The following is a 144,179-nucleotide window of genomic DNA, read 5'->3' as shown; positions in this document are numbered from 1 at the left end:
TTTTTTATTCTTTTTTTTTCATTTGACTTATATTTTTTTTCTAGCTAGTGACATAGGTTCGTATTATATTATGTAATATATTTATTGTATATCATATAGTACATGTTCATAGAGGCTGGTCGACACCCCCATATAGGGTCCTACCTTTTCATAATGCACAAGGTCAAGCTTGCTTGCTTGGCAAGCAAGTTTGACTTTGTCAAGGTATATATATATATATATTCCTTTTCTCTTTTCTTTTCTCCCTTCTTAATATCCAGTCCATCCTAGAAAGATCTAGGATAGAACGTCCCCCCCTCTTGGGAGGACTTCCCTTAGGAATATGGCAAGTTTTGGCTTGTTTCTACAATGGTGTTTTTTTTGTAACTTTTAAAATCTTTGAATTTAAAACTTTAATTTAATTTTTTTTATCTTAAGTCAACAAAGAGGTGCCACATAGGATGGAACGGTCCACCTATGGACCTCTACCATTTTATGCATTGTGTTTAAATTAATTTTTACATTCCACTTTTTTTTCTTATTTTATAAATTAATTTTATTTAGTATTTTGGATTTAAAATTTTTTAAAACTATATTTTAAATTTAAATAAAATTACTATAAATATAATTTGACGTCTATGTGGAAAAGAAAAGAGAAGTAGATGAAAATGATGATGATGTAGCTTGTATAAATAAGGGTAAAGTGTCGGTGGAAAGTATGAAGATTAAGATTATTTAAACTTTTCTTGAATTCATATATATGTGTGTACTATGTTTTGAACGTGCTTTATGAGGCATCAAAGGTGTGCACCATTAATGCCTCTTTCCCCCGCAACCCGGATGCTTAGGCCTCTTAAAGGGAAGTGAGGCCCATGCTTATGATGCTTAAGCCTTATATGAGAAGATACATGTTTTGGTATGTCTTTTCAATTGATATTTAAGTCTCAAAAAACCAAAGCTTATCAATCTATTTATACTGGAAAAAAGTATATAATAAAAATATTAACAGTAAGATATTTTGGGCATTACAAATATATTAAAGATTGGCTAGAGATATTTAAAGGTAGAAAACCAAAGGCATGGTTCTTATACAAAAGAATGAGTACGAGAAAAGGAAGATCACTAGGAATAAGTTAAAGACTAATATTTTTCTTTAGTGTTTTTTTTAGTTCTTATATCTTATTTGTTTGTTCTTATCTATTTTAATCTAATATTTCCTTTGAATAAAGGTTATTTTAGTTTAATCATTGTCTTTTTAATTTTTTTTCTTAAATTCTTAATCACAAAGTCACAATTAGAACTTTTTATACATACACACGTGTGTTTGTGTAAGATTTATAGAATAATATAAGTTTTTATAATTTTCTAAAGACTAATATTATTACAAAGGCTTAACATTTTTAAAGAACTTAAGTGGTCTCGCCTTGCACCATAGGGACACCAGGACATGCAATAATCGGTGCATACTCCATTAGTATCGCTCCTGTCAACGACCAACTCATGCAACACAAGGGACAGCAGTTGTCATATTGTATACGACGGTATATCCCATCCCTTCCGTGCATATCACATGATGAAAGTGTGTAGCGGCCCCACTCTCACATATCTTAAGGTTCTCAAGTGTGATGTGAGGTGGGGATTGAATGTAACCCATGATCAATTATATACAATATGACTGTAACTGCTATCGACACAAGGATATTACAGATATAAAGGTTGCCGTGTTGGGGCCCAGCCTTGGGGGAGCCAGGGAGTAGCTGCCCCGTATTAAAAAAGGCAAATCCTTGTAGGAAGGTTGTCAAAGACGTTACATGATCAAATGGATTTGGACTATGTTTGGGAGAGGAAGGTGGCTAAATGTGGATTGGGAACCTATCAACTCCAAATACTAAAAATTTTAAATTTCAACTTAACTCCTTCAACAAAAAGGAGGCATTTACAACTCCTTGAATCACAAGAACTCTGGTGGGTTCCTGAACTTTTTAAGGTCCAATTTTTTTTTATCTCATTACCTCAATAGATCCTATATTCACTTATTTTAGCCCATTATTGACGGTTACTTATGCCTCCAAACAATCTACAACTCCTTTAAAATCCATTTTTCTTAAAGTCTAGTTTTTGTATTTCCATGAACTCTTTGCAAATCCTCTGCACTGGTTCTCAAATAGAATCGTAAAGCATTTATGTGCCGAACACTGGACCACGCCTTGATATAAGAAGGTCTTCTATCAACCCAAACAAAAATTTTCGAAAGACAAAACGCGCATTATTCATTTTGAATGTGTCCATCTGAATCATAGCTCACACAGAAGTTTGCCACTCGATTCTCTTCTTGGAAGAAAAAGAGATAAATTGACCTTGACTATGGTCATCGAGACCACAAATGGAGAAGTTGTGCGTCTCATATATTTGCAGGAATCGTCCAACTGTTTGCAGCAAAGCCTTGCCGTTGATCACCCTTTACTCCTGAGATATTGATTCTTCTCAAGAAATGTATGTGAATAATTAATTTATTGGGAGACGGTACCAGGTCAGAGTGCTTTGGATGCTGTTCATTTGTGAGATGAACGGCATCCCAAACACCACCATTTTTCCTTGTTGTCAGCCCCCATATTTTTTGTGGTTTAGATGCCGTTCATCTACAAGATGAATGACTGAAAATCTTGGTGGGACCCATCTAAGAGGTCAACTATCAAACCGTGGCATTTGGGTTGCGTTCATCAAATGGATGAACGGCATCCGTCATAGGTGCCTCTTCATTAATAGGGTAGAGGAATTTTCCTAAAACAATAAATAATTATTTGGAATGAATAACTTCCTGGGCTTGCTTTCTTGCTCGTGACCTTCGACTAATTGATAACGGATGCATCATGCATGTACATATTCAACAACAGTAAAGAGAAAGTCCCTCTCCTCAGAAGACAAGTCACAAAGCAACAAGGTAATAACTTTGTTTCATTCATCGTCCATGGAACAGTAGAAACCAAATTGATAACACTCTTCATGTTAGTTGCCAACAGACAAGTAACACCCTTACGCTCTTTTCTTTCCCTTCAAATTTTGCAATTGATATTAGTTAGAAATAAAAATTGACAGCCAAGTACATCTGATATTATCACAGCCAAACTCTATATCACTCAAACATTGGGTATCTGACTCCTGCTGCCAAGACGTGCTGCTGCTCAATCTGGGACCATAATGAAAGTTAACTCAAATCAGAAATCCTTAAAAAAAGTTCATTAAGGAAAGTGAGATAATTAACAGCGGCTCGGGTTGCCTGAATATCAGCGAGCCTGGGGAGAAGGTGCTGACTCTTTCATCCGACTCGTGCCTTTAACTGGTGGGCCCTAGGGGTGGCAATCGGGTTTGGTGGGTCGACCCGACGGGTTGGCAGGTCAGCATACCTCAACCCGAACCCAACCCGTTTATTAAACGGGTCGGCTGTGGCAAACACGAACCCGACCCGTTTATTAAACGGGTAACCCAACACGACCCCCCAACCCTTTTAATAAACGGGTTGGGTCAGGTAAACGGGTTGGCGGGTTGGCAGGTTGACCCGCTCGCCTAACCCATTTATTAAACGGGTCAGCCGGGTTGGCAGATTGGCATACCCCTAACACAAACCTGACCCATTTAATAAACGGGTTAGGCGGGTTGACCCGTTTATTAAACGGGTCAGTTTAAGCCCAACCCGAACCCGCCTAAGAGGCGGGTTGGCGGGTCGTGTCAGGTTTTGCCACCCCTAGTGGGGCCAGTAAGTGCTTGGGTGTGGAGGGTCCACCCGGGGATCGGGCCTATTAAATGACCCGGTTCTCGACGAGTAGTCGTTAAAAAAAAAGGGAGATAATTAAGAAAGAAATGGATCACCTGAAAGAGTTCGTGCAGTTTATTCTTAAGGAAGCAGTATTCGTACTCGAGGTGCTCTAACAGTCGCAAGCACCTGGCAGTACAAGCACAAGGACAACCTTGAATCACCATATTCCCTTACATTCTATTTCTGATAAAAGATTAGAGGAGAAAAAACAGAAAGGCAAAAAGGAAGGACAAAAGGCAAAAAATTAAGCACCCATTTTGAAGCGTACCCAGCTCGGTTATTCTGTTCGGAAACGGAGCGAAAAGCGAAACACACGTTTCTCACTCGTTTGGCTCCTATGCTGGAGCTGCTGCCCACCAGCTGATTCAAGTGGTTCCCCATCTTCTTATAGTCCGTGAACTCTCGCTCAGCCCTATTAATTTTTCCGTTTTTTTCAGAATTGCATGTAAACAGTTAATTTATAAAATCGTCAATTCATCTCGATTGAGAAACACAATCAGAAAATGCAGCAAGAGAGAGAGAGAGTTACAAAAGAACTCGGAGGTTTGTCAGTAGCTTTTCTGATTCCCGGAAATAGATAGTGACAACTTCCGCTACAAAGTTTGGAGAGGTCTCGTCTTGCAGCTGTTGCAGCTGCAGGAATTGTTCGTCCAGGATTTCCTAAGCAACACAAACCACAAGGATCGTCAACCCCACTCCCTCAGAGAGAGAGAGAGAGAGAGAGGTCGACGCAAACCTGGTGGAGAAGCAAGGTAAGAAGGCGATGCATATCAGCCTGCAATCTATCAGCCCCGAGGCCAAGCATCCACATTGGCAACCCCGTCTTGAACCCTTCTCCTGCTTCCAAGCTAACACTAGTGGTGGTGATGGTGGTGAGAGAGAGATGGCCGGGCAAGTTTTGTATGACACGGGTTAGCTGTTCCTTTTCATCTCATTCTCTTTGATTTATACATACGGAGAGAGAGAGAGAGAGAGAGAGAGAGAGAGATGTTTTGGGGGCGTGCGTGAGGTGGTGGAATGGATCGAGAAGAATGCGTGGCATCTACCAGACCAGCCGCAGCTAGCGACCTGCGGACGTTAGCCTCGCGTGCGCTGCCTTTTTGCAGCCTTTCAACGGGTTTCCTCTACCATGGACAGACACAAGAGAGAGGTGCCTGCAGCCGATAAATGTCGGCGTCCTAAAGTTAGAGGCACCTTTTGCATCTTCTGTTGCTTCACAGTTCACAGTCCCCTCCGGTGATCTTCAGCCGCGGCACCCTAAAATTTCGGCCAACCACGACACCACGTGGCAGCTGTAATTTTACTCGTGATGGAGCCTTTCTTTCTTATGATTGCTACAGTCTTGAACTGGACCCAGCCCTTCTCTTCTTGGATCCATTCCAAGAGAATTTTGGGATTCCGCTTGCTTGCCTTTTTACTTCGGCGGGCGGTGTATCCCTCTCATGGACAGCAGTTCAGGTTCAAATAAAATAACATCTTTTCCCTATAATTTGCCAATAAAAACATAGGTATCATGATATATTCATTTCAATGATAAAATCAAAATATTTCCAATGTATTGCAATCTTTTTTTAATGGCAACACTTTCGAACATGCGACTTTCTGCTTTACATGTTCTTTTCCTTCATATAGTTTGCTTGTTTATTTTACAAGTTTCATTATTTCCACATTTTTCCGTTCGATTGATATTTTTTTTCCTTTGAACCACTTCAAAATCAAGGTTTTGAATCTCTGGCCGTTGAATTCCTACAAGCACTCAATTAAAAGTTAACTTTAGCATGCAAAACCAGTTATATATATATATATATGGCTACTAATAAAGGTATAAGTAGAAATCACTTTTTTTTTTAATTTTTAATTTTTGGTAGATCAAATGTTATGGATGTGATCTACATGTTTTGTTTAGTAAGAAACTTGTTTTGAATCATGTGATTATGATAAGTAATTAGGTTTTTAAAGGGGTCCAAAAATCAATGGCTCACAATGTGTCAAAATTTATAACTCAAAAGATCACATTTTTACATAAAAAAAATCATGACATTTATGTGGTTAGAACGAGTCAATGCAACTATCACCTATGATTTCTAGCTCATTAGTTTTGTACCTTCATGAATAGCCAATATTTACCCTATATATATGTTAAAAGAAGTGTGTGTTTATTCTCACGCATGCAAGTATGGAATTGTTTGGACACATGTTTGTCTCTTTATACCTTGTGATGCATTGACTTTAAGTCACTCATCCAAGTCAAACTTAAGTTTTATGAAAAAGTTAAATCATGATTATAATTGTCCAACACTTATAAGAGGCATATACTCTAAGACTTTTTTGATAAAAATTAAACTTAAGATTGTAATTGGCTATGCAAACTTTTTAGTAAAAGTCAAACCTAAGGACATAATTGTTCATGTAACGTAGAAAGAGGACATAAAGAAAAACAATTCAAAAGCTACAACATATGTGAATTTAGACCTGGGATCCAATAAGACCCAACCCAACCTGCAACACAATAGAAAGACACAAGGTTGAATGCCACACCTTATCTTATTAGGTGTCAAAGCATGAGGGCCAAGCAATTAGGACTCGACAACTCAAGTAGGTGAGTGACCACAAACAAGGCTACACTCAACACAAAGGAGACATGTGGCATATCACCCTAGCGAGTATAGGAGACTATAAATAGGGGATGGATGAAGACCTTTTCTCATCACTTGAACCATCCCACCTAGAGAAGAAGAGAGAGAGAGAAGAAAAAACAAATTTCAAAGTAAGTGTTATTTATCATTTTAAAGTTAGAGTTATATTCAAATTTAGGGATTTATTTTGAAGTAAAATTACAAGTTATCATTTTTGAAGTTAGAATGATAGTGTGAGTTTTAAATTAGATTCAATTTTTATAATTATTTATAATTTCTGAAGATTGAGTTTGAATTAAGATTTGTAAATAAAAATTTATCTTGAAATTAGGACTTAACGTTTTTAGGGAAAGTAAGTTATTAATTATCTTTTTTATTAAATTTACATTTTGAAATGAGTTAATATTTACCAATCAAAATTGGGTTTATGTTTATGTTTACATTTAGAGTAAGAACGAGCTACAATAGTCTATTTATGATTGAAACAATTTATAATTATTAATTATAATTAGCAAAAAATTTGATTTGTTAATCATGCTCTTTTATAATTAGAGATGTTCCTACCATTATAGCATGTTATTAAAAATTATATTCATAAGATTTTTTTCATTCTTTACAAATCATTGAATTTATTGAAATTAATTGTAAAAATCGTTCTTTTGAATATGCCTACACTACCCATGGTTCAAAATATGATTCTTTTAAAAGACTATAATTTTAAAATTTTTATTGTTCATACCTTTGGCGTCTAACATATTATTTTAAAGGACTATTCATGCCTGGTTTTAAAGTAAAACATTGTGTTTTAAAAGACTAATTGCATTGACGGTTTCAAAACAATTATGCATTTATACTTTATACTCATTGATTTATTGATTGAAGTAAGTGAGATTTAAAAAAATATTTTTAGTTTTAAAGCATTCATGATTTTAAGAATTTCCAATCGCTTTTGTATTGTATATGTATTGAGCCTACTAGTTAAGTGTTCTCTTGATGTATTTTTTGAGAAAGACCTCTAGTGTAGGGTGTTTAAAGTGTTTTGGCCCAAAGACCTACAAGTAGAATTTTGTTAACCTAATAGATTGGTCCTGGTTGGATGGATCCTTGGTCTAGTCAATGAAATTAAGTGTTCCCCATTGCGAATGTTGTTCTTGTGCCTTGAGTCCTCTCAGGTTTTTGAATGTTAAATGTGATCCCCTCGCACTTGGTAAGTGTTGCCCAATGAGATTGACATTAAGTATTTGTCTCATTAGTAGTAACGAAGGGAATTTTTTAACCTTCAAAGCTCTGGTGGGTAATGATTTGAATATGATTTTAGGATAATAAAATATTTAAAGTATTGCTTACATTTACTGTTAAAAGTATTGTTCAAACTAAATTAAAAATTTTACTTTGTTTTGAGATTTGAAAGAGTTTTTTAAAATAAAACTGTTTTGGAAAGTTAATTGCAAAATGACAAAATTTTGAATAAGTTCTTTCAAAGACCCTTAAAAGGTTTGAAATTTAAAAAAAGACTATTCCAAAGCAATCCTATGTTTAATGATTATTTCAAAATTGATAAATAGTAACTTACATGACAGTAGTAGCTGATTTCATAATTAGTGTACTTTTCAAAATGAAGGTACATCATAATATTTGCCTAGTTCTTGAGAGGACAATTGTGAATAAGAATATTGACAGAAAAAGATAAAAAAATTTGTGTTTTGTTAGCTTTATGTACTCAAGACTCTTGTAAATGTCCTCAAACTAGAATTTGAGTTTTTACTAAAATTCAAAAATAAAAGTATAGTTTTTTAGCAAATAAAGTTACCCTAATGCTATCTACTTATGCATTTTCTCTTGCTTTTATAAAGCTTGAGTGTATTTAATAGAAATGAACAACTCACAATATCACACCCTAAGACATGACCATGGGTTGTCTTGGGGGGCAGGGGAACAATCTCAGTTGTCCTAATTCTGTTAGGATTGATGAGCTGATCTTTAAGTAACAAATGCGCCTCTTGCTAGTTGGAAGCATGTGTTTTGATTGTGCTGCAACATACTGAGCCTCACAAGCCACTCTACTAACTAGTTCATGATCATACACAAGACTGTCAAAATGTTTGCATGTTTTTAGCCAACGACGAGGATTCAGTATGGTCTATCAAGTTCGCTGCAGGTTGCGGGCCATGGATCATGAGGACCCACGGATCCAGTTCACTGGTAAGTTTACTCTAACCGGAGAAAAGAAGAAAAAATAGAGCAAAAAAGTAGGTTAAAAAAGCAAGATCATGGGAATTAAACAACATGCATGCACTTTATGTCATGGTCAAGATTTATTGGAGTCCTCCCTTGAGTTTTTTGTTGTTTTCTTTTGGTTGCTTTTTCTGGCTTCTGATTCCAATTATAAGGTTCACCAAGTGCATATATGTTTGATTTTAATAGTAGTTAGCAATTTTTGTCAACCCTTGCATCAAAAAAATAAAATAAAATTGTCAAACCAACAAAATTGATGTGCAGGTTGATCCAGCTGCTGGTAGTATTTCTTATAGCAGCATATGTTGAGAAAAACAAGCTTTCTCATAAGTGAAAATCAATGAAAGCAATATATCTATATCAACAGAAATTAAAGAAACACACAAGATTTACGTGGTTCCCTCAAACTGAAGTACGTCCACGATGACCGAAAGGTCAGTATCTCCCACTATTTTCAAACAGAGTTTACAAAGTGGCCAAAAAGCATAAGTCTTACAAACATACAAAGGTGTAAAAAAATAACAAGAGGAAAGACCTCACCAAAGAAACAAATGTTCTGAAGAACCAGCCACACGAAGCAGTCTCGAAAGAAGTAGAGAAAAAACTTTTAGCCCACAACCCTCAAAGTTTTCTACACTCTCTCATATATATCACCAAACAGAGAATGAGATTCGCATTTAATGTAGTAGTCAAAATGTCGTTGACAAATCACAATACAGCTAAATGGCCAACCATACATCGAGCTGAATCGTCAGCCATAAATCGCTATCCAGCAAATTGTCTTTCACCACAAATCGCTATCCAGCAAATTGTCTTTTACCATAAATTGCTATCCAGTGAATTGTCTTCCAACAAATCGTTATTTAGCTAAAGTGTCATCCGACAAATCGCTATTCAGCTGAATACAAAAACTGACCTTGAGACAATCAAAGGTCGTGCTTGGGAATTCCACCGCAATAATGAATATGTGTGGTTCCAAAGAGCATGTCATAAATTATCAATTAACAAAGGATCTACTTTAGCAGATAGATGGGTCCTACAAAGGAGGAAAACCCAACAATTCTTCCCCTCCCGACTTATGTGGAGGCTTTGACCATTCTTGCCAAGAGTCGACACTTCTCATGCTTATTCTTAGGCAATGCCTTAGTCATCATATCTGAAGTATTGTCATCAGTGTGAACTTTCTCAAGATGTAACACTTTATCATTTAAGACATCATGAATCCAATGGTATCTAACATCAATATGTTTTGATCTTGAATGTAAAAAGGAATTCTTGCTCAAGTGAATTGCACTCTGACTATCACAATGAAGAACATATCTTTCTTGTTTTAAGCCCAACTCTTGTAAGAATTTCTCCAACCATAATAATTTCTTGCTTACTTCTGTGATGGCGATAAACTCAGCTTCTGTGGTGGAGAGAGTTATACATTTTTGTAATCTCGATTGCCATGCAACTGCTCCCCCTGCAAACATAATCAAATAACCAAAAGTAGATTTTCTACTATTGACATCACTATCTATATCAGAATCTGTGAAGCCATCAAGAATAGGTTCACTTTTTCCAAAACATAAACTCATTTTAGAAGTACCCTGAAGATACCTCAGAATCCATTTCACTCCTGCTCAGTGTTCTTTCCCCGAATTTGACAGAAAATGACTAACAATCCCAACTACATGAGTAATATCCGATCGAGTACAAACCATGACATACATCAAAGAACCAACTGCTGAAGCATAGGAAATTTTTTGCATCTCATTTTCTTCGTCACCACTTGTAGGACATTGCCTTGAACTAAGTTTGAAATGACCTGCAAGTGGACAGTTAATAGGCTTTGGTTTATCCATATTGAACCTCTCAAGAACCTTTTTAATATAATTCTCCTGTGATAAACCAGATCAACTCATGTGCTCTGTCATAAACAATTCTCATTCCAAGAATTTGTCTTGCTGGACCTAAGTCCTTCATGGCAAAAGAATTATTCAACTCTAACTTTAACTTGCTAATCTTGCTTGTGTCTTGACCCACAATTACCATATCATCAACGTAAAGCAAGAGAATAGTGAAGTTACTATCTGGAAATTTCTTCACAAACGCACAATGGTCTGTAGTGGTTCTTGAATATCCATACTCAGTCATGAAAGGATCAAATTTTCTGTACCACTGTCTCGGTGCTTGCTTCAATCCATACAAGCTCTTCTTCAGTTTGCAAACTAACTGATACTTTCCCTTTTCAATGAAACCGTCAGGTTGCTCCATATAGATTTCTTCTTCTAACTCACCATGGAAAAATGCAGTCTTCACATCAAGTTGCTTAACTTCTAAATTTATACTTACAGCTATACCAAGAACAATTCGAATGAAGGACATATTCACAACTGGTGAGAAGATCTCATCGAAATCAACTCCCTTCTTCTGACCAAATCCTTTCACAACAAGTTGTGCCTTGAATCTAGATTGAGAGTTGTTCCCATCAATCTTTTGTCTAAAGACCCATTTGTTTTTCAAAATCTTCTTCCCTTTAGGTGGCTTCACCAAATCATAGGAGTGATTCTCGTACAATGACTTCATTTCTTCTTTCATTGCCTTAAACCACTCAGTTTTGTTTTCATGCTCCAAAACTTCTTGATACGTTTATGGCTCACCTTGATCTGTTATCATCACATACTCATGTGAAGAGTATTTTCTAGATGGTTGCTTCTCCCCGGTAGATCTCCTTAACAATGACTATAGAGGTGGCTCTTGGGGTAACTGTTCCCCCTCAATCTCTGGCTCAACATTTTCTTCCTCTACATTATCATGAAATGCTTGCATCTCCTCAATGATATCCTGAACAATAGGTGAATCAAGAGGATCTAAGTCAACAAGATCTCAAGTGCTAGACTCAGTTGTCTCAAGCTTGTCAATATCTTCAATTGTCTGATCTTCCAAGGATAACCTTTTTATCAATTGGGTCATACAACCTGTAGCCAAATTCTTTATGCCCATAGCCAAGAAATATGAACTGCTTTGCTTTAGGATCAATCTTGGACCTCTCATCCTTTGGAATATGAATAAAAGCTCTATAACTGAATACTCTCAAGTAATCATATGAGACTTCATTTCCTGTCCAAACTTTCTCTGGAACATTGTCATTCAACGAAATAGAAGGAGACAAATTAATAAGATCAACTTCTGTCCTCATTGCCTTACCCCCAAAAGATCTTGGCAATTTGGAATGGGACAACAAACATCTGACTCTCTCAAGAATGATGCAATTCATTCTCTCTGCAACCCCTTTCTATTGAGGTATCTTTTTTACTGTTTTTTCATGCCTGATGCCATGATTGGTGCAATACTGATCAAATGGCCCAATATATTCACCACTATTATCTGAGCGAACATATTTCAACTGTCTACCAGTTTCTCTTTCAACCATGGCTTGAAAATGCTTAAATACATCTATAACTTGAACTTTAGTTTTCAGTGTATATGCTCAAACTTTTCTAGAATGATCATCAATAAAAGTAACAAAGTATAGTGTATCATCAAGAGTCTTAACCTTTAAAGGACCACATACATCAGAATGTACCAAATCTAGAACATGAGATTTTCTAGATGCAGTATTTCTACGAAATGATACTCTATTTTGTTTACCACGAAAACAATGAACATATGTTTTCAAAGACGTACCTTTTATCCCCGCTAGAAGCTCTTTCTTGAACAAAACTTGTAATCTTTTCTCACTCATATGTCCGAGCCTTCTATGCCATAGATCGGTGGATGAATCATTTTCCACAACATTAACAACACCCTTGCAAATCTTTGCTTGTATAGTATAAAGAGAGCAAATCTTCTTTCCTTTTTCTATCACCAGAGAACCTTTGGATAACTTCCACCTTTCATCACTGAAATTGTTGTTGTAGCTTTCATCATCCAACTTTCCAGCATAGATTAAATTCAGTCGAATATATGATACATGTCTCACATCTTTAAGCAACAATTTACAACCAATATTTGTTTCCAAGCAAATGTCACCTATACTGATAATTTTTGACAAATCTTTATTTTTCATTCGAACATTCTCGAAATCACCTTGCGAGTAAGAAGTAAAGAAATCAGCCCGCGAGGTAACATGAAATGATGCTCCAGAATCAATTACCCAATCTGTCTCTTGTCCAACTAAATTAATACTAGTATCATCACAGATAATCGTGAGTTCATCATCTGTGACTGCAACTATATCATTTTGCTTTTCTTTTGAATTTTTCTTTGTTCTGCTCTTTGAACTTGAGTTTTTTGCACTCCCGTTTCATGTGCCCTTTCTTGTGGCAATAATAGCACTCAACGTCTTTCTTTAAACTCAAACTTGAACGACCTCTAGATTTGTCACGGTTGTGTGAAACCCTACTCTCACTTCTACTTTTCCCTTGATTTTCCATCACAAGTGCCTCAGAGTGAGAAGGACCTGATGATTTCCTTCTTGTCTCTTCATTCAACAGACTGCTGGTAACTTGGCTCATAGTTACCATTTCATCAGGTGCAGAGTTACTGACTGCGACCACCAAGGTTTTCCAACTTTCAGGAAGTGAACTAAGAAGTAAAAAGGTTTGCAGCTCATCGTCAAAAGTAATTTTCATGGTGGCCAACTGATTCACAATGCTCTTAATCTCATTCAAGTGTTCTGCAATAGAAGTGCCCTCTTTATATTTGAGATTCACAAGCTTTTGAAATAGAAAAACTTTGTTTACTGCCATCTTTCTATCATAAAGACTCTTCAATTTGGTCCAAAGACCATATGCTGAATTTTTAGTAGAGACATGATGAAAAACACTATCATCAATCCATTGCCGAATGAAACTGACAGCTTTTTGGTCTAGCTTTTTTCACTCGTCATCTTTCATTTCTTCTGGTTTGCCGCTATCACCTTCTATAGGTCCATCCAAAACTTTATAAATCAAAAGATCTTTCATTTTTGTTTTCCAAGTCATCCAATTTGTGTCATTCAAACTAATCATACATCCAACGTTTCTTTTCATATTTTTCACACACAAAATACAATGAATCAGAACTGGATTAACCTGCTCTGATACCAGATGTTGAGAAAAACAAGCTTTCTCACAAGTGAAAATCAATGAAAGCAATATATCTATATCAACAGAAATTAAAGAAACACACAAGATTTACGTGGTTCCTTCAAACTGAGGTACATCCACAACGACTGAAAGCTCAACATCTTCCACTATCTTCAAACACAGTTTACAAAGTTGCCAAAAAGCATAAGCCTTACAAGCACACAAAGGTATAGAGAAATAACAAGAGGAAGGACCTCACCAAAGGAACAAATGTTCTGAAGAACCAGCCACAAAAAGCAGTCCCGAAAGAAGTGGAGAAAAAACTTTTAGCCCGCAACCCTCGAAGTTTTCTACACTCTCTCATATATATCACCAAACAGAGAATGAGACTTGCATTTAATGTAGTAGTCGAAAGGTCGTTGACAAATCGCAATACAACTAAATGGCCAACCATACATCAAGCTAAATTGTCAGCCACAAATCGCTATCCAGCGAATTGTCTTTCATCATAAATTGCTATCCAGCGAATTATCTTCCAACAAATCACTATTTAGCTAAAGCGCCATCCGACAAATCGCTATTGAGCTGAATACAAAAACTGACCTTAAGACAATCAAAGGTTGTGCTTGAGAATTCCACCGCAATAATGAATATGTGTGGTTTCAAAGAGCATGTCATAAATTATCAATTAACAAAGGATCTACTTTAGTAGACAGATGGGTCCCACAAAGGAGGGAAACCCAACAGCATAACCGATCTGTATTCGAATGGTTGTAAAATGTGGAAATGCTCAGCAGATGAGGTCCTCCTCGCGAGAGCAGATCAAGTGATCTGCCAAATCACTTTTAGAAAAGTGATTTGGCATCCTCACCATCCACAATGTTAGGTCCTTGTGGGATGAAGCAATGGACGGTGAAGATGTCAACTGTTCTGCTCTCCTAGCCGGTGGCAACTGCAAGAGTCCGAGATGAAGGGAAGCAGATCAAGTCATACTGAACATGATCTTTTTTACTCATGCCAATATCGTGGCCGTCAGTTTTGTATTTTGAAAAGTTAAAAAGTTAACAGAACAGTTATATAAATGCAAAACAGACGGCCACGATGTTGGCATGAGCAAAAAGCTCATGTTCAGCATGATCTGATCTGCTTCAGAAATGAAGGCCTCGAATGAATGGAGCCCAGATAAGGTCTAAGGAGCCTTGGACAAAAAAACCTGGTTGCAATGGCACCCAAAACCCATCCAAAAGCTAGGATTTTATCTACCTCACAAAAAGAATCTGATGTGGTTCACTTTTTAATGAACGACATGAATGACAAATAAATGGGCAGCTGAGAATCTTCCAAAACAGGGTACTTTTTTGTCATCTTGGGCTTTTTTTGTCAAAGGCTTCTTGAACCTGATCCTCTCTCAAATGAATGGTGCGTAGTTGAATCGTAGACGAGTCTTTAGGTAAATCATTCATGTGTCTTCGAGGAGACGGTGAGCTTGGTGGTAGTCCATGTCCACCAGGGTTTACCATTAAATATGCACTTAAGGTTTTTGCAGTAATAAATAACACTTGAGTTTTACAAAAGGGGGCTCCGCGTGGTTGGTAGGACCTGTTAGTGCACCTTATCTAATGGTGGGACGTTGCAGGTTCAAACCCCAGTGGTACGTTGAACAATAGCTGGTGGGGGTCTGCCAAACCCCAGCTTAAGTTTTAAAAAAGAAAACACCTAAGTTTTGAATATTGGTAAAAACACAACTAAATTTTTTCATGGTTAATTAAAAAGACCCAAAGTTTTTTTTTGACAAAGTTGTCATTAGATGTGTGTTGTAATTGTCACATTTCTCTCAAAAATTGTTTGCAAAAAAACACCAAACCATTTAAGAAATTTGTGAAAACACACCTAAATTGTTAGTAATTGTAAAAAAATGTGCCTAAGTTTTACAAATTGTTAAAAGAAAAACCTAAACGTTTCATGACTAATTAAAAAGTACCTAGAGTATGCTGAATTAATTACCATTTTACTTTAACAATGTAAAAAAAAAACTAACATTTTCATATTAATAAAAACATACCCTATATTTTCAAATTTTTAGATTGACAACAAAAGTATCCAATTTCACACTAAACACATCAAAATCTGGGTGGATGATCTGGTCAAATTGCTCAAGGTCAAAAGCAGGTAAATAAATATGTTAAAAACTAGATATTATCCATATTATCAATATGTAAATGAGACGTTCAAAACTTAGGTATGTTTTCAATTATATCATCAAAACTTTAGGTGTACTTATGAAAGATACTTGAAAAGTTGGATGCTTTTCTAAAAATACCCTTTCTAAGGCAAAATGTGTTATAAACTTGGGTTAATGATAAGTCAAGTTATATAAACAAAAATACTTTCTTAATTAATGAAATACAAGCTTAAGAGCATTTTTTAACAATATTCAAGAATTAAGTGTTTTTTTTAATTATCATAAAAGCTTTAAGTGTATTTATGAAACTTCTGAAAAAGATTATCGGGAGAATGAATAATCAGTTTCTCCACACCCATAGAAAACCAAATCATTCTATAATCCTCGCACGAATGGGTTTAGAGTATTTCCTTTGCCAATTCTATTGATTCTCTTGGTAACAAGGTAAGGGAGGCTGTTTGCGAAGGCAGATTAGGTGCAATCACATTGCACACTTTGAGTGTGTTGCTGCATTTGGTTGCTCTCCATCTTTAGCTAACAGCCATATCGAGAGCAGTCGGGTGCAGGGGCATAATTAAAGTGTGCAATGCGATTGCACCTGATCTGCCGTCACTGTTTGCTGGGGTTGGTTAACTGTGCTCCATGACGTAAGCACCTTAGGAACAAGATGCCATTTTTTTTTTTATTTTGTAACATATTGCTTCGACAGGGCGACCATACTCATAAATGTGCCAAGTTGTCAGAGGCATCTTGTGAAGCAATGCTTAGTTAATATTTCTAGCCTGTTGCGCATATAATAGCTTTTTTTATTTAGCGTTGGAAAATTCAACAATGAATACAAACTATTAAGAACCCTACTAGCCTCAAATCAATTATACATTTGCTTTCTTTCCACAAGTTTGTGAAAGGTGATGTCACTGTTAGCATGTTAATGTCAATATATAATGATAGGCTCAGTGCTCAAAGCTTGCGCATGTGAAAGAGATGTAAGGTACTAGGCAAGCATTGGCATGTGAGACCCCCACACTCAAATTCAAACAAGGGACATCTGGACAGCTCTCTAATGTCCTCTCCATTTGTTTATTGCTCTTTGTCCTTAACTAATGACGATATGATTATTATAAAAAGGTCAATAGGCGACACCGTACGGAGTAAATGACCCTCCTCCTCATCATTACTATTGTTGTGTTCCTCATCATGTTCGCAGATAGACAATTCGTACACTGAACGGGTGAATGGTTGAAGAATGAGGCAGGGTTATTCTGCACTATGGCTTTTTCTCCTGTCAAATTGTCTTTATGTTTAATACTTGTCTTGTTGTTTTTAAACCCTCAAGAAGATGTAATTTTAAAAGGATTTAAGTCTGCCTATTTGAAAAGAGGGTGTTGCGTCTTCTCTCCCAAACACGCACTGTAGATCTCCACTGAGCACTGCATGGCGCTCAGTCGGGTGTACTGGACTCCCCATACACCATCATACACTTGACTGCATGGATACAGCGGTGTATGGAGTCCCGTACACCCGATTGAGCGCCGCCGTACACCTGACTGAGCGCCATGCGTCGCTCAGTCAGAAACCCGATAGCTACAGTGCATGTTGGGGGGGGGGGCATATAACCTGCCCCCCTATTTGAAATGGTATTTTCAGAGGTGGGCCACGTAAGGCTGGGTGGTCGTGGGGCCCTGCTCAGGGTTTTCTTAGCTTCGGTTAGGGTTCCTCTTCATAAAAAAAAAAAGAAATGGTCTTGTGTAGGTGTTCAAGACAGACAATTTGAACATGCAGTATAGTCTTTAAAAGTAGTGGGAGATTCTTTCATTTCATGGCTGCATCAAGAAAAAAGAGTGAGATTTTTCCATCTATTATTGTGGAGAGCATAAGATTTTGATGGTGATAATATGCTTCAGTCATCTACAAATTTCTTTAGAAAGAGATTCGCTAAGCTAGATAATATGAACAGTAGGTTGGAGAATCTTTCTTTTAAGGCATTCATTTAAACCAAACCGACACTCTTGGAGGCATCTTTAGTGAGGAGACCAAAAAGGATATTGGGTTATTGCCAGAGAATAAAGCACCCCTTAAGATGATTTTACCATTGAATTTTTCAAATTTATTTGAAATGAATAAAAAGAAGACACAACTCGAATGATGACGGAATTCTTTGAAAATGGCAAGGGCGTGACACATTGAAAAATCATTACTGGCGCTGTCGCCAAGGAATCAGAAATAGAGGATAAAATTTCTTTGATTGCTAATATTCATAAAATCATGTAAGCTCTGTTTGGCAGCCTTGGATGGGAGGTATGTTGTGGTTTCCACCGGTACTCTCTCTCCTTTGAGAGCAGTAGTGTTGCCAAAACATTGCATTGGAAATGAAATTGGCAGCCCCAACACTACATTAATTTTAACACTACTTACATGATGGCGTTCTTTTTGCAATTTCATCCTCCTCGTTTTGGCAAAACCATATTTTGACAACACATGAAGGTGGTGCTTTGATCTTAATGCAAGGCTCGCAAAGAGAACCTTAATCTAAAAAGGTCCTTGATGTAAACCAAACCCTCGATTCGTGAAGAAAAACTACGTTACCAACTACTCCTATGAAGTTACTTATGAAAGCAGGGGGATGCAAGAAATTAATAGGAAAGAAGAAAAAATTGCAATAATAAAATTAATCTTTCTTCAAACTCTGGATTCTACGTAGGGCTCTCATCATTTTATAGATGAGGTCTTCTAAATCCCAATCCAAGTAAATTACCCAATTTGATAAATTTCTAAAATGATAACTTATCTTAATTAAGATATGAATCAAGTATAAGGATTCAATATTCATTACAAAATAACCTAAACATGAAAAATAGTCCAAATGATAAAAATATCTAAAAACATTAAAATAGATCCAAACTGATCCTTATGGACCCGAGTCTTCCTCTATGCTCCTGCATCATTCTTTCCATGATGGAGAAGACTTTCCTTCAAGTCTTGATCCCGTTTATGCTTTTTTTAATCCCATTACACCTTATAGGTTATGAGCCCATAATTCAGAACTGGATCCTTATGCTGCACCACAAACTGAGTTGACTAAGTAGGATCTGCTCTAATATATACCTGAAAACTTGAAACATTCTTCTTGAACCAACCAAAGTCACGTGAGATGCCCTTAATATAAAATGGGTCAAACAGATCTAAAGTTGATGCTTGAGACAAAATTTTGATCCACTCTAAAGGAATATCATTCATAGCCACTTGTGGAAGCCCATACTAATCCAGTTTGTGCAAGTCCAATGTCCTAAATGAATAATCTCTCAAACACAATATATTTTTGTCCTTGGAAGAAGGATTTGAGAATGTAGAGTGATTGCAAATAAAATGATCCATTAATTTCATGTTGGGTGTAAAAGAGCTTTTGCTGTAAAAATAGACTTAGGTTAAGCATTTGACTCAACAACCTAGGCCTTCATATTGTTACATTTGATGTTGAAATATTGTCTCAAAACTACCTAGGTTTCCTATACATTATACTATATCCACCTAAGTTTGTGAGTATTCATTTTTTCCTATAAGTTTAGTCCCAACTTGAAGTGCTTGTGACCTTCCATTGGCTTTATATATTGGAGTGTTGCCCTTATAGGGTCAATTTGAACTTTGAATTTGGACTTTGGATCTTGAATCTTGAACCTTAAACTTTGGACTTTCAACTTTAGATTTTGGACCTTAAACCTTAGACTTGGATTTAAATTTGGATTTCAGTTTTGATTTCGGTATAGTCCGATTTGATTTTTTACCAATCTTTTTTGTACTTGACATGGATTTAATCCTCAAGTCTAAATTTGACCTTAAATGACCACTTATAGACTTTGACCCATCATTAAATCACATCAGATCCATTTTGGACCTTCACCAAAACCTTCCCAACGCCCTTTCATGGGGCAATTAATAGTCAAATTGTCCATAGCCATGCCTTTCCTTTGATCATTAACCACACACTTGATTTTGGACATATTTGAAAGCTAGGGCCCATTATTGAATTGTTTGAGTTCATTGAAGAAACTTTATGGGCCTTTATTGGTGGATGTTAGGTTGGGGCCTATATAAACCCAACCCTCTCCCATTCTCACCATCACTCACAGTGAGCTCTCCTCTCCCATGAGCTAGTGCTCTCTCTCTCTCTCTCTTGAAGTTCCTAGCTCATTAGAGCTCCCATACTCTCTCTAGTACTTTCTCTAGTGAGCTTAGACCTTGACTTAGTCAAGGCTTTGCTTGAGTCAAACCTAGGGTCCATATCCAAGTTGAACCCAAGGTATAGCCTATAGTCGGGCCTAGGTCAACCTTATCTATTTAAGAGGATTTTCAAGGTGGTCTATGTCGAGTTACTCGGTCTCACCCAGTGCAAGGCGTGATCTGATCTTTGCGAGAAGGCAGGAGCTTGGTTGTATCATAGGAGCATAGTTGCACAAATACCCATTGCACTAAGGACTAGATCCTAAGTGGGATAACTATCACTTGAAAGATATCACATATAACACATGCCTCTCGGCACACCTAGTTCAAGTTTAGTTGCCTTATCCATTGAGTGGAGTATTTTTCAACAATTTTCAAGCGATAGTTCTATAAATGCAACTATAAAGGTTGAAAATCCTTCCTAAGTTGTCTCAATTTGATGGCACATATTTCAAAAAGTGGAAATATAAAGTTCTCATCTTTCTCAAAATCGCAAATGTGGTGTGTGTGCTCATGAAAGAATGTCTAGAAGAACAGGAGGACGAGTGTAATATCCAGGATTTTTTGAGACCTTTTCCTGTATTTTTGAATTTTTGTATTATGTGATAAAATTTAAATTCTAAATTTTTAGCTAGAAATGCACTAAAGGGGTTTGTGAGGTTAGTTGAGAAATTTTAAATAAAAAAAATGGATAAAACGCCACATGTGTAGAGTTTTTGGAAATCCAAGTCATATTTCGGTAAAATCCGAACTTAACATTGTTAGAATTAATTAAAATAAATAATTTAGAGGCTTAAAACTTCAAAAATATAATGATAAAATTTAGTTAGGCATGAATTTACTTAAATTAAATGTATTAGTATTTTGTGAGAATTTTGAATTTATTTATAAAGTATTTTAATTTAATTTAGAATGAATTTGTTTTGAATTTCATGAAATAGATTTCAAAAATTAACTAAAATTTATAAAATGGTAGGAGTCCATAGGTGAGCCCTCCCATCCTATGTGGCATCCTACTTAAAGTTGTAAATTGGTAAAAACAAAAGTAACTTTGAAATTAAGGTTAAATTGAAAAGTTACTAAAAACCAAACAAGGGTTGGAAAAAGTCAAGACTTTCCAAAAAAAAAGAATAAAAAATGGATCCCATAAGGGGGTGGCGCCATTTATGAGGAGATCTAGAAGGGTCCAGCAAGAGTTGGACCCATGAAGGATTAGGAAAGTAAGTATTATAAGCAAAAAAGAAAAAAAAAAGAGTTGAATTAGTCAACTTGCTTGACAAGCAAGCAAGTTGCTAATTCTTGCAAAATGGAAGGTTTGGCTCCCCTAGAGGGGTCAACTAATTCCCTTCCTCATATATTATAATATGATATACATATATTATACCGGGTAGGGTATGAAATATATATTATATTATGTCATATGCTAAATAAAAAAAAAGGAAAGAAGGAAATTCAAAAGAATAGGAAAGAGGGGCTTGAAAAAAAATTAGAAAGTAGCCTTGAGTTGGATCAAGAGTTAGGATTGATTCTAGACCTTGACCCAAGATCAATTATTATAAAAAGGAGGAGGGCCTCACCCCCCCCCCCCCCCCCCCCCATTTTTCCCCTTTGGATTTTTTTTCAATTTTTCTCTCAAGTCTTCTCTCACCCAAAAACTCCTCCTTCTCCTCTTATTTCCCCTACCTCAACTCCATTGGTTTTCACCTTGGAGATTCAATAAGAACCCTCACGTGGTGTAAGAGTGCCTAAGGAGGGTATATACTTATGCAACTTTTTCAATAAAGCATTTTAAATATATATTTTCAGTAAAAATGTTTGTGCAAATTGTGCATCAAATAATAAAAACCGGCTCGCACAAGTGGTGGAGTCCGGGTTGAACTCAGGGAACGAGAAAATACTTTGTATTCTACAAAAAAGCTAAACTACTCTTTATTGCCTTGAAAATAAAAATTAATTAACTAAATAAATGAGAGTGTGGCCCATGTAGAGGGCTTAAACAAATAAAAATAATTACCTTATTACAAACCCTAAATGAAATTAAATTAAATAAAATAAAAACCTAATCTAAAGAGAAAAGAAAAGAGTCTTTAGTACCCTTGAGGTTATGCTTGTTTTCTTGAACTTTTGCTTCCCTGAAGGCTCCCTAAGGGGCTTTCTAAGGGCCTGAAGGGCCGTTTGAGGAGACCTTTTAGAGACCTCAGAGGCCTCTTTGGGAGTACTTTTTAGAGCTTACAGCATGTCTAAACGCTTTCCTGCAAGAACAAACAGACGAAACACAAAATAGAGAAAAAAAATTATGCGAAAATCATAGGTTAGTTTTGAAAAAAATCACAAAAACACTAAACAAACTATGAAAAAACATTACACTACAAGACAAAATAGTATAACTAATTATATAACTAACATGAACTAAGTTATGAAACTAATTAACTAAAAGACAAATTAGCATAACTAATTAACTAGCTAACAAGAAACAAGTTATTGAATAAACTAAGAACAAATAACAAGAAATAAACTAAACTAAACTAAACTAACAATAAAACGTAAACAATATTTAGCATAAAGTAACTAATCTAATGTGAAAGCTATACTAGCCAAATTTTTTAAAAAAAATAATTAACTAATTAATCAAGCAAATAACAAATTGATCTATCTAACAAAAATCGATAATTTAATTGCAAGAAAATAAAATAAGCTAATGTAATTAAATCAAATAATTGAAATCTAATAAATATAATGACATAAAACTAAACCTAAATGAATTTAATTGCTGAGAAAATAGATTTAATATTGAATTAAAAATCAACTAATAAACAAAAAATTAAAACTACCTAAATCAGCTAAGAGGATTTCTACCTAAAAAATGATAATTGATTAACAACTAAATTATGATCTAAATACAGAAAATATAAATTCTTGAATTGTAAATAAACTCAACTAATTGCTAATAACAATGATTAATTCTACTCTAATTTGCTGGAAAAAAAATAAATTAACTATTTACTTTATGTACCGATTTCTAATATAATGGAATAATGAATTAAAAATTAATTAAGGCTAAACTAACTAATCTAACATGATGAAAATAATGAAAGACATAATTGAATGAGTTTATGAAAGAAAACATGCAAGAAATGATTAAATCTACTTATTGCAATTCATAAATTAACAAAAATAAGAACCCTAATCGGCTAATATTATTAAATCTAACCTAAATTTAAGTAAACTAATTTATGAAACTAAACTAAATAAATCTAAGAAAATAGCAACAACTATCGTGAAACAAGATTAATAACTAAAAAAATGATTATCTATTAGCACGTAAATCAAGAAAAATAGTTAATACTAGATTAAGCTATATTTTTTATTTTATTTTTTAGATGTTGAATCTAGACTAAATATGATGAATATGCAATGATCAAACAATATAATATGCAATGATATGATTTATGAGATGCAAAAACTAAAATTACGGTGAAACGGGGAAGAAGAAGCAAATCGTACGATTTACCTCTGACGGAAGGGTTGAGAAGAAGAAGGTGGTCTTTCTCGCTGCAATCAAATGAACTCTGCTCTCTCTTCGGCAGAGGAGATGCGAGAAACTGGTGATGACAAAGTTTAGAAGAAGGATTGAAAAGCATAAGAAGCAAGAAGAAAGAAGTAGGCAACTGATCAATCAAAAAAGGGGAAGAAAGGAAGAAAGGGAGGCAGAGAGGAGAGAGAGAGGGGGGCGCAGGCTACAAAGATGGGAAAACATTTTTCTGTCTTAAAAACACTATTTATATTATGAGAGTTAGGTTAACACATTTTTTATAAAAAACTCTAATATATTTTTAAACATTTCAAAACAGTGCTTCTCAAAAATGTGTTTCCTAAAACTACCTCTCCTAAACCAAATAGATTGTGACTTAGACACTTCTACACTAATTAAAACACTAATCAAAGTGTCCTAAACAAAATCAAACATTGGAAAATGCAAGGAAGTATTTAAAAATAAGGTTTTTCCTTTATTTTAAATTTAAATGCAATTTCTCAAAAATACTGATAAGACTGGGTTTTTAACATGATTTTTCAGCAGGTCATGCATAAAATTGTATGAATAAAATGTAAAAATATATGCATCATCATGTACGAAATCGTGACACACGTGGAATGGCCAAAGCATGCGAAAAGACCCACCAAATTCGTAGGAATAATTTTTTTTCCATGAAAAGGTAGGTGATCTATACTCCTCTTGTGAAACAGAATTCGTGGAACGAAATCCATGGGTTTTTATGAGCTTAGACCCTAAACAAACCCTAACACACATGGGTTTGGCTTAGGGCTATCAAACTATGGAAAAGGAGTGGTTTTCAATAGAAAACCATCTTAAAAATATGCTTTTCTCCAAAAACTAATTTCTTAGAAAAAAATATCTATAAATTTTGAAAATACATAAATTATGCCATGATTTTTCTATAAGTATTGATTTGGATTAGTAGAGTAGGTTGTCATGCACACTCTGTAAAAAATTAGTGAATTTCTATGGTCAAAATTTTGAGATATCATAATTTTAGTTATATCGGGTTTTTCAAAAAAGAAATTGGTAAATTTAAAAGAATCATGAATTTCGTAGTTAGATCCATGCAATTTTTAATTGTAGTTGGTAGATTATGTGTATGTAAATACTCTATGAATTTTTTAGATTTTTTTAAATTTTATTTACATATAAATTCTATGATTTATTTGATTAATTATGTATTTTCCTAAATTAATTTTTGAGAAAATAATGCATGTGAGAGATGGGTTAATTTTTCTGGCAAAACAACTGTAAAAAAATATGATTTGTCTAATTTAGAGTAGACCAGACATAGTTGTATAGTTTTATTTTAGTTTTAATTAAAATTATGTCAAAAAAATATGGGTGTATGGATTCGGGTGACCCGATTTGGGCCCACCCGAATGCATATACCCAAAAGTATAGTTTTCTGGCCAGACATCCGACCAGTAAAATGCTCATAACTCTCTTGTTCAAAGGATTTTTTATGAGTGATTTGTTGCATTAGAAAGATAATAACATTTTCTACCTTCTATAAAATTTTGAGCTATGTTCATGGTCTGGTCACAGTTATATGATAGTTGGAATAAAATATAACATGTCTATAGTAAAACATTCATAACATCCACATACGGAGGAATTTTTACAAACGGTTTATGTCTACGAAAAGTTGATAAATTTTTTAAGATTTATGAAAATTTTAGCCCTGTTCACTGAGTATAAAATTTTTTGTAAACTCTGTAATTGTTAGACAGAGTTGAAAGCTTCACAATTTGGAGTTGGTCTGAGGGTCCAACCCCATCATATGCATAGTTGTCTATGTTTCCTATAATCTTCTGTATGATTAGCGTGCATAGTGTGTTTTCATATACAGGTCTGATTTTATACAATGTATGATGTGTCTATCATATGGCAATGAATAAATATTGTAATGGTTATAGATGTAACCGAAAGGGGGACTAAGCGTTAATTGAGAGACCGAAGGATCCAACATGTAAAGTGCTATGTTTAATCTTAAATATTGGGTGTGGCTGCATACTTGAACATGTTGTCATGATGATAATGTTGTTGATACAGATGTTGTTGATGTACAATTATGTGGATGTATGAAAGGTATGTTTCTTTATCGTATTACTCATATACAAGCATATGTGTTAGCCAAAGCATGAAATGTATGGGATTTTCATTTATGCATATGCACATGTTATGTTTAAAAGCATGAATGAATAAATGTTTCATTGCTTTGTAAGTGCATCCATTTCCCTATACGAGGCCAAATTATTTTGATGGATTCAAATATGATTTCATATAAAATATCAAGTAATCAAGTAAAGACAATGCAACATCTCAAGTAAAATATATTTGCCAGGAGAGTGGCAAGTGGTACAAAACCCTTGTGGGTTAAGTAAGTTTCGAGCACGAAAGGTTGCTCCTCCCCTCCCACAATTTTATGGGGAAACCTCTGCAATAGACTGCAGCGTAGAGGGCTAAGAATACTCATGAGAAAATTTGATGCATCGGATTTAAAGGTGTTGGGAATCTCTCTCAAATTATCATCTCTCACCCTATCACTGGTGAAAGATACCTGGCCAGGTCAAAGCCACTCTTATGTATGAAAATACTCCTTCACTATGGCCCTAATCCAGTTTTCAAGCCTATGTCGTACTAGCGGGGCTAAGAAGTGAAACTTAATATGTAAGTTCAGTAGTTAGGCATAACATGTATCATTTAAGAAAGAAAATATAATTAAAGATAAGAAACAATGAATGCATCAAAGGGTTTTTGTATTTGGTAGGTTCATGCATATTAACTATTCATGCATATTAAATGTTCATGCATATTAATTGCTTTGTATAAATGAATTGGTGCATACCTGTTTAGTTTAGTTAACTGAATTTTTTAATTATGAAAAATCTAATGAAATTCCTACTTTATATTCTATTTTACAAGTTTAGTATATTTCACTCTATTGAGACAAGTTATGTCTGACCCTATATGATTTAATGCATTTCAGGTAATGAGTAGCAGCTTATATGTGAAGGCAGAAGGTTGCAACGGGGACCAAGCCTACCTTTCCTTTTTCTTCACAAGAATTTTAAACTCTGAGTTTATTTTTAATTAAATTCAATTCAAGGATAATTGTAATTAATTATGGACCTTGTGGATGCTTGCATTTATGCATGGTTAATTATTTTTTAAATTTTAAATTCTACACTTGTATGAATGCATAACACACCAAATTTTAGATCCGATGATTTTTTGTTGTAGTTGTTAAAGTATTTAAAAGTTTAAAAAAAAAATCACCATTTTTTGGGTTATAAAAATTGGGGTGTTATAATGAGACTGTCGCTTAAAACTGAAATAGACAAAAGTGGATGCATGTGTTACAGCTACATACTGAATGCACTCTCAGACACCCTATTTGACCTCTACTCAAAAGTTAGTACGACAAAAAAGTTATGGCAAGCTCTTGGAAGAGAGTATAAGACAAAAGATGCAGAAAATCTTAAGTATTTGGTTAATAAGTATATGGATTTTAAATTCTTCAATGGTAAGTCATTGCTACATTATGTCTATGAGATATAGATTTTGGCTAATCAGATCATGTCGGTAAGCACCTTGATGAATCATTCCAAGCGACTGCAATTATGAGTAGATTGCCTCTATCTTGAAAATATTATAGAAATAAATTAAAATATAAAAATGCGAAGTTTACCTTATAATAACTTATTTAACATCTTAAAATTGAGGAGGAAGCTTGATTTCGAGATAAAAAAGATAAAGTAAAAGAAGTTCATGCTTAGTAAATATGGTTGAATCCAAACCAAGGTTTAAACTCAGACTTAGGAACAAGAAAAAGAAATCCAAGACCATTGCGAAGAAGATATATTTTATTTCTTGCTATACTTGTGGTAAATTGGGTCATTACGTGAGAGAATGCTGACATAAAAAAAAATTCAAGGCAATAAGGCTAGTAAACCTAATGACAACCTCGTGGTTGTACTAAGTGAGATATTCATGATCAATTCAGATAAATATTGGGATTCTGGATCAACGATCCATTCATGCAATGATAGAAGTATGTTTAAAACATACAAAACTGTGAGAGATGACTATAAGATCTGTATGAGATATTCACAGAAACTAAGGTTCATGAAAAGGCGGTGTGCAACTTCACTTCACCTTTAAGAAATGCTTAACCCTTCAAAATGTGTATCATATACCTACCATTACGAAGAATCATATATCTGCCTACCTGCTTATAACTCATGGTTTAAAAGTTGAAATGGAATCAGACAATATTATACTATCAAAGAACCATATGTTTGTAGGCAAAGGCTACTCCACCAATGAGTTGTTTAAGCCCAGTTTGATCAATAAAATTGATTAAGCTTTTGTTTATATGCTTGACTCGTATGATTTATGGTATCCTAGATTAGGACATGTTAATTATAATTCTTTTAGAAGCATGAATAACTTAACACTTATTCCTAAATTTAAAACCTAGCATGTTAAAAAATGTGATGTTTGTATTCAAGCAAAGTTTGCGAAAAAACCTTTTCCAAGTGTTAAAGAAGTTCAAAATTACTTGATTTAATTCATAGTGATGTGTGTGATTTTAAAAATATTCTAACTTATGGGGGAAACAAATACTTTATAACTTTTATTGATAATTTTTTAAAATATGCTTACGTCTATCTCATGAAAACAAAAGTAAATCTTTTAAAAAAATAAGTTTTTAAAAGCAAAGGTTAACATTTTTATAATTGCAAAATAAAGTCTTTTAGATCCAATAGTGGTAGTGAATATCTTTCAAATAAGTATTTTATTTTATAAAATTCATGAGATACATAGGCAAAATATTGGTCCATATACTCCTGAGCATAATGGTGTACCAGAACATAAGAATATGACTTTGATAGATATAGTTAATTCAAAACTTATAAGTTCTGGAATAGAATATAACCTATAGGGTGATGTTTTGCTTAGTTCATGTCATATTTTAAATAGAATTCTATATTCTAAGTTAAACATATACTTTAAGAACTTTAAAAAGGTAGAAAACCAAATTTATATTATTTTAAAGTTTAGGGTTGCATTGCTTATGTAAAGCTTCAACAACAACAATAACAACAACTACTACTACGCCTTCATCCCAAAACAATTGGGGTCAGCGATATGAACCAAAAAAGAAATTCATTTTGGGTCTTCCACAAGAATCCTTTTCCTCCAATCATTTTTATCCAATGCCATGTCCTCGGTGAGGTTCAAAGCATTCATATCCTTTCCTATCATCTCCATCCAAGTCTTCCTAGGCCTACCCCGACCTCTTTTAACTAATATATTTTCCCATTTCTCCAACCTTCTAACTGGAGCATCATTAGGCCTTCGCTGAATATGTCCAAACCACCGTAAACGATTCTTTCACATCTTATTTTCAATGGGTGCAACACCTACCTTCTTACGTATCTCCTCGTTCCGAATCTTATCTTTTATTGTATTTCCACACATCCATCTAAGCATCCGCATCTCAGCTATACTCATTTTTTGAATACGATGTCTCTTGGCAGCCCAACATTCCGTACCATATAGTAAAGCGGGTCTAATAGTCGTCCTATAAAACTTTCTCTTCAACCGCAATGGCATTCTATGATCGCACAACACTCCAGTTGCACTTTTCCATTTCATCCACCCAACCTTTATCCTATGATTTACATCTCCATCAATTTCTCCATACTTTTGAATGATAGATCCCAAATATTTGAAACAATCATCCACCGGTATTTCTTGCTCACCAAGCTTCACTACACTCCCATCACTACTTCATTGCTTACTAAATCGACATTCCATGTATTTTGTCTTACTCTTACTCAACTTAAAACCTCTTGCTTCCAATGTATGTCTCCATAATTCTAACTTAGCATTAACCCCAGCTCTAGACTCATCAATCAAAACAATATCATCAGCAAACAACATACACCACGGCATATTTTCTTGAATTGGTCTTGTAAGCTTATACATCACTATAGCAAATAGGAAAGGGCTTAAAGCAGATCCTTGATGTAAGCCAACCGTTATAGGAAAATTGGTTGTCACCCCTCCACAAGTGCGGACATTGGTTACTACTCCTTCATACATATCTTTAATTATACTAATGTACTTGAGAGAAACACCTTTCTTCATCATTGTCGACCAGAGAACGTCCCTAGGTACTCTATCGTATGTCTTCTCCAAATCAATAAAAACCATATGCAAATCTTTGTTCCTCTCTCTATTTCTCTCAATAAGTTGTCTAAGAAGATGTATAGCTTCCATAGTTGATCTTTCAGGCATAAAACCAAATTGATTCTCCGATATCATGACAACCTTCCTCAACCTAGACTCAATCACCCTCTCCCAAAGTTTCATAGTATGACTCATGAGTTTTATACCATGATAGTTTGTGCAATCTTGTATATCACCCTTATTCTTATATAGAGGCACCAAAGTACTCTTCCTCCACTCATTAGGCATCTTATTTGTCCGTCAAATCTTGTTAAAAAGATTTGTCAACCATTCTAAACCTTTTTCTCCCAAGCATTTTCAAGCCTCGATAGGTATACCATCTGGGCCAACTGCCCTTCTTGATTTCATTTTCTTCAAAGCCTCTGCAATTTCTTTCTTTTGAATCTTGCGCATGAAGTCACGATTCATCTTATGAAAAGAAATGGAGAAGTCTCCAAGATCCTGAGCATAACTTTCATTAAATAGCTTATCAAAATAATCTTTCCATCTCTCCTTAATCTCCTCATCTTTGACTAAAACCCTTTGCGTTTCATCTTTAATACATCTAACCATACCTAGATCCCTCGATTTCCTATCTCTCATCTTTGCAAGCCTATAAATATCCTTCTTGCCCTCTTTGGTATCCAACTTGTCATAAACCTCCTTATATACCTTATCCCTCACGTTTCGAACTAGTTTTTTAGCTTCCTTATTTACTATCATATACTTCTCCAAATTCTCATTATCACGACTCTTACTTAGATTTCTATAACACTCTCTTTTAACCTTAATATCTAATTTAACATCCTCGTTCCACCACGATGTATCCTTACCTAACGGTGCACCGCCTTTAGACTCACCCAATACCTCCTTAGTCACCTTTTTCATGCCACCCGCTATCTTATTCCACATTGATTTTGAATCCTCCTCGAGACACCAATCAACTTCCTTAACTACCTGCTCTACAAACATTCCTTGTTTAGTTCCTTTCAGTGCCCACCACTTAATTCTAGGATCTATCCTATGTCTATCCCTTTTGCGGCATTGTCTAATTCTAAGATCTAAAATTAAGACTCTATGTTGTGTAGCTACACTTTCTCCCGGTAAAACCTTACAATCGATGCAACAACCCCTATCGCTCTTTCTAAGTAGGAAAAAATCTATCTGACTCGTATAAACCCCACTTTTAAATGTTACTAGGTGAGACTCTCTCTTCCTAAACCAAGTGTTTGCTAAGATCATATCATAGGACAAACAAAAATCTAAAATCCTTTCTCCGCTTTCATTTCTTTCTCCTATATCATAGCCTCCATGGATACTCTCAAATCCATCTCTACTAATGCCTACATGTCGATTAAGGTCACCGCCGATGAAAAGCTTTTCTCCATAAGATATCCCTTGTACTACTCCATCTAAATCTTCCCAAAATTGATGCTTAATGGAATCATCTAAACCTACTTGAGGTGCATAAACACTAATAATATTAATAATATCCGTACCTAATACTAATTTAATAAGTAAAATTCTATCACCCTTCCTACGGACCTCAACTACATGATCTATAAACTGACAACTCATAACAATCCCTACTCCATTCCTATTCCTATTTATTCTTGTATACCAAATCTTATATCCCCAAGATTCTATCACTTTTGCTTTCTCACCTACCCATTTGGTCTCTTGTAGACATAAAACATCAATCTTTCTCCTACACATAACATCTACTAACTCTACCAACTTACCAGTTAAAGACCCTATGTTCCAAGTGGCTAACCTAATTTTATGGTCTTGGACTAACTTCTTTACCCCCACCCGTCCAACAAAGTGAGGGAACCCTTGCCTATTTGACACCACACCCGGGCGCCGGTGTGACGCGTCGCTTCTGAGCGACGACCTAGCAACCCTTGCCCATTTATCACTGCTTCTGGGCCTAGAGAGTACAACGCGTCGCTCAGTAGGGAACGCCCCAACGAAATTCTCATATTGGTTCATTTTCATAGGGTATGACTAAGTTTTTATGCTGGCTGTCACAGGCCTACCACAACCCTCCTCCTTTATCTGGGCTTGGGACCGACAATGTATAACTAAACAGTTATACACAGGCGGAGTTTGCTTATGTAAAGCTTATTGCACAAAATTAACCTAGCTTGGTCAAAAAACCTGAACATGTGTCTTCATTAGATATTCCTAAAATTGCAAAACCTATAGATTTATAGATATTAAAACTAAAGTAATCTTAAAATCTATCCAAGTTGTATTTAGAGGAGATTTAACTTTAAAATCGCTTGAAGCTCTAAAATATATAGGAAATAATCCAAGGAAAAGAATTTGTGAGTCCAAAAATCAAAAAAATTGAAAAAGTAAGAGAGTAAGAAGGCCAAAGGATTTTAGTCTAGATTTTCATCTATTCATGATAAATAGAGACCCAGTTTTCTTTTCAGAAGCTATGACCTTTCCAGATGCCCCTTCTTGGAAAGAGGCTATAAAGACTAAATTAGATCATATTATCGAAATAAAACTTGGATTATACTTGACTTATCCCTTGGTTTTAAACTACTAGGATGCAAATGAATTTTCAAGAGAAAACTTTGAACCTATGGTTATATTGAAAAGTTTAAATATGAACTTGTAGCTAAAGGTTTTAAACAAAAACCTGGACTTGATTATTTTGACACCTATGCACTTATAAGTAGGATTGCATTTATTAGAACTATAGTTGCTATGACATCAATTTTTAAACTTAAAGTTCACTAAATGGATGTTAAAGCCATATTTTTTAATGGTGTCTTATACGAAGGGATTTATATGAAACAATCTGAAGGTTATGTTGTACCAGGTCAAGAAAAGAAAGATTGTAAATTGTTAAAATATTTATATGGTTTAAAACAATCACATAAACAGTGGCTTAAAAAAATTGATAAAGTTATCATTTCATACGAATATAGGATTCATGACTATGATAAATGCATATATAGTAAAATAGAGAACTCATGTTATAATTATTTGCCTTTATGTGGATGATATGTTTATCATGAGCAATAGTGTAGGATGCATAAATAATATCAAATATTTTCTTTCATCCAAATTTGACATGAAAGATATGGGCTTAGCTAATGTTATACTTGGTATTAAGTTGATTAGACTTGAAAATGAATATGCATTAACTAAATCCCACTATATTGAGGAATTTTTAAGAAAATATACCATTATGATTGTAAGCCTATTGCTAGTTTGTTTGATCATAGTATTAAGTTATTCATTAATGTAATACTTGTGAATTTAATTTATTTTAACTTTTAAATTTGAGCAAAACTCAAGATAATTTCAGGTTAAAACCAGGAGAAATTCAAGAGTTTAAGTTGAAGTAGGACTCTAGTTAGGTCTGTTATGAGCCGTAGATCTTGTAGGAGATCAAATTTGATGATTTTGATTAATGATTGGTTTAAAAAATACGATTTTTTAAATTCACCGACCTCTATTTTGAGTTTTTTTTTAACTTAGATCAGATTTTGAATTTATTTGTTCTAAATTGATCAAACTGTATTTTGGATCCAACCCAATTAGGTTAGATATAATCCATGATATTTAGATCTAATTAGGGATAGATTGGGTTGAATATAACTTAGGATATTTAGATCTAATCTAATTGGATTGGACCCATATGGTGGGACGCTCCAAACAGTGTCATTATTGTTTTGATAAAAATGTTGGTTGATTGGTCACAAACTTGTTATCATTGAAAAAATTTACTTTTGCAAGTCAAACTGACCTTTGAAAAAGATTTTGAAAATAACTTGCCTCCATTTTAAAATGCAGAATAATTTTAAAGAATGAGACTCGCCTCTCGGTACGATGTTCAACCGTTCCTGGCACCATAACCAGGGGTAATTGAATCAAGGATCAACCATGTACTTTCCTTTGCTCAACTTGTCTAAATCGCTGTTCTGTTTCTTAAATGCACAAAGAATAAGGCATGTGCTATGAATTTTAGAAAATGCAGTTTGAAAACATGATGTATGCTTCAAATGTGAGAGAATTTTTGAAAAAGGAACACTTTGAAAATCGTGAATCACATTGGAAAATGTTTTTAAAGAAAAGAAAAATTGATTTCTGAAGAAATCTTGGTATTTTTAAGAAAATCGATTTCGGAAGAAAACTTGGGTAATTTTTGAGAAAATTATTTTTTCTGAAATAAAATTAGAAAAAGGGATGGGCGTGTGGCCCTATGAAATTCTTTTCAGGATGCACTCTAACCTAGATGATGCATGAATACAATTTGAGAAAATATTTTCTAAAGAATTTATGGAAAATCATTGATAAAGAGATTTTTGTGCCTTATAGAATTTAGATGAAATAATTTCTTTACATATCTCTGACTATGGCCACGAATACATATTGAATATAGTTTATTTGATTATAAAAAGAAAAAATATTTGAAAAAAATTTGAAAAATGCAACGATTTCTGAAAATGCATGAGTGTAGGCCATTTGTGGCTTAGAAAAAGATGATAAATCTAGGTTTCGTTCGTATTCTGACTATAGCCACAAATGCGAAACCTATCAAGTTTATCAACTCCTTAGAAGCTAGTGTATGTGCCATTCATGTAGATCATGGTGGATTTGAATATGCATGAATCATCATCAATCACACATTGACATTATTGAAAGAAATAAAATATATGCAACGAAACCCTATTCTAAGCAGGAAAAGTAAATTCTTATTCCAAATTTATAATTAATTTATATTACTAATTGAAAAGAAAGAAAATAAAATATAATATAATATTGAATATCCTTGCAAAACTAGCAAACTTGTTAGTGAAGATATGTCATTTTTTCTGGATTTATCAAATAATATCTAGAAATTGCTAGATTTATCCGAATATAAGCCCTTTTCCATGTTTCCCTGAGATAAACATAATAAAATATGATATAAAATAGAATAAATAATAAAGATAAATAACTTTAAAATTGAGAATTTGAAGAAAAATAATAAAAATACCCCTAAAAACATGACTATGGCCTTGAAATTTGGGTTTTCAGAAAAGATTTTTGTAAAATACTTGATTTAGAATCAAACGGATTCAAATCAACACCAAATAGGATGTGGAACACCCTAACATGATTATAAACATGATCAAACCTTATAAATATAAAACTTTTCATAAAAAATTTGGAATATCATGAAAATAGTGATTTTCACCCGTGTTTCAATTGAATCGGGACTCCGCGGGCATCCCGCTTTTGTGATTTAATCAAACAATGCATCAAACAAATTCTAAAATCTATAAAAAATAAAATAGATAGTTTTGATAACCTTAAAATTAAACTGCATTCAAAAAAGTATTTTTTTGTATTATTTTAATATGAAAATTGAATAAAAATATAAAAATATGCAATTTTGCCCTCAAGCACGTACATGTCACTGTGTCAGACCTGGATCGCGCATCAAATCACCATAGAAATTCATAAAAATTTATAGAGAGATATTAGACAGATAAAAACAAATCCTTTTTACAAATCTAAAAAATCATCTTTGGTTAACGAGATATCATTCCGACAATTTGCGCTTGATTCTGGCAAATATATAACAAGTTGAAATAAATAGATCTGATTTCGGATGCAAGAAAATATAGCAAACTATATTAAAAAATTATAAACTTTTAGCATATAATAGTAGATACACTGTTAAAGATACTCCTTTTTATGGGTCACTGATCAGATCTTCGGTTAGGGAGATACAATCTGCACAAGTTGATCTAGGGTTTAAACGATGCATAACGAGCTCTGTAAAACTGATTCTTATTTCTATCAGAGGAAAAATAGCAAAAAAATATATAAAAATCTAAAAAGTTTAAAGACAATACTAGATAAGATAACAAACACACTGCAACTTACGGATCATCAATCGGATCTTCGACGAGGGAGATATTGCCTCAGCAAGTTGTTCCCAAATCCACATAGCGTTTTCACTATTCAAAAAGTATAGTTCAAATTTTTATTTTTTTGGCAAGGTTACAAAACCCAAAATAATCTGAATTTTTTATAGGAAATCACTGACACATTCACTATTCTACCCTAAAACATTTGTTTTTTTTTACAAAAATACAAACATGAAATAACATTGTTCCTATGTGCCTAGGATCGAGATTTACAGATTATCGATAATGCATGAATAAACCTAATCTAAACTTGAAAAATAATAAAGAAAAAGCAATAAATAATATAATGAATTTAGATTTGATGCTTCACTGAATAAAATAAATATAATTATGATAAAATAATAAAAAAAATAGGGAAAACATGATTGAGATTTGATTTAGCCTCTAAAAGAGGGATTCTACCATCGAACGGTCGAATCTCAATCTTTTTCAGGCATTTAACATAATAAACAAAAAATAAATATTATTAATGGATCAAAAACATGTAAGGGACCATCAAACATCAAATTATGATCATCTTGAGGTCCTCACATGATTTTTTTTGAAATAAAAGAAAAGGAAAATCATGCTAAAGGGGCGGCAATGGCAAAATACATAAAAAAATAAAAATAAAAAGGAGAAAAGAAAGAAGATGGAAGGCTTACATTGGCTGCACCAATGAGGAAGGAGGAAGGATGAGGGAGAGGAGAGAACCATGAAATTTTGGAGAGAGAGATCATGAAATAAAAACCCTTGGTTGACCCCCTTTTAGATGCCCCTATTTAAAGAAACTTCAAAGCACTAATTAGGGAGAATTTTGATTATTTTGGACTCTTTTTAATTGGTTTGAATGAGTCAAATGAGAGGGAGATAATTTTCTTGAAGAATCCTACCCTAATCTAACACTAATTAGCTAACCTAATTGACCTAATTAACCTTTTAAAATATCTCAAATGTGGCGCCACCTAGTGTGGCCCATATTTGGTTTTTCAAACACTAAAAAAGAGCTAAAACAAATTTAAAGTTTTAAAATCAAATGGAGTTTTAAAATCAATTAGACTTTTCAAACTTCTAACCTAATTAAGACATTGACTAATCCTAAGTTAACCAAAATACCTTCAAATGTGGCGCCACTTAAGTGGGCCCCACTTGGTTTTTCAGAAAATGATTTTAAAACTTTAAAAACAAGGGGGTTAAAATGATTTTTCTCAAAAGCTTTAAAAGGACACCTAAACTAACTAATATATTTTTGTATTTTTGAAATATGGAAGATATAAAATGAAATAAAATTGAAGATTAGGGTTTTGCACCCCTGCAGGGTGGGCCCCACTTAAGAAAAAGTTGAAAACTGATTTGAAAATCAAGCTTTTGAAATAAAGGGTTTTAAGAAGGAAAGTTTTTGAAAGAAAGTTTGAAAATAAAATGGAAGTTCTAAATCAATCAGAGTCCTAAATGGATTGAAACTCTTCCAGATGTGGCGCCAACTGTGTGGGCCCCACACCAGGGTTTTGAAAAAGTTAGAATAAAGACTGAAAAGGGTTTTGAAACGGAGTTAAAATCACCGAATGAGAATCAAAAGTTTTAAAAACAAAGTCTTAAACTAACTGAAACTCTATGACAGAGTCTTAAAATTTTAAAACTCTTAAATTTTAGGTTTTTAAAAGACAAACGGGGAGATTTTGAAAGATCTTCTCAGAGATTAGTGAAAATGAAAAAAATGTGAGATCAGGGTCAGAGTTCTAATCAACTGGGACTCTAGGATAGATTCCCAGAATTTTAAAACTCTTAGAACTGAATCTATTTTCAAAAAATAAATGAGATAAAAGTAAAAAGAGGATATCATAGTAGAATTCTGGACCGATTGAAACTCTGGGGTAGAGTCCTAAAATTTTGAAACTCTACAATAAAGTCCTGAAATTTGAAATTTGATTGTTTGAAAGATAAATAAAGAAGTTTTTGAAAGATTTTATAAAAAATGAAGTCAGGGTTAGAGTCCTAATCCAACTGAAACTCTAGAACAGAGTCCTGATCTGACTAAAACTCTAAAATTTTGACTTCTTTTGAAAGATTTTGAAAGGTTTCCTTGAAAACAGGTGAAAATAACAACAAAAGATAGAGTCCTAATCTGACTAAAACTCTGAAATAGAGACCTAGTTCAACTAAAACTCTAGAATTTTGACCAAAATAAAAGATTTTGAGAAATTTTGTTGAAAACAAGTAAAAATAGAGATAAAGGAAAGAGTTCTAGTCTGACTAAAACTCTTTGATAGAGTCCTAGTTCGACTGAAACTGTAAGATTTTTGTCTTTTTGAAAGTCAGATGAAAAAGTTTTTGAAAATAAGTGAAAAATAGGAATAAGGATGAAATCAGGATAGAGTCTTAATCTGAATAAAACTCTGGGACAGAGTCCTAGTCCGATTGGGACTCTGAGATTTTGGCCAAAATGAAAGGAATGGACAAGGGGTAGGATTACTTATAGTTTAAAACAAGAATGAAATTTTGGAAAAGGCTTAAAAAGGTGAAAAGACAGTCTTGATCCAACTAGGACTCTAAAATTTAAAAAAAATGGATAAAAGAAGAGATCCAGAAGCGACACCACCTAGATGGGTCTTATCTGAGAATTGAGATCAATTAAAATTGAGTTTAAAATTAATCCAGATTGCTTTCTAAGGAAAATATAAGATCCTGGGTGTTAACAGATGGCAAATATCGATTTAAAACCCAAGTTTTGAAATTGATTTTGAAAAAAAAGTTTTAAAACTCGAATTTGAATTGAATATTTTGAAAAACATGAGTGTTGGATCTCGAAAATGAGATACAATGACATGCAATGCAATGAAATGACATAAAAAACGATGCAAAATGATATAAAATGAGATGCAAAAGGCAAACTCTGGATAAGGGATTTGAAGTCCTGGACCACTGGCAGAGACAAAGAATTGAACATTTCTGTTCAAAGACAAAAAATGATGATTGAAATTGAGCCAAAAATGGAGAGTAAATCTTGATTGTAGGATGAAATATTTGAATTTGATATATAATTCAATTTCCGAATAGCCCTGGCTCAGATGTCGACCAGTTGGTTCCCTGAAGGCTTCTGAGAGTGAGCCCCAGTGGCAAAGAAAAGGGTTTCTGAATGAAGGTAGAAAATTTAGGGTGTTTACAGATGCCCATCTTTGCTACTTAGCCGGTTGAAAGCCGAGCTTAGTGGCAAAGAAAAACACACCAAACTTGGACTATAAAAGTGCCCCAGTTAAAAGAATCTGACAGGGTATGAAAGAATTTGCTATAGTGATGATGGTAGATATGACATGGAGAATAAAAAAAAATTTACCTCATCGGAATGAGGCTCAGGCTTAGCCCTTGACCTGAACGAGGACAAAAGAATGGAGAAGAAAATTCACCTCATCGGAATGAGGCTCAGGCTTAACCTTGACCTGGATGGGACAAAAGATACCTCATAGAGGAGGCTTAGGTGTAACCCTTAACCTGAACGAGCAAAATAGAATGGAGAAAAAAATTCACCTCATCGAAATGAGGCTCAGACTTAGCCCTTAACCTGGATGGGATGATAAATATCTCGTGGAAGAACGTGGTTCAGGCTTGACCCTTAACTTGAAGAGGAAAATACCTCATGGAAGAATGGGGTTCAGGTTTGACCATTAACCTGAGCGGGTAAAATGGAATCCTCGAAAGAAGAAACCGTGATGGAACCTTCAAATTTTGCACAATAAATCCGAGAAGGGTTTGCAAAAGATAGAAAATGAGGTTCCCTAAAGCTTGAAAATGGGTTGATCTTGGGCTTCTCATTGCTGAGACTGAATAGCTTTTAAAACACATGACCTTTTGAAAAAATAATTCAGGTTTAACCCTTATCCTGAACGGGAACTGTCTATGGTGGGACTATGGGGAACACAGGAAAGTGTGTGAATCTGAGAGCCTAGATGCTCAGATTAAGACAAGAAGGGAAGGATCTTGAAAACTTCTGTTATCAAGTCCTAAAGAGAGTCCAACATCAGATGGTGGGTTATTAGGTGCAGCAACACACTTAATGTGTGCAATAACATTGCACCAGATCTTAATTCGTTGTCATCATACATTAGTGTCATACGCAATTGTTTGCTCCTTTGTTCACAACTTAAACAAGAAGTTTACAAAATTAAATTCAAATATCTCAGTCTAGTTGAGATACACAAAAGTGCAAAGATTGACAAGACAAATAGAAATATGGTTTTCAGTCTTGCCACCACATTGCACCATCGCACCGCTTCTCAAACATCACTTGCACCCCATGAAATGGGGTCAAACTCTTTCGAATAGGTAAGATAAACTACAATCATATAGATAATAAACAATACCAAAGCATCTATCATTGATATCACATTATGCTATTATTGCCTCACAACTTAACAGTTGTATAAGCAAGATGAATGCATAAAGGAAAATAGCTATCAACAGATATTATAATATGAGATCAACTAGCAATAAATATAACAATCATTGAGGTCAGACAACACCAGTGTTAGTATAAGCTTTGTTTCTCTTGATTACGCATTTGAGTACGTGAAGGATGACTTCATTGTATCTGTTGAGGATACTACAATATTTAGTATGCCAAGAGACCGGGTTTCTATCACAAGTGAGCAGTACATGACCGAGAGATCTCCGTGAGGGTTAACTAGATTGCAATCTATACTATTGCAACATATTAGGTATACCACTTTTGGATAACCCCGTTCTCCCTAATTTTGAGTGACAGGAGGTCCAAGGAGGCCATTGCCTCTGAATTCAAGTCGGTATGACATATAGGTGAAATCTATATGCAACATCGTCACTCGAGGTTGTACCATTCCATCATCTATAAGGTAGACCAACACAGTGTGAATGGATTACAGGGCTATTATTTTCTTTCTTAAGGTGGTTAGCAGTGCATGCCTCTCAATTCACAAGGCAAATAACGCTTAGTGGCCCTGACACCTCTCAGGGTATTATTCATGTCATGACATTGTTCGCACATAACTCATTCACGTGTTCTAGTGCCTTTAGCCTATATGAGTGTAAAACCCGAGTTTTCTCTTTGATAATTAAAATAAATAAATGATGAATTATTGGTGTATTCATGACTATAATCGTAAATTCTTGATTTTCTCGATTTTCTTGATTTTCTTGATTTTCGATTAATTATGAACCTTTGTCTCAAGTTATGAAGATTATTTTAAGAATAATTGAAAAAGTTAAAATATATGGACTAAACAAAAAAGTAAATGATTTGTACATTTTTAGATTATGAATTTTGGAATTTGAATTTGAATTTGAATTTGAATTTAATAAATATGTCTAAAATGTTATAATTAGATTTGAGTTTGATTCAAATCTAAATTAAGACTTAATTGAGTGTTAAATTATGGTTGAAAAAATATAATAAATTATATTTTTGTTGAAATTAAATCTATGATTTGAAATTTACTTCAAAAGTCATACATGTGATTCTTTAGGGTATTTCTAATAAATAAATAATAATTTTTATAAGAGAGAAGCTTAAAAATATGAATTAGCCAGTGGATTTAACTAATGATATTTAAATCAAACCCAATTAAGTTGAATATAATCCATAACATTTAGATCAATTAAATGATAAATTATCTGAGATATAACTCAGGATGTCTTGAATCATATATCATTGGATTTGACACATAGAGTTGGATGATCCAAAAAAATGTTATTATTTTTTTTACAAAAAATGTGGTCAATCAGTGGCTCATCTATTAAATTGGAGTTGACCTTGACATTTCTTATTTCAAGGGCATCAAAATCAACTATTTACATGCCCAAATTGGTGTTGATTTGAGCATTTTATCATTGATTGAAGTTTATGTCTAATTATAGGTCGAAAATTAACATTTTTTTTATATCGACTAAATTTTCTTGTCAATCCGTGTACGTATGATTAAATCTAAGACTACCATGATGATTTATGTTTTGAGAGCTATCAAATAGATTATTTAAATATTTAATTTTGATGAGTATTTGGGTCTATAGCCCCCCGAAAGGTTACCTTACGAGTAGAGCCCAAGACAGGATAAAAAGTCTCTACTTTTCTTTTATAGCTTAAGTAATTTTGAAATTTATTGAATTAGATCTTATAATTTATTATTTTATTTTATTAATAAAATAAATTAATAAATATTAACTTCTTATATCAGAAGCCCATCTATAAATAGAGGCTCTCATGAGGAGGATTAATAAGGTTAGTTTTCTCTTCTTTCTTTCTCTCTTTTTCATACCCCTTAGGGCTTTTCTTCTTCTTTCTTGGGTTCAAGAAAGGGCTTCACATGATTTCAGAGGGTGTCTAAGGCCCTTTTCTAGCTGGCAGAAGGTGCGGATTGGTCTGATCATGCAAAAAGAACTCTTGGATCTTAAGAAAGATGTTTTTGCGATAAGAGGTAGGTGATTTATGCTTTTCTTGCAAGAACGGAGTTCTTGGCCTGAATTTCAATGTTTTTTCATAAGTTTAGACCATGATCAGACCCTTCTAACTGTGGGTTTGATTCATATCTAAAGATCTATAGAGAAAGAACGTTTTTCTCAAAGGAAAACCCTTCTTCAAAATCGGGTTTTTCATAAAAAACCAGTTTCTCAAAAAAAAATCTATAAAATTTGCAAATACTTGAATTTTGCTATGATTTTCTTGTAAGTATTTATTTTTATTGGTAAGATATGTTGTTGTAGACCTTCTACAATTTTTTTTGCAAATTTCTATGGTCAAAATCTTAAGATATTATGATTTTGGCAATATCAGGGTTTTTTTAAAAAGAAATCGGTAAATTTAGAAAGAATCTGGAATTCATTGTTAGATTCATACAATATTTGATGGTTTTTAATATATTATGATTAGGTAGATACACTGTGATTTTTTTAGATTTTTGTAAATCTTTATTTCATGTATATTACATGTTTTAGTTAATTTATTATGTATTTTTCCAAAATTATTCTTGAGAAAATAAAGCATATACTAGATGGGCATATTTTTCTGGCCAAAAGGCTGAGAAAAAATATAATTTATCTTAGATAGAATATGTCATATCTATCTATATATTTTATTATAGTTTTTATTTTAAAATTATGCAAGAAAAATCATGGGTGTACGGATTCGGGTGACTCGGTTTGGTCCAACCTAAATGCTTAGATCCGAAATTTCAGGTTTCGGGCCTAACCTCTGACCAGTAAAACATTTGTATGTCTCTTGTCCATTGGAGTTTTGATGAATGGTTTATTGCATTGGAAAGCTACCAAAATTTTGAATCTACTATAAAATTTTGGGCTCTGTTCATGGACTGAGAATGACCCTGTGACAATTGGAACAGAATATGGCATATCTGCAGTAAAACTTTCATAACTCCTTCATACAGAGAATTTTTCATGAACGGTTTGTGGCTACGAAAAGCTAACAAAATTTTCTTTATAATGTGAAAATATCAGTTCTATTCACTGAACATAAATTTTTTTGTAAGCTCTATAATAGTCTGACAGAGTTATTAGTTTCGTAAATCAAGACCGAACTTTGTACCGAGGGTCGACCTATGAATAGTTCATATATTTTTGTGTAAATTTCTTTATTTTGAATCGCATGCAATATGTGAATAAGTATGCATGTCTAATCCTATGAAAAAATCTTATATGAATATACCTATAACCTGAATAGTTAATAAAGCCTACACATTAAGATCAAGGATCAAAGGGTCCAATGAATGTAAGATTATGTTTTAAATTTTGAATATGTGTTGACTGTAAGTATGCTTATGTTATGATGATGATATGAATGTTTCACTGAGATGGATGCTCATATTAATATTCTTTATTGCATTGGTCATATACATGCATATGTGTTAGCTGAAGTATGAAAATAAATAAGATTTTCATTTACGTATATGCTCAAGTTTATGTTACAAGTATGATTAAGTGAATTTTTCCAATGTTTTATATGAATGCATCCATGGCCCATAAAGTGTCTCAAGTTTTGATGTTGCATGAAAAAAATAAGTATGCAATTAAGTAATCATATGACATTAAAACTCAAGATACTTGTTGGGAGAGTGGCAAGTGGTACAAAACTTCGTGGGGCAAGTATGATTCGAGCATAAAAAGTTGTTCCTCTCCTCCTACGATTTTATGGAGAAACTTCTACATTAGACTACAGTGTAGAGGATATAAGGTACTCATGAGGAAAACTTGTGCATCAGGTTAAAAGGTGTTGGGAATCACTCTCGTATTAATGTCCCTCACCCTGTTCTGGTGAATGAACTTGGCCAAGTTAAAGTCACCCCTTATGTAAAATATGTCATGAGCCATGGTTCTAATATAGGAATATAAGTCTGTGTCGTATCAGCTAGACTAAGAAGTGATAACTTAAAATGTATGTGCATTAGTTAGGCATTGCATGCAGCATTTAAGAAAGAAAATTTAATTAAAGATAAGAATACATGCACGCATTGAAGGGCTTCTGCCTATGGTAAGTCATACATATTAACTGCTCATGTATTTTATTTCTTGAATGTATGAATTGATGCTCTCTTGTTAAATTTATAAATTTTGAACATGCAGGATTACTTGTGTAATTCTTTCAGTTAATTCCAAATGCTAAAGTATGAAATTTCTATTGAAATTCCTGCTTTGAATTTTTGTCTTACAAGCTTACTATATTTTACTCTACTAAGACATGTTTTGTCTGACCCTATATGGTTTAACATTTTTCAGGTAATGAGGAATAGCTTACATGCGAAGGTGGATGGTTGCGACGAAAACTGAGTCTACCTTTCCTTCGTATTTACAAGATTTTCAGACTCTAATTTATTATTTGATTTTTATGGCAATGAACAACTTAATTAATATTTTACATGATTATGGATATTGATTTATTTTATGCAAAATGAAATCTATTTATTTTAAGTTCCCACAATCGTATGGTTATGCATGAATAAGAGAAGTAGCATGCCAACTTTTAGACCCGATGAGTTTTTTTGCTATTAACTTTTAAAGATTTTTAAAAACATTTAAAAAAAAACACCATTTTCGGGTTATAAAAATTGGGGTGTTACAATGAGCACCTTGTCAGTGAAGGCAAAAGTAACAATTTTTAAGTGTGGATGCAAGCATGTAGTGTGCAAGGCGTGGAACTTCCTCTCGCACTTCAAGATTAATAATCATGATAGAATAATCCACACATGTAATCAATGATATTCACGAAGTTCCTTGAACCTTATGCCTTACTCAGGGAGTATTCAACATGACGAACATACATCATCTCATAACATGATATATTTAACATATAGCATACCCATGTTTGAATTTATCGCATGATGTGCATTATTGCATCATGCTTTTCAAACAACCATAGGAGACTACATCTTGTCTAAAACATAATGTATTTAGGACAAGATCAAACAAGCATTAAATTTGTAGTACACATCTTTACATCATGCTATTCAAATCTATAATGCATCTCATTTATGTCATAATGTATGTTTTTTATTCATTTTGTAATCCTCAAGTTATGCTACTTAATAATGACAACATTATATATCTATTTCATGGGATAATTTATTCATATGTGCCTTTCATAAGGTACATCACCGTATCATGCTTTGTTGCCCAAGACATGCATCATCATTTATAATGTATTTATTCTATGGCATAATGCGTGAATTTTCATGGTATGTTTGTAGATGCACTTATTTTAGTATGTATATAATCACATCCTATACCTTCAGAACTACATGAATGCAAATACATATACACACACATTATATATATATATATATATATATATATATATATATATATATATATATATATATATATATGTGTGTGTGTGTGTGTGTGTGTGTGTGTGTGTGTGTTCATTGAAGACTAGATATAACCCAACATTGAAAACAACCAATGAACTATATTTCCAATCATTGGTATGGTTTGAAAATGATAAGACCTCATTACAAATCTTATGAATAATATTTCTAACTATTGATGTGGTTCAAAAATAATAAGACATCAAAAAAAATCTATGAAGAACATTTCTAACTTATTGATATGCTTCAAAAATGATATGACATCATTAGAAATTTATGAACATTGTTTCTAACCATTGATATACTTTAACAATGATAAGACAACATTGAACATTTATGAACAAGGTTTCTAACCATTGATGTGCTTCAAAAATGATAAGACATCATTAAAAATTTATGAACAGTGTTTCTAACCATTGATATATGCTTTAACAATGATAATGCAATATTAAAAATTTATGAACAAGGTTTTTAACCATTTATGTACTTCAAAAATGATAAGACATAATTAAAAATTTATGAACAATGTTTCTAACCATTGATATGTTTAATAATGATAAGACAACATTAAAAAATTAAGAACAAGATTTCTAACCATTGATGTGAATCGAAATGATGAGACACTATTAAAATTAGTGAATATCATTTTCGATCATGATTTTGAATTAAGAATGATGGTATAACAATAATATCATAAAAGAAAGAACATTTGCAAGTGTATGCATGAGTTTTTTCCATGAAGATCCTTGTCCACACCCATATGCATTACATGAATGTATGCATGTATGAATAGAAAGAAGAGAAGCAAGGCATATTCAAAATACCATACAAGTGTAATATTAACTTACTTTTTGAAAATGGATTCTATGAAATCACTTAACTCAAAAGAAGATTCTCTACCACAAAATCGTATAGGATGGAGTCCCTCTAAGGTACCCCACACTACACCTATGTGAAAAAAGGTAAAGAGCACAAAAACCTCCACAGAAAAATCAGTGGATGAGGGGGAAGAGAGAGAGAGCTAAGGATTCTCAAAAATCCAAGAATGACTCTTCTTACCTTTTTTAGAGGTATTTATAAGGATTTTTAGGGCCATGTGAGATGTGTGGTTAAGCACACAAGAGCGGAGATAGAGGGTTGTACTGTAGTCTAGCCCTCCACTCCAAAAAAGTTTTTCCATGTTAACCTTCTTTTTATAAAACATGTGTTATTTTTCATGAATATAGCATGCTACAAGAAGACCTCACCACATTCTTTACCAAAAATGTCTTACCTTGGGGAAATGGGAGATCCTTCCTTGGGATCCCATGTGAGGAGACTTCCCTTCACACAATTTCGAAGGAGGGTCCCAAGTCGAAATTGCACCCCCCAACCCCCTAGTTGGCTTAGTTTGTTCCATTCCAACTAAGGCTAACTAAGTCCTTATACATATTATTTTAATATATTTAGTTTTTTGTTTGAAAACATTTATTCCTTTAATTCTCATTTTAAAAATCCCTACTTAGGAAATGTTCATATTGGATCCCCAATTGGATCCAACTCTAATTGGGTTCAATCCAACCCAAGCTTACTTAATTTATTTAATACTTAGTATGTGTATTCATCAACCATATTTCGCTCAACTCATCTAGTTAATACTTATAGAATATCAAAATAATGATTTTTCTCTAGATGACTAATTGATTAACTTCCTTACCATTTTTATTATTATTATATTTATTTTTTCTTAATCTGAATAATAATTGTCACAATACCTAAGAAAATCCAGAACTTAGGTACTTTCATAAATACAACACATATACAGACCAATTTAGACAGGTGAAGTGAATTTTTTTTACATTGAACACTGAAAGTCTTGTCTAAATTACTGAATTTTTTATGGATCTTACAATTTGCTTGAGACAGATTTTCTCCCTTCATGACTCTCTCCTCCACCTCATCTTTAGCATCCTCTCTTTGTTGATGTTGTTTCTTTTCCCTCTCTACCCTCCCCCTCTCCTTCTCCATCTCATCACTCTCACTGTAAGTCACTATGTCTCCTCTTTCTCCAATCGGGCTTATAGGTTAGCAAGTATCAAAGAATTAAAAGTCATTGGCTCTTTTCACTTCTTACCTAGTGACTGCATGCTAACATCTCCCTCTTTAGATGCTTCTTGGATGAGAGACATGAATGTAAACATAAACTCAATAACTTTTTTTTTTGCAATAATTTTCTTACAGAAGCCTCCATTTTCATTGCATCTTATTTAATCGTAGTAATCCCAACCTTATCTTATTAATACTGCATTTTTTTTTTAATTTCATGGGTTTCTCATGCTCTTAGCTATGGAGTAGGTTCCCTATCTATCCACATACCAAGCTTTTTTCGTATATCATAGTATGAACCATCACCCAATGGGTATTTAAAAAAAAAACAACATTCAAGGGAGCAATTTCAAACGACCTATTTATAGCATGTACATATCTTACATGTTTTCGTGATTGACCAGTAGGTGTTGGTTCCTCTATGACACTTTCTTCACTCATTATCTTTATAATGGAAGTAATTTCCTAGACAACCAAATTCAATGATAGAAGTAAATGAGCGGGTAAAGGATTATCGCATGAAATTGAATTACAAAAATAAAATAAAATAAGCTACTGAAATACAAAAGTAACTTAAGAATCATGTTATTATTTTCTTGTTGTCTTTATAATACAAGAAAAATGAAAGATAAACAACCAAATTCGAGGATAGAGACATACCAAACTAAGAGGGAAAAAAAGCGGGCAAAAGAAACTCATGAAATTGAATTAAAAAAAATGAAATAGGCTATTGAATATGCAAAAATAACTTCAGAATCATGCCATTATTTCACAAAATAATAGTATTATGTCAAAATAACAGGAGGTTTGCCATGAATGTCTGGAGGATGACTGCAAATGTTGTCACATCTTCAAATGTATGATACAAACCTGCCAAGCTCGAATAAAAAATATGTGAAGGTAAGGACATATGCAACACATATTTCCAAATGCCAAACACATTTGCAGACATATATTAGACTTTATGTGAGTTTTTAGTTAAAGAAAGTTCGCATGGTATCTATGTGAAGGTCATGATGTTTGCAAATGTGTGACGCAAACCTGCTGAGCTCGAATTAAAAGACATGTGAAGGTAAGAACATTTGCAAATATCAGACATGCATTTGAGACGTACATCCAAACTTTATGTGAGTTTTTAGTTAAAGGAGGTTCACATGGTATTTGCACGAAAACATCCATAAATATATGGCGTGAACTTGTCAAGCTCAAATCAGAAAACATGTGAAGTTAGAGACATTCACAATACTCATTTGTGAAGGTGAAACGTATATTTGCATATATACATCCCGACTTCAAGCGAGTTTTTAGTTAAAGGAGGTTCACATAACATCTGTGCGAATGTATAGAGCAAACCTATCAAGCTAAAACTTATAGATTGTAGAAGGTTTGCATGAAGCTTGCAAATCTCAAAAAATATGTACATTTCATATGTAAATCTCCTATATTTGGATTTTAAGATTTAAGTTAGCTATCTCTACTAATAATTTATGTGAATTTCATCATGTCTCTGAAATGTTCATGTGAATCTTCTTTTTATTGAAATGTTGTGACCTTCAAATGGTGTACATATCTATCGCATGCCCATAACATGTTCACTTATGTGAAAGATAAAAATGTCTTAAAAAAGTCAAAAATCAAACATTTTGAACATTAAAAACATTTTGGCAAATTATGAGACATTTTCAAAATCATGCCATTTTACAAGGACAATACAGTCATTTTCAGTTTTAGTTAACCATGAAAATATTAAGGTGTGTTTTTTAGATATTTAAATCTTCAGTGTCATTTTTTATTATTGCAAAAATTTTATGTGTGCTTTTGAATTTTTTCAAAGGCAAACTTAGGATGTAAAAGCTGGGGAGACTGGTTGAAGGATAAAAAAACCCCACGTGATGTACAATTTCGTTAGGGTATTCAATGCATAAATTCTCGAGTGGCCAAATGAAAAGGAAGATATATTACCGGGGGCTAGCTCTCATAATAAACACTTTACAAATGTTGTTACGAGTTTGATTTATTTAAGTCACCATTACCTATTCTAAAAAAGTATGTTACATTCCCATCAAAAATCATTTAGCGGTTCTAGCTTATCACTGATGGCAATTGAAAATTTATATTACATTCCCATCAAAAACCATCTTGCGGTTCTAGCTATATCGCTGATAAAGTCCCTTTTAAAATCGTGCAAAAGAAAGGGTGGTCTTTGGTTAGTGGATGTGAGTTGTGCTGCAGTGATGAAAAATTTATTAATCACATCTTTCGGTCCTGCAAGTTTTTTTTCCAAAAATAAAAAGATAAAATCGGCCTGTAGTGATGCAAGATGGGGTTTTGATAAAAAGAAGAATTCAGACATTATATTGATTAATAGAATTATAAAGTTAAACACTTGGTTGATAATTTGCTATAGGTAGTTGGAACCACAGCATGTTCAATGGTAGGCACTAGTAGTGCATACCCCATTCACATGAAGTCATAAGCAGATCTTGTAATAGGAGCTTTTGATAGTCCAATCTAGAAATTTCTTGGATAGGTAGGTTGTCATTAGACATCTAACATCAATCATTTGCTATTATATCCAAGATTTGTTTATTTGGCAATGACGTCTCTCTCTCTCTCTCTCTCTCTCTCTCTCTCTCTCTCTCTCTCTCTCTCTCTCTCTCTCTCTCTCTCTCTCTATATATATATATATATATATATATATATATATATATATATATATATATATATATATATATATAAAACATTGCAACTAGAGATCAACTCAAGCACCAACAAACTTAGGCATTGCATGTCTATTCACATCTTCAGAGCCATCCACTATCACCTATGACATTTTCAGACACATTTCAGAAAGAGGAAAGAATGGCATATGATTTTCTCAATGCAAAAACTGACGGCGGCAGCGAGCAGATCCAAGTTCCTCGTACTCCGATTTTGTTACACACATTGCTTCAAAATCTGGGCTAGATGCTAAAAGGGATCCCCCTCTCCAAACACCTAAAATCGGTCTGTAAAGGCAGAAGAGAGAAGTCAGGCTTTGGAGTTATAAAGCAAGACATGCTTGGAGATACAAAAGGAAATCACATACTCCTCTTGTGTTGTTATAGTGACCTGGTAATCATCACAAACAAGTGGTCGGAGTTCTCTTTCTCTATAGGCAAACAAAAAGGATTGCTGAGAGCACTGAAATATTCTTCACCTCAAAACATATAACGAAATAAGCAGCACTTACAGTCTTTCAGCAAATCGAGGAAACCGTGCACTTCCACCCGTCAAAATAATGCTGCACATTTTGAAAATTAGGAAATCTTTGAAACAACTAGAATGGAACAATTACAACTTGCAAACTGCTGCTAGGAAGAATATTAGAGAATATACCTATTAAAAAGCACTGGATGGAGATATGGATGACAACATTGAATAGCTCGAACAATGCATTGTGCAAGTCCAGCCTCATTCATACCTTGTAAAGAAATACCACGTCAAAGTCATAAAAAATTGAACCAAGTCCATGACCATCGATCATGCAGGCAGCAGTCTGTGAAACTGCCAAAATCTCTGACAAAATTAAAGATGAAACATTCTGCACGATTGCAATTTGAGAAAAGAAAAATGGAGAGGGAATGGGTGGGGAATGTTTTCTCAATGAATTGAAAAGATACAAACCCAAATCAGCAGGATGGAAGAGCATCTCAGGGACAAGGAACCGCTCATTAGTCAGGACAATTTCCTGCATGGTGCATTTACAAGTCAGGGAGTACTCAACCCTCAGATACTAGCAAAGATGGCTAAGCAGGAATCAATACTTCGTTTTTTGTCAAGTCGATTCTTCTCCTATCTTCAGATGATCCTCCGTGTTCCTGAAGTTCTGATTCCATCATATCTTGTTGGGTTAGACCTGCTAGTGTATCATCTGCTAAGGTCAGGTATCTCTGTGCTTCTTTAGCATCTTTGACAAAGCCTTTAAGATGTGTGACACCATCGGGAAGGACATATGCACACCTAAAGAGATTATCCTTTCCTGTTTTCCTGCAAAAATGAGGAAACAAATGATGGAATTTACATTGTGTAGGAACATTCACCCTGATGTATATGGGATGACATTACCTTCTTACGTGGATCATAAAGAAATATAAACTCTAGTTCACAATGGATTATCACAGAAAAGGAAAGGAGTAGAGAAAAAGGCAGAAAACAAGGAGTCCATTAAGGGAAAAAGTAATTTCCTTCAGAAATATGGTGGCAAGTCTCATGATAATCCCTGATATCTGATAATTTTTTTAATAATTGTGTAAGGCTTCGGCTGTAATGCTTCCTTTTCTTGTTTAGGGTAAAACCTAATCAAGTCTAGGATATATTAATATTGCCAATGACATATAAGTTAGATCTGGTTTCAAGATCTGTTTATATTGCTAAAAAACATATAAATCAAATTGTTTAAATCAGTTATGAGCTTTGTATATTGCTGAAAACCATATACTTAGTCCAGATCAGAGTTACAGAAGTGCACTTCCCAGAAACTTGCTTCAGAAGCGCAAAACTCTACACTTCCGAAACTTGATAAGAATCATGATTCTCCTAGCTTCTCCCATGCTTCCTACAAGTTCCTTCTTGTTTCCCTACATGATTCCTATGTGCTTCTCTCATGCTTCTTTTCATGTTTTTCATGTGCTTCCTTTCACGCTTCCCACACACTTCTCATATACTTTCTTTAAATTGGCAACCAACATTTTTAGATCTTGAGAAGAATTTAGTTCTTATACTACAAAATCACAAAATTTAAGAAGTCATTTTTATTTTAGTTTTTATTCCCATCTCCTTTGATTTGTATTTTCCTTCGCACTCAATCACATATTCCTATTGCTTTTAAATTGATTTCACGTTTCCCGTTTATTATAAATTTTAAAATATCTCGCTTCTGCTTCTTGTTTCATTTCCCGCTCCAGATCTATATTGGTGTTGAAACTTGAAACGCCCTTTAGAATCAGAAAACTTATGGTTGAGATCTATATTGGGGTCAAAAGGTCCTTTAAGATCTGATATTTGGAACATAGACTTGGTTGCTTGACCTAGATTTTTCACTCTATTTAGCCATTTATTCTATTATTGTTTCTCATCTATGTCACATGGACTCTTCTAACAGGGCACCGCACCTGCGTCACACCTGCACCCAGGCGGGTGCGACACTTAGACACAACTTCCTTTGTGTTAGATGAAGTCAAACACACTGAGGTCCATTTCTATCCAAAAGTAGATTCAGTTAACCCTAATCAAGTCCATTTTTATCTATATTATATGTATAAAATTATAAATATATAAATGCACACAAATACACATAGAATTAACTTAAAATTGTTAAAAAAATTATATATATATATATATACTCCCCGCACCCCCGCACCCCCGCACCCCCGCACCCCCGCACCCAAGTTTTTTTAAAGTGTCGCATCCGCACCCACATCCGCACCCGCACCTATGTGATATAGTTTCTCATTCTATCTGTTAAAATGTAACATATACATAATATAATAATAATAATATGATATATTATTATTATTATATTGTATATATATTTTTCTATTTTTATTTTTATTCTTTTTATTTTTTATGTTATTTACATTATCTAGTTCACTTAGAACTAGATAATGAGCTTTGATCAAGTTCCAAAGCAATCTAGTGGTTGGAACTAGTCCAACGGCTAGATTTCTAGCCGTTGGACTAGTCCTACGACTAGAAGAGAAAGCTCCTTATGAGCTCTCCCCAATGCTCTTGTATAAATAGGGGTACAGCCCCGTTGTAAAACCACTTCTTGTAATGCTTTTTAAGCATTTTCTTACATAAATAAAAGTGTGTTATTTATGTGTTTTTCCATTTTTACCCTTTTATGGGCTTTGCTTAAAGTGTCTTTTAGACACTTCCTTTTGAGTGATCCAGGTGCATTTGTGGAAGATCATCATCTCATTACATGGTATCAAAGCTGCAGGATTATTAGATCTTGGAGAAAGGCTGCCTCAGTTTTCGTGCCCCTTGTGCAAAAGGTGTGTTATCACCTTGTTCTTGCAAAGTGTTTTGTCACTTGGACATAAGTGTTTTATCACTTCATTATTGGCTGCAAAACGCACCATTTGAAGGGCTTCAACATCTTTTGTATTGTATATCTTTCCCTTCTCACATTTTTTTTCATTTCTTTTCTTCTATTTTTTCCTTTTCTCTTCTTGTAAACGATGGATGACAATGATAAAGTCACCATCATCCCTATGAAATTAAGCGACACAAATTATGTAACATGGGCTTCAATCATGAAACACCAAATATGGGGTAAAGGCTTATGGGGGATTGTGGATAGTTCTGATTCGGAACCTAAACTATCCCTTACTAAAAAAGAGGGAGATAAAGAGGTCACATTATTAGAAGAGGAGAAAATCAAGGCTCTAGCCTCCTATGAAAAAAAGTGGAAAGAGTGGAGAATGGGACATGTGAAAATAATAGTGTTGACATTAAAAAATGTTTCAGTCTTGCCAAGTTTGAACATACCGATAAGGTATGGGAATATCTTAAAAATATGTATTCCCTTAAAGATATTGTACATGTGTGCACTCTTCAAGAGAAGGTTCGAATGAAGACCCAAGGAGATAAATCAATTCGCGAATATTACAATGGGCTGTCAGAACTATGGGAAGAACTATCTCTTTTGCAACCAAAATGGCATTATGCCGAAGACATCGAGCTTCGCCAAAAGCAACTTGATGTTGAACATTTTTACCAGTTTATAATTAGGTTAAGGCCGGAATTTGAGTCCACCAAATCGGCCCTCCTTCACCGAAGAAAAGTTTCTTCTATTGTAGAAACTATTGAAGAATTAACCATGGAGGAAAATCGTCTCCGAAAAAGTTCCTCTAAAGTTGATAATGATATTGTTCTAGCTGTATCTAGGCCTGGAAATCATACTCACACTTATAGGTCACCTCATTTTGGGAGGCAGAATAACGAGTTTGACAAAAGAAAAGTTATTTGTCACCACTGTCATGAACCGGGACACTATAGGCCTCAATGTCTAAAGTTAAAGAAAAGAGATGAAAAGAAGGTTGCATCAGTTGAAGCCGAGCCAAAAGATCAAGATGCACCCGTTTCTATGGCTCAACCTATGAAGATTCTTCAGCCCCTTTTCCAAGGGGTATCCTCTTCCGCTGAAGCCTCAACTGGAGCAGCAGTCGCATCTGTATCCAGTCCAGGTAACTTTCCTTGGCTTTTAGATTCCGGTGCCTCATTTCATATGACCCCAAATTATAAATGTTTATCCGAATGTCTTAAAAATAACTCAAATATTTCAAAAGTCTTTACAGCAGATGAAACATCTCTTGAAATCAAAGGAGTTGGATGTTTTGAAATAAGCAAAACTTTTTGTATTTCAGAAGTTAAATATATCCCAAAAATAAATTTAAATCTTGTTGAATCAGGCCTGAAAGGGGCCTGGCCGCCAGACCTAGATCCAACGACCAACCGACCCACAGGCAGAAAGAGGGAAATCGAGAGAAAGAGAATGTCGTTATTTTTTCATCCATCCCTAATCCCTTCTTAAAGGGATTAGTTAAAATTAGTTTACAAAAAAAGCCAATCTAATTTTTCATAATTACACATTGCTACCCAAACACATAAATATTCTCTTTTAACACTCCCCCTTAAGCTGGAGCATATATATCTATCATGTTCAGCTTGTCACAACATCGAAGAAAGCCCGCACTAGCAAGAGGTTTAGTAAACACATCCGCAGCTTGATCCTCTGAAGCAACATGACGAGTAGAGATTTGTCATGTCTGCACTAGATCTCGTATGTAGTGACAATCAACTTCAATGTGTTTCATCCTCTCATGAAACACCGGATTGTTAGCAATATAGGTGGTTGCTCTGTTATCATATCTCATCACCATTGGCATTGAGGTCTTTACCTGTAGATCTCTAGGAACTTATCTCACCCATATCATTTCAGCTGCAGTTTGAGCCATGGCTCTATATTCAGACTCAACACTAGATCGGGCTACTATGGTCTGCTTTTTACTTCTCTAGGTAATTAAATTTACCTATAAACACACAGAACCCCGTAGTGGACTTTCTATCATTAATGTCTCCAGCATAGTCAGCATCAGAATAGGCAACTATATCGAGAGAGAAGCTTGGTTTGTATAGTAGTCAATTTCCAGGAGAAGATTTCAAATACCTAAGAATCATCATTGTCGCCTGCCAATGCACTTGGGTTGGTTTATCCATGAACTGGCTTATCTTGCTCACAGCTAAGGAAATATCTAGTCTTGTCACTGTAACATACAGAAGTTTACCAACTAGAGACCTAAAACTTCTATTGTCAACAGGTTCTGCTTGTTCATCAAACATGTGAAGTTTAGGATCCATTGGAATATTAGCAGGTTTGGCTCCTAACATTCCTGTTTCCTGCAACAAATCAAGTACATATTTCCTCTGTGATAGAACCAACCCCTCACTGTTTCGAGCCACCTCTATATCCAAGAAATATCTAAGAGGACCAAGATCTTTGGTAACAAAGTGCTTCTGAAGATGAGCTTTGGTATCTAAGATATCCTTTGTATTGCTTCCTGTGAGTATAATATCATCCACGTACACAACCATAACCGCAACACCCGTGGGAGTTTTCTTAACAAACAATGTGTGATCTGATGCTGACCTGTTGAAGCCAAATGCAGACATACTCTCATACAGCTTCTGAAACCACGCACGTGGACTTTGCTGTAGACCATATATTGCCTTCTTTAACTTGCACATCTGGTAACACTCCCCCTGAACCTCGAACCCCGAAGGTTGCTGCATATACACAGTCTCAATCAAATCACCATAAAAAAGACATTTTTCACATCCAACTGGCATAAACTCCATTCATTATGTACAACCACTGATATGACAATCCGAATAGTGCCAAGGCGAGCCACTGGAGCAAACATTTCAAAGAAGTCTACCCCGTATGTCTGTGTGTACCCTTTTGCCACCAACCTGGCTTTGTAACATTCAATTGAGCCATCTGAATTGTATTTAATGGTGTAGACCCACTTACACCCGACAATATCAGCATCGACAGGAGGAGTAACCAACTCCCAGGTATTTCGTGAAACTAAGGCATCCATCTCTTCTTGCATAGCTACTTTCTATTTGAGGTCTAATATTGTCTGACGGTGATTAAGTGGGACAGATGCAGCAGATAGAGCTATGATGAACTTCTTCATGTGACTCCCAAGTCTTGCGTATGTAACAAACTTAGAAATGGGATATAAAGTGCATTGCCTTTTACCTTTCCTGAGAGCGATGAGCAAGTCATCATCCACAATAGAGACTTCAATCGTGGCAGGAGGACTTACTTTTGAGGAAGCAGGTAGTAGAGATTCTGATTCCAGAGGAGATCTATGAGAGTATATCACAGGAGGGTCATGATACCACGTTCGAGTGTGTGAGGTAGGAACGCTTATAGGAATTGACTCCAAGGGAAGAGGTGGGATAGGTAAAGTCATAGCATCTCCCTGATCGCATTGTAATCTGGAGGCGGTACTTGAAAAGAAAGGAACAGACTCAAAAAAGGATACATCTGCACTGACATACTCCCTACGAGAAATATGATCATAACATCGGTACCCCTTTGGTTTCTTGGATAACCCACAAAGACACTTTATGGCTTAAGCAAACAATTTCTGTCGATGAGGCCCGAGTTTATGAACAAAGCAAGCACACCCAAACACCTTGGGAGAGATCGAGAAAAGTGGTGCATTGGGATATAGGATTTTCAAGGAAATTTGTTCTCCCAATGAGGATGACAGCATGCAATTAATAAGGTAGCATGTTGTAAGAATGGCATCTCCCCAATATGATGGAGGCATGCTTGATTGTAACATAAGGATGCATGCAACATCTAGAAGATGTATATGCTTCCTTTCAGCTAACCCCATTTTGTTGGGAGGTATGGGCACAAGTAGTTTGTGGTCGAATGTCACGATGTCTATAAAACAATTGTAACTCATTGGTTTTAAACTCAAGAGCATTGTGAGTGCGAATAATCTTGACAAGAGAATCAAACTGAGTTTTTATTTCAATAATGAGAGACATAAGGATCGAAGGAACTTTTGATCTGTCTTTTATTAAAAACACCCATGACAATCTGGAAAAATCATCGACAATGACTAAGTAACAACGACATTGTGACCTACTGCAAACTCTACTAGGTCCCCATACATCAACGTGAAGAAGATCAAACAACCTTTGACTCGATGGACTCTAACTGAAAGGAAAAGAACTCATGTGCGTTTACCCAATTGGCAGGCTTCACACTGGAATGAGGCAGAAGGTGGAATCTGAGGAAGAAGTCGATGAAGTTCTGGCAACGGGACATGACCAAGACGAAGATGTCATTGATAAGAACTGGAGGATGACTCAGACACGATGTGCACGGCTCCAAGTAGTTGATGTAGATAGTAGACACCTCCTTCTTCATAGCCTCCACCAATCTTCTTCCCCATCAGCAAATCCTAAAACATGCAACACAAAGGATCAAAGATCACTCTACAATTGTGCTCCTTTGCAATACGGCTAACTGATAATAAATTTTGAGGAAAGGAGCATGGAGCACATCTGTCAACTGAAGTAACGGAGAAATGGAAACATTTCCTTGACCCACAATGGGTGATGAGCTCCCATCGGCCAGGACAACATTATGATGTTCACACATGGGATCTAACTTAGAAAAATTCTTAGACGTCCCACATAGGTGCCTAGAGGCACCTAAATCAATAATCCATCTTCTACTTTGGTAATTTAATTCATCACCTACGGAGCAAGCAACATCAACAATGGGAGTAACTATACCCGATCTAGACGGGCGGTGAGACATCAATTCTTCGTACTCTGCACGACTAAGAGTGACTGAATCATTGGAGGATTCGTGTCAAGCTTTGCAACTTGAGCCTTGGTCATGTTTGATGTCTGAGAAGGGGGTCGACCATTTTTGTCCCAACACCTATCTTTAAGATGTCCCAATTTTCCACGGAAGGTACACTGAAGTCTACCTCTTCCTCCTATGTCTCTGCCTCGACCTCTTCCACGAGAATTTAGGAAATTTCCTCTTCCACGACACGGGGTGACTACAAGAGCAGATGCTTGTGAATCAGACTGTGTCTATGGAAGAGTGATAGCTGGTCTGCTCAGGCGGTTGTAAGCCTCGGCAAGAGTCGAGACATCAGATCCAGTCAACATCTGAACCTTGGCAACAAAAAATTCAGATGATAGCCCAGTGAGAAATCTTGCAACCATGGTTTGCTCCTGATGGGACTTTTGATTGGTACAACATAGAGGCCTGTGTGCATTCAACCTTTCAAAAGCAGATTTTACAGATGCATAATATTGAGACAACGTTTGATCTCCTTGCTGCAGTTGATAAATCTCCTGCTCAACTTGCAAGATGTAGTTAACATAGGTCATGTGGGAGTACGTATCTCGAAGATTGGTATAGTAAATAAGACCATCAGCTATATGAGGCAATACACTGTTCATAATTCAAGACATAACGATATCGTTATCTTCATCCCATGTGTTGTATTTTCCTGATTTATCAGCTGGTTCTTGTTCTAATAGAATATGTTTTTTTCGATGACCTGAAACGGACATCATAAAAGTCCGGGACCACCTGGCATAGTTGGAGTCATCTAGCTTGACAGAAGACCCATAAGAAAAAGAGTTTGCAAAGGCCTTATATTCTCCAAGAAGCTCCCTTTTCAGATCATTGTCTTTAGACTGCAAATCAGCCATATTGATTGAGACTCAGCGAGCCACCAGACAAGACCTGCACGTATACAACCCCCCTAGAGAAGATCATGGTCTTATCTTATCACAGTCTTCACAAAAAAAAATAGACCAACCCAGATCTGATCTGCGACCGGCGAAAAGAAAAAAAAATCACGTCAGATCTGACGTGACCTTAAGTCAGATCTGATATATAGTTTGACTCCACCACGTTAATCCACAAGCAGTTTCCACGCAAGGGCTGATTCCAATTCCTAATCTGAATCTGCCACGACAAAAAAAAAATTGACCTTCAACAAATCAGATCTCTGCTTGATCTGATTCTTCACAACCTTCGACAGATCAGATCTCCACTCGATCTAATTCCACAACTTTTTGCATCAGATTTCCACTAGATCTGATCTTCTCCACGATCCACACGCCACAATCATCTTTAGCATCACCGATCAGCAGTAGAATCCACATGCCACGATCATCTTCAGCATCACCGATCACCAGTGGAATCCCAGATAAGGGTCCAGCTTTGATACCATGTTGAATCAGGCCTGAAAAGGGCCTAGCCGCCAGACCTAGATCTGGCAACCAGCCGACCCATAGGCAGAAAGAGGGAAATCGAGATAGAGAGAGAACGTCGTTATTTTTTCATCCATCCCTAATCCCTTCTTAAAGGAATTAGTTAAAATTAGTTTACAAAAAGAACCAATCTAATTTTCCATAATTACACATTGCTACCCAAACACATAAATATTCTCTTTTAACAAATCTCTTATCTATTTCTCAAATTTTTTATTATGGATATAATATATTTTTCTCTTCTGATGGTTGCTGGATACAGGATCGTCAGTCAGGGAAGCTGATTGGGAAAGGCCACAGAGAAGGAGGGCTATATTACATGGATTTTTTGGAACTACCAAAGAATGTTTTTTATTTAAATGTTTAGAAATTGGAAACATACTTATGGCACAAAAGATTTGGCCATCCTCATATGACTAAAATCCAATTCTTTCCAAGTTTAGGAAAATTTTTTAAATCTGAAAATTTTGCTTGTAAAGACTGCATTCTTGGTAAAATGAAAAGATTACCGTTTTCTAGTAGAACATTTGTCTCTACAAAACCCCTTGAGTTAATACATTCAGATGTTTGGGGACCCGCACCCGTTATTTCTAAAGGTGGTTTTGCATATTATGTCATCTTTGTTGATGATTTTTCTAGACATACTTGGATTTATTTTCTTAAACATAAATCCGAAGTTTTTTTTCACTTTCAAATATTTCATAAAATGGTCACAAACAAATTTCAAAACAATATCTTCATTTTTCACACTGATTCAGGGGGATAATTTATGTCTGGAGAATTTAAAAACTATCTTAATTCATACGACATTATTCATCAACGATTTTCCCCAAATACCCCTTAACAGAATGGTCTTGCAGAACGCAAACATCGTCACATTATGGAGATCACTCAGACTTTGCTAATCGCAAGTCAAATGCCTAAAGGGTTTTGGGCTGAAGCAACTTTAACTATTACTTATCTCATAAATAGAATGTCATCTTCTTCTTTAGAAAACATATCCCCGATTGAAAAACCTTTATGTTGTAGCTTCAGATTACTCCAGACTAAGAGTATTTGGTTGCAAATGTTTTGTATTTACGGATAAGAATGATAAATTCTCTCCTTGTGCAATCCCATGTGCTTTTTTAGGATATGCTGAAAATAAAAAAAGGGTGCAGATGCTATGATCTTCAAAATGGTAAATTATCTGTCAAGAGATGTGACCTTTCTTGAAAAAGAAAATTTTTTTGAAATTGAAAAAACCAAGGGTATCACTGAAAGCGGGCCTAACATTCCGTACCATATAGTAAAGCGGGCCTAATAGCTGTCCTATAAAACTTTCCCTTCAACCGCAATGGCATTCTACGATCGCACAAGACTCCAGTTGCACTCTTCCATTTCATCCACCCAACCTTTTGTTAAAATGTATCTAATATATATATATATATATATATATATATATATATATTCTGTATATTACAAAATACCCGATAGGGGTAGTTTTGTAATTTCACATAGTTGTTTTAGAAAACAACTATTTTCAGTTTTCATTAAAATGTATTTTTCTTTTTTTATTTTTTCCTTTTAATTTTTGTATTTTTTAAATAACAAAAAGGGGCTCCAACATAGAGTCGTTGGAGCCCCCAACGGTCACAAATGTGACCATTGGGGGCTCCCAACGACTCCATGGGAGCCCCCTTTTGGGCTCCCCTTTTGAGGCATTTTGCCTCCTCTTCTCTCCTCTCCCTTTTGTATAAATAGGGGTGATCCCCTTGTACATTTTTCATTCTTGAGAGCTTTCTCTCTTCTCAATAAGAGGCTTTTTATATTGTTGCCTTCTTAAAGGCTTATGCTTGTATTGTCCCTTTGTGGACTTGTGATATTGTCTCTTTTATTCATTGTTGTAAGTGCTTGCATGCACTCTTTATATTTCCGCAATATCTCATTACATGGTATCAGAGCCACTCGATTCTTGAAGGAAAGGTGTGGTTCGTGTTTTTCCTATCTAGTAGATATCATCTCACTTCTTGGCAACATCATGGAGACAAAGATTGACCTTTCTTTCAAGCTCAATGGAAAGAATTATATGATGTGGGCATCGGCAATGGAAAATAATCTCAAAGGGAAGAAGCTTTGGGGTTTTGTCATGGGTTCCGTTCCGGAACCTAAGCTTATGCTCACGAAGATTAAAGAAGGTCAAGAAAAGGCCCTTGAAGGAGATGCTCGCCTCAAGGCCATTGAAAGTCATCAAAAGGAAGTGGAAGATTGGGAAAGCAATCACGCAAAAATCCTTGCGTGGTTTATGAATAATGTGGAGCTTAAGGTATGTGCTAATATAGCTAAATTTCGTAGAGCCAATGAGGCTTGGTCCTTTATGAAGGGTATGTATACCCAAAAGGATCTTGCAAGAGCATACTTCTTGCAAGAAAAGATTAGAACCACCAAGCAAGGTGATTCTAGCATTCAAGACTATTATAGTGCTTTAAACCCACTATGGGATGAATTGGCTCTCTTGGAGCCAAAATGGGTTTCTATGGAAGATATTGATTTAAGGCAAAAACAAATGGAACAAGAACGATTGTTTCAATTTCTTTTTGGGCTACGTCCCGAATTTGAGCAAGTGAGATCTTCACTTCTCCATAGATCTATTTTTCCTCCTATTGAAGATGCTATTGCCGAAATCACTCAAGAGGAGACAAGGCTTGGCATGAGTAAGCATGTTGATGAAGTCATTGCCGTATCCAAACCGGGTAATAATGTTAGAACCTATAAGCCTCCTCATTTTGGGAAACAAGGAAACTACAATGGAGGAAGAAAAATGATTGTTTGTCATTATTGCAATGAGCCGGGTCACATTAGACCCGCTTGTCCTAAGCTTATTGGAACCTTCAAGCCTAAAGTGGCTTCTCTTGAGGAAACCACCACCAAAGAAGATGAAGGCAAGAACAATGACATCAAAGAAACTCTTGGACAAATATCTATGGCTCTCCAACAAATGCTAAAAGTTTCTTCTTCCACATCGGGTGCGGCTATTGCTTCATCATCTTCACCCGGTACGTATTCTTGGATCCTTGACTCCGGAGCTTCTTTTCATATGACCCCTCATGAAAATGCACTTATTGATGTTTGCACCAATTCAAAGGACTCTTGTGTCTCTACGGCCGATGGAACCTTTTTAAAAATTTCAAGTATTGGCTCTTTTAAAGATTCACAAAATTTTTGTGTTCCAAAAGTAAGAGTTGTTCCTAAACTAAATTTAAACCTATTTTCGGTTTCTCAAATTGCCGACCATGGATGTGAAATATCTTTCTCATCTAATGGTTGCTTTGTGCAGGATCTCCGGTCCGGGAAGCGGATTGGGCAAGGCCATAGAAAGGGAGACCTCTATTATATGGACCATCTTGATCTCCCTACAAACTTTTTTTGTTCTTATGTCCAAGAAAAAAACATGGAAACTTGGCATAAAAGACTTGGTCATCCAAGTTATTCCAAAATGTATCTCTTTCCTTTTGGAAACAAATTTTGTAAGGAAAAAGAAATTAATTGCAAAGATTGCATTTTTGGAAAAATGAAGTCTATTCCATTTCCAACTAGAACTTTTCTTTCATCAAGGCCTTTTGAATTGGTGCATTCGGATGTTTGGGGGCCTTCTCCGGTTATGTCTAAAGGGGGTTACTCATATTATGTTACGTTTATTGATGATTTTACTCGGTATGTTTGGATTTATTTCCTTAGTCATAAATCGGAAGTATTTACTTTCTTTAAAGATTTTCATAAAAAGGTTCAAAATCAATTTCAAAGTAACATATCTATTTTAAGATCCGATTCCGGTGGCGAATACTTATTTCACGAATTCCAAAACTATTTAACCCAAAATGGCATTTGCCATCAAAAGTCATGTCCTAGGACTCTCCAACAAAATGGCCTAGCGGAAAGGAAACATAGGCACATTATTGAAACCGCTAGAACATTACTTATTTCTAAGAATATTCCAAAGAAGTTTTGGGCCGAAGTCGTCTTAACCTCAACCTATCTAATCAATAGAATGCCCTCTTCTAAGTTAAAAAATGCTTCTCCCTATGAAAAACTCTTTAAATTTTCACCCGATTTCAATCGTCTTCGTATTTTTTGTTGCAAATGTTTTGTCCTATCACACAAAAGGGATAAGTTATCTCCAAAAGCAATTGAATGTGTTTTTCTAGGATATGGTGAAAATCAAAAAGGGTATAGATGTTATGATTTTAAGAATGATAAATTATATATTTCAAAAGATATAACATTTCTAGAAGAAGAAAACGGTTTTGATAAACTAGAAGAAACAAACGAAATTGACTATATATTCTTATATGATCTTATTGATGACATACAAGAAGATTTTCTTGAAAACATTGATGATTCTCGTGAGGTATCCCCTCTTGACATAACACCCTCAAATGATAGTGATTCTAATATAAATGTTCATGATAGCGATACCAGTATAAATGTTTACTCAAGAAGAAATCAAGAAAATCCTATTAGTGCCCTCGAAAAATACTCTCAAATTTCTGAGGAACCACAAGTTAGGCATTCTTCTAGAATATCAATACCCCCAAATAGGTTTGTATCCTATGATTCCTTAACTCCCAACTATCGGGCATGTTTAATAACCTTACACTCTTATTTTGAACCGGCACACTATAATCAAGTTAAATCTATACCTCATTGGGTTGAAGCAATGCAAGTTGAACTTAATGCACTAAAAAAGGCCAATACTTGGGAAATAGTTAATCTACCCTCACACAAAAAACCTATTGGTTGTCGCTGGGTCTTCAAAGTTAAAACTAAAAGCGATGGCTCTTTAGAACGATATAAAGCTAGATTAGTTGCTAAGAGATACTCCCAAGAATATGGCATTGATTACGAAGAAACATTCGCTCCCGTAGCTCGAATGACCAGTGTTAGGACTTTAATAGCTGTTGCATCAACCAAAAAATTGCCTATTTATCAACTTGACGTAAAAAATGTTTTTTTAAATGGAAGTTTAAGTGAAGAAGTTTATATGGATCCGCCACCCGGAATAAATATTAAGCAAGGTCAAACTCTTCGGCTTTTGAAGGCATTATATGGCCTTAAACAAGCTCCTAAAGCTTGGTATGATCGTTTCAGTGATATCATGATAAAGTTAGGATTTCACTCTTGTTATACTGACACTGCTCTTTTTGTTAAACATGCAGGTTCTAGTATTGTAATTTTGTTGCTTTATGTTGATGATATGATTATCACTGGGAATGATCAAAATAGTATTATTAATGTTAAAAATATGTTAAAAAATAATTTTGATATGTCTGACTTAGGTTTTCTCAGATATTTTCTTGGAATTGAAGTTGCATATTCTCCTAGAGGATATATTTTGTCACAGATGAAGCTTGTTGCAAATATATGTTCTAAGTCTGGGATTTCTGATGATAAGAAAGTAGAGACTCCCGAGGTTATTAATGCCAAATTGCGGTTGGAGGATGGGGTTCTTCTGGAAGATCCTACACCTTACAGACAACTCATTGGGTCTCTTACCTATTTAACCATCACCAGACCAGATATCACTCATGCGGTTCACTCTGTTAGCCAATTTAAGCATGCTCCTACAACTGTGCATATGAGTGTTGTTCTCCGAATCATCCGCTATATTCGGAATACCATCAATAAAGGGCTATTTCTATCCTCTTCTTCTTCCTTGAATCTTCTTGCTTATACTAATGCAGATTGGGGAGGTAATCCCAATGATCGAGTCTCAACTACTGGTTTTTGTGTTTTTCTAGGAGACTCTTTGATTGCCTGGCGATGCAAGAAGCAGCAGAAAGTTTCACTATCATCCACTGAAGCTGAGTATCGGGCTATGGCAACCACGACAATGGAACTTGTATGGCTTCGCAGTTTGCTTAAAGACATGGGAGTTGATATCACCGAAGCCTCAAAGCTATGTTGCGACAACAAGAGTGCCATCTATATTGCGAGCAATCATACTTTTCATGAGCGTACAAAACATATCGAAATGGATTGCCACTATGTCCGTGACGAATTCTTGCGAGGAACTATTGCTCTTTCGTATGTCACTTCAGAATATCAGTTGGCGGACTTCTTCACTAAAGCTCTTCCGGCTCCTCGCTTCATGTTTCTTCTTGGCAAACTTTCTGTCATCTCCCCGTAAAGTTTGAGGGGGGGTGTTAAAATGTATCTAATATATATATATATATATATATATATATATATATATATATATATTGTATATTACAAAATACCCGATAGGGGTAGTTTTGTAATTTCACATAGTTGTTTTAGAAAACAACTATTTTCAGTTTTCATTAAAATGTATTTTTCTTTTTTTATTTTTTCCTTTTAATTTTTGTATTTTTTAAATAACAAAAAGGGGCTCCAACATAGAGTCGTTGGAGCCCCCAACGGTCACAAATGTGACCGTTGGGGGCTCCCAACGACTACATGGGAGCCCCCTTTTGGGCTCCCCTTTTGAGGCATTTTGCCTCCTCTTCTCTCCTCTCCCTTTTGTATAAATAGGGGTGATCCCCTTGTACATTTTTCATTCTTGAGAGCTTTCTCTCTTCTCAATAAGAGGCTTTTTATATTGTTGCCTTCTTAAAGGCTTATGCTTGTATTGTCCCTTTGTGGACTTGTGATATTGTCTCTTTTATTCATTGTTGTAAGTGCTTGCATGCACTCTTTATATTTCCGCAATATCTCATTACACCTTTATCCTATGACTTACATCTCCATCAATTTCTCCATACTTTTGAATGATAGATCCCAAATATTTGAAACAATCATCCACCGGTATTTCTTGCTCACCAAGCTTCACTACACTCCCATCACTACTTCATTGCTTACTAAATCGACATTCCATGTATTTTGTCTTACTCTTACTCAACTTAAAACCTCTTGCTTCCAATGTCTGTCTCCATAATTCTAACTTAGCATTAACCCCAACTCTAGACTCATCAATCAAAACAATATCATCAGCAAACAACATACACCACGGCACATTTTCTTGAATTGGTCTTGTAAGCTCATCCATCACTATAGCAAATAGGAAAGGGCTTAAAGCAAATCCTTGATGTAAGCCAACCGTTATAGGAAAATTGGTTGTCACCCCTCCACAAGTGCGGACATTGGTTACTACTCCTTCATACATATCTTTAATTATACTAATGTACTTGAGAGAAACACCTTTCTTCATCATTGTCGACCAGAGAACGTCCCTAGGTACTCTATCGTATGTCTTCTCCAAATCAATAAAAACCATATGCAAATCTTTGTTCCTCTCTCTATTTCTCTCAATAAGTTGTCTAAGAAGATGTATAGCTTCCATAGTTGATCTTTCAGGCATAAAACCAAATTGATTCTCCGATATCATGACAAACTTCCTCAACCTAGACTCAATCACCCTCTCCCAAAGTTTCATAGTATGACTCATGAGTTTTATACCATGATAGTTTGTGCAATCTTGTATATCACCCTTATTCTTATATAGAGGCACCAAAGTACTCTTCCTCCACTCATTAGGCATCTTATTTGTCCGTCAAATCTTGTTAAAAAGATTTGTCAACCATTCTAAACCTTTTTCTCCCAAGCATTTTCAAGCCTCGATAGGAATACCATCCAGGCCAACTGCCCTTCTTGATTTCATTTTCTTCAAAGTTTCTGCAATTTCTTTCTTTTGAATCTTGCGCATGAAGTCACGATTCATCTTATGAAAAGGAATGGAGAAGTCTCCCAGATCCTGAGCATAACTTTCATTAAATAGCTTATCAAAATAATCTTTTCATCTCTCCTTAATCTCCTCATCTTTGACTAAAACCCTTTGCGTTTCATCTTTAATACATCTAACCATACCCAGATCCCTCGATTTCCTATCTCTCATCTTTGCAAGCCTATAAATATCCTTCTTGCCCTCTTTGGTATCCAACTTGTCATAAACCTCCTTATATACCTTATCCCTCACGTTCCGAACTACTTTTTTAGCTTCCTTCTTTACTATCATATACTTCTCCAAATTCTCATTATCACGACTCTTACTTAGATTTCTATAACACTCTCTTTTAACCTTAATAGCTAATTTAACATCCTCGTTCCACCACGATGTATCATTACCTAGCGGTGCACCGCCTTTAGACTCACCCAATACCTCCTTAGTCACCTTTCTCATGCCACCCGCTATCTTATTCCACATTGATTTTGAATCCTCCTCGAGACACCAATCAACTTCCTTAACTACCCGCTCTACAAACATTCCTTGTTTAGCTCATTTCAGTGCCCACCACTTAATTCTAGGATCTATCCTATGTCTATCCCTTTTGCGGCATTGTCTAATTCTAAGATCTAAAATTAAGACTCTATGTTGTGTAGCTACACTTTCTCCCGGTATAACCTTACAATCGATGCAACGACCCCTATCTCTCTTTCTAAGTAGGAAAAAATCTATCTGACTCGTATTAACCCCACTTTTAAATGTTACTAGGTGAGACTCCCTCTTCCTAAACCAAGTGTTTGCTAAGATCATATCATAGGACAAACCAAAATCTAAAATTCTTTCTTCACTTTCGTTTTTTTCTCCTATATCATAGCCTCCATGGATATTCTCAAATCCATCTCTACTAATGCCTACATGCCCATTAAAGTCACCGCCGACGAAAAGCCTTTCTCCATAAGATATCCCTTGTACTACTCCATCTAAATCTTCCCAAAATTGACGCTTAATGGAATCATCTAAACCTACTTGAGGTGCATAAACATTACAACAACAACTACGCCTTCATCCCAAAACAATTGGGGTCAGCGATATGAACCAAAAAAGAAAATCATTTTGGGTCTTCCACATGAATCCTTTTCCTCCAATCATTTCTATCCAATGCCATGTCCTCGGTGAGGTTCAAAGCATTCATATCCTTTCTGATCATCTCCATCCAAGTCTTCCTAGGCCTACCCCGACCTCTTTTAACTAATCTATTTTCCCATTTCTCCAACCTTCTAACTGGAGCATCATTAGGCCTTCGCCGAATATGTCCAAACCACCGTAAACGATTCTCTCGCATCTTATTTTCAATGGGTGCAACACCTACCTTCTTACGTATCTCCTCGTTCTGAATCTTATCTCTTATTGTATTTCCACACATCCATCTAAGCATCCGCATCTCAGCTACACTCATTTTTTGAATATGATGTCTCTTGGCAGCCCAACATTCCGTACCATATAGTAAAGCGGGTCTAATAGTCGTCCTATAAAACTTTCCCTTCAACCGCAATGGCATTCTACGATCGCACAACACTCCAGTTGCACTTTTCCATTTCATCCACCCAACCTTTATCCTATGATTTACATCTCCATCAATTTCTCCATACTTTTGAACGATGGATCCCAAATATTTGAAATAATCATTCACCGGTATTTCTTGCTCACCAAGCTTCACTACACTCCCATCCCTACTTCGTTGCTTACTAAACCGACATTCCATATATTCAGTCTTACTCTTACTCAACTTAAAACCTCTAGCTTCCAATGTCTGTCTCCATAAGTCTAACTTAGCATTAACCCCAGCTCTAGACTCATCAATCAAAACAATATCATCAGCAAACAACATACACCACGGTACATTTTCTTGAATTGATCTCGTAAGCTCATCCATCACTATCGCAAAAAGGAAAGGGCTTAAAGCAGATCCTTGATGTAACCCAACCGTTATCGGAAAATTGGTTGTCACCCCTCCACAAGTGCGGACATTGGTTACTACTCCTTCATACATATCTTTAATTATACTAATGTACTTGAGAGAAACACCTTTCTTCATCATTGTCCACCAGAGAACGTCCCTAGGTACTCTATCGTATGCCTTCTCTAAATCAATAAAAACCATATGCAAATCTTTATTTCTCTCTCTATATCTTTCAATAAGTTGTCTAAGAAAATGTATAGCTTCCATAGTTGATCTACCAGGCATAAAACCAAATTGATTCTCCGATATCGTGACAACCTTCCTCAACCTAGACTCAATCACCCTCTCCCAAAGTTTCATAGTATGACTCATGAGTTTTATACCACGATAGTTTGTGCAATCTTGTATATCACCCTTATTCTTATATAAAGGCACCAAAGTACTCTTGCATAAACATTAATAATATTAATAATATTCGTACCTAATACTAATTTAATAAGTAAAATCCCATCACCCTTCCTACGGACCTCAACTACATTATCTATAAACTCACGACTCATAATATCTGATGTTAGAAGACAATGAAAAAATATTCAATTTTTAATGATACAATAGAAAAAGCAAAAACAATTACAAGATATATTTATAGTCATGCATGGATATTAAATTTGATGAGAAAGTTCACAAAGAAGAGAAAACTTCTATGTTCAGCCGTCACTCGTTTTGCTATATCATATCTCACACTTCATAGTATTGGATGTTACAAGAAAGAGTTGAAGTCAATGTTTTGTCTCCATATTTTAGATCTAATTACTATAAGAAGGTAGATGCTAAGAACATTGTTCAGATTGTAAGGTCATAAGTTTTGGGTTGTTACATCTTATGCAATTAAAGTTTGTCTCTCGTAAAAGTGTTGAGATTAGTTGATGCAAATAAGCCTGCTATGAGATTTTTGTACGAGGCAATGGACAGAGCAAAGAAGAAAATTGCTTCAAATCTTAGTAATGTGGAAAACAAATATAAGCCTATTTAGAAGATTATTGAGAGACGATGGGACTTGCAACTCCATAAGCCTTGGCATGCAACTGCCTGTTATTTAAACCCTTAGTTTTATTATGCTGACAACTTCAACCCAGATGGAGAAGTTATGAGTGTTTTTATGATTGTGTTGAAAAATTGGTTTCTGATTCAAATGTTCAATTGAAAATTACAATACAAATCAATGCATTTAAAAATGCAAAGCGATTGTTTGGCAAAGAGGCAGCCATTACAACAAGGAAACTAAAAAGTCCTAAAAAGTTTGCAATGTTTTTATTGTTTCTTTATTAAATCCATGCATTTAAAAATGCAAAGGGGTCGTGTCATTATTAATGTTTTTATCAAATTTTATTGTTTTATTTAAATACAATTGATTGGTGGAGTTCATTTGGGCACAAAAACCCTAAGTTGATGAATTTTGCAATTCGAATTCTAAGTTTGATGTATAGTGCATCGGGATGTGAGAGAAATCGGAGTACCTTCTCATTGGCATATGTCAGTATGTGACTTTATATTTTGTTTTTTAAATACATTTTTATAGGTTCAATTATTTTATAATTGATTATCAATAATTTGGAATTATAGGTGCATTCAAAACGAAGAAATAGACTTGAACAAGAGAAGATGAATGTAATGGTTTTTGTTATGTATAATATGAAGTTAATGAAGAGAAATATAAGGAAGAGGGCTACCTAAGACCCTATATGTCTAGATCATATAGACTCAGATGATGAGTAGATTGTTGAGCAAGAAGATCCATTATTGCCTAATGATCTCAATTAGATGGAGTATTCATGGTTGGACCAAAACTTCAACATAAACGCCAATGAGCATGTGCCTATTGCAGAAATCACTTCGCATCATGATTCACAAAGTGGTTCTAAGCAAGACAATTCATTAAGAGCTCTAGGTAAAACTATATTACTTTTACTTGCTATAAATGTAAGTTTATTTTTTAATTATATGCAATAAGTATTTAATATATAGTTTTTTACTGAAGGAAAAAGAAAAGAAAAAGCAATGATTGAGAATGTGGAGGAAGAAAGTGCAAATGATGAAGAGACAGATGATGAGGATGAAGGAGAACCTGTTTATATGGATTCCTCATATGATAATATTGAAGGCTTGGATATTGATGATGACGAGACACAAGAGCCTAGACCTTAACTTATATCATGGGATTATGTTTTTTGGATTCTTTACTTGCACTCATGAATGTTGTAAACTTGTAATCTTCTCATTTTAGAGAGTTTTACACAAATACACTAACATTTGGTTGTTAATGTTAATATGCATTTTCTAATAATGACATGATGTTGAGAAATTTGATTGCTACTGATTTTGTTACTTAATTTTTTGTTGAATGCTCATATTTTATTTTTTAGATACTTGCAAAGATCAAGTTGCATTTATGTTACTTTTACATGTTAATCTCATATTTTTCGGTATTTATTTGAGTTTTTCTATTTCTTATTGTTTGTTGCTTTATCAATAAAGCATTTTTTATTTGTTTGTATTTGTAAATATTTTTAAATGTTTTTTTAAGTTAAAAAAACAATTATGAGGCTTACACTTTATGCCTCGCTTTAGTTTTTGGTGGAGCGCTGCGCTACACCTCAACGCTTTTCACAACAGTGCCTCTTATGAACGACAAGCTCGTTTTCCTTGTTTATCCATGCAATCTTGCATAGATTCGGAATCCTTTCACATAACAACTGTAATTCGTCAACCATTTCTTTTGACACACAATTTTCATAACCACAATCCTTTCTAGAGCAATTGTAATTTGTCAATAGAAACATATAGAAACATAAGTTTATTACCCATATCAGCTTCAACTTCAATATTCTCTATAAATCACTACCATCAACATCATCATCTTCTTCTTCTTCTTCTTCTTCTTCTTCTTCTTCTTCTTCTTCTTCTTCTTCTTCTTCTTCTTCTTCTTCTTCTTCTCAACATCTTTCTTGGAATCAATTTCAACTAAATTCATTTTATTTCAGCATGATAATGAGGCCATTTGAAAGCTATTTTTTTTAATAACTATTAAAGCAATTAAGCTTTGATTCCATTTGCTTACCATGATCCTTAGCTGAAGCTTCTCAGATATTAATAGCAACAAAATCATATGCATGTTAGTTTTCATTGACAATGAATCATTATATTTGGTTGTTTGTTGACAACTAATATGTTTTAACTTTTCTCACCTAATTTTCGGAATGAAAGGCGAATTGATGTGCATCTCAAGTCCATTGACAATAAGCAACCGAATTTCATCTGCATGAAAGGCCAATTTATGTGCATCTCAAGTCAATTGACAATAAGCAACCTAATTCCATCTTGGATAGAAAATTAAGCCAATAGAAACATCTAACAATAATTTTCACTTTCACCTCTTTCAAGGCATAACCTTATTTTTTCCATGTGATTTTGGACACTCGTTGCACTGGCATAAATCATGGAACTTTTGCAAGAATGCCAGCACAGTTTTTGTCCACTTGCAAGTTGGTTATTTTCCTTTACGATGACAATTTTCTTGCAGTTCAGAATCCAATAGTGACCAGATCCGACTACAAACCACTTCTTAAAAACTTCCCTTTTAAAGTTGTTTTTATTTGGATCTTTGAAAGATCCAAATCTAAAACACCATTTTTGGCTTTTTGGATATATATATATATATATATATATATATAATAGATGATTGAGTAGGGTCCTACTAGGCCCAACCCAATCCAAATTTGGGTCTTAAACTCAAAGCATTGGGTCGGATCCAGGTTGGATCCAACCGGATCCGAGCAGTTCGACATCCCCCTCTTGCCTCCCTATTTAAGCCCCCTACCCCGTCTCGATGCACCCTCACTACCTCTCCTCCCTCGTCGGACCCCCCACCCCACCCCCCCTACGGTAAGTGCTCTCTCTCTCTCTCTCTCTCTCTCTCTCTCTCTCTCTCTCTCTCTCTCTCTCTCTCTCTCTCTCTCTCTCTCTCTCTCTCTCTCTCTCAGCAAGTGGGCGCCACCCCCTTGCCCCGCTCCCTCGTCTCTCTGTTTTCTGACAAGAGGGTGCCGCCCTCCTGCCTCTTTCTCGCCCCCCATACTTCTTCTATCCTCCTTTGACTGGTCGAAGGGTAGGCGCCACCTGCGCCTGCCTCCTCCCCTGTTTCTCCCCCTTCTTCTGTGGCTGCCCAAGGCAGCCAGAGCAGGGAGGGTCTCTCCCTTACCTTGCCTTGTACCAACCACCCCAAACAGTGGTGGTTGGTGCTGGTGTTCCCAACACCCTGCCGCGCCACCAAGGGTAGGCAGGGAACTCTGCCAGGGGCAGAGGAGGCCACAGCAGCACTCATGCTGTTGTGGTACCTCCCCCTCTCTGCCTCTCTCGTCTCCCCCTGCCGCGCCGCCAGGGACCCTGGGCAGGCAACAGCCTCCGGCAGTGACCTGGATGCCAAACTCGCCCCCTTCCCCTAGGCTTATCGAGCTGAGCCCAGGCTCAGTCCTATCTCATTAGGGGGGGCAGACCCGGCTCAACCTAGCCACTATGCCACCCTATTCGCATGAGCAGCAACAACAATTGTTGTTGTTGCTCTCAGTCCATGTTTGCATAACTGAGCCGGCTCAGTCAAGAAGCAGCATCAGGCTGCCTCTTTCTTGGCTCAACCAAGCTGAGTTTGGCTCAGCTCGATCCATTTTTGGTATCGAGCCCGGCTCGATCAAACCAAGTCTAGCTCGATCAAACCTAGTCAGCACAATTCGTTACCGAACCTAACCAACTCTTTTTATGCCTCGTCTACCTGGCTCGGTCCGGTCGGCCCGAACCAGGTTCAGGTTCGACCCCTGTGACGCGATCGTCGCCTCTTCCACTAATATAAGAACTTAACATCGTTCCTTATGCAGTGCGATAAAAACCTTTTTTAGCGCACCACATCGGTGCAACAAACAAAACTTCATACCTTCGATACGCATCCTGAGGCATGGACAAATTGATAACCTATGTCACATGGGTGCGCGTGCGGGTGCGGAGCAATTTCAAAAATATTGGACACGAGGACTCAGCTATATATATATATATATAATAAGACTCAGTCAAAGTTGTTCCCATTAGGGGACACGGCTATATTATATGACTGTGCACAGTCTGTGACTGCAGTTGCACAGTCTGCTAAAGACAGACTGTACACAGTTTGTGACTGTGCAGTTGCACAGTTTGGCTATATATATATATATATATATATATATATATATATATATATATATATATATATATATTAAAATATATATAATCGATTTTTTAGCTTTTTGCCCTAAAAATGGACAAAAATAGACTCGATCAAAGTTGACCGAGTCCAAAATGTAGACGGACTCGACCCCGGTGTGTTGACCGAATCTGACACTTGGTTGACCGTGTCCGCCCCATGTCTGAAGTCGCACCCGTGTCGGGGCGTGTCGACACGGGTGCGTCGACCCCCTAGCCGAGTCTGTGTGACATAGTTGATAACCTACGCTCAGAATCGTCAAAGATTCAGACCATCTCCGAGACAGGAAAAAGTTGCATACGATGATGATAGCGGAACATTTCTGATATATATGTATTATATTTATGTCAAATATATAAATATATATACGCTTTTAACTCAAGGACACATTTTTGTGTATTCTTGTCTCATTTAAATTACGTTATTTACTTAGTCATTGCACTGTAATGTGCACAGACTCCTACCTTACGCAATTTACTTAGCCCAATGTACGGTTTCGTACACCGGGCCTTGCTTATGTAATTTACTTAGCCTGATATATGGTTTCGTGCACCGAGTCTTGCTTACGCAACTATTTACTTCGTCATCGCGTTGTTATGTACACAAGCTTCTACTTTAATATATATGTATCCTATATACATATATAATTATATAGGGTTGGCAGTTTTGTGTACTCTTGCTCTATTTTAATTACGTGCGCATTTATTTAGGGTACGCAGTTTTGCGTATTCCTGCTTACTTTAAATTATGCCAGTATTTATTTAAAGAAGTAGATTTGTGCATCCCTACTTTAAAACTTTAAAAGAATTTTCATGCGAGAATTCAATAAAATAAAACAAGTGTTTTACGTTCTCTTGTTCATGATATTCAGCATGAACATGCATTGCTTATCCTACAAACAAAATAAGTCTCCTATGCTCTCATGCATCAAGGTTGTTGCATCCGTCCTTATCGAAAAAATTATGATTTTTAGTATTGTGATTGGGGGTTCTTTCTGAGAAACCAATATCCTTCTCATTATGGTAGTACTAACAGAGATGCACGACATGCTCGTACGACGATGAATGAATTAGAAGTTTATGGCAAACTTCGTTGTGCGACAATGCATCATTCTACACGAAAATCATGTAAACAGAGATGATCGCCTTCATAAGCAAGATGCTCGATTTGGTTTAAAAAACCAGAGCATATTGAATGAGTTGTCAGATAAAACAAGACATGACGCACCCATTAATCCTTTGATTCTGTCAAGAGAGAGGATAGGAGATACAAATTATGATGGACAAGTTGTTAACAACTATGCTCCTCAAGTGGCAATGGCTCGGCGTCTCCAATCATCGAAGTTAGGGAACTGGGCTACCAAATATTATCTTTGGTGGTAGATCTCATTGATTTCTACAAAAGTTCGAATGTATCCCTCGGTTGTTCTCGTCTCTGAGGAATTCTCTTTCAATATCTAAAACCGTCACCATTAGAGCGAACTCAGCTAGTCATTCGGGTCATAATTTACATGAAATAATAAACCCATGAACGGTCTTAATTGTTTCTACGTATTGTTTAGTGAATACCCACATGTCTTTAATTATCGAAACAAGATTATCATGTTCACTTTGCTTTTTTTGAAATTGAATATTATGAAATATGATAATACATATACTAGTATTGTCTGATATTGATGCACCTACCAGGCTTTCATGAGTTTGACCTGTTTTATGAGATACAGGTAACGAATAGATTGATGTTGTAGGTGATGATGCAATGACACGATGATATCAAGAATCCACTTTCTCTGTTATTCGCTCCTGAGCATATTTTTTTAATTTTGTATAAGGGTTCTCTTGTAATAATTCTTTCCATATAAAATCTTGCTTTTAATCTTCATGGTTTTGAATGAATGTATAGAGATACATACCCAATTTGTTGGATAAGAATTTCACATGTAATTCGCCCATGGTTCGCTGACTTATTCTTTCCAAACATTTTTTCCGCTAAATTATAGTCTATGTCACATAGGTGCGGGTGCGGGTGCGGGTGCGGGTGCAGATGCGGATGTGGCACTTTAAAAAAACTTGGGTGCGGGAGTATAGGGAGGGTATATATATATATATATATTAATAGTTTTAAGTTAACACTATGCGTATGTGTCTGCATTTATGTATTTACATATATAATATAGATAAAAATGGACTTGATTAGGGCTAATTGAATCTACGTTTGCATAGAAATGGACCTCAATGTTGTTGACTATGCGTATGTGTCTGCATTTATGTATTTACATATATAATATAGATAAAAATGGACTTGATTAGGGCTAACTGAATCAACGTTTGGATAAAAATGGACCTCAGTGTTGTTGACTTCACCTAACACAAAGGAAGTTGTATCCAAGTGTCGCACCCGCCTCTGTGCGGGTGAGGTGCCCTATTAGAAGAGTCTGTGTTACATAGATTGTAGTTTTCAACCCTCAAAAGGGATTGATTGTTAAAATTTCAATTTTTTCCTAAAATTTACAAGTTCGAGATTTTGGGGCATTACAATCACCATGGTCTTCTATGGCATGAAGATGACAATCGTCCAATAACGTATTATCTCTTTAGAGTCTTCCTTTTAGAACTCAAATTGTATTTGCTATCTAATCCCCATGAAATGTCATGGCCAAGTTATAAATTCTTCAGGTTGTTGAGCTGAGTTATCATTTGTCTTTGGGGTTCTCAAAATTTTGGCAGTCACCCATAGGTTTCTTCCTCGAACATCTTGTGGGAAATCTGCAAAGTATCCTCTTTTTGCAGCTTTGTCCTTTCTATCATTTTTCATTTATTATTTTGAATCAAGAAACATATCCCTAAGATTGTAGAGCCTCTGCTACGCCAAAAACAACATATGTAGTCCTAGATCTTACCTTTCCAACACACCGAAAATTGTGTACATCACAACCAACGTGATACAAGGTTAGGCCCCAGCCAAAACAGACTTCACCAAATGTATGTGAGAAAAAGTAAACTGATCCTGAACAAGAAGAAGCTGCCTTGTGGCCACAAACCCATCTCTGATACCAAAGTCGATGCAGCATGATACAGCATGAATTCAAAACAGGAATCATAGCTCGGAGCTATTTGTCCAAACAAGTCCAGTTAAGAATTCAAGAACTTCATTTGCTCATGATTCTCAGTTTCCACGTCAATAAGCAGCAGTGGCATGACCAAAACCTTACTTTGAACACTAGCTTATGCAAGATTTTGATTTGAAATTAATAGTCAAATTCCAGGTTTGCTGCTTATGATCGTGGACTGCCAACCGTTCTCCCAGGCTTTTCTGGGAAAGAGTTCCCACTCTTAAAACTCGGATGATAGACTCAATCAATCATTAACAGCGTTAGCATGGCTAAACACCTGTTTTCTGGAGTATAGAGGCAAGCATGAAGGAAAGAGAAATGGAAGTAGCCAAACCCCCAGCTCTCCGATTATGCAGTGTGATTTTTCCTCTTGCATTCCTATATACAAATTACTCGCATGAAGAAGCAAGTGAAGAAGAAGATGATGATGATGATGATGACGACGAATGCTGGTCAAGAGAAGAGACAAGCAAGGCCAAGGAAGAAGCATTGACGTACAGCAGGAGGAGGGAGTCCCGGAGCATTTACCTGGCAACCTGAAGATCCCGAGGGACGTTGAGCGAGACGCAGCAGAGCTTCTCCTTGACGTCGTCCATGATGAAGGTCTCGTCCATAACGTTGATGGATCGGTAGGAGACCAACTCCTTGAGGTAGTTGGTGAGCGCCTTGCCCCCGAGGTCCAGCCGCTTGACGGCGTAATTGAGCGTGAAATTCTGGAAGACGGGGGCGGCGTGGGTGAAAGAGAAGCCGCAATCGACGACGAGACTGCATTGGCTGGTGCCCATGAGCTTGTCGGGGGGGCAGCGGCTGGTCTCGTAGAGGTGGACGAGGGAGGGCGAGTCGGCGACGTAGAGCGACTGGAACCCAAACTCCTCGAAGACGAGCTCATCGGTGGACCGCTGGATGGAAGGCAGGTTAAACAGTGGCTCGACGAGGAGCAGGGAGGAATCGGAAGGGTCGACCTTGAGAAGTGATTTGAAGATGCGGTCCCAGATGTCCTTCTGGATGTCGGTGTTGATGAGGTATCCCCTGTCCACGGGACGCCGGATGGAGATGGCGTCGTCCGAGTCTCGGAGCTGATCGGCGACCAGCCACTTCTTGGAACGGGAGTGGTGGTGGCCCCCGCCTCCGGTGGACGACGAGCGGCCGACGCAGTTGGGGACCACTGCGATTGGGTCTCGGTCGCCTCCGATGCCGGCCTTGCACAGTCCCCCGCCATTGTCCAGAACCACCACCACGCTGCTGCTGTTCGAAGATGACATGATAATACTCTTCTTCCTCCTTTGTCTTCCTTTTTGTTTTTTGAAATTGGTTTTTCTTTCAAGTTTTAATCCCCCCCCCCCCCCTCTTTTCCCTCCTTGCCTCTGTTCGCGGACACGGATTAAATCTTTTACCCGCACGCTTAATCGAGTCTTTTTGGTTGAGGTATAAAGTTATAAACATATAAAATCTCGCGTGAAAACGCCAACGAGCGGGGACCAGAAACTCTTCTAATAAGGGCTCGTCTCAAGCCGCCCTCTAGTGTACGTAGTATATTTAGAGGGGGAGGGCGAATTCGTTCCGTTAAAGAAGTCATGGCATATGCAGCTGCAAGCGTGTCGTCCTCCGCCCTTGCCTTCACCAACATTGCTCCTCATCATCCTTCAGTCTCTCCATCCTGCGGTTAGTACCTTATCACGTTTCTTAATCTTTAGTTCCCGTTGAAGAGTGTTGCTGTTGCTTATGGATATTATAGCAGCAGATAGAAGGCCCGAGTACTTTACAAAGCATTCGGGTTCGAGAAATTTGCTTTGTGTGTAATGATTTTTTGTGTTGTGTTTTGACACATAAAATCACTATATGTATAGCGATTTTCTGTATTGGTTTGTGTTTTACACAAAAGATCGTTGCGCGTCATAGCGGTTTTCTGTATTTTGTGTAGCTCAAGTACTTGGTTTTAAGAACTCAACAGCTGCTGAACCTGAAAAGGAGCGTCTACGTACACCCCAATTTTACCTTTTTTCCTTCTGTATCCTTGTTCTTCTCTAGTTAGGTTTGGTCGAGATCATACGTTGAGGATTCCGTTCCTTACATATAGGTGTGTATATAATATAGAATCCGATCGATTGCGTGAGACCCTTGCATGGCATTGGAAGCCGGCAAACAATTGACTTGTTCTCTTTCATCTTACCGCTAGTAAAACCCATGTCCCATAACTATTGACCCCACTAGATCTGAAGATTATGTTTTCGTTATAAGAGGGTATGTTTTGTAAGGCTATATGGCCATAAGGGGACTGTGGGTGGCTATCCCAACAGTCACTATGCTTAAATTCAGCGGCGGAGCCAGGGGTGGGCATGGGTGGGCGGTCGCCCACCCTATAATTAGAAACTGATTTGATTCGGGACTCAGCCGAGTCAACTTGATTCGGTTTCCAACCCCGAGTCTACCGCGACTCGGCCGAGTCAGGAGTCGGGACATTTCAAAAAAATTAGGGATTGAGGTTTTCCATTTCATTTTCACCGTTTCATTTGGGCTGTTGCTTCACCCATGCCCACCCCAAGCATCACCGCCGTCTGCCGTCATGCCAGACCACCGGTTGAAGGCTTGAAGCAGGTCGGTATCTCTCTCTCTCTTCCCCTTCTTCCGTTCTCTTTCATGTTTTCTGAACAGTCCCTTTTTTGGGCGTTTTTGAATTTGTTATACGTAAAAGAACTAAATAAGAAATACACAAACACCATCTGGGACAGATGGTGTTTGTGTATTTCTTGTTTATATTCTTCTAAATTTTGAGACTGAAACCCCAGTCTCCCTATTCCATCCTGCTTTCAATATAAGCATCACTCATGCCTCTGAAAACTACCACTCTTTTTCCTTTGATTCTGGGCCTCTGACGTGATGGATACTCTTCATTCTGCTCCAAACGTGGATTTTGCATTGTGGGTGTCTATTTCAGCTAGTATTCTCGGTTTTTGTGGGATGGTATGAGAAATTTTCAGAGTACAAATCAAGAGCTTTGTTTCTAACAGGAGAAAGCTATGCAGGTCTTGAAAACTATAAATTTATAGTCTATGTGATGTGATTGTGTTTCTTGATCAGTTCCTCACTTATGACTACTAATAGGGCATTGCATACCTCAGTTGGCAAGTGTTCTGCTACACCACAATAGACATTCATCTGGGTTCAAGTTCAACCTCAAGGGTTTAGCTGTAAGTTAACCAGTCTCATTGACATGGCACATGATAAATTACCAATCAATGAAGACCTTGCAAGCCATAACAAAAATGCCAAATATACTGAAGCCCTGAGCCAATAAGTAGTTGGCATTTGGTTTGACCTGGCATGAGCTCGTATTTTCATTCAAGTTGGCAATGCCAATTTTTGTATATAAAGGTTGGTCTTCTGAATTTAAGTTCACTATTTTAAATTTTGGTTTCTTTCTGATTATGTAGATTGGCAATCCTCTTGACTGCTGCTACTTATGAATATTTTTGGTCCCATGGGTTGATTTCTGAAGAGATTGGTTCAATCATCAAGAAAGATTGTGATTTCAGCCACTGGTCCAAATAAATGGATCGCCCTTTAAGACCATAGCATTGTCCCTGAGACCCGAAGTTTGCCCACCCAACGAAACTCTTCTGGCTCCGCCACTGCTTAAATTGCAAAGAGACATCTTGGGGCTAAAGAGATTTTGTCCAAGAATGTATCCCAAACTTGAACTCTTTACAAGGTTATAAACGCAATGGAATATTATGGAATCATACAAGAACAAAGGCATTCAATTGTAAGAGAGTTGTGAGTGTGTATTTCCTTGGTGATTTCGAGCGTAATAGTGTATACTTCGCCCTGTAGAAATTCTACACTTGCGCATTCAAGTGCCTACATTAGTATCAGAGTTAGGTTCGTTAGAACCCCTGTATGTGTCAGTCAAAATCGTGTGCATCACTACAAAAAAAAAAAACAAAGAGCAAAATCAAATAGAAAATTAGCGAAGAAGGTCAGTTCAATTTTTTTATTTTGTTCTGTATTGGGCAAATTGGTGAACCAGGAGTTCCCAATTGCAAAAACTCGGGAAAAAAAACTTGTAAAGGGTTAGAAATTTCTAATTTTTGGTTGTCAAAAGTTGTTGTAACCGCCCTATGAGCAAACGAACCAGAATCGGCCCCTGGAATAAAAAGGGAGAGGAAGAGGGTTTGGTTGCCCTCTTCATTTTCATTTTTCTTTTTTCTTTTTCGGTTGGAGAAGGAAGAGATCACCACCGTCGGTGCTGATCGGACACCGGTGGTGGCCCGATCTTCCACTCTCTCTCTCTTTGTGCATCGGACGACAGGGGTTTCTTGGCCCTTTGACGAAGAAAGGTAGCAGTGCTCCGCCACTGGACTACCCGTTTTCACGGTGGGGTTGCATTGCGGGAGAAAGAAGAAAAAAAGTTGGAGAGGGGGAAAGGGTTTGTGGAGAGGCGGTATGACGGTAGAATCGCATAAAGAGGGAAAGGGTGTTTACCTTTGCCAGTGGTATCCCAAACCTCGGGTGTCGCCATGACTCTGCCGACCACAAAAGATCGGGTGAAGCAGGTGGGCATCGTCGGATAGGCCGCCATCAGCCACCACAGGAGGTGGGAAATCCTCCTCATCTTTGTCATTGCTTCACTGAGAAGGACACCCTCGTCGTCAATATGGTTTGATTCATCCACTGAGGTAGTGGTTCACCTGAGATCTCATGCAGCTCCGGCTACCCTTCTTCCTCTCTCTCATTTCATTAGAAAAACGAAAAGGAAACCCTAATTGGGTTTCCCTTTTTGTTTTTTACTTGTAAGCATTTATCTTTAAAAAAAATCAGTTTGGTACTAAAAAATTCCAGATCGGGTCTCATTTTCTGTTTTTTTTTTATTGTCTAAGTCCATGCATTTTTGTTAATTCCATTAAGGACCCCCATGAAAGTTCTGCTCAAAGGGTTTGTTTTCTAAAAAATTCAGAAAGAGGCTTACTTTCCATTTTTTTCCAAAATAAGCCTTTGCTTATCGTTTTTTGCATAAATAGACTTTCAGTTTTTTGAATTTATAGAAAGCGGGTTGAATCTTTCTATTTAACTCAGAAAATTTTCATTTTGAGGTTTGTTTTTTGTTTTTTCTTAGAGAGGCTTCTGCTTTTCTGAAAATTCAAGAAAGGTGGTTTCACTTTTTTTGATAAACTCAAAAATTTTAGAAAGTGTTCTACTTTATTGAATTTTTACAGAACAAAGCATCTAATCTTTTCTGATATTGCAGAAAGATGGTAAAAAGCTTTATGTTTAACTCGGAAAGTTGTAGAAAGAGGTTTATGTGTTTTTGCTTACACAAAGCCTCTTCTTTTATTTTCTGAAAATTGCAGAAAGGTGGTTCCTCTTTTTCTGATAAACTCAAAATTTTTATAAAGTGTTATGCTTTATTGAATTTTTGCAGAACAAAGCATCTAATCTTTTTTGATATTACAGAAAGAGAGTCAAAAACTTTCTGTTTAACTCAGAAAGTTGCATAAACAAGTTTATGTGTGTTTGCTTATAAGAAGCCTCTTCTTTTGTTTTATGAAATTGCAGAACGGTAGTCCTAAGTTTTTGACAACCACCTAGTCTTGTTTTTGTTAAAAGTATTTAGAATTTAGCATTTTTTATGCATTTCTTGCACATTTAAGTATCTTATTACATGCTAAACTTGTTTAGAAGGATCAAAACTAGTTACACTTACAAATATTGGTTGAAATAAGTTTATTAATCATAATATTTGTTTATAACTAGGAAAATGACAAATCGAGTAGTCATGGATGAGTTGTCTAAAATCGAAAAACTCAATGGGATGAATTTTAGAATGTGGAAAAGGAAGATGGAATATCTATTAACACATGACAAGACTCTACATGTATTGCTTAATGTAAAATCTTCATTAACTGATAACTCTAGTAAAGAAAAGAATAAAGTTTATAATAAGTTTAACGAGGATGATCAACTTGCTCAAGTAACTCTTCAAACATTTATGCAAGATGACCTTATCCGAGTATTTGAAGACTTTGACACCACAAATAAATTGATGGAAGAAGTCAAAAAGAAGTATGATATGACTTCAGAAACCCACATTCAACTTCTTCTAGAGCAATACAACTCATGCAAGATAAAAGAATTAGACAATGTAGTCGATCATATGAATCGAATGTTGATAATGGCTAAAAACTTAGCCTTAGCTAGAAATGATATTCCTGAGCAAATGCAAATCTCCACCATACTAAACAACCTTTCTCCAACTTGGAAGATGGTGTCATTTGCCATGAGGTTAAACTAGAAAAGTCTATCTCTAACTGAGCTCCCTCTGTAATTAGCTCTTGAGCAAGAGCACATGTCAAAAGAAAGAAAAGGAGAAATCATGAATACCCAAGAATCCTTCTAAGCAACTTCTCATAGGTTCAAGCCTAAAGGCACATTCTTCAAGAAATTTAAGAAGAATAAATTCAACAAGAAGCATCCAGTATAAACCAATAATTCTAAGACTGCAATCAAGGGAGCATGTTTTTCTTGTGAAAAGATTAGGCATTTCAAGAATAGTTGCCCAAATAAAACCAAGAAATAGAATCCAAGAAAGCAAGTAAATAGAGAACGAGAAATAGTTTGTACTGTGTCTGAATCATTAATCACGAATAGTGATCTCTCAGGATGGTAGATTGATTCAAAAGCGACATGACATGTGTCTAAGTCAAAAGAAGGACTCATAGAATTGAAGGAGCTAAAGCCTGGAGATCACAAGTTGTATATGAGAAATAACATCTATAGTGATGTGGTCGAAATAGGGACCTACAGGCTCCAAATAGAAGGGACTAGTCTTCTACTGACAAATGTATTTTATGTACCTTCCATAAAAAAAAACTTTTAGTAGTAGGAGATTTTTCTAAAAAGGGTTTTGAAATCCGCTTCTGGGGTGACAAGGTCACTATTGGGAAAGATAAAAAGGTGAAGCTCAGGGTCGCTATGATGCTAACTATGGTCTCTTTCGTTTAAATATAACTCATTTTATAAATAATGCAATGAATATTTCTGGTTATATTGATTGTACATTTAAGGTTAGGACTTGTAAAAGTTAATAAAATAAAAAGAATAATTAACATGAGATTATTACCTTCTCTTAAAATTATAGAATTTAAAAGATGTGAATCATGCATATCACGAAAAAATGACTAGAAAACATTTTTCTAAGGGAAGTAGGTCATGTGACTTACTAGTTTTAGTACACACAGATATTTGTGGGCCCTTAACAGTAGAAACACATGAAAGAAAATCATATTTCATCATATTTATAGACGACTACTCAAGGTATGGATACATATAGCTAATCTCTAAGAAATCTGAAGCTCTAGAAAAGTTCAAGGCATATAAACATGAAGTTGAAGGATTACTAGAAAGAAAAATCCAAGTTATTAGATCTCATAAAGGAGGTGAATATAGCTCTGAAAAGTTTAAGACTTTTTACAATGATAATAATATAACTTTGAAGACAACTATGCCTTATACACCTCAACAAAATGGTGTAGCAGAAAGAAGGAACAATACTTATATGTTGGCACATGCAAATCTTCTCAAGAAATTCTGAGGAAAAGCAATTTTCATCGCCATGTATATCCTAAATAAGATTTCTTCTAAGGATGTAGAGCTTGCACCCCATGAATTATGGATTGGCAGGAAGCCAGATTTGAGTCATTTGCGAAAGTGGAGGTCACTTGCTCATGTGTTGATTCCTAGTTAAATGAGAGACAAGTTAGAAAGAAAGACTATCAAATGCATCTTCATGGGATATCTAAAATGATCAAAGGGATACCGTCTATATAATCCAGAAAAAAGGATTTATAAAGAGTTGACAAGTAGAGTTTCTGAAAATAAAAAAAAATAATTTTGATCTTAAAGATAATGGTGTCCTTCTAGACATCATAAATGATTCTGGGGTACCTACTCAAGAGTTAGAGCATAACGATCCAGTTGCGAATAATGAGCAAACTTCACAATCAATAATTGGACAGAAAAGAACAAGAACTTCTCAATCTTATCTGAATGATTATTATATATTTTTTAGTGAGAAATTATGTTATCCCATGGATCTGGATGAAACTCTTGACAACCTGAGTTTTGAGAATGTAATTGCTTCAAAAGAATTTGAACTATGGAAAGAAGCAATAAAAAATGAGTTGGACTCCATAGAAAAAAATGAACTTTGGGAAGTAGCTATATTACCTAATGGATATAGGGCAATTGGTAGTAAGTGGGTTGTCAAGAAAAAACTCAAGGCAGATAGATCTATTAATAAATTCAAGGCAAGATTAGTAGGAAAAGACTATTCTCAACAAGAAGAGATTAATTATGAAGAAACATATTCTCATGTAGCCAAACTGACATCTATTCGTATAATTTTGGCATTTGTAGTTTATTTTGATCTTAACCTATATCAAATGAATATGAAAATGACCTTCTTAAATGGTAAACTAAATGAAATTATTTTCATATAGCAACTAGAAGGTTTTGAAATTTAAAGTAAAGAGGATAAAGTATACAAGTTTAATAAATCTTTGTATGGACTTAAGTAGTCATCAAGATAGTGGTATTTAACTTTTCGTAATGTTATAACCAAATTGGGTTATAAGGTAAATAGTCTAGATCACTATGTATATGCCAAGAATAGTGAGAGTAAGTTTATTGTGTTATCCCTCTATGTTGATAATATATTAATTGCAAAAAATTACAGACATGATAAATATAACTAATTCATGGTTAAGTTATCGATTTAAAATGAAGGATATGGGTGAAGCTTCATATATCCTTAGAATTAAGATGCATATAGAGTCACCAAGATAGTGGTATTTGACTTTTCTTAATGTTATAACCAAATTGGGTTATAAGACAAATAGTGTAGACCACTATGTACATGCCAAGAATATTAAGAGTAAGTTTATTGTGCTATCGCTCTATGTTGATGATATATTAATTGCAGGAAATTACATAAACATGATAAAGATGACTAAATCATGGTTAAGTTCTCGATTTGAAATAAAGGATATGGGTGAAGCTTCATATATCCTTGGAATTAAGATATATAGAAATAAGAAATTGCGATTGATATGTTTAAGTCAAAAAATATATCTTGACCACATTCTAAAGAAATTTAGAATAGAAAGTACCAAGGCAAAGGGTACTCATGTAGTAAAAGGTCTAAAACTTAGTAAGAATGATTGCTCGAGAGATGGACAAGAAAAGTTGAATGTTCTCTATGCTCAGGCAATTGGAAGCCTGATATATGCAATGCTTTGCACTAGACCTGATTTAAGTTTTGTTATAAATCTAGTGAGTAGATATCAAAGTAATTTTGGGCTCTCTCATTGGGAAGCAATAAAAAGAAATTTTCAATGTTTAAAGGGAACTAAGGAACTCATGCTATGCTATCAGTCCGATAGTTTAAAGCTTATAGGTTATTCACATGTTGACTTTATTGGTAATAGAGATGAAACAAAGTCCACCTCTAGTTATGTATTTATGTTAGGAGGTGGGGCAATTGCATGGTCATGCAAGAAACAAGGGTGTGTGGCACAACATACCTAAGAAGTTGAGTATATTGCATGTAACATGGCAATCATATTTGGTGTGTGGATAAATCGCTTTCTAAATGAATTAAAATTGAATATTCTAAAAGATTCAATTTAACTTTATTGTGACAATAAAGCTACAATAAGACTAATACAAACAGGAGTTTGTAGCTCTAAATATAAAACTCATGTTAAAAAATATATATGTCGAACACATGTCAGACTTGTACTGGACACGTGTCGGGTCTGTCTTGGTGTGTCAGACTCGGGTCAGATCTGGGTCTGATGTATCGAACTCGGACCAGACTCGGGCCAGAGGGCCTAACCCAGACCCGAACCTGATTAGGGTTTGGGAAGGTTTGGGCTTGCATCTTTAAGATGCAGGTTGAGTCGACAAGGGGGCAAAACCCCCTGCACCGCTTGCCCCCTTCCCTCACCTCCCATCTCTCTCCCTCTCGTCGCTTTCCCCGAGCCGCCACCACCGGCGAGCACAACCACTGGCGACAACACCGCCATCCTCGACCCCCCCTCGCTAGAGCCCTCTCCAGCGATCCCCCCTTCCCTTGCTCTCTCGTTGCTCCTTCTGCCTGCAGCCTTGTCAGGGGTTGCTTGATGTTGGCGACCTTGCCTGACACCCCACATCGTTCTCTCTCTCATTTCGTGTTTCTGGCCATCACGACCTTGACATTGGCTACACCTTGTCGGTCCTCAGGTGACCTCTCCCCCGAGTATTCTTATTCTTCCTCTTCTCTGTCTGCCTTCTTTCTCTTCTCTCCTCTCGTCTGGCAAAGGTCTTGGCCTCTGCCGCTCAGGTTATTCGTTAGGCAGGGGGCGGAGCCCCCTGCCTTTATGTTTTTATGGCAGGTGGGGGTCTCCGCCCCCTGCCTCTTTGTTTTTTTGTCTGATAAGGGTCGGAGCCCCCTACCCCTATTTTTTCGTTAGGCTGGGGGCGGAGTCCCCTGCCTTTATGTTTTTCTGGCAGGCAGAGGGGCTCCACCCTCTGCCTCTTTGTTTTTTTGTCTGACAGGGGGCGAAGCCCCCTGCCCCTATTTTTTTGTTAGGCAGGGGGATAGAGCCCCTTGCCTTTTTGTTTTTCTGGTAGGCAGGGGGGGCTCCGCCCACTGCTTCTTAGTTTCTTCCGTTTGGCAAGGGTCGGAGCCCCCTGCCACTATGTTTCTATGGAAGGAAGGGGGGCTCCACCCCCTGCCTCTTTGGTTGTTTTCGTCAGGCAGGGGGTGGAGCCCACTGCCGCTATTATTTTTTCAGACATGCAAGGGGCAAAGCCCCCACTGCCTCTGTGCTTTCTGGCTGGTGTTGTTATTGGATTTCCAGCAAGGGAGGGGGCTTCGTCTCTTGCCCCTCTTTGTCCCCCTGTCCAGCAATGACATGTTCCCTGTCGCTGCCCCTTTTTGCTTTTCCTTTTTATGTTTAGCATACTAAGATAATTGTACTTTCGTAGATTACGCGACAGAGCCCACTAGCACCCCGTGGCCCGAGCACTGCATTACGGCTTAAGCAAACCCGCAACCCCCCAAGGTAGGGGAAAGTTGTATAAAAGGAATATGAATGGACAAAAACTAAAATAAGATAATTAAAAATGGAAAGTTAAGGGCAATTATATAAGTATACATATAAAAATATATATGCATGTCTTTTAACTCAAGGACGCAGTTTCGTGATCTTTGTCCTCTTTTATTTTCCTACACTTTTCTTTTTATGTTGCTGTCGTGCTTTATGTGCCTAGGTTTTTACTTTTCTTCAGTCTTTTTATTTACTTGTCTGTATTTTTTTTTTCTGTTACTCCGCGCTTTATGTGCCAAGACTTTTCTTGCTTGTCTTTGCTTTTCTATATTTCTTTTGCTACAGCGCTTTGTGCGACAGGCTTTACTTTTTTTCAGTCTTCTCCTACTTATATTTGCGTTCTTGTTTTTACTTTTGATCTTACCTTTTTTCTCGTTGTATGATACTCGTTAGTTATTGCTATTATGTTTCTGCATTCTGTTACTACTGTCTTGTGCTATCACACATGATGTGTGGTTTCCCCTCTTGCGATTCTTCCAAGGCAAACTTTGTAGGGAATGCGAGCGCATGTACCAATGTTTGCTCTTCTCGACAAAATTAGGAATTGGTGTATCGATTGTGAGAAAATGTTCTCCTAAGTTGATTTTAGATCTTTCTTGAGAATATAGATATGCATAGACTTACAATCTTTGTGGTGGGGTACTTTTGAGTAACCCTTATCTACCATTGTAGTCATACCTTTGGATAGGGACGATGAGTTGCACTATGATGAGTAACTCATGAGGCAGATGAAACCTCATATTGTGCAATGGGCACAAATATTGAAATTCACAAAATAGTGACTATGCGCCTTCAAGGGCAAGATGCTCGAGTGAGTCTAATGGACCAGATCATGTAGAATGGGGCGACAATTAAGAAACACCCATCATGCCCGTTCGCCATGGTTCATCAAAAAAGAGGATGGATGGTCCAAAAACTCTGATGGATAGGTCATTAATGACCACCCTATAGACAAATGACTTGGCTTCCCTAGTCATCGGAGTTAGGGGAAAGGGACTACCATAATTATCCTAGGTGGTAGTTGCCAAACACTTTTGCAGAAGTTGGATGCATCCATAGGCCACTTATGCCTTTGGGGATTTACTCTTCTGGTCACTAGTTGTCCCCTTAGGAGCAGACTCAGTTAGTTATTCAGGGTATCATAAAACACATAGCGTAATAAACCCCCAGATTAATCTCGTTTGTTTCTATGTTTCGTGCTATGTGCGTACCCACATGGCTAGTTAATATCGAAACAAAATAAAAATAATAGACTGCTAACACTACATTTTGATGTACACTTTTATAATGCTACTATATTTAACTGTTTATGTGCTTAGTTACTTGTTTCACTTTACTCACTGCCTGCGATAGTTGATGGCATGCATGGTTAGCCCTGTTGTAACTGCTTATCCTACTTATTTTTAGCTTTTTGTTCTTTATGGCCTTTTGTGCACCTACTAATTTTTTGCCAAACTGACCCATTTTATAGGTGCAGGTGACAATTAGGTTCTCCACACAGATGGTGGTGCGACGTAACATGGCTCAAGACCTCACTCTTCTTATTGGCATTCTAACTACCTATTTTGGCTTTGTACTTTTGCTCATGGGGGAAAACCCTTAATTTTGTATTTATCACATATTTATGCATTTATATATGGCTTTATGTTTTAAATATCAATATTTATGATGTTTAAGGTGCAAAAAGGCTTTGGTTTGAATTTTGCTTGAAACCAAGTTAAAATGAGAGAGATAGAGTTATTTCAATGTAGTAGATTGATTTTCAAGGAGATTTGGATCCAGATTTGATCCAAAGCCTTCACCATGGACCTTGGATCAAATCTATACTCAAACTCACCCAAGATTCGAATATCCAAGGTGAGAAAGTCTGATTCACCCTTAAAGATGACACCTAGAGGTAAATTGCAAATTTTAATAATTTGAAGGCGATCCTTGAAAATAGCTTGAACTAAGGGCTATTTTAGGAAATAGGGTAAAATTTTCATATAAAAAGGAAGCTACAACAATGCTAAACTTGTCTAGCAGCCTTCAAAGTCGTGCCTTTCTTCTCTTATCTTCTTTTTCACATTTTCTTGTTCCTCTTCTTTTTCTTCTTCTTCACATGTTTCTCTTCTTCTTTTCTTTCTTTTTTGTTTTACTCAATGATTCTCTTATAAATTTTCATGTTCTTCGCATTCTCTCTATTCTTCTTGTTGTATTTTGTATTTAACCGTTGTAGGTATACCCTTTTGGAGATTCAAATAGAATTTAGCATGAAAATACCAGTTACCTTTTTTTATCGGTGGCCGAGAATCCCATCTAGCAATTGTGAGCCATCTTTTCTTCTCCATAGATCTTTCTCTTCGTAGATTCGACTCTAAGACATGTGCAGCAAGAGTATATCAACGTACAAGGGAAATAACGTAGGTACCTATTTTTGAGTAAGGTGGACTGCTCTCTTCTTCCTAAAATTCGTCGGACAACCCTTGAGGTAAGTCTTCTCACCCGCTGCTTGTAGTTAGGCATAGAATAGGTTTAATTAGATTAGGCATGTTGTTTTTTGTTAGTTTATTAAATCAATTTATTAATTAAGTTGTTTTCTAGTTTTTCTTTAGAAATTTATTTGAGATTAGATTAATTAGAATTAGATAAATTAGCTTTAATAGTGTCAATCAGTATAGTGTATCCTAGTTAATTTTGGTCATTTATTAATTTTAGTTCAATAGTAGTTAGATTAAATTTATTTTTATCTTATTGTTTGCATCAAATTCTATTTTTATCCACATTTTTAGGATTAAATTAGTCGATTTTAGCCAAGTGTTTGCTTGAGTTAGCAGTAGATCATTTAACATGCACTTTAGTTTTTCCTTGTATTTTTAATTAATTTTTAGCATTGCATCATCATGTTAGTGATTATTTTTTTTAGTTTAGAATTGATTTTAGAATAGTCTTCAATTTGATTAGTATTTAATTAGACTGATTTGCATTGTTTTAATTAATTTTTAATTGCATTATCGTTAGAATTAGAAATCAGTAAAGTGAATTTTGCATCTTAATGCGTTATTTAATGTGAATTTTTGTAGAGTTTCATCCAGGGACAAGGCAGAGACATCACTAGAGGATATTGTTGAGGTCTATGCAAAATTTGAGAAGATTCTGATCTATTTTGACCCTACCCATCCTCTGTCCAAAGTTGACACGTCCTGCCAAGTTTGGGTTTTCTTTATTTGCAATTCAGGTAGAATAGTTTAGTTTATTTTAATTATTTTCGGGTGTTGCTTTGTTTTATTTGATATATTAGAGTTAGGTAGGTCTGGTTCATGTGTGTGTGCATTGATTTTCATTAAAAAAAACAAAGGTGTTTTTATTTAGTTTTCTTTTTAGTTGTGATCGTTAGTATAATCTTCTTGCTTTTGTTTTAGTATTTTTGAGTAGTGTTAACTTAGATAGATTTATTATTGATTATTTGATTAGTTATTGATTTCCATTCAATTATTCTCGAATTTAGTTAGAATTAATTTGTTTGAGTTTTTAACTGTTAGTCCCGCGAGTTTTTTGTTATTTTGATAATGGTATAGTTGTGTTTTTTGTTTTGCGGGTATTTTCGCTTAGAGGTTACTTCTTTGGAGAGGGGGATATCTATCATTACCTCTTTACTTGATCCCAAGGAGAGAAAGTCCTGAGCTTAGTTTAGGATTTGCCTTCATTTTAATTGTGTTTACTTTTGTCGCATTGTAATTGAATAGATAGTGTAATTCTTTTATTTTCTTTTGAAATATTAATAACGTGAGGTTTTTCAGTGAAATAATATGCTTTATTTTCTATTCCCTGAGGAGACTGTAAAACCCATATTAAAAAAAAACTTTGGACCCGAGTCATATCCGGATCCACGACCCATTAGGGTTGAGACCCCACCTCCATGCCCTTATAAGGCAACACAGGGGGCGAGAGTTTTATTCAAAACCCTCTGCCCTTTTTGCCTCCCATCGCCGATCAACCCCCTTCTCTATTGCGAGTCTGACAGGCTGCTGTCGACCCACCACCACCACCTCCTACTCCAACAACCTTGGTTGACGCCCCCAATGTCACCCCGATCTCTCTCTCTCTCTCTCTCTCTTATCGGTGACCCGCCGACCTCCTCTTCTCTCCCCCTCGCAGTCTTCTTCCTCTCCCTACATGCGCCAGTGATGCCTGATCGGTGCGCCACCTCTCCTCCTTCCCTTTCCCTCCCTCATGATCCCCCCCTTGGACTCCTTCATCGGAGCCACCCCTGACAACACCCTCTTCTTCTATTTTGCTCGTTTTCTAACTACTTGACACCGGTGGTCTCACAGGCGACGTGCCTCTGTCTCCCTCAAGTAACATCTCTCTCCCCCTTCCTCTTTGTCTCTGTCTCGCCCCTGCCTCTTTTTTTCTGTCAGTCAGGGGCTTCACCCCTGTAGCCTCGTTTCTAGAAGGCAGGGGCAGTGTAAGACCCATAATTTTTCAGTGAACTTTTGAATAAATTCATGAGGCATTTCCAAGTGAAAATAGCATTTAAACTCGAAATGTGAATCAAATTGATTTCTATAAACCAGTTATACTTAAGATATTCATATTTTCGCGTATATATGCTCAAATCGTCAGGGAGTCATAACTTCCTCTCTGAGTAAAATCAAGAGATTTGTACGAGTTAACTTTCTTAGTTACGTCAATACGAAGAGAATGGTGTACTCAGATTTTTTTTTCAGAAAAAATCGCTGAAAACCCGAGATTTTTGTAGGATCCATGAAAATGTTAGTGGGACCTATGAAAATATTCCTCAAAAATATCTTATGAGACCCACAAAATATTCTATAAAATATTTTATGTGGGCCCCACACAAAGGAACCGCTTGGAATTCATTTTAAGCTAAGGGCAAGAAGGGAAAAGAAAATATTAGATTTTCCTAGCAAAATTCAAAGAGGAGGTGGTCTTGGGCTATAAATATCCCTCCCCACTCTCTCTTTTCTCATATTTTGGACCCGTCCTCTCTCTCTTGCCTTCCTTCTCTCTTCTAAACCTCCCCTACCTAGCCTAGCCTGCCTGAGTTGGTCTGAGCCTACCTGACTTGGTATGAACCTATCTAACTTGGTCCAAACCTAGTTGACTTAACTTGAACCTAGTTGGGTTTAGTCAAAGTCAAAGTCCCTTTTGGTTCTAAAACTAGGTTTGATTTACTTGATCCAGACCCAGCCTACTTGGGCTAAGTCTGAACCTGCCTAACCCAGTTGACTTGGACTGAACCTAGTTTGGTTCAAACCACTTGGGTTTAGCAGCTTGACCTGCTCTTCCTCTTTCTCAACTTGGTCAAACTCATTTGACCTAGTTTGACCTCTCAAAAAAAGGTTCAAACCCAGTTTGAAGTAGTCAAAGCATACCAGAGCCGTTCTTCACCGATCGAAAAGTAAGTTTGCGTTACCGGTCTATTTCTCTCAAGTATTTGCTTGTTTGTATTGTGATATATATTGTATAGATTCTGAAGTAGTATCTAACCTTAGTCCTTGGTTTATGCCCTCTACGATACTTCATGTTCACGTGCATGCCTTGCGACTATCATCAGATATGTATGTTAAATGTGTAGTATATGCATCCTTAAAAATGATACATATCCCTAGTCCTTGGATTATGCCCTCTAGGACACTTCAGTGTTCATGCACATTTCTTGAGACTATAGTTGAATATTGATTCCCATGTATATATATTTAGTATTGTCGTCACGTTGAACGATGCCAAGGCTCCTGCTTTCTGCAATTTAAATTATGCATTCAGCTTTGCAGTCGCATCAAATGATGCCATGACTCCTACTTTTCATAATTTAAATTATGCATTTAGTATTGTCGTCGTATCGAATGATGTCAAAGCTCCTACTTTCTGTAAATATATATGTAAGATATTTAGTTCGGTTTCCTCCACCGAACAATAAATATGCAATTATTTACATCACCGCATTATAAAGCACAAGCTTATGCTTATATTACATATAGTATGCATAAATGAGCGTTCAAATAAAGATCAACTCCAAATCATCAATGTGATTCCATTGTCGCTCCTTGATCAAGATTTTACTTGACGAATGAAGCCCCTATTGGAAAGGCTTTGCCTTTGTGTAAAATCATTTTTTCATAAAAACCTAAGTCACTTGCACATGGCCTGACTATGGCCCACGATTTCAATGAACCCCAATGGATGCAAAGTACGTATAATGGTGCATATTCATCCCTGAGTTAAGCGTAACGATTTCTCTGTCAAAAGAGGAGAAATGCTGCCAAATTTCTGAAAAGATGCTCACTGAGCTTAAAAGAAATGCACGCTTCCTCTATCAAAGAGAGTGAGTGCTGCTAAATTTTTTGAAGAAGCTCAACAAGCTCAGAAAGAACGTGGCATGTTACTCCGTCATACAAAGGAGGTGTTGTCTAAGTTTTGTCAAATACTTTCTACAATATAGAAAAGGTCGACACACTTCTACCGTCAAAGCAGGGGAAGTGTTGTCGAAATGGTTGGCAAAAGAGTTTACTAAACCAGTTGAATGGCATGAGGATGTCGTGTTGTTGGAACATTGCCAGAATGGCTCATTTCCATGTTCGCCTGTAAGGGCATTTTACTCGTAAGGGCCAAAGAGCCAGAGTAGTCGTTGTGCCTTGACTAGGCCAAGTGCTCATTGCGATGATATACGTCGAGCATTCGATCCATTGAGATCGTTTCATATGCATGCTCATTGAGATATTGTTACACAACTAGACTCGTAAGGGCTGAAGAGCCAGAGTACGTTCTCCACCCGGAAGTGGTGAGGTGCTCGTGATGGCCGTTGATGCCAAGAGCAGAGTCAAGCATGCATATGAATTAGACTTAAGGTCTCAAAACCCCGCGGTTGATGACCGTGTTAGGGAAAATACTGAATGAGGTCGGGTACATAATTCTTCAGTGCAGGTTGCACTGGCTTGCCCGAATGGCATGCAAATATCCGACAAGTAATCATAAGACCGACAGACCCCTTCAGGACATTTTGCTTATCGTGGAAGATGATGATGGTACAACCGCAAGTGACATGTATTTGATTATAAACGTGATAGAGTTCAAGGGACCTCCCATCACTCAGGAGGTATGGAGGTTGTGGTTATCCTTAAATATCTAAGGATTGAACCCGACTACTGCAACAGAGGATGCATCTGAATCGGCCTATTTGGGTTATCTCGGTATGAGTTCTACCGCCCTAACATGGATGGGGTCAACAACCCTCTGAGGTATCTAAATTACATGGAATAATCAACCCCCATAATATCGCATCGATGTCTGAACAAAACTTCTCCCATGTACTAGGTGGTGAACCACTGATATCGAAACAATGTATTAGCTCTAGGTTCAGTGATGTATGAATTTATGAATGAATGGACATTGTTTTGTCAAGTCCTGCATAACCTTGAAAAATGTGTCATAATCGATATACTACTGGACCGATAGGGCAAAGACCCATGTTGTATCTGCACGACTAAGCTAAGCTCGAGGAACTAGCGCTTGGATTTGTAGGATATGGATATGCCAATTCATGGTGACTTGAGCTTGACATCCCAGATGAGGCCCTGAAGAGGCTTACGCTAAGTCATGGAGACTTGAGCGAAGTGTTCAACTCGTAGCCCTAAGGAGGCTCTCGCGATATATGCTAAGTCGTGGGGGTGCCCCCTGCCCCTTTTGCTTTCGACAAGCCAACGAGGGTGCACCCCTTGCCCCTGCTTCTTGTGCAAGTTGGACAGCGGACAGAGGTTGTGCCCCTGCCCCTTCTTCATTTCCTTTTCGTTGTTTAACATATTAACTTTTTAAACCTTTGCAACTTATGCAATGGAGCCCATGCATGTCTCGTGGCTCAAGACCATCGTTACCTACGCTTATAGGTGTACACAACCTCATGACTCCCCAAGGTAGAGGAAAGTTGAGCAAAGGACCATAAAGGACTAAAATAACACAATATGGATTAAAAATATAAAAATAGAAAAGGATAAATATATATGTATACATATATCTATATACGTACGCTTTTAACTCAAGGATGCAGTTTCACGATCCTTGTCCTTTTGCTTTCTTGTCTTTACATTTTCTGTCACCGCTGCACTTTTATGTGCACAAGCTTCTTTCTGTATTTAAATTCCTATCTTTACATTTTCTGTCACCGCTGTGCTTTTACGTGCACAAGCTCCTTTCCTGCATTTTAATTCTCGCCTTTACTTTCCTGCATTTATATTCCTGACTTTATATTTCTGCACTTAAATTCCTGTCGTTACATTTCTGTTGCTGCCACGCTTGATGTGCACAAGCTTTGTTTTCACATTTCTACTTTCAGTTATGTTCTTGCTTTCTTGTCGCCTCACGTAGTGCGCAGTCGTGCCCTTATGACTCCTTCCGCGTATTGCCTTGCAGGGCATGCAGGAGCATCTATCAACTTTGCTCTTTTCAGGAAAGATACAAAGTTGGGTATAGGTGCTTTAGTCTCGAGAAAAGGATTCTCGTGCAGAGCTTCAGCTTCTCGAGAGCGCAAATGTGCAAAGCAAAGCTAGAGCACCCTAGCTCCTTGCTCTACTCTGAGTTGATGCAATCCGGAGTGTTTTGTTGAATCTAGGGCGATCCTAAGACTTGTATGATACTTTTTGTTTCACATTATGTTAAGCATGCTAAAATTTTCTGATTGTACATTATGCTCTTGTGAACCACTGTGCTGGGTTTTCCTTGAGAGACCCATACCCCCTATCATCGTAATCATCCACTTAGACAGATGATTCTACGATGAGTAGTGTGAGAGGTCATAGAGAACCTCGAATGTGCGAGACACACTTGATGAAGCACATACAGTGTGGTTACAATTCCCCTTCACAGGCAAAATGCTCGAGTGGGTCTAACAGACCAGAGCTTGTAGAATAGGGGCAGCGGTTAATAAACCCCTGTGATGCTCATTCGCCTCCTACGATTCATCAAGAGAGAGGATGGATGGTACAAAAATTCTAATAGACAGGTCATTAATGACCACCCCATGGGCAAATGACTCAGCTTCCCCAGTCATCAAACTTAGGCGAAAGGGACTACCGTAATTATCCTTGGGGGTAGCTTCTAGGTACTTCTGCAGAAGTAGGATGCATCCGTGGCCACGAATGCCCTTAGGAATTCTCTCTTGGTCACCGACCACCCTCTTGTGGAGCAGACTCAGTCAGCCATTCGGGTTATCTAAAACACATGGCATAATAAACCCTTGGATCGGTCTCAACTGTTTCTACATTTCACGTATGTATGTACCCACAAGCCAACTAATATCGAAACAATAAATATCCAATTCACACTTTTGATCACTTATAAAATGTATGATTTGTTTATGCTTAACTATGGTAGTTAGTTACTCTCTGCCTGTGGAATCAATTATCCACGTTAGCTCATCTTTGCTTATGATATCAATTAATTATGCTAATACAACTCATTTCCTGCATAGCTACCTTTCCTTGCATTTATAGTTGAAAATTGTCTTAAACTACTTATCATATGGTTATTTCAGTTCTTTATTGTCTTACCTGTGTACCTACTGGTTTTTGTCGACTGACCCATTTTATGGGCAGGTGACGATTAGACAACCTACTTGACAACGTGTGAACACCCCAATTTTTTCAAACATTTATAAAAATGACCTTTTTGCCCCTGGTTCCACTTTTTGAGAAAACCAAAGCTAAATTTCAATCGTTCTTCAGATTTTCTGGATTGAATTCCATATTGATATACTCAAACTCGATTCCAGATCCGGACCCAGTGTTCAAAATCTAAATCTGAGCCTCATTATCCAACTTTTCAAATTAAAGATTTTAAAATATCAAAAGTGAATTTTGGAAAAGCTCGGGCAGTTCATCCGGCATCCTCTTGAATCCACGACTCTATATTTTTTTTTGTTCGAGGTTGTAAACTTCAAATATTTCCAAAAAATCCGGATATAAACCCATTTTCTGAAGAATTTTTCAGAGAAATAGCTTTTTATTCTCAGAAAAACTCTCTTTGGTAAATATTTTGCAAAAATACAAAAAAATCAGTTTTAAATCTTTATTTTAGTCATAAATCTTAGAGTCTATTCTAAAAATACAAAAAAATGGAAAAAATAATAACACAAAAAACCAAAAAAATTAGAAAAGCTACAAGATAATCAAATGATTTTAAAACTTTTTTTAATTTCTTTAAAGGGGAGCTCCTCTTGGTAAAATCTTGAAAATCCAAGGGGCTGCTCTGTAAAAGCTTGTTTTAGGGTTTGAAAACCCTTCGTAAGCAAGGAAGAGGCGAAAGAAAGCCGCCCTCCTCACTCTCGTCTCTCTGTCTTTCTCTCCCCTTCTCGACTTCCATTCACAAACCACCGCACGCCTCCTTCTTCTCAAACCATCCATCTTTGAACCCCCTTCCTCCACCTTCGATCTCCAACGGCCCTTCACGAACCTTCCTCTCCTTCCTTAAAAGGAGGCAAGCAGGGCTCCTTCTTCTCACCCGTTATCACCATTTCACCTTCCTCTCAATCGATCTGTCTTCACCCTACCACACTTTTGATTCCCTTCTCCTTCATTCTTCTCCTTCTTCTCCTAATATATGTTGTTTCTTCCCAAGCAAGCTGAAGAAAATCGACCGAGAATCCCTACAGCAGAAGGTAAGTGGCTCTTTCCTATTGTCCATTATATACTGATTCACGATTTGCTTTGATTTTCATAGGTTTTGACATACATCCGTTACCTAATTTTCTGTCTTTTCATTTCCGGTTCATACATGATTTCCCATCCATAGGCTAATTTTTCATACTCATTTCGGTTTCAAGATTTACATTGGGCCCTCAATGCTCTCTTCCTTTTGCTGATGCGATGAGAACCGATGATGCTTCACCATAGCATCACCGATTTGTTTTGGTTTTCAAACCTCTGAGTCTATATTTTTTTTTAGTATTGACTCCCCTTTGATTTGCCCTATTTTCACCCCATTAACGCACCCTTGAGCTGTGTTGTGTGGCCTATGGCAACACCAACTCTTCTCTGATGCTACAACAAACAGAATCCCATTCTGATATCTTTTGTTTCTTTCTCCTCTGCAACGCATTTCAATTTACAGTTATTTTGTTTAGTTTCTGATCTATATATATACATATATATATTTTTGTTTCATCATCTTCTTTTGTTTTATAACCCAATCAATTAAGTTTGTAGCATCACTTTCTCTGGGTATATCCTCCTTGCGATTTCACAGATTCATGTTTCTCTTCTATTTATCGTCTGCAACAGGTGTTCACGTCTTAGTATGACATAGTCGTAGGTCCTCATCCCCTAAGTCTGGACATGTGCAGGTGTTTGCATTCTTTTTTTACAGCATAAACACAAGCCCACCTATACGCTTGAACAGACACATGTTGGCGATTCGAGATAAGAGAGACATCTGATCCCTTTTATCCCTTGGATTTTGCCTTCTTCCCTCATTTACTATTATCTTCTGTTGTGTTTTCTCTTCTTTTCTTTTTTTTTTCCTTTGTTTGATGGTCGTCATGACAAGAGTTACCTGGATTACATCTTGATGAATGCCTCCTGTGATTGACTTGTTACTATTGATGGCCATGACACTGCATTTCATCCTCTGGTATTCGGTGGTGTTATTGTTTCATTCCATTTTTTTTTTGCCATTAAATATGATTGTTTGTTATAAGGAATGTTCAGAATCAAGCCAATTAGCACCCTCCATGTTCCCCCCATTTCCCATGTAATTCTGTTTACAGTCCATTGCGAATTAGCTACGATCGCACAAAGGTGATCCCTAGTCTCTAGTTCTCCTGTTGTTCTGGCTCTCTCATAACATAGTTTTGTTTAACTGTTAGGATCAAAGGAGACGTTGATACATTTCTTTTTTTATATATATAATAGATGTTGGTTGGATTAGCAATAGATTGTTTCATTTCTGCTTAACAGATCAACTTATACCTGAATCTGTTGATTGGATGAAATACTCCTGTCATTGTCCCTGCACTTGAATGGATGATATACTTTTATTTCTCTTCTCTGCAACAAATTTTTTTTAGAGCAGTAAACATCAGAGATCTCATTCCCTGCACTCGTAGCCAAAATGCATGAATTATATATTTGATTTCCATGCAACCTTCATTGATTATGTTGATGTATACAGTCCAACATTTTTTCCTATATTAACATATCACTTGTAAATTTTTGGAGCCCATGTAATTAAACCGTATTGTTCATGAATAAATTTTTTTTTGGTGAACAAAATCCTGCTGCAATGGAGATAAAATAAGTCTGTATAATGTTTCAATTATAAGGAATCAACAACAAAAAATTCATAAGCAGAAGCTCCAGTCCTATTACCAAGTATGCTAGGATTTGAATATTCTGGAGAAATCTAGTGCTTGAAGGGGAAGCTTCCAAGCTGGCTGTAGGTCTAGCATTACTGAAGCTCCTCTTTTATCTCTTCTTGCCGCAAGGTTGGGTCCAAACTTGACAGACTTCGAAAGGGGCAAAACAGGAATGATTGAATTGGTTAAAGCATCTGCTGTTGCATCTATTACAGCCTCCATACATTGCTGCGTACTTCCTCCACATTACAGCCGCATCCCCACAACATATATATACACCAGCGGCATATTTCCACTTCCAGCACTCCCCTTTCCAGCTTTCATATTTTTTTGAATTGATTAACGTAAGCTTTTGTTGGCTGTAAGAAAATTCATTTCATTTAGTGCAAAACTTACTATAATGTGCTGAAAAATCAGGTATATATCTGTCATGAGATTCATTTTGCGCCATTCTCAATCTCAATGTATGTTCTTAATTTTTGTGCCATAATTAGATATTGTGTTGTACTGCAACATATTACTCACATTTCATTTTTTTATCTCTATCGGCTGCAGTGTGCATCACCACACTTCACCTTTATGTGTCTTAACACCCACATGTTACCTTCACAATGCCTCCTACCTGTAACACTCTTCGGTCTCCACCTGCATTTGCAACAGCGTGAGGCATGGGCATGATTGTTTTATGCCCATAGTAGTGTAAAAGCATTGTTGTGTGTTTCTCACATTCACAGCAGGGCAAAGAACTGCCATAGCAATGCAAGGCACTGCTATGCTACCCATTGCACTCACAACAGTGCAAAGCCCAACTACGGTTCATTTAAACCACAACAATATGAAATACTGTGGTATTTTCACTGCCATCACCTTCTCATATCCCTTCATATCTTACCAACTGTCAATCATACCACAACATCTCTACACTTGCCAACACTTGTACTATGTCATAATTCACAACACCACACCCATTCTACTTATCATACACTTCCAACTCCAGCCACATTTATTTCACTGCATTGCCACCATCTCCACTGTTTGATACTCACAGCCCCACCATGTAGCATACCAACCCTTTCTTCAAGAAGCAGCTAGCTTGCTGAGAAAAGTTGAATAACTAGCTGATTCTTCCAGTTTTGAAGCAGTTGTTGAGAACCAAGGCCGACACTTTCTCTTCAAATGACTTTTTTTTAATATTGTTTGGATGCAGTTGGGCTCTAAGTTGGATGTTACCTTTGGTCTGTAAGAGATCAATGAAGATTCATATATTGCTGTAAGAAGTAGAAGAATTTGCTGTAAGATTCTGAAGCATAGATTCCTTGGCCAAGTCTTCAAAAAAAAAACATAAAGTAGTAAATTTGCTAAATCAAAATTTGTATTTAGGAGGTATATTTTTTAATTCAATGCTTGACATGTATCTTATCCGTTTGCATAACATCATCACATAGGTATCCTAGTTAGCTTAAGATACCATTCATATATTTTAGTATTCATCTTCAAAGTCCAAATTTTAACTTTGAAATCAAATTCAAAATTCTATTTAACTTTGAAATTCTTGATTCATTTTCTAAATTCCAAAATTCAAGCTTCAAATTCAAAGTCCAATTTGACTTTGAAATTCATTTGTATATTCGAAATTTAATTCTCAAATCAAACTTTGAAATTCCAAATTCATTTTCAAAGATCCGAATTCAAAATTCAAATTCAATTCAATTCTATTTTTTTAAAAAGTTCAATTTAACTTTGAAACTTCTGAGTTATCTTCTAATTTCACATTCGAAATCAAGTTCATTTTCAAAAATCAAAATCAAAGTTGAGATTGATTTTGAATCTCAAAACTTGACTCTTCTGAAAATTTTAAATTTAATATGGGTTTTCAAAACCCAGATTCATCTTCAATAGTCCCATTTGGATTTTCAGAATCCAAATCCAAAGTTAGATCCTAATCCAAACTTGGATCCAGATTTCCAAGTACAAATCTCCACTTTTTGGATCTCAGACTTTAGATCTAAAACTTCATTTAGGATCCAGAATCCACTTTCACTTTGGATCTCAGACTTTAGATCCAATTTCATTTTAGAATCCAGAATTCAACTTCCACTTTTGGATCTTAGACTTTAGATCCAAATCCATTTTAGGATCCAGAACCCAATTTTTATTTTGAATCTTAGACTTTAGATCCAAATCCATTTTAGGATCCAGAACCCAATTCTACCTTAGATCTCAGACTTCATATCCAAATTCCATCTTGGATTCCACATCTTAGATCCAATTCCGTTTAAAATTCAGAATCCAATTTCATCTTGGATCCCAGAGTTCAGATCCAATTCCCCATTTCGGATTCTAAATCCAAAAATTCAATTTTGGACTCTATTTTCCAGACTTTGAATTCAAATTCCATCTTGAGTTCCAACCTTCAAATCAATTCTATTTCTCAATTCTATTTCATTCTGATTTCAAACTTCAAAGCCAGAATTCAATCCCATTTCATCTCTATTTTTTATTCAGAACTCTAGTTCAAAGTCCATTTACGACTTTAAAATTTTCTTTCTTCTCTTTTTTTCTCAAACTTCAAAATCATCTCTTTCAAAATCCAGATTTATTCTTTCCAAACTTTGATTATTCCAAAAACTTAGAAACTTTAAATCTTAAGTTCTGAGTTAGAAACCATTTCTTCACTCCCTTATTAGTTTCATCTCAGAAACACTTGGAAAATTTCAAATCAGTTTTTGAAAAGAGCATACATCTTTGCATTTGCACAAGCATGATTCTTTTTGCATTTAGACTTAGAATAAATTCTTAAATAAATTCTTAGATAAATTCTTAGCAAAGCAAAATGCATGAATTCGACCCTTGCTTCTATTACCCCTGGTAAAGGCGCCAGGAACGGTCGAACCTCGTACCGACGAGCGGATCCCGTCTCCTAGTTTTCCCGCAAATATTTCAAAACGGAGGCGAGTTATTTTCTTAAATACTTTCAAAATTAAGGTCAAGTGAGACCCCATAAAAGAGTTCCTCTCTCTCTTCGTTTCTCTTCGTTTCTCTTCTCTCTTTCTTTCTGTCTTTTATTTTCTCCCTTCAAAAGGGACGAAATAGAGGTTGGAAAGGAAAAGAGAAGGAATAGAGAGAATATTGCGAGAGAAAAAAATTTACGATGATCACAGGTTTGGCGACCGTGATGGTACTCGTCTTTGTCTGGTGGAATCTATGCCTTTGCTTTGCTTTGATATTATCTAAGTCTTTATTCTTTAAATGTCAGCTTCATTTTCATGCAAACCTTAGGAGCCTAGACTCTGTCCTAAGCTGACATCATTGCATGTAGGATTTAAGTATGGTTTGGTAGGACCATATTGAGGAGATTATTCCATGCTCACATTAGACTTAGGTCTGAAATACAACTCTCCTCAATTCTAGAGATTGAATGCAAAATAATGTATGCAAGTGTATGCTTCCTTTCATTTTAAATCTATCTCTTTAGGACTTGCATTAGAGCCTTCTGATTTTTTTTACATGCTGAACATGTTTTCAAAAACATCCCTACCTATTCATTGTCCCGGTCTTCACGTTGCTGGGCTGTCTCACTGAACCATAGTTCGGGAGAGAGCCTCACAACTGGACCACTTATTTGGGTTCGTGCCCCCCTACCACGTACCTAAGGGACATAGTCCGAGGTATATCGGTAGGTGCTCAAGGATGTTGGGAAACCATTACCTTAGAACCGGAGGAATATTTCTATGCCACATACTTCGAGCTTCGGCTTGAGTATATCGGTGTATCTTGATTGAAATTAGATGATCTGAACCTTAGAGTTAGGTTTAAGATCCTACGAGCCATTTCAAATTATTGCATTTTAGAGTAAGCTTCTAGGGAGTGCCATTTTGTGCATTATTGATTGTATAAATTGATTCTTTTATAGATATTATCTTGAAAATTCTTATTTTTCAAAACCCTGGATATGTATTTCATAAAAATTCTTTTATTTTCTCAAGTCCAGGATTGTATATTTCTCATTTCTTTATTCTTTCATTTCTTAAAAACCTGGACATGTCTTTTCAATCTTCCTATCTTTCAAAAAGTCCAGGCATATTTCTTTCTTTTTCTTCTGATTTATTTAAATCTTTTGATCCTGCCTGCAATTTTTCAAATATTCAAAATCTTGTCTTCCATCCTAAAAAATATGCCTTTAAAATTCTATCTTCCCGTCCAAGATCCCTTTTTGAGAGATCTCTTTCTTTAAAATTTTCTTTTACTATTTCTATTCCTTTCAAAAAATTCTTGGATCTGAACCCTTCATTTATTCTTCAAAAAATACCAACATTCCATTCATGGTTCAAATGAGAGCAGGGAGAAGAGCAGCTCAGCAGCACAATGACAGTGAAGTGGAAGAAATAAACTCTTCCAGATTGTCCCGAAAACATAATTCAGAGAAAGATGATGTTGACCCGGCAATGTATAAGATCTTTCAAAAGATGATGGCAAAAATGATGTCCGAGCAAGCTGGGGCAAGTTCAAAGAAGACATCCTCTAAAACCAAGGTCAAAAGAAAGCCAGTAAAGAAGCATGTCAGGATTAACAAGAAGAGGGTCCAGCAGGACAACACATCTGAGGGCACAGAATCAACAGAAGAGGATTCTGAAGAAGAACAATTTGTGTTCATCCCAAAACATCTGCGACAGCCCAAGAAAGTGGCAGAAGAACCTGAATTAGTCAACAAACCAAAATATGGGGTCCCGGCAGAAGATTCAGTTCAAGTATTGACTAAGATGGTCAAAGATCTGCAGATCCGAGATAAGGGAAAGATGATATATACCAGACAAGACTTCTACCTAGGTTTAGATGGGGACAACAACTTGGAAGATCTCTCTCGAAAATTTATTAAGTTCGATGGGTCCGGCAACCCAAAGGCCCATCTTGCAATGTTCTTCGTCGAATGTGCCAGGTTCAGTGAAGACAATCAGGCACTTTTCTTCTGCTTTCCTCATAGTTTGGAGGGCGTAGCAGCAAAGTGGTATGCAGAGCACATCAACCCTGTCGAGCTGCGAGATTTCGATAAAGTTGTCAACCTGTTTGTAGAGAGATTCATGTTCAATACTGAGACATCACCAACCCTCAATCACTTATGCAATTTGAGGCAGGATGACAAGGAAAAGGCCATAGATTTCATCCATAGGTGGAGAGATACCTGCAACAATATGAGAACCCCCATTTAAGAGAAGCATGCCCTTCAACTCATCCTCAATAACTTCTCTCAACCCCTGAAAAGCCTCATTTTCCCATACCCTTCCAAGTCATTTATTGAGTTGACTGAGCGAGCTGAATGGCTCAAGATGGGAATAGATAACAGAGTCTATGATGGTACCACCCTGGCAAGGGGCAATCAAGATGCAAAGAAGAAAGCCCATTTCACTCTTTCCGCTGGTCCTTCATCCGACAACAAGGGTAACAAAGATGATCATGTCAACAATTCAGAAGGATTCAGAGGTCAAAAAGGAAGGTCTTCCAACAACAATAAGCCTTCCTAACCTAATTCTCAGCAGCGGGAAAAGAATCAGGAAAAACCAAAGCGCAAGGATTGGGGTCCTGATCGCGAATTCACCCCGTTGGAGCAGACACTCGATGAGGTTCTAGAATATATGCTCACAAAGAATATGATTCATCTACCAAAAGCTGTCGATCCTTCAGTAGTCTTGGGCAGCTTCCAGGAATAGTTCTGCAAGTATCACAGAGCAGTGGGGCACGACACAGAGCACTGCTTCGTCCTGAAAAATACCGTCCAGGACTGCATCAATAAACACCTTCTGATAGAAGAGAAAACTGAAGAGCAGCCCGCCGTCCTGACATAGCCTTTTTCAAATCGTTCAAAAAGCCGATGACACTAGAGTCTTTTTCTGTTATCCTCCATTTTTTTTACCAAACCATCCTGTAAGGGCAAGTCAGCCCGAGTCTTTTTACGACCTTTTGGTCAAAGATGCTTGTAAATATTTCAGTCTTTTCTATCAGTTTTGCTTATAAATGAAATGTCAATTTCCTTCCTATCTTTGAGGTTCAATTCTTATTTCTTTTTGCAATATTGGGGCATCTTTTATTGTTTAAATTTTCATTTACACTCTAAAATTATCTTTTGCCATCAGATTCCTATTCTTTTCAAAAATGTGGGACAATCCTGACATCATTCATAAGAGAAATGATATTACCTATGAGGGTCTTTCAAAAATCATGAAAATTTTTCATATTTTATTCCAACCTTTTTTTCAAAGATCAACCCTCGTGTTGATCATCTTTTCCAAAAATTGGTTCTCAACCATTATATTCAAAGATCAACCCTTGTGTTAATCATATTTTCCAAAATTGGTTTTCGAACCATTGCATTTCAAAGATCAACCCTTGTGTTGATCATATTTTCTAAAAATTTGGTTTTCGAACCATTACATTTCAAAGATCAACCCTTGTGTTGATTATATTGATTTCGAACCATTGCATTCAAAGATCAACCCTTGTGTTGATCATATTTTTCTGAAAATTGGTTTTCAAACCATGGCATTCAAGGATCAACCCTCGTATCAATCATATTTTCAAAAATTTAGTTTTTTTTTAAATCATTGCTTCAAAAATTAACCCTCATGATGATCTCTCATGAATGATCCCCTTTCAAAGATCAACTCTCGCAGTTAATCTTTCTTTCCAAAAATGATTTTCTCATATTCTTTTCTCATTTTAAAGATCCCACATGCAGGCAAGATCAAACTCCTTTTCTCAATTTTTATCAACTTTTGTTTATCAATCTTTGTCAGTCTTATTAGCTTTTATTCATTTTTATTGATTGTTCATCCATTTTATTAATTCTTCTTGTCAATTCTTATTTCAACAATTTCCCTTTCAGGTTAAGGGATAAACCTGATGCCTCTTTTCTATGAGGTATTTTTTTTCCTTCTTCTTCCCCCCCCCCTTCAGGTTAAGGGATAAACCTGAAACCTCATCCTACGAGGTCCTTCTTTCTTTAGGATAAGGGATAGTCCTGAATGTCTTTCTTCCTCGTTTAAAGCTTCATTAATCTCTACCAAATCTTTTCTTTATCAATTTTTCAAGCTTTGCTAATTCTTTTGATTCTTTATCAAGCCTTTCATCAATTCTTGCCAATATTTTATTGCTTTCTCATACAGGATAAAGGATAATCCTGAAACCACTCATAGGGGCAACAATGCTACCTGTGAGAATTCTGTTACAAAGATAATTCCCATAAAATTTCCTTGATTCTTCTCTTTTGTCAATTATTCCATCAATTTCTATCTCTTCTCATCAGTTCTTACTCAAATTTTATTTTCTCCCCAGTCAAGATAAGGGGGCAATCAGATCACATGCAAATAAATTCAGTCCTCGAGCTGGTCATTCTCAATCCTAAATCCGGTCCTCGCACTGGCAAAGTTTTCAAAACTTAATCTTTTAATTAAAAAACTTTCTGTCATAAAACCCGAGTTCTCACTCGGGCTTCTCCCTTTATTCTTTCGTTTGAAATTCCGAGTTCTGACTCAGACTTCCTTTTGAATCCAATCCTCGCGTTGGAAACCAATCATTTTTTTAGAAATTCGAGTTTTCAAAACTCGGGTTTCTCTTTTATCTTCTATTCTCTGAAGATCCGAGTTCCAGCTCAGGTTTTTCTCTTTATTCTTTCGTTTGAAGTTCCGAGTTCCGACTTGGACTTCCTTTTGAATCCAATCCTCGCGTTGGAAACCAATCATTTCTTTAGAAATTCGAGTTTTCAAAACTCGGGTTCCCCTTTTATCTTTTATTTTCTGAAAATCCGAGTTTCAGCTCGGGTTTTTCCCTCTATTATTTCGTTTGAAGTTCCGAGTTCTGACTCAGACTTCCTTTTGAATCCAATCCTCGCATTGGAAACCAATCATTTCTTTAGAAATTTGAGTTTTCAAAACTCGGGTTCCCCTTTTATCTTTTATTTTCTGAAGATCCGAGTTCCAGCTCGGGTTTTTTCCTCTATTATTTCGTTTGAAGTTCCGAGTTCCGACTAGGACTTCCTTTTGAATCCAACGCTCATGTTGGAACCAATTGATTGCATCGAGAATTCGAGTTTTCCAAACTCAAAATTTCTCTCTTATCTTTTATCTTGAACATCCGAATTCTGACTCGGGTTCTCCCCTTTTTTTTCATCTTTCTTTTGTACACACGAGTCCCGACTTGGACTCTCTTCTTTTTCAAAAAATCCCAACTGCCAGGCGGGACCTTCTTCCAAAATCCAGCCTTCCGGCTAATCCATTTCAAAAATTTCAAAATACAGGTTTATTCTCTTTGAAAATCCTTCTATTCCCCATTCAAGATAAGGGGTTAATCCTGAAAATCAAGCCACATACAGCTTAACTCTGATGGTGTATTTTAATCCACAAGTTGAATCCTTTCTTCTTAAATTGAGATCTTTTAGGTTGAATTCCTATAGAATCAAAAGCCCGTAGGTTGAACCCCTGTCAAACCAATATGACTCATAGGTTAAATTCCTTCTTGAACCAAAATTCCTTCTTAACCCAATCGATCTTTAGGCTGAACTCTTACTGATGAGCGAACTTTAGGTTGAAATACTACTGATTCGCAGTCCTTAGGTTGAAATCCTTTAGGACCATTCCTTCCATCGATCTTTAGGTTGAACTCCTACTTATTCGCAGTCCTTAGGTTGAAATCCTACTGATTCGCAGTCCTTAGGTTGAAATCCTTTAGGACCTTTTCTTCCGATCTTTAGGCTGAACTCCTACTGATCAGCGAGCTTTAGGTTGAAATCCTACTAATTCGCAGTCCTTAGGTTGAAATCCTTTAGGACCTTTTCTTCCGATCTTTAGGCTGAACTCCTACTGATCAGCGAGCTTTAGGTTGAAATCCTACTAATTCGCAGTCCTTAGGTTGAAATCCTTTAGGACCATTCCTTCCATCGATCTTTAGGTTGAACTCCTACTGATCAGCGAGCTCTAGGTTGAAATCCTACTGATTCGCAGTTCTTAGGTTGAAATCCTTTAGGACCTGTTCTTCCATTGATCTTTAGGCTGAACTCCTACTGATCAGCGAGCTCTAGGTTGAAATCCTACTGATTCGCAGTCCTTAGGTTGAAATCCTTTATGGCCATTCCTTCCATCGATCTTTAGGCTGAACTCCTACTGATCAGCGAGCTCTAGGTTGAAATCCTACTAATTCGCAGTTCTTAGGTTGAAATCCTTTAGGACCTGTTCTTCCATTGATCTTTAGGCTAAACTTCTACTGATCAGCGAGCCTTAGGTTGAAATCCTACTGATTCGTAGTCCTTAGGTTGAAATCCTTTAGGACATGTTCTTCCATTGATCTTTAGGCTGAACTTCTACTGATCAGCGAGCCTTAGGTTGAAATCCTACTGATTCGCAAGTCCTTAGGTTAAAATCCTTTTAGGACCATTCCTTCCATCGATCTTTAGGCTGAACTCCTACTGATCAACGAGCTTTAGGTTGAAATCCTATTGATTCGCAGTCCTTAGGTTGAAATCCTTTAGGACCTTGTCTTCCCTTGATCTTTAGGCTGAACTCCTACTGATCAGCGAGCTTTAGGTTGAAATCCTACTGATTCACAGTCCTTAGGTTGAAATCCTTTAGGACCTTGTCTTCCCTAGATCTTTAGGCTGAACTCCTACTGATCTGCGAGCTTTATGCTGAACTCCTACTGATCCGCGAGCTTTAGGCTGAACACCTACTGATTCGCAGTCCTTAGGTTGAAATCCTTTAGGACCTTTTCTTCCATCAATCTTTAGGCTGAACTCCTACTGATCAACGAGCCTTAGGTTGAAATCCTACTGATTCGCAGTCCTTAGGTTGAAATCCTTTAGGACCTGTTCTTTCATCGATCTTTAGGTTAAACTCCTACTGATCCACGATCTTTAGGTCAAACTCCTACTAATTCGCAGTTCTCATTTTGAATCCCCTTCAGACCATTCATAAGTCAATCTGTAGGCTGAATTCCTATTAATCTATATTCTTTTCACGGTTCTTAGGTTGAATTCCTATCGAACCGCATTCATCTTTCAAAAAGTAAACCTGTAGGTTGAAAACCTACTGATCTATATTCTTTGGCGGTTCTTAGGTCGAATTCCTACTGAACCAAAATTCATTTTTCTCCAAAATTTCAGTCTGTAGGATGAATTTCTGCCGATCTATATTCTTTTGCAGTTCTTAGGTTAAACTCCTATTAAACTAAAATTCGTTTTTCCAAATTTTAATCTGTAGGTTGAATTCCTACTAATCCACATTCTTTTTACGGTTCTTAGGATGAATTCCTGTCGAACCACATTCATTCTTCAAAAAGTTGATCTGTAGGTTGAATTCCTACTAATCCATATTCTTTTTGCAGTTCTTAGGTTGAATTCCTATCAAACCACATTCATTTTTCAAAAAGTAAATCTATAGGTTGAATTCCTACCGATCTATATTCTTTTGTAGTTCTTAGGTTGAATTCCTGTTAAACCAAAATTCATTTTTCCAAATTTTTAATCTGTAGGTTGAATTCTTATTAATCCATATTCTTTTTTCGGTTCTTAGGTTGAATTCTTATCGAACCACATTCATTTTTCAAAAAGTAAATCTATAGGTTGAATTCCTACCGATCTATATTCTTTTGTAGTTCTTAGGTTGAATTCCTGTTAAACCAAAATTCGTTTTTCCAAATTTTTAATCTGTAGGTCGAAGACCTAACGATCAAATATTCTTTTATGGTTCTTAGGTTGAATTCCTATTAAACCAAATTCATTCTTCGAAAATTCAGTCTATAGATAAATTCTTACTAGTCAAAAATTCTTTTGCAAATTCTTAAGTTGAATTCCTATTAAGTTAAACTTCATTTTTTTTCAAAATTTCAATCTGTAGGACAAATCCCTACAGATCCAATATTCTTTACAGCTCTTAGGTTGAGTCCCTGTTGAGCCAATGTTGTGTGATAAAACCCAATATTTTCATGTTATTTCTTCCAAAATTTCAGCTAAAGGATATATCAAAATCCATATTGAGTGATTATTTCACAAAGAATTCTCAAAAACTTTGCCAATTCGCTAAAAATACTTGCTGATTCTAATAAATCTTACTACACAGGAGAATTACCTCAGATTATCTCTAGTATTTCTTTCCAAAAGGGTAAAACCTTTTACGAAAAAGAGGTAAAATTCAAATCTTTTCCTGTTGATCAACCAAAATGATGTAAGAAATATCCTCGATATGATCAATGAAAGAAATCTTCAATGATGTTGAAAAGCCAGAAGCGAATCGATATTGATCATGGCTATGAAGCATGCTTAAAAACGGCTATCTGGCAATCAGGCAGCGGAAATATCTCGAGCTATAAAAGAATCCACTCAACCCATATCTTCTCATTCATTTAAAGTAGCAATCAAATATCTGCAAAAGGGATCTCTCAACTGTCGTCAAGATGAAGACAAATATGCGAGCTAGACCCCTGGGGCCAAAGAAGATTTGGATCATCTCCGAGATGAAGGAGTTTGTGAAGGATCCTTCCAGGGAAAGTTCAGATCACCGTCGAGATGAAGGCGAGTGTGATGAACCTACCGACAAACCCTAAAAGATATTTGATTTCTACTATCATCTAAAGACATTTTTGAGCCAAAACCATCAATATAATACCTGAGACGAGAAGAAGGATCAGAACATCTCCAAGATGAAGGAGTTTGTGACGTACCCTTCCCCCAAAAAGAGAGAAAAGTCAGAATACATCCAAATGAAGGATGATGTAAAAAACCCAAGAAAGTTCAATGACTCAAAAAGGAGTGCAAAAGATCATCATGGGAAAACACCCAGATATCAAACTGCCAAAGTTGCCATAAGTCATCTTTTCTCATGCAAATTTTTTTTATCAATATCTCTTCACTACTTGCTTTTATGAAATTAAGAATGTTTCTTCTCTTCTCATATCAAGGAAATAGATAGCTTCCTCGAAGAAAGTCATTAGCGCTAAAATTTTGAATTTGACTCTTAAGACCGAGAGGTTAACCTCGTTGGGGGAAATACTCTGGGTAAAAGAGGGAATATCTTTGCACACATGTGCACATTTTCAAGCGTTGAAGTCAACTATAATTTTATCTTATTGGCAATTTTTTTTAGCTATTTCGAAAATGAAATAAATATTCAATATCCATTTTGATGCAACCTAGCGTTGTTTATATCTTTCAGAAAAAGTTGCCTCATTTAGTTGAAGTATCTCTTTCTGTCCCATCGCGGTTTCTCCATTTGAGAAATCCGTATGGTAGATTTCGCCACTCAGGTTAAGGGTCAAACCTGAACCCTCTGCGAGAGGTCATTCATTTCAAAAGCTATTTCAGTCTCAGCAATGAGACGCCCAATTTCTTCCCCTTTTTTTCAAAAGCTTTAGGGAACCCTATCTTCATCCTTTCGCAAAATCCCTTTTCGGATTTGTTCGTTCAAATTCCGAAGGTCCCATTATGGTTTCTCCATTTGAGAAACCCGTATGGTAGATTTCCTATTAAGGTTAAGAGTTAACCCGGAACCTCGCTTCACGAGGTATCTTCCTTTCAGGTTTGGGTTAAACCTGAGTCTCGTTCCAACGAGATTCCTCGTTTTGACGATATTTTTTCTCCCAGTCCCATCATGGTTCTTCCCATCAAAGAATCCATGCTTTGTATATCCATCCAGGATAGGATCCTACTTGAGCTTCATTTCACGAGGCATTTCCCAAAAATGTCCCATTAAGGTCCTCATGTATTCCTTTCCTCATTCAATACATTTTTTTGATATATCTTCGTCCCATCCAGGTTAAGAGCTAAACCTGAATCATTCCAAAAAGAGTATTTTGTCTCACCCATGAGACCTGATCAAAATTCTCATTTTCCACCATTTCGGAATTTCCATCCAAAGACCCATCACGATTTCCTCATCCTCTATTATTCAATCATATCATTTTCGAGGATTTCGTCTCCTCAAAACCATTCTGGATAAGGTTTTAAGCCTGAGAAGCCATGTTTTTAAAATAATTCTTCCATACCCAGTTCAGATCTTCTGACTGGGGCATTCTCAAAATTTGGAGTGTTATCTTTGCCATTAAGCTCCGCTTTCAACCGGCTTAATAGCAAAGAGGGGCATCTGTGAACACCCCAAATTTTTCAAAGATTTATAAAAATGACCTTTTTCCCCCTGGTTCCACTTTCTGAGAAAACCAAAGCTAAATTTCAATCGTTCTTCAGATTTTCTGGATTGAATTCCATATTGATATACTCAAACTCGATTCCAGATCCGGACCTAGTGTTCAAAATCCAAATCTGAGCCTCATTATCCAACTTTTCAAATTAAAATTTTAAAATATCAAAAGGGAATTTTGGAAAAGCTCGGGCAGTTCATCCAGCATCCTCTTGAATCCACGACTCTATATTTTTTTTTGTTCGAGGTTGTAAACTTCAAATATTTCTAAAAAATCCAGATATAAACCCATTTTCTGAAGAAATTTTCAAAGAAATAGCTTTTTATTCTCAGAAAAACTCTCTTTTGTAAATATTTTGCAAAAATACAAAAAAATCAGTTTTAAATCTTTATTTTGCTCATAAATCTTAGAGTCTATTCTAAAAATACAAAAAAATGAAAAAAATAATAACACAAAAAACCAAAAAAATTAGAAAAGCTACAAGAAAATCAAATGGTTTTAATTTTTTTTTTAATTTCTTTAAAGGGGAGCCCCTCTTGGTAAAATCTTGAAAATCCAAGGGGCTCCTCTATAAAAGCTTGTTTTAGGGTTTGAAAACCCTTCGTAAGCAAGGAAGAGGCGAAAGAAAGTCGCCGCTCTCACTCTCGTCTCTCTGTCTTTCTCTCCCCTTCTCGGCTTCCATTCACAAACCACCGCACGCCTCCTTCTCCTCAAACCATCCATCTTTGAACCCCCTTCCTTCACCTTCGATCTCCAACGGTCCTTCACGAACCTTCCTCTCCTTCCTTAAAAGGAGGCACACAGGGCTCCTTCTTCTCACCCGTTATCACCATTCCACCTTCCTCTCAATCGATCCGTCTTCACCCTACCACGCTTTTGATTCCCTTCTCCTAATATCTGTTGTTTCTTCCCAAGCAAGCTGAAGAAAATCGACCGAGAATCCCTACAGCAGAAGGTAAGTGGCTCTTTCCTATTGTCCATTATATACTGATTCACGATTTGCTTTGATTTTCATAGGTTTTGACATACATTCGTTACCTAATTTTCTATCTTTTCATTTCTGGTTCATACATGATTTCCCATCCATAGGCTAATTTTTCATACTCATTTTGGTTCCAAGATTTACATTGGGCCCTCAATGCTCTCTTCCTTTTGCTGATGCGATGAGAACCGATGATGCTTCACCATAGCATCACCGATTTGTTTTGGTTTTCAAACCTCTGAGTCTATTTTTTTATTTTTATTTTTAGTATTGACTCCCCTTTGATTTGCCCTATCTTTACCCCATTAATGCACCCTTGCGCTGTGTTGGGTGGCCTATGGCAACAACAACTCTTCTCTGATGCTACAGCAAACGGAATCCCCATTCCGATATGTTTTGTTTCTTTCTCCTCTACAACACATTTCAATTTACAGTTATTTTGTTTAGTTTCTGATATATATATATTTGTTTCATCATCTTCTTTTGTTTTATAACCCAATCAATTAAGTCTGTAGCATCACTTTCTCTGGGTATATCCTCCTTGTGATTTCGCAGATTCATGTTTCTCTTCTATTTATCGTCTGCAACAGGTGTTCACGTCTTAGTATGACATAGTCGTAGGTCCTCATCCCCTAAGTTTGGGCATGTGCATGTGTTTGCATTCTTTTTTTACAGCATAAACACAAGCCCACCTATACGCTTGAACATACACATGTTGGGGATTTGAGATAAGAGAGACATCTCATCCCTTGGATTTTGCCTTCTTCCCTCATTTACTATTGTCTTCTGTTGGGTTTTCTCTTCTTTTCTTTTCTTTTCTTTTTCTTTTTCTCTTTTTTTTTCCTTTGTTTGATGGTCGTCATGACAAGAGTTACCTGGATTACATCTTGATGAATGTCTCTTGTGATTGACTTGTTACTATTGATGGTCATGACACTGCATTTCATCCTCTGATATTCGGTGGTGTTATTGTTTCATTCCATTTTTTTTGCCATTAAATATGATTGTTTGTTATAAGGAATGTTCAGAATCAAGCCAATTAACATCCTCCGTGTTCCCCTCATTTCTTATGTACCTCTGTTTATAGTCCACTGCGAATTAGTTGTGATCGCACAAAGGTGATCCCTAGTCTCTAGTTCTCCTGTTGTGCTGGCTCTCTCATAACATAGTTTTGTTTAACTGTTAGGATCAAAGGAGACGTTGATACATTTCTTTTTTTATATATATAATAGATGTTGGTTGGATTAGCAATAGATTGTTTCATTTCTGCTTACCAGATCAACTTATTCCTGAATCTGTTGATTGGATGAAATACTCCTGTCATTGTCCCTGCACTTGAATGGATGATATACTTTTATTTCTCTTCTCTGCAACAAATTTTTTTTAGAGCAGTAAACATCAGAGAGCTCATTCCCTGCACTCGTAGCCAAAATGCATGAATTATATATTTGATTTCCATGCAACCTTCATTGATTATGTTGATGTATACAGTCCAACATTTTTTCCTATATTAACATATCACTTGTAAATTTTTGGAGCCCATGTAATTAAACCGTATTGTTCATGAATAAATTTTTTTTTGGTGAACAAAATCCTGCTGCAATGGAGATAAAATCAGTCTGTATAATGTTTCAATTATAAGGAATCAACAACAAGAAATTCATAAGCAGAAGCTCCAGTCCTATTACCAAGTATGCCAGGATTTGAATATTCTGGAGAAATCTAGTGCTTGCAGGGGAAGCTTCCAAGCTGGCTGTAGGTCTAGCATTACTGAAGCTCCTCTTTTATCTCTTCTTGCCGCAAGGTTGGGTCCAAACTTGACAGACTTCGAAAGGGGCAAAACAAGAATGATTGAATTGGTTAAAGCATCTACTGTTGCATCTATTACAGCCTCCATACATTGCTGCGTACTTCCTCCACATTACAGCCGCATCCCCACAACATATATATACACCAGCGGCATATTTCCACTTCCAGCACTCCCCTTTCCAGCTTTCATATTTTTTTGAATTGATTAACGTAAGCTTCTGTTGGCTGTAAGAAAATTCATTTCATTTAGTGCAAAACTTACTATAATGTGCTAAAAAATCAGGTATATATCTGTCATGAGATTCATTTTGCGCCATTCTCAATCTCAATGTATGTTCTTAATTTTTGTGCCATAATTAGATATTGTGTTGTACTGCAACATATTACTCACATTTCATTTTTTTTTATCTCTATCGACTGCAGCGTGCATCACCACACTTCACCTTTATCTGTCTTAACACCCACATGTTACCTTCACAATGCCTCCTACTTGTAACACTCTTCGGTCTCCACCTGCATTTGCAACAGCGTGAGGCATGGGAGTGATTGTTTTATGCCCATAGTAGTGTAAAAGCATTGTTGTGTGTTTCTCACATTCACAGCAGGGCAAAGAACTGCCATAGCAATGCAAGGCACTGCTATGCTACCCATTGCACTCACAACAGTGCAAATCCCAACTAGGGTTCATTTAAACCCACAACAATATGCAATACTGTGGTATTTCCACTGTCATCACCTTCTCATATCCCTTCATATCTTACCAACTGTCAATCATACCACAACATCTCTACACTTGCCAACACTTGTACTATGCCATAATTCACAACACCACACCCATTCTACTTATCATACACTTCCAGCTCCAGCCACATTTATTTCACTGCATTGCCACCATCTCCACTGTTTGATACTCACAGCCCCACCATGTAGCATACCAACCCCTTCTTCAAGAAGCAGCTAGCTTGCTGAGAAAATTTGAATAACTAGTTGATTCTTCCAGTTTTGAAGCAGTTGCTGAGAACCAAGGCCGACACTTTCTCTTCAAATGACTTTTTTTTAACATTGTTTGGATGCAGTTGGGCTCTAAGTTGGATGTTATCTTTGGTCTGTAAGAGATCAATGAAGATTCATATATTGCTGTAAGAAGTAGAAGAATTTGCTATAAGATTCTGACGCATAGATTCTTTGGCCAAGTCTTCAAAAAAAAACATAAAGCAGTAAATTTGCTAAATCAAAAATTGTATTTAGGAGGTATATTTTTTAATTCAATGCTTGACATGTATCTTATCCGTTTGCATAACATCATCAGATAGGCATCCTAGTTAGCTTAAGATACCATTCATATATTTTAGCATTTATTTATTTATTTTTCAAGTATATTTTGATATTTCATTTCTCATTAACTTGATACATCATTCCAATATAGATTCTGTCATCACATTTTCACTAGTATATGCATGAGTATTTCATCAGGACCAATGTGATATCATGTGAACTGCCCTCTGTACATATCTTGTGCTAACTTGAAGTTTTGCAGGAATTAGGTAGAAATTGCTTCTTCCCTTTTCTTTAGGAACTTTAATTTAACTTCATGTTTGAAATAGCTAAATGTTAGTTAGAGAATCTCCATTTCAAGTACTAAATAGAATGAATAAGCATGTATCTTTCTAAGAACTACTTGTTTTCATATCATTTTCTCTTTTATTTCAAAACTTCACAAGTTGGAAGCACGAATGGCACGTGCACCATCCTAATGAGAGGTAATTAATCCTAAGCAAACGACTCACATTGATGGCCATAGTCAAAATGTGGGCAATGCTTAGGATTTTTATCTTTTATAGAATAACATTGGATCCACACTGGATCATTTCTCAAAATTCATCATGTTTTCTTTAAATATTTTCCTGTTTTATCAGAGTTTAGTTTAAAATTAATTCAATACGTATACCAATGACCATAGTCAGGGTATGTTGAGAGTTAATTTCTTTCTAAACTCTATAAAAGCACCAAAATATGTTTGATTCTTCATTTGAATTTAGATATGATCATTATATAATACATTCAATGACCATAGTCAGGAGTGTATTATATCATTAATCTTATTTACATTCATTTAAAGAATGAAATATGATTTTTTAAAATCCAATTTTAAAGTTATTTCAAATCATTCATCATTTAGGATAGAGTTGCATCATATTTTCAAAATTCCCTTTTCAAAAACCCAAGTGATTGTGAATATGTTTTCTTCAGTTTCTACTTCAATTCATCAATTCTATCTCATGTTCAAAGTCCAAATTTTAACTTTGAAATCAAATTCAAAATTTAATTTAACTTTGAAATTCTTGATTCATTTTCTAAATTCCAAAATTCAAGCTTCAAATTCAAAGTCCAATTTGACTTTGAAATTCATTTGTATATTCGAAATTTAATTCTCAAATCAAACTTTGAAATTCCAAATTCATTTTCAAAGATCCGAATTCAAAATTTAAATTCAATTCAATTCCATTTTTTTAAAAAGTTCAATTTAACTTTGAAACTTCTGAGTTATCTTCTGATTTCACATTCGAAATCAAGTTCATTTTCAAAAATCAAAATCAAAGTTGAGATTGATTTTGAATCTCAAAACTTGACTCTTCTAAAAATTTTAAATTTAATATGGGTTTCAAAACCCAGATTCATCTTCAATAGTCCCATTTGGATTTTCAGAATCCAAATCCAAAGTTAGATCCTAATCCAAACTTGGATCCAGATTTCCAAGTACAAATCTCCACTTTTTGGATCTCAGACTTTAGATCTAAAACTCCATTTAGGATCCAGAATCCACTTTCACTTTGGATCTCAGACTTTAGATCCGATTTCATTTTAGAATCCAGAATTCAACTTCCACTTTTGGATCTCAGACTTTAGATCCAAATCCATTTTAGGATCCAGAACCCAATTCTATTTTGAATCTTAGACTTTAGATCCAAATTCATTTTAGGATCCAGAACCCAATTCTACCTTAGATCTCAGACTTCAGATCCAAATTCCATCTTGGATTCCACATCTTAGATCCAATTTCGTTTAAAATTCAGAATCCAATTTCATCTTGGATCCCAGAGTTCAGATCCAATTCCCCATTTCAGATTCTAAATCCAAAAATTCAATTTTGGACTCTATTTTCCAGACTTTGGATTCAAATTCCATCTTGAGTTCCAACCTTCAAATCAATTCTATTTCTCAATTCTATTTCATTCTGATTTCAAACTTCAAAGCCAGAATTCAATCCCATTTCATCTCTATTTTTTATTCAGAACTCTAGTTCAAAGTCCATTTACGACTTTAAAATTTCCTTTCTTCTCTTTTTTTCTCAAACTTCAAAATCATCTCTTTCAAAATCCAGATTTATTCTTTCCAAACTCTGATTATTCCAAAAACTTAGAAACTTTAAAGCTTAAGTTCTGAGTTAGAAACAATTTCTTCACTCCCTTATCAGTTTCATCTCAGAAACACTTGGAAAATTTCAAATCATTTTTTGAAAAGAGCATACATCTTTGCATTTGCACAAGCATGATTCTTTTTGCATTTAGACTTAGAATAAATTCTTAGATAAATTCTTAGCAAAGCAAAAGGCATGAATTTGACCCTTGGTTCGATTACCCCTGGTAAAGGCGCCAGGAACGGTCGAACCTCGTACCGACGAGCGGATCCCGTCTCCCAGTTTTCCCGCAAATATTTCAAAACGGAGGTGAGTTATTTTCTTAAATACTTTCAAAATCAAGGTCAAGTGAGACCCCGCAAAAGAGTTCCTCTCTCTCTTATTTTCTCTTCTCTCCTTTCTGTCTTTTATTTTCTCCCTTTAAAAGGGACGGAATAGAGGTTGGAAAAGAAAAGAGAAGGAATAGAGAGAATATTGCGAGAGGTAAAATTTTGCGATGATCACACAACGATGATGTGATGCGAGATGATTTGAGGCCTCACTCTCCTGCTCGTAGTTTTTGAGTCCTGGTTTCTTGTTGGAGTTTTAGAGTTTTGTCTAAGGGGGAATCCCCAAACTTTTAAACAAATGATAGTTGCTAATGAATATATTTTGATCTCACTATTGTCTTGTAAAAATGCTTTTGATAGTGGTTTTGAGCAAGGTTTTTGTGCTAACATGCCCAAAGTTGTTATTTTATTTTATTTTCAAAATAAAATCCTTTTCGTTGATTCTTTATAAATAAAAACTCTGAAAAAACCTTTTTATTTTCTACGTATTTTCAAAGATTTACAAGTTTGAAAATTTGGGGCATTATAACTTGGTATTAGAGCTAGGACAGGAAGAGTTGAGCCTTGACCATCAAACATCCCATCGTGCTGTAAGTAGACCTCTTTTGCTTTTAATCTTTAATATATGCTTAAACTAATATACTATATTTGCTTTGTCTGAAGTACTTTTGTGAAATGTATCCTTCGGCTGGTCCTAGTAACAGTCAGGGAAGAGGAGCATGTAGGATGCATGCCCGGTCTGTTAGAGGGAGATGCCCCTTCATGGAAAGGGGTGGACATGGAATGTCTTGGGGAGGTTATTTGGCTAACCACCCACCCCTACCCACCTTTATAGATGATTCAGGCACTCCACTACTGACTGACTACCAGATACCGTTGGTAGCAACTTGGGCCGCAGTGTATGCCTAAAAAAATGGGCGTGTGCCTTCGCATGTTTGGGTCAACCAACATGCCACACCAACAACATCAGGAGAAGATAGTATGTTGGAGGTCCAAGTTGAGTGTGTCTTCTACGGAGACATAGGGCACACTCTAGACACTTGTCTTCTTAGGGCAAAACACGATGAGGCAATCACAACATAGGGACTTGTGGATGCCACCATTCCAGTTCTGGACTTGTTGGACCTACCACTAGCAGTTGACGAGCAACCACTACTCCCAGTAGGCATGGTAGGCCATGTATCACCAGCTTACACTCCCGCACCTGACTTGCCAGTAAACATTTCTAATTCTCCAATATACATCTTAGACTTTTCAATGAGCATCTCTGACTCACCAGAGTACACGACTGTGATGCCGCTCTATAGGAAGGAGACCCCCTACATTGAGCCACTTTCTTTCACCCCTCGATGCAGGGTTCAGTGCACGAGTAATAAGAGGGAGTACCTTCGACAGTTCACTAGCTGTCCCTAGAAGAAGTTAGTACCTATCCAATTTTTGTATGGGTGTCTGCGAACTCCATTATAGATAAATTTTCCTATTTCTAGCTTGTACACTGGTTGTTCTTTTTTGCAGTGGTTTTAAAACATATTTTTCAATAAAAGATTTGGAAAATCATCAACCAAAAGAATAAAAACCGACTTTCCACTTTCGTGGTGAGTACGGGTCGAATCCTCAAGGAACACGATGATATTCAATTTAAATCTAATAATTTTAATTTATTAATATTGCAAATGTTTACAATGAAATCAAAACATCTACAACTAAGTTACAATCTAGAATAAATTAAAAATTAACTAAGACAAATCCTAAACTAGGTTGCTCAAGCCTTCTCCAGATCACAGGGGCATTTTCATCTTTTCATCATATCTGCTTCCGCACTCTCAGTATGAATGCACCTTGTGACCTATAGAGAACTTATAAACCTAAAACATAGAAAACAACAAGTTAGTAAACAAAATTATGACAATCAATGCAAAAAATACACTAAAACTAATTCTAAAATTAATTACTCAAACTAAATTATAATTAAAATAAAAAAAACAAACTAAAATGCATTTTTTAATTAAACTAACTAACTAACTATATGAAATCTAACTAAACTAATTCCTGTAAATACACTAACTATTATTTAAAAAAATAAGAAAAACTACTAAAAATTTACTAATTATCAAAATGATTATTTTGCCCTCAATGTAATGCAAAATTGAATTATAATAGGTTTTTGCAAATAGACTGTTTGGAGGGGCAAATAAAGTCCAAAATTATTGAAATTTATTTTGTTCTATTTATGACAGATTCAAGAATCTGTCAGGTTTTACAGAGTTGAAAAATTCATCTGGAAGCTCCGAATATAAGCATTTCAAATCAGATAAAATTTTGGAAATCACCTATCCCGAAATTTAAAAACCCAAAAAAACTATTTTTGAAAAACGCTTAAAAACCAGACCAAAAATCAGCTCACCAAATCAACTCCAATTGAGCTGATTTTTGGTTTGCTGATAGTTAACACACAAAGGAATAGAATGATTTTTTAAGAAAAACTCAAAAAAAAATGCACAAAAATGATGAGTGCAATATGTGTCAAATTCTGGGTCAAAAGTTCAATTCACTATTCACATAGAACATTCAATCCATGCACTGTTTATTTTAGGCACATGCAAGAACAGACTTTTACAGACCTAAATCTAACTAAATAACATTAAATAAAATTAATTACGCTAAGGAAATAAAATCTAACATAACTACCTACATTAATTGAAAGAACTAACAAGTAAAAGCAACAAATAACTAAAACCCTAAATGAACTACAATGGTAACTTAATTCTAAGTACCTAACTTACAATAAGATACCAACTTAACTCTGATTTAAACTAGTTTAACTTATTCTTAAAAATTAATCTAAGCTAACCAAAGTTAATTTGCCTAATTAGAGTATAAGGGGTCAGATTTGACATTGCTTTAGGCTTAGAGGCTCACACCCCCTAAGTGGACCCCACTAGGGTTATTTGCTAAACACTAAAAAATAAAAGGTTAATTTGAACTGATAATTAATAAAAATAGTTAACTAAATTACTTAAATTAAACTAAGAATTAAGAAAGGCAAATCAATACACCACACGATTTTTGACTAAGACCTAATGACTAGACTTAATTAGAGCACATAAAAAAAAATCGAAAATTAATGCTAAGTAATTCAAAAGAAAATGATCTAGTCCAAGATTAAAGAATGGAAACTAAATGAGACTAAGGGAAAGAAAACACTTCACTTGCCTAAAGTATCACTATACGAGTTTTGCAAACCTATTGAAAAGTCAAACCTTACAAAAAAATTACCATGCAAAGATTACTTAATGACTAATGAAACCTACCAAAATTTAACACTTGCTAAAAAAATTCAATCCCAAGAATCACACCCTAGTAATTAGTCTAACAAGCAATAAAATTACCTAAAACACAAGATACAATTTTATAAACCCTAGCTAACAGTCAATGCTTACTAAAAAAAAATGCAAAATTTGAATTCAACATCTAATCTAATAAAAAGGGAAGTTACAGTAAGACATAAAAAAATATCAATTACTTACCTAAAATGTCATGAGCCTACCACACGATTTTGAATTCCTAGTTAAAAGGTCAATACTTGCTAAAAAATTACCTTATGCTAACTTACCAAAAATTGATATTTACCAAAAGCAACACAAAAAGTCAACATCCAATAAATACATAACAATTCAAATATGGAAATTACCTAAACTAAACAAAGGAATTAAAGAACTTAACTAAAATGCATGTTACAAATTTGAAAGCTCTATGCAAAAGTCAAGACTTGCTAAAAAAAATTGAAATATGAAGAGACAACTTAAAATGCTAACCTAATATGCTGATTACCTATCATATCTTGACCTAAGTCTAAATTAAACTAACCTGACCCTATCATATCATATACAAGTCAATGACACATAAAAAGAATTACCAAGAGGACTATGACACAATTTTGTCTAACCTAACTAATAGACCCTAATTAAAACACAACAAATAAAGGCTGGAATAAATCTAACAGTTCAATTTCAGAATCTATGCTAAAACTTCAAATTGAAAATTACACTATAGCAAAAAAAAATCAGCTACGTACTTAAAATAGCCCTACACGGTTTTGAAAACAACCTAGAAAGTCAAAGTGTACTAAAAATAAAATGCAAGGAAAACAACTTGAAATGCTAACTTAATAAATTTGCACTAACATATGTTGACCTTGATCTAATCACCTTACCTTAACCGAATGCTATTGAATACACATCAATGACACAAAAATGAAATAAAATTAAACAACTATGCTACACGGCTAATAAGAAAATGTCTAAAATACCCAACATATTATCTATGTTAAAACTCCTAACATGACAGCCACATAAAATTAAAAATCTAACGTTACCTATTGTTAGACTTTATGTAAAATCAGACTGAAAACGAATGAAATAAATATTAAAATTAAATATTATATTTACACTTACCCAATGACTACCCGATTAACTCTAAATTGATTAAACATTTTGGTTAACGCTATGACACTACACACCAACGGTCTGATCTAGTTGTAGCTAGATAATGACCAGACGGTTAAACACCTATAGAAATTCAGTATTTAATTAAGAGACTAATAAAAAAATTATTTACAATATCCAGCCGATGGCATCTTAGATGTTGAATTCAATAGAATTAGATTTCAATCTGCTAAACAATATTGAAATCGGTTCTTGCATAAGCAAGAACACAGTTTGCTAACACTGTGAAACAATAAAAATAGTAGATTTGCGGCTGACAAAATACCAAAAAAATAGACCTATGATTGGGCCAGAACATGACATAAATTGACACACAAGGGATGACTCTATCTACGCTAAAAGAAAGGGGTGAAGAAGACCAACCTCAAGGGGGATCCGACTACTGAGGGGGAAGGAAGAGCAGTTGATGCTGTTTGGAATGAACACCTACACATTCTCTGATGGGCTATAATGTTCCTCATGCTGTTGCACCCATTCGGGAGCTGAATCACGAGGAGGAAGGACGATGGGGGTGAGAAGAAGGAGCACCGATTGAAGAGGGTTCATGGACGATCCTCGATGATGGTAGACAGCACGCCGAATCCGAATATAACTCCCCTCCGATCTGCAGCACCTATAAAGAAAACAAGGCATCACACCGAAGAAAAAGAACAAGAAAAAGAAAAAGAAAAAGAAAAAGAAGAAGAAGACGAGAGGAAGAAGAAGACACACATAGAGAGGTTGAGAGAGGGAGAGAGAGAGAGAGAGAGGCGTTAATTCCAAACCAGCAAAAACATTGACCTAAAAAAAATCATACTATTTAAACTACTATTATGTCCTAATTCCCCAAACTACCTATTAGCTTATTTAATTTTAGCTAAGTATTAAAACTCTCTACTATTTACACCTAAGTACCTAGATGCATTATGAATAGGTGGTTTTCAGAAAATAATCAAAGGTTCAACACTAGGGCACGTGGGTTTATGGATATTTAGGGTTTGGGTCCATTTCAAGATCCAAATTTGAGCTCTTGGGTCGGAACTGAATCCAGTCTACCTCGAAAACTGATCCAAAACCCTAAAAATGTAATATTTTTTTCGTTTTAACTCTGATTTAAGTGAAATTCGAACCGAGACCTCTTTGCATCTAATTACATCAATACATGGGTTCTAAACCTTCAAACTACATGAAAATGCATGAATTATATATAAAAATGATGTGCATTTCATGCATCATCATACACCGGCACTGCTAGATTTTTATATTGAATATTTTTTTAATGACTTAAATATTATGAAATATTATGCTTTTCTAACAAGTTATATGTATTCTAACTTCTACCTTGTGATTATTTTCAAGGATGGTGCAGAGTTTGAATGAGGACTCAACCGACGAGTGGTCAGAGCAGAAGGGATTTGTAATGGATTCCGTCAACACTTTGGCTAAGGCGATCAAGAGCCAAGTCCGTTCGCCGTGGGACAAGACTCCTTCCTCAAAACCAAGGGTCACATTCGAGAAATTTCTAAAGTTGTACCCTTCAACATTCATGGGCAAGGTGGACCCAGATGCGGCAGAGCATTGGGTCAAGGAGATCGAAAGGGTGTTTCAGGTCCTCTCGGTCCTTGATGAGAAAAAGATGTTGTTTGGATCCTTTATGCTAAAGGATGATGCTCGTGAATGGTGGGATACGACTCGGGAAGTGCGGTTCCTGAGCACCGAGGTGGTTCCATGGGATGCCTTCAAGAAGGCATTCTTCGAGAACTATTTTCCCCCTCATACGCGGGAGGAAAAGAAGATCGAGTTTCTAGAGCTGTGCTAGGGCAGCTCGACTTTGGGCGATTACATCGCCAAGTTTTAGCGGTTGAAGCGCTACTGCCCAAACTTATTCGAGGATGAATGTGAGCGTACTAAAAAGTTCATTCGGGGGCTGAAGGAAGGACTTCGACATAGAGTCCTCACTAGTATGCCCTCGACCCTCTCCATGACCATAGCAGCAACCACCCTTTTAAGCAAGAATTGGGAGCATTCTAGAAACGCATAGGGTAAGAATCTACTTGTGGTTGGTGGCAAGCAGAAGAAGACCTCTCTCGGTGGCCAGGTCAGACAACTACCCTTTTCAGTGAAGACTGAGGGAGGGAGGAAGCAGGGCTCTTCAGCGAAAAGGCACCGCCCATAGGGCAACCTGCCACCCAGGCAACCCTCTCACGAGGTCTCACTATAAGAAAAATGCAGATTAGTGACAGACGCTATCCATCGCTAATCTGTTGCTAACGTGTTTAGCGACGGAAAGTGTTCGTTGCATAATCCTGGTCGCTAAAATGTGACAGAATTTATCTGTTGCCAATCCATCGCTAATTAGCAATGAATTAGCAATGGATCATGTTCGTTGCTAAACCGTCGCTAAATAAGGATTGATTTGGTTTTGTGAAGGAATGTATTCCGTAGCTAATCTGTCGCTAAAATTTAATGATGAATACATATCTGTCGCTAATGTTCATCGCCAATTTAGTGAGGGATTAGCGACGAATTAAATTCCATCGTAAAACATTGACTGATTTAAATTGGCAATGGATATTAGCGACGAATAATATCCGTCGCTAATCCGTCATAAATTTTAAAAAGAATAAATTTTTTTAAAATATGAATATCGAGAAAAATTTCTCGTTATACAATTTATATAACCTGTGTATAAAAAATAAAGTACACATAAAAAATACATATACAAAGCAGGTGAAACAAATTTAACACAAGTTATAAGTTAAACAAATTTAACCACCCAATACAGTCCTTGCCAAGTTCTAATTAGTTACAAGTACATGAAACAAATTAAATACATGAATCTAATCATCGCCAAGATTCAGGGCATCATCATCTTCATTGTCTCGATTTGCCCCTCCATCCATGCCTCCATCAGCTCCTCTTCGCTGATCATCTCCAGCATCCTACAAGAGAACCAAAAAGTTAGTATTGATAAACAAAATATAATGAAATAAATTATATGCAATGCACCCAATCTAATGCAATCAAAGTAAATGGCTGAATAACACATAGACTAGCAATAAAGTGAAGGACAATAACAGAATTCAGATATGTGTTTTAAAACTGACAAAAAAAATTCATAGTGATTCAATCATGCAGATATGTGTTCTAAGGTTGTCAAAAAAATGTCACAGTGATTCACGCATGCATATAATGTTTATAAGGCTGTCAAATAAATATGTTATGTATCACAATCATGCATATATGTGTTATAAGACAGTCAAAAAACTTTCATAGTGATAAAATCATGCTTATATGTGTTCTAAGGTTGTCAAAAAACTTTCATAGTAATTCAATCACGCATATATGTGTTCTAAGGTTGTCAAAAAACTTTTATAGTGATTCAATTATGCATATATGTGTTCTAAGATAGTAAAAAAAATTCATAGTGATTCAATCATGCATATATGTGTTCTAAGGCAGTAAAACAATTTCATAGTGATGAAATCATGCTTATATGTGTTCTAAGGTTGTCAAAAACTTTCATAGTGATGAAATCATGCATATATGTGTTCTAAGGTTGTCAAAAAACTTTCATATTGATTCAATCGTGCATATGTGTTATAAGGCAATTAAAAAACTTTCATATATGCTAATATCATGCTCATATGTGTTCTAAGGTTGTCAAAAAACTTTCATAGTGATTCAATCATGCTCATACATGTTCTAAGGCAGTAAAAAAACTTTCATAGTTATTCAATCATGCATATATATGTTTTAAGGTTGTCAAAAAACTTTCATATTGATTCAATCATGCATATATGTGTTATAAGGAAGTAAAAAAACTTTCATATATGCTAATATCATGCTCATATATGTTCTAAAGTTGTCATAGTGATGAAAGAATGTGTGTATGTGTTCTAAGGTTGTCAAAAAACTTTCATAGTGATTCAATCATGCATATATGTGTTATAAGACAGTCAAAATTTTTTATAGTGATGAAATCATGCTTATATGTGTTGTAAGGCTGTCAAAAAAATTTCATAGTGATTCAATCATGCGTATATGTGTTATAAGGGTGTCATAAAAATTATATAGTGATTCAATCATACATATATATGTTCTTAAGGTGTCAAAAAAATTCATAGTGATTCAATCATGCATATATGCATTCAATCATGCATATACTAGCTTGAAATCTAACGACATGAAACAAATTACATGAATCTTTATATCTGACAGGCACCAGAGCTCATGTTGAGTGCAGATGAAGTTCCTCTGTCCCAAAAAAAGTTGTACAACTCATTATGGACAAGGTTGGGAATGACTTCATGTAAAAAGTTATGCATTTTGTCCTCAAGACACTGACAGACACCATCCCAAGACATAGCTGGGTCAATCGGATGGTGGGAGTTGATGCTGGTGGGAGAACTCTGAGAGTCCTGGCTGCATGAGGCAACAACTGGTGTGATGTTCATGTTACTCCCAAACTCGAACACACAACCCTTTTTTGGTTCACCGGTTGCAGTCACACATGCTGCATGATCAAAAGGCGAATGCTGAGTGGAGTCATCGCCATATTGCTCTACCATTTGTTGCTCGTATGACTCCTACAAAGTAATGATTACAATATGAATTAATAATTAATAATTAATAATTATAATATTTATGATAATATAATTCATAATAACTTATGTATTACAATGTTTATTAATACAATAAATACATACTGATATCGCTCTCACCTTCTCTGATACAAACTCTTTCATGCTCTTACGTTTATGTGTTTCAACAAACACAGCCTTGTAAGGCACAATGCCTCTTTTTTTTGCTTCCTACAAGGTAATAGGATAAAAAAAACAATTAAAAAATATGGAGGAATACTTATAAATTTGACAATATATATATTGATGAGTTACCATTTACTTCTGGTGGCTCCCAAAAGTCCTAGATCCACCTTTGTGTAGATGGGCATCGGGCATCTTCGCTCAGTTTTGTGCAGCCTTTACTGAGCGGTTTTGAAATTTATTGCTTGCTCACTTGTCGCGCATTCCCTCCCAATAATCTCTCTTGATAGTAGAAAAATCATGGCCCTTCCACGGTAGTGGATCATCTATCCCACTAGCTGCTTTTATTGTTGCAGTCTTCATATTGTGCAACATATCGACAAATCGATTGACAACCACCTTTTGCCATCATACCCTCGTATCCTTCTCCCCGTTCGTAGTCGTGAAGCGATGCGAAACCTACAAATACTTTCAGAAAGTTAATACACATGACTATAACAACAAATTAAATATGAAACACATTAGTTATGATAAACGATTGCATACCATGAATGAGGACAATAATCTGTCCAACACCTCCTTCGGGTACTCTTTTCATTGAGCGACCGGTTCTGGAAGATGCTGAAGTAGTGACTTTCTAATTTCCTGTATTACTTCTTGTGGTTCGAACCTTGCGCTGCACATGAATTGATACACATTAACAATCCACTGTCGATATACACTATTTATAAGATAAGTATTGGACAAGTGATAATGAAATACTTATAGTCGACTATCCATATACACTATTTGAATGAGTCATTGTGTGTCAGACTGAGAAGACTCTACATCCGACATTGTCTTGTGATGTGTATGAGTAGCTGTTGTAGGTGGGTTATGTGTAGGCAAAACATCACCTACAGAACAATGAGTTAGAAATTCACATAATGTATATTTAAACCAATCAAGTATACAATTATTTAAATGATATACCTATAGAAGCATTACGTGAAGACGAAGGCTGAGGCTGACTATCACTGAACTGGGATCCTATAAAGACAATTAACAAGTAACAATTTTTATATCAACATATAAGCAAAAACATAATGAATGCCTATATTTAAATATAACACAAAGACATCTACATAATGATGTTCTACAACCTCCACTTGGTCCTCGACCACTGTTACCTCCATGAACCATATTCTAACAAATAAATATGTTATTTGGATTAGTTATATGATATGCAATTCCATGAATATATAATTAAATAAAAAATAACTTCATGCAAGCATGGATATCGTCCCATCAAACATGACAATATATTCAAATCATTCATATCACATCAATGTCAAACATGTACCTGCAGCAAACACACTCAAATATCCTGCTAACTACTACCATGACTAGCATGGTCTCCGAACTACAAAAATAAGAGCATATGAGAAAGTGATGTGGTATGTATTACAAGATGTATTTCACTAACTCGAGTATGCTTCCCCATCACTTGTTTGACTTTCATATTCTTCTTCTTCTTCCTCCTCCTCTTCATTTTCTTCTTCATTGGACGCCCATCCACTTGGTATATCATTTGGATCACATTCTTCCATACGTGTGCCATCGAACAATGGAGATGTGACATGCAGACCATGTGTGACATTGTGACCATAAGAGAAGTCATACATATCATCTTATTGATAGTAATCACCCTCTTCAACAATCTTATCTTCCTATAACAGATTATACTCGGGGTATAGTTTAGACTTCACCTTGCAAACCGCCCACCATTCATTTCTATCTGACTTTCTTGTATTCGGATATGAAGTATAGTAAACTTATTGAGCTTGCGATGCTAATATAAATGGTTCATATGTTCCAAACCTTGATTATCATTCATTTTCCCTTTGACATTCATTACCGTATTGAACACATTATCAAACATATTTTTCTCCACATGCATCATATCTAAATTATGTCGTATCAATAAGGTCAGTCAATATGGTAGTTTCCAAAATATAGATTTTTTTGTTCAATTATGATCCTTCCTAAATCCAAGGAAGGGCCTCGCACTATGAGCATCTGTCAGTCCATATGGAAAGTATCACAATCGTCTTAAAATCTCTATGCTAGACAACCATATAGGTAGACCTTCTATTTTAGTTGTGCCTGCTTTGAATACATTCCTTTGACGTCAGAATGGATGGTCGTTTGATAGAAATCGACAGTGACAATCAAACCAACATGACTTCTTTCCATGCGTCAATCTAAAAGATTTTGTATCCTCCATGTAGTACGGACATGCTGTGATCATCACAAAATTTTTCCTCTTGTATTCCTTCTCTCCCTTCTCTTTTCCTTTCTAACCTCTATTTCCCTTTTTTGAGGGGGAAATAAAAGACAGAAAAGAAGAGAAAAGAGAAAAGAAAAGAAGAGAGAGAGAAACTCTTTTGCGAAGGTCTCACTTGACCTTAATTTTGAAAAGATTCAAAAGATTACTCACCTCCGTTTTGAAATATTTGCGAGAAAAAGAGAGACGGGGTTCGCTCGTCGGTACGAGGTTCGACCGTTCCTGGCGCCTTTACCAGGGGTAATCAAACCAAGGATCAAATTTATGCCTTTTTGCTTTGCCTTAATATTGTCTAAGAATTTATTCTAAGTCTAGAAAAATGCACAAAGAGTCATGCCTGTGCGATGCAAAATGCAAGGATGTATGCTTTTGAGAAAATAATTCAGAAATTTTGGAGATGTTCCAAGTGGTTTTTGAAAATGAAATTGAGAATATTTGTGAAGAAATGGTTTTTTGAAAGTTGAAGCTGGCTTTGGAGAAGTTAGATTTTTCTAACTTTAAGATTTAGAATAGATCTTGAGTTTTGAAATAATCAAAGATTGAGATGAACCTGAATTTAAAGAAGGGAGATTTGAAAAAAATGAATATAGACTTCAAAAATGGATTGAAAGTCAAGATGGTATTTTGAGAAATGGAGTGGAATCCTAGATTTAAAATTTGAAATCAGAATGGATTTCGGGTCTTGATGGAATTTGAAAACAGAATTGGATTTTTAGATCTGAATTTCAAGATGGATTTGATTCCGAAATCTGGAATCCTAAATGACATTGGATCCGAAGTGTGAAATCCAAGATGGAGTTGAATCCAGAATCTGGAATCCTAAATGGAATTTGGATCCGAAGTCTGGAATCCAAGATGGAGTTGAATCCGGAATCTGGAATCGTAAATGGAGTTGGATTCGAAGTCTGGAATCCGATATGGAATTAGAAGATGGATCTGGATTTTGGAAATCTAGATGAGACTTGAAGATGGATCTGGATTTTGGAAATCCAGATGAGATCCGAAGATGGGTCTGGGCTTTGGAAATATAGATGGGATTTGAATTTTGGGAACCCAGATAGAACTTGAAATTGGATTTGAGAAATCCTAGATCAACTTTTTAAAATTTGGGAAGAAGGATAGAGAATGAAACTTGATTTTCAAACTTGAATTTTTGAAATCAGAAGATGAATCTGGAAATTTCAAAGTTGAATTGAACTTTGAATTTGGGTTTGAATTTGGAATATAGAAATGAATTCGAAATTTCAAAGTCAAATTGGACTTTGAAATTGATTTTTGAATTTTGAATTTTGAAATGAGATAGAGTTGAGAAGATGAATTTGAATTTATAAATAAGAATTGATTTGAGAAGTGAAGAAGGTATTTGAATAATATATCTCAAAATCACTTGATTTTGAAAAAGAATGTTTTAAAAATATGATATAATTCTATCCTAAATGATGAAATGAATTAAAGAATTTAAAATTTGGTTTTGAAAATCATATCTCATTCTTTAAATGAATTAAAATAAGATTGAAAATATAATACATCTATGACTATGGTCATAAGATGTATTATATAATAATCGTACTTAAATTCAAGTGAAGAATAAAACACATTTTTGGTGCCTTTATAGAGTCTAAAATGAAATTAACTCTCAATATATCCTGACTACGGCCATTGATGTATATCTTGAGTTAATTTTAAGCTAAACTCTAATAAAGGAAGAGAATATTTGAAAATATGATGATTTTTGAAAAAGATCCAGTGTTATTCCATAAAAGATGAAAAATCATAAGTTTTGCTCACACCCTGACTATGGCCATTGATGTGAATCGTCAACTTAGGATTTAACCACCTTTTATTAGAATGGTGCACGTGTCATTCGTGTTTCACCATTGTGGATTTTAAGAAATAAAAGAAAGTAATGAAACAGATAATTCATGATACCTACATGCTCATACATTCTAATCTAATGCTAGAAATATGAAATTCTCATTGATATCTGGCTATTACAACATTGATTTTGAAATTTAACATTCCAAAGCTAAGAAGGAAGATAACACTTTCCATATATTTTCTGCAAGAAAACAAAATGGGGAAAGAAGCTAAGATGCAAAAAAAAAAAAAATACACATGGTAATGGGCAAATACATCTTTGAATGCATATATAATATTCTAAATTGATGAGGAGAATTAAAACACATGTATATATGTTTCTAAATATAATGCCTAGTTTAAGGAAGGGATGCCTACATAATATCTTGTGTTTACATGGAAATGAGACGATATATCACAATGCGTATGAACCGGTTATTATGAAATTTTAGAAAAGAATATGCAATCCAAGACCCAAAATACACAATTATGCCTAAGGTATGCTATGACGTATCAAAACTGGAAAAATGAAGCAAACATGGAATGGGTTATTGCAGAAATGGTGACAGCCAATGCAAATGGTGATTGTGGATAAGCTGGAAATATTATGGAAATGCAATGACGTTACTGTGAGAGATATCAGCACACAGGTGGAGTGGCTGGATGTGAAGAGGTGTGATGGAGTTGCTGAATGCAGTGACAATGTAGTGAAAATGGTGCTGGAGAGTTGTGTGATTATGACAGATTGTGACAACTGATAGGCAGGTGCTACAGAGGGAGGAGCTGGAGGTTGGTGGCTAATGGAGGTGATACTGTGGAGGGGCTGTTAGCAAGGAATTGTAGCAGGCAAAAGGGGTGATGTAGGTGGGGAAACATGCAGTGGCAGAGATGCTGGTGGCTGCTGACAAGTTGTATGGTGACAGGTAGGGTGAAATAGCAGGGAGTGAAAGGTGGTAATGTAATAAGTAGTGATGAATGACAAGTGCATGAGGGTGTAGGTGCAATACATGCATAGATGGTGGGTTGGTATGATATTGTAAGGGCTGATATACAAGAGACTGGATAACAGTACACAATTGTAAATGTAAGTGGAGTATAGCAGATGGTAGGGTATGGTTCACAAGGTCGAAATGGTATTAATAATGTGGGTGATATTGGTGAAGTGTTAAAGAAGTGGGGTGAATTTTGGGGAATAGGATGAAGTGAGATACAACAGAGGTTGTTGTGATGGATGGAGGCTACACTGGGTATAATAGAAGGGGTACGATGGTATGCCAGTGATTAGATGGAGTGTGCAAAGGGGCAATAAAATGGGCTGTAGCTGGAGGTGCCCTATGAAAGTACCGACCATCATAGCATGCCATGCTGTGAGTACACAGGGATGGAATGGCAACTACTCATCTCATGATTTTTCTAATGCAGAGTTATGGATTTTGTGCAGGGATGAAGAACAATGATATGCAGAAGATCACACGTTAGTGCAACAATACTATTTTAGATGCCAAATACAGTGATGAGAATGAAAAAAAAAGTAGTTCAATAACACAGGTGAAAATAAAACAAATGTCGCTGATGATCAGAAATATGTAACAGTAAAAGAAAATGGTGGATGAAATAACTATTGCAAGAGGAATCATAGCAATGGTGGAAACTACTTGATCGGGGATTCTTTGATGCATATGAATGTACTTCGTAGTTTCCCAATGGTGGTGATGGTGAAACTCCATCTGGAGCTTTCCCTCTTTTGGCGACCTAAAATTTTGAAATCAATCGTTGCTTTATACCGTGATTGTATTTCCATCAGTATTGTGTGATCATCGCAAAATTTTTCCTCTTTCATTGTTTCTCTCTCTTCCTTCTCTTTTCCTTTTCTAACCTCTATTTTCCTCCCTTTTGAAGGGAGAAGAATAAAAGAAAGAAAAGAGAAAGAGAAGAGAAAAGAAAGAAAAAGAGAAGAGGAACTCTTTTGCGCGGTCTCACTTGACCTTAATTTGAAAATATTTAGAAATTTAACTCGCCTCCGTTTTGAAAATATTTGCGGGAAAATGGAGAGACGGGATTCGCTCGTCGGTACGAGGTTCGACCGTTCCTGGCGCCTTTACCAGGGGTAATCGAACCAAGGATCGAATCTCTGCCTTTTGCTTTGCCTAAATATAATCTAAGAATTTTATTCTAACTCTAAATGCACAAAGAATCATGCTTGTGCCATGCAAAGATGTATGCTTCTTTTGAAAAGATGTTTTGAAAATTCCCAAGTGTTCTGAGATGAACTTGGTAAAGGAGTGAAGAAATGATTGAATCTAACTTAGAACTTGAGATAGATCAGAGAAGTTCTAAGTTTTTGAAGTAAATCAGAGTTGGAAGAATAAATCTTGACTTTGAGAATGACTTGAAGCTTTTTTAAAAAGAATGAAAGGAAAATGAAGTTTCAAAGTCGGAAATGGACTTTGAATTTTGAACTTGAATTTAGGAAAGGAAATGAATACTTGAGATGGAATTGAATTTAGATTTTGAAGTTTGGAATTGGAATGGACTGAGAGAATTAAATGATATTTAAGAATAGAAATGGATTTAAGAGATTCAGATTAGATCCGAAAATGGAATTGAAATCTAGAATTGGAATTGGAATTGGATTCCGGATCCTAAACAGAATGGGATCCGAGATTTAGAATCCAAGATGGACTTTGGGTTCTGAATCCTGAAATGGAGTGGATCTGAAGTCTGAGATACAATGTAGAGTTGGACTCTGGATCCTAAGATGGATTTGGATCTGAAGTCTGGGATCCAATATAGAGTTGGACTCTGGATCCTAAGATGGATTTGGATATGAAGTCTGAGATCCAAAGTGGAATTGGATCATGGATCCTAAGATGGATTGTGATCTAAGGTCTGGAATCCATGATGCAGTTTGGATCTGAAGTCTAAGGTCCAAAAGTAGAATTTGTATTTAGAAAACTGGATCCAAGTTGATCTAACTTTGGATTTGGGTCTTGAAAGTCCAAATGGGACTTTTGAAGATGGATCTGGGTTTTGAAAAACCCAGATTGAATTTAAAGTTTAAGAAGAGTCAAGATTCAAAATCAATCTCAAACTTGTGATTTTTGAATTTGAAGATAAGCTTGATTTTTGAATTTGAAGATGAATCAGAAACTTCAAAGTTAAATTGAACTTTGAAATTGAATTTTGAATTGAGTTGGAAATTTGAAGTTTGAATATAAAAATGATTTTGGAATTTCAAAGTCAAATTGGACTTTGAAATTGAATTTTTGAATCTTGAAATGAGATAGAATTGAATTTGAATGAGATTTGATCTGAGAAATGAAGAAGACGAATTACTTGGAATTTTGAAAAGGAAATTTTGAAAATATGATGCAATTCTATCCTATATGATGAATGAATTTAAATTTTTGAAATTGGATTTTGAAAAGCTATTCCATTCTTTAAATGAATTAAAATAAGATTGAAGATATAATACATCCTTGACTATGGTCATTGAATGTATTATATAATAATCTATATTTAAATTTAGGTGAAGAATGAAACACATTTGGTGCTTTTATAGAATTTAAAATGAAATTAATTCTCAATATACCCTGACTATGGCCATTGGTATATATTTTGAATTAATTTTAAGTTACATTTTGATAAAAGAAGAAAATATTTGAGGAAATATGATGAATTTTGAAAACGGATCCAGTGTGGATCCAGTGTTATTTCGTAAAAGATAAAAATACTAAGATTTGTCCACACCCTGACTATAGCCATTGATGTGGATCATCAACTTAGGATTAATTTACCTCTTACGAAATGGTGCACATGCCATTCGTGTTTCCATTTGTGAGATTTTGGAAAATAAAAAGCAAAATGCATGAAAAACAATTAATTCATGATATTTACGATGCTCATTCATTTTATCTAAAACAGTAAAGATAAATTCTCATTCAGAATCTAACTATTACAATATTGATCCTGAATGGAAATTAGTATCTCTAAAATAAGGAGGGAAAACAAACTTTCTACATGATTCATGCAAAAAATGATTTAGCCAACTACGAATATATAGAGAGATGGAGATTGTCATATTACAAATGAAAAACATGCATGTAATATCCAAGACTATTAAAAAGATGAATGCTAGGACGTACATGAATATCCATGTAAGTGAGTAATATGAATTGCCTTGAGTGAAACATGAACCCATGAATGCTTGTTTAAGATGTTATGCTTTATACAGGTGAAAGATACTCCCATAAGCATAATGCACCTATGTTAAAAAAGGAGCATACTATTCCAGAAATATCCCAACGAATGTATAATGAGACACATACAGGAGATGATGAAATGGGTATGACAGTATATACATAGTTTTAACAGTTAATTGTGAAGGTACATTGCATTGGTGGCAGCAACCAATGTGTGAAAGATGTTATGGCTAGTCTATTTTATAGGAGAGTGTAAATAACAAAGGTGGAATGGTCATGAATATGAAGTGAAGAGAGTGATAGTGACGTGGAAAGGATGTTGATACAGCAGTAGCAAGTTGCTGTTACTGCTAACATTTGACTATGAAGAGTTATAATGGTGGATGGAAATATATAACAGGGGATGTGATACTTGTGGTGTTGTGGGAATGCAAGATTCGATGATAGGGTTAGCACAGACAATTGCGTGCGTACACAGTGTGTGTGCACACTGCTGCTAAGTGAAGTACATGCTGCCGACAAGGCTGCAGTGGCGAGTTGCTGGAATATGAATGCTGCTGAAGTAGCAGGGCAGTAGTGGTGAATGCTGGCGCACCGTCGCTATAAAAAGTTACAGGTATAGTGTTGGATGAAGGGTAGTGAAGTATGTCAAACATGCTGCTCCTGCGGCAACAATGGACATGGGAGGAAGATGTAATGTTGTGCAAAAAGTCCGTAGTGGATGGGTATCTAACAGAGGCTGGGCAGTGAGGAGATATGTGCTGGGAATCAGGGTTGAAGTGTAGTGCTGGGATTTGATGGGATCCTGAACTGGTATATGGCAGGTGATGCTAACGTGGAGGTTTTGGTACCTCACAGCAGCTGTGCATACTGTGAGATGGTGTAAGTAAGTGAGATAAATACAGGTGAATGTGACTGAAAATAAAATAAAAAAAAATGCTTGCTGAAATAGGAGCTGGAGTGCTTTTAGTGTGATGAGTTGAAAATAGCAATGAACTACTAATGGAAGCACAAGATGGAAATGGGGTATAAGAGGCTGTGTAATAGTTCCAACAACAATTTGGCGACTATTTAGTGAAAGGTTGGTGAAACAAGAATGACACCTTAACAATCCTTGTTAGCAGATTGTTTTCTCTTTTTTTTTTACATTACTCTGCCATAACATAGCACCTTAACAAACTACCCTTAGCAGCAGAATTTCTGCAAGTTGATTCAAGCTGAGCAAAATGATAAATGGGGATGAAATGGATGAACCGGCACTGATGGGCGATAGCATGAAGCACATCAAACTGTGCGTGTGGTATTGTACCTGCTGAGATTTCAAATTTTCAAAACATATGGCAAATCAAAACATATCTCTCTTTTTTTTTTTTTTACATTACTCTGCCATAACACCTTAACAAACTACTCTTAGCAGCAGAATTTCTGCAAGTTGATTCAAGCTGAGCAAAATGATAAATGGGGATGAAATGGATGAACCAGCACTGATGGGCGATAGCATGAATGAAGCACATCAAACTGTGCGTGTGGTATTGTACCTGCTGAGATTTCAAATTTTCAAAACATATGGCAAATCAAAACATATTCAAAAAAAAAAAAAAAAAACGATCAAGAGCTATTATAGAGACTACAAAGATTCTTGTAATTGAATTCTGAACACGTGAAACTTCAGAAGATAAGAATATTATCAAATAGATTCAAGTGGAGGAATCCAAGTCTGAACCCAAGCCAAAGAATTAACCAGTAAATTGATTTTCTGCAACACAATCATTTGCTACATCACAAATTGACCCTGTACCACTAATTAGTTGTCTGCAATATGATTCATTCATGGCATCACAGATCTACTTTGTACCATGCTTCATGGTGCTTTCCTAATAATTCAAAATTTATATTGACAAGTAAAAGGGGTTTTCCTTTGTATCTATGGACTGAACAGTTCAGCAACCCATCCTGAGTTACCTTCACCCTATAAAAATTCCAACAAAGATAAAGAAGATACCCGAACCTTCCAACACATCCACCCTGTATCATCATGTGAACCCTTCTTTTGATGCAAAATCATCTCAACAATATGGTTATAAGAACAATTCAACTGTAAAATAATATAATCATTGAAGGCAAGAGTTTAATCAAGAAGACCAACACGTCTGGGAGGGGATGAAACAAAATTCTAATCTGCTGGTAGGATGAATAACGTATACAATGTATAGCTATCTAAGTTTATTCCCACCATATGAAGATACCCTATATTTGTAACATTGGGATGATATAAAAGAAAAAAAAAGGATTAGGAAATTCTTGAAATGGGATTCAGGTGTTGGGCATCTACTGTGGTGACCAGAACTAGGGATATGAGAGCTCCTTGGATTAAGGCTCTACTAGGTGATGCATTGAGCCGACTATACTGGTGGAGGGGCGTGAATACAATGCTTGAGTGCAAGTGAATCGAATGAGATGTAGTGTGTGACGCCTAGGTGCAAAGGTGATGATCTCATAAAACTAGATCAAAACCTGGGTCATACGAATAAAGTGGATGACGATGATGCAGTGAGACGAACACAGTTACCATGAGACACATGGAGACATGACTTACGCAAGAATCACTAATGAGAACAAGATGCCACGAGGCATTGTAATGAAACACAATGGAGTGAATGACTGAAATGAAATGGATGATGCAAAAAAAAAAAAAGGAAAAACTCGTACAATTAAAACTTGACCATCGGCTGAATTGGACCTATGAGATTCCAAACTGAAATATCAGCTTCGGATCAACTCTGATCGATTATGATATTTACAACATTGAATCCACCTTCAAGGAATGTATGTTTACCATCAAGGTAGGGAGAAAATTAGAACCGATTCTAGGTTGTTAGATTCTGTTCACAGAGTCTCAGAGCAAAACATTGGTAATGACTCAAGCTTGACAGGATCTAAGGCTCATCTACAACCCACACAATCAATAATATGCTAAGGAGATAAAAAGCTATACCACGGTAAAATGAAGGATGCAGGGAATTACCGTTTGATAAAAGGGGACAGGAAGAACAATCGGGACATATCAAAATAAATTCAAATAAAAAAATAAAAAAAAAATAAAAATAAAATAAAGTAAAATCTAACGAAGAAAGAAAAACTCGCACCGTACCAAATTATTAAAATTATTGATGCAAGGATACAACGGGGATGAATCTAAAAGGTCTGATGCTAATTTGTAAGCAGAAGTCACAATATGTGCATGATAGAATGAATCGATGTATTGAAATCGATATGGATGCTGGAAAAAGAAAGAAAAAAAAAAAGGGGAAAAAAAGGATCTTGGAATATAGTTATTCCATTGCTGTCGCACGAAAGGCAGATTGGTTTGCTAAAGGTAAACCAATACTACCATGGTGCCCCTTTTTTTTTTCTTTTTTCTAAAAAGAAAAAAGAAAAAGGAGAAGAAGGGTGGAAACGAAAGAAAGAAGGAAAATAAAAAAAAAGATAGGGAAATCGAGAGAAACTCAGAAAATAAAAGAGAGAAAATTAGAGAGGTTCTTACCTTGGTATTGTAGGAATCCTGTGGGAAAGAGACGAGGAATGCCTCTTTTGAATGCTACTGCCACAAGATGATGCTTCTTCGCAAGGTGACAGGAAGGAGACTACGAATGACCTTTTCTACTAATTGGGGAAAACCAGAAGAAAATTAGAAGAAGGTAAGGGATCAGAGGAAGAGTGATGGCGGGATGAAAACTCCGACGTGGGCAATGGATTCTTCAGAAAACCTTGACGATGAGATGGAAAATACTGGTAATCCCCCCTCAATTGATGGATGAAGACCTCTTCTTAAAGAAGAGGTGGAAGGTTCGAGTGAAAAGCTCGTTGGAGATGGAAGGTGAAGATCCGAGGGTTTGTTGAGGATCTGCGATGGAGAGAGGAGGAGAGAGGCGCGGGAGAGAGTCCGTTAAAATTTTCCTCAATTTGCAAAGAGTGGGCTCCTTTTCTAAAGGTTTTTGTAAAATGGTTCAAGGTGAGTTTTTCGGCAAAAAAAATCTTCAAAAACCACTTATTTTTCTCGTAGTTTTTCCTAATTTTTTTTTGGTTTTTTGCATGATTTTTCCATTTTTTTGTATTTTTGGAACAAAAATCTAAGTTTTTACACGAAAACAAAGATTAAACACTAATTTTTTTGTATTTTTCTAAGAAATATTTACAAAAGTATTTTTCTGAGAATTTCAGACCATTTCGGGAAATTTCTTCAGAAGACTGGGTTTGGACCCGAGTTTTGAGAAAATGTTCGAGTTTTTGAAGCTCGAATCGAGAAATACACGTGATGGATCCAAACGGATGTCGGATGGACTGTCCGAGTTATTTAAAAACTATTTTTGGTATTTTCTATAATTTTAATTTAGAATTTGGACAACGAGATTCAGATTCGGATTTGAACAATGGATCCAGATCCGAAATCAATTTAAACACATAGAATGAATTTGATTTTAGTAAAACTTGAGAAATGAACTGGAATTTAGATTTAAAAACGACTTATTTTGCTCAAAAATTAATTTAGGGGCAAGAAGGGAATATTTGAAAGATTTTGAAAAAATTGGGGTGTTACATATTGCCAATGCAGATTATGTCTCCTTTCTTGATGATGGGGTCTTCTTTGACATTATTTCTGTAAAAAAAAAACTCACAAGCTGAAAATTGTTAAATGCTTGAGAAGGAAATATCGTCATCGAGTTGGTGTATCATATCCCAAGACCTATCACTGACTCCAGCCGAGATTATTGAGAGTAGATAGTCACTTGCTTTTGTGATAATATCAATTGTATTCAACTCCTGTAGGCTCAAATGATTGTATTCTGCATCAATACTTATTACTTTGATTATCATAAGAAAAATTTGCAGGGAAGGTTGTGTTCACACTTACACTGTGTGGATGAGGTGAACTGACGCCACATCCATATCCTGAAGGAGATTGGCTTCCATAACAAAGAGGATGGTTGTGCTGGATCATACAGGATTTCCTTATGGCAATAAGCTTTTTACCCAATAATCCCAGATTAACCCTACTACTTAAGGTGGCTTCTGAATGAGAGAAAAAAAAAGGAGGGGGCATTGATACCCTGATGA

At 35.9% G+C, this 144,179-nt stretch overlaps 2 protein-coding genes across 3 annotated transcripts; both read right to left on the bottom strand.

Annotated features, from left to right (window-relative positions):
- Nucleotides 1-3,112: 3,112 nt before the first annotated feature.
- On the bottom strand, nt 3,113-4,598 carry HP6 (histidine phosphotransfer protein 6). Its single transcript, XM_090017053.1, has 5 exons — nt 4,530-4,598; nt 4,323-4,453; nt 4,062-4,205; nt 3,847-3,919; nt 3,113-3,166 (listed from the first exon to the last, which is right to left on the bottom strand). Exons 1-5 carry the CDS (start codon nt 4,596-4,598, stop codon nt 3,113-3,115), a joined length of 471 nt encoding a protein of 156 aa, XP_089873179.1.
- A 45,939-nt stretch (nt 4,599-50,537) lies between these two features.
- Nucleotides 50,538-79,566, bottom strand: ARP6 (actin-related protein 6). 2 transcript variants are annotated; one of them, XM_090017576.1, is made up of 7 exons: nt 78,754-79,566; nt 51,575-51,797; nt 51,435-51,498; nt 51,147-51,231; nt 51,001-51,051; nt 50,857-50,919; nt 50,538-50,776 (listed from the first exon to the last, which is right to left on the bottom strand). In XM_090017576.1, the coding sequence occupies exons 1-7, from the start codon at nt 79,485-79,487 to the stop codon at nt 50,647-50,649; spliced, it is 1,350 nt and encodes a 449-aa protein (XP_089873702.1). In that variant the 5' UTR covers nt 79,488-79,566; the 3' UTR covers nt 50,538-50,646. The 2 variants fall into 2 exon arrangements, with proteins under 2 accessions (XP_089873702.1, XP_089873703.1); XM_090017577.1 differs by lacking the exon at nt 50,857-50,919 and having other exon boundaries at nt 50,547-50,776; nt 78,754-79,557.
- Nucleotides 79,567-144,179: the final 64,613 nt, after the last annotated feature.

Source organism: Nuphar pumila, chromosome 9 (genome assembly GCF_984573655.1).
Source record: "Nuphar pumila chromosome 9, dmNupPumi1.hap1.1, whole genome shotgun sequence".
NCBI classification, from domain to species: Eukaryota; Viridiplantae; Streptophyta; class Magnoliopsida; order Nymphaeales; family Nymphaeaceae; genus Nuphar; species Nuphar pumila.
The sequence above is the reverse complement of the archived record's forward strand: the minus strand, read 5'-3'. Positions and strand labels throughout refer to the sequence as shown.

Excerpts from the sequence above, each read along its gene's own strand:
- HP6 (XM_090017053.1), bottom strand. The coding sequence starts at position 4,598 with ATGCTTGGCCTCGGGGCTGATAGATTGCAGGCTGATATGCATCGCCTT. Across the intron at positions 4,206-4,322 it reads ACAAACCTCCGAGTTCTTTT|GGCTGAGCGAGAGTTCACGG; the intron begins GTAACTCTCTCT and ends AAAAATTAATAG. Across the intron at positions 3,167-3,846 it reads AACTGCACGAACTCTTTCAG|ATTGAGCAGCAGCACGTCTT; the intron begins GTGATCCATTTC and ends TTATGGTCCCAG.
- ARP6 (XM_090017576.1), bottom strand. The coding sequence starts at position 79,487 with ATGTCATCTTCGAACAGCAGCAGCGTGGTGGTGGTTCTGGACAATGGC. Across the intron at positions 51,499-51,574 it reads TCGACTTGACAAAAAACGAA|GAAATTGTCCTGACTAATGA; the intron begins GTATTGATTCCT and ends TGCACCATGCAG. Across the intron at positions 50,920-51,000 it reads CCTCGATTTGCTGAAAGACT|AGAAAGAGAACTCCGACCAC; the intron begins GTAAGTGCTGCT and ends GTTTGCCTATAG.